The 129,272-nt window shown below is 38.4% G+C and overlaps 6 protein-coding genes and 1 pseudogene across 8 annotated transcripts; 4 read left to right on the forward strand and 3 right to left on the reverse strand.

Annotated features, from left to right (window-relative positions):
* Positions 1-2,400: 2,400 nt before the first annotated feature.
* On the forward strand, positions 2,401-74,576 carry LOC126376229 (luciferin 4-monooxygenase-like). 2 transcript variants are annotated; one of them, XR_007567696.1, is made up of 13 exons: positions 2,401-2,585; positions 6,169-6,327; positions 7,900-8,107; positions 9,357-9,555; positions 10,687-10,809; positions 11,577-11,751; positions 12,216-12,353; positions 12,666-12,791; positions 13,347-13,430; positions 14,473-14,619; positions 15,018-15,183; positions 16,080-16,591; positions 74,553-74,576. XR_007567696.1 is itself a non-coding variant. In XM_050023494.1 (12 exons), the coding sequence occupies exons 2-12, from the start codon at positions 6,172-6,174 to the stop codon at positions 16,205-16,207; spliced, it is 1,650 nt and encodes a 549-aa protein (XP_049879451.1). In that variant the 5' UTR covers positions 2,401-2,585; positions 6,169-6,171; the 3' UTR covers positions 16,208-16,615. The 2 variants fall into 2 exon arrangements, 1 of the variants encoding a protein (XP_049879451.1); XM_050023494.1 differs by lacking the exon at positions 74,553-74,576 and having other exon boundaries at positions 16,080-16,615.
* On the forward strand, positions 20,076-39,074 carry LOC126376340 (luciferin 4-monooxygenase-like; annotated as a pseudogene).
* Positions 41,335-51,824, forward strand: LOC126376225 (luciferin 4-monooxygenase-like). Its single transcript, XM_050023489.1, has 11 exons — positions 41,335-41,621; positions 43,605-43,812; positions 43,951-44,161; positions 44,534-44,656; positions 44,976-45,150; positions 46,481-46,618; positions 47,120-47,260; positions 48,271-48,354; positions 48,549-48,695; positions 50,453-50,618; positions 51,650-51,824. Exons 1-11 carry the CDS (start codon positions 41,466-41,468, stop codon positions 51,775-51,777), a joined length of 1,677 nt encoding a protein of 558 aa, XP_049879446.1. The 5' UTR covers positions 41,335-41,465; the 3' UTR covers positions 51,778-51,824.
* Positions 54,060-66,470, reverse strand: LOC126376226 (luciferin 4-monooxygenase-like). Of its 2 annotated transcripts, XM_050023491.1 has the most exons (12): positions 66,218-66,470; positions 65,687-65,819; positions 64,650-64,857; positions 63,610-63,820; positions 62,585-62,707; positions 61,377-61,551; positions 59,726-59,863; positions 57,782-57,907; positions 57,041-57,124; positions 56,441-56,587; positions 55,444-55,609; positions 54,060-54,833 (listed from the first exon to the last, which is right to left on the reverse strand). In XM_050023491.1, exons 2-12 carry the CDS (start codon positions 65,798-65,800, stop codon positions 54,706-54,708), a joined length of 1,620 nt encoding a protein of 539 aa, XP_049879448.1. In that variant the 5' UTR covers positions 65,801-65,819; positions 66,218-66,470; the 3' UTR covers positions 54,060-54,705. The 2 variants fall into 2 exon arrangements, with proteins under 2 accessions (XP_049879448.1, XP_049879447.1); XM_050023490.1 differs by lacking the exon at positions 66,218-66,470 and having other exon boundaries at positions 65,687-66,199.
* On the reverse strand, positions 67,127-97,094 carry LOC126376230 (luciferin 4-monooxygenase-like). Its single transcript, XM_050023495.1, has 12 exons — positions 97,022-97,094; positions 83,199-83,355; positions 82,487-82,694; positions 79,187-79,385; positions 77,746-77,868; positions 77,079-77,253; positions 75,625-75,759; positions 74,669-74,794; positions 71,905-71,988; positions 71,104-71,250; positions 69,737-69,902; positions 67,127-68,094 (listed from the first exon to the last, which is right to left on the reverse strand). Exons 2-12 carry the CDS (start codon positions 83,352-83,354, stop codon positions 67,967-67,969), a joined length of 1,647 nt encoding a protein of 548 aa, XP_049879452.1. The 5' UTR covers position 83,355; positions 97,022-97,094; the 3' UTR covers positions 67,127-67,966.
* Positions 97,095-101,165: 4,071 nt separating this feature from the next.
* LOC126376312 (iron-sulfur cluster co-chaperone protein HscB) lies at positions 101,166-103,150 on the reverse strand. The gene is made up of 3 exons (XM_050023640.1): positions 102,764-103,150; positions 102,367-102,452; positions 101,166-101,676 (listed from the first exon to the last, which is right to left on the reverse strand). The coding sequence occupies exons 1-3, from the start codon at positions 103,033-103,035 to the stop codon at positions 101,375-101,377; spliced, it is 660 nt and encodes a 219-aa protein (XP_049879597.1). The 5' UTR covers positions 103,036-103,150; the 3' UTR covers positions 101,166-101,374.
* A 369-nt stretch (positions 103,151-103,519) lies between these two features.
* On the forward strand, positions 103,520-105,378 carry LOC126376284 (transcription initiation protein SPT3 homolog). The gene has a single exon (XM_050023600.1). It carries the CDS (start codon positions 103,599-103,601, stop codon positions 104,544-104,546), a length of 948 nt encoding a protein of 315 aa, XP_049879557.1. The 5' UTR covers positions 103,520-103,598; the 3' UTR covers positions 104,547-105,378.
* The last annotated feature ends 23,894 nt before the right edge of the window (positions 105,379-129,272 follow it).

The following is a 129,272-nucleotide window of genomic DNA, read 5'->3' on the forward strand; positions in this document are numbered from 1 at the left end:
ACAGCCTATACACGTCCCACTGCTGGGCACAGGCCTCCCCTCAATTAACCGGAGGGGGAATGGAGCATACTCCACCACGCTGCTTCACTGCGGGTTGGTGGAGGTGCTTTTACGGCTAATAGTCGGGACCAACGGCTTAACGTGCCCTCCGAAGCACGGAATCATCTTACTTTTTCGGACAATCAGGTGACTCAAGCCTGAAAAGTCCTTATCAAACAAAGGACAGTCTCACAAAATGATTTCGACAATATTCCCATCGGGAATCAAACCCGGACCTCCAGATCGTGAGCCTAACGCTCTAACCACTAGACCACGGAGGCTGTTCATAAATACGTAAATATGATTCATAAATATAAAAAAGAAAATGTATTTCGTTAGTTTTAGATCTGTTATAATTTAATAATCAGTATTTCATAGTTTATTTTGAACCCAACGACCCAATTCAATGCTATTCTTTTATTTCCTATGATCAGGGTAATGCAGATTCATTATGTGATAAATAATGTATTCTTTAAAGACAATAATGGCAATTTATATCGACTGTTGGTCGGAAATAGATCTAACAATGTAGATCACGCGACTTGTATGTACTGGGTTACTATTAGTTTTGTACTGTGTTCAGGGCCGGATTTAGAGCAGACCAGACGGAGTAACTACGGGATTCTCTTAAAATGCATAAATGTTTTTGTCATAATTTTAATTATCATAATCCTTTTTGAATAACGTTTTCTAGCATAATACCTAGTACTTTCCCATAATAACATCTAGGAATGCTGGTTTGTTAGATATAACTTATTTTGGACTAATATTTGTTGGTATAAATTTGATTCGCATATAAATAGGTATCCATAATTCTTTTTTAGAATAATAAATAGTGTTTTGTCATAATTTTTACAAGGCATAACAGTAGGTTAGGGTGCGGCGGGGGTGGCCCTTGGGCCACCTCTACGCCGCAAGCATGTTTATCTTACACACGAAAAGTATACTGAATGATGATCAACAGCATGAAATAGTATCAAAAAATATAAAAAGTCACAATAATGAATCAAATGCAGCCAAGGAAAAAGTAAGTTTCTAAAATGTTTAAAGTTGTGTCAAAACTTTTCTTATTCGGAGTATAATTTTTATGCTTATAATAATTATGCTTACTTATATACTTATCATTATGGTCGTTAGTTATTATGCGTATAGTAGTTATGAGTTTCAAAATTATGCTTAAGAAGTTATGACAAATTAATACTATGCGTAACTAATAATAGGACAAGTAACAGTATGCCATGGTAAATCATTACATAAAATTTTATGAGTAAAAATAGAGAACCAGTAACTACCCCTGGAGCCTTCACAAAAAGGGGTTCCCCACATCATCATCTCCCTAGCATTATCCCATTTCTCACAGAGTCCACTTACCTAACCTGAAGATTTGACAGGTCCGGTTTTTTACAGTAGCGACTGCCTGTCTGACCTTCCAACCCGCGAAGGGAAAACCAGCCCAATACAGGTTAGGTTTCATACATCCGAAAATGAATTTGTTTCCCGGTCCTATTTAATGCAATCAAAACCAAGTATATTCTAAGTGTAATTTAAATATTCGGGAATGTAGTTAGCTCTGAAATATTTTTTACTATTGTGGTACCCTTCTTGTTCTTGAGAGCCGTGGTAGCCCAGTTGGTAGAACGCTCGCCTCTCCTTTATTCCCATCTGCCCCCTTTAGGTTTGCCACCGGGGTGGTGGTTGGGAAATTAGGTGCCGTTTACCACCCCGGTGGTCGATGGCACTTAATTAGTTTCATCTGCCCCCTTTACAGTTATAGTACGGGGGTTTATTCTCATGTCGTACTGGACATTAAATAAAAAAACGTTCAAAATGATAATATCCGCCTCTCACTTTGAGGTCGCAGGTTCCTAACAGTAGGGGCCTAATCCTATACTTTTCGAATTCATGTTTGGATCTTAAATGATTATCACGTGTTCAGCGGTGAAAGAAAACATCGCAACGTAACTCACATTCCCGTGAAATGCATTTTCGGAGGTATGTGACCTAACCTGTATCTAGGTTTTCCCTTCGCGGGTTGGAAGGTCAGACAGTCAGTCGTTTCTGTAAAAACCGGACCTGTCACATTTTCAATTCTCCAGGTTAGGTAAGCGGACCCTACGGAAAATTAGATAATGCTAGGGAGATGACTAACGTACCTATTAAGTATTATTATTCTATTACGTTATTTTTTTTTATTTAAAAGATAAACAATCAGAGGCGTACAAAAACAGAGGCTTCGTTTTTTTTCCTTTTAGGATGCGGATCTCTAAAAAACTGCGGAACTGCTGTACCTATGTGTATAAATATAAATATGTGTATAAAGAATATGTAGTATATGCTGAGAGTGTGCTAGTCAGAGTTGATTTAACTTTACGCTTGGATACAAGTGTGGTACGGCAGTCATTGAAAAAAAAAAACAATTTTTTAATGTTGTTTTTTGTTGTTGTTGTTGACATTAAAAAAAAACGGATTCGTTGATTTGTGTTCGTGACTTGTGTGATGCAAATTGATTTTGACATTTTAATGTGAACCGGGCGTTTTTGGATTCGGTAAGGGCTTAATATTAAAAAAAAAACACGTATATTCGCGCTCAATATCCGTAATAGGTCGAACAGAGCTTAGTAAAAAAAGAAACTTTCAGCCACTTTTAATGCGGACTTCTAAGTCATATCAAATAGTAACTTCATATCAACAGACGGTGCAAGTTGTCTTTGATTACTTGTGGCTCTGCCCGCCCCATTAGGAACTACGGGTGTGAGTCAATGTATGTAGGGTGTTAGTGACATTGTAACGAAAACTTTGAAGCATAAAAATGAAAATCAAATCATTTATTCGCATAGGATTCATGGTTTTGTAAACAGTTGGTAGGTTTGATGTTCTAAGTATCACATGATCCATGGTACTTAATTAACTAATATAATTCAGTCCGTATCGCTCTTAGCGAAAAGGCCGCCTTTGCACACCTTAGAGTAAGTTTATCCTGTAGGTAAATGTTTTGTTTTGTGTGCAATAAAGTGTTTTATAATTATTTGTATGTCGTTTCTATATCTCGGGCCTATGGAGTCCCTGACTATTATTATGGTCTGAATTTTAAAATAAATAAAAATAAAAAATAAAATATCTTTATTTCGGACATTAATATATTGTTATAAAGCGAAAGTTGATGGTAGGGCTGGCAGAGGAAGACCGAGAAGGACTTACGATGACCAAATTGGAGATGTCCTTAGAAAAGGTTTAATACGATCTACTCTGAACCGGCGTGCGTGTATGAAGCGATTGATGAATGTGGAGGAAGCAAGAGAAGTGTGTCAGGATCGAAGCAAATGGAATTCTATAGTCTCTGCTTACCCCGGTGGGGAATAGGCGTGAGTTTATGTATGTATTTATGTAATATATTGTTAGTACAGTGACTTAGTGTCTTAGTGGTTTAGTGATTATCCTAGGATTATTCTTCTCAGTATTCGTTACGATGTCACAAACACCCTGTATAGCTACGTGTTCAACTGATTATCACAGATAGGTATCTATCTGTCTTCTGAATGTAATAAATTATTCGCGTCATGTGAAGGACGATGCATAATAAAATGGTATGTTTGCGATGCATTGTGGTCACCATGGATAATAAAAACAAAGTCGATATTCCATTACACGAAACGGCTTAAGTGGTCCAGTGGTTCACGATCCGGAGGTCCCATGTACGAATCCCGGTGGGGACATATCACAAAAAACACTTTGTTATCCCTAGTTTGATTAGGGGTAGACCTAGGATAACATTTATGAAACAAATAAAAGAGAAGGTGCAGGTCGTGTCGTATCGGGAGGTGAAGGTTTTGACGGGAAGAAGAGAGGAATGGCGATTACTCCACCGGCAAGAGCGCAGCTCTTAAATAGAGAGAGAGAGAGAGAGAGAGAGAGAGTTTGATTAGGACATTACAGACAGATCACCTGATTTTCCGAAAGTATCCGATCTATGCTTCGGAAGGCACTTTAAGCCGTTGGTCCCGGTTACTTACTAATGTTGTCGCAATCCACATCAGTAGAAGCGAATACTTACTATATAATATGTAGTCTACAGTGTAAGCACACAGGTTACTCCCGCCTACGCAGGCAGTAACATCTAAACTATACTGGTATCGCTTAACGATCACCATCTAAACTATATACGTGTTCATCTGGTAAGCACCATCTATTAATGATCACGTTTATCTAAACTCAGTAGTCGCCTCCAACCACCCCTTACAGCGACCCCTTACCACACGGCTCCTCCGAGCAATCTCATTACTAAACCATACCCACTAAGCAGTGAGTACTGAGCACTGGGTGCGGACCAACCGGCCACATGCATCCATACAATTTCTCATAATAACAAGATGACTAAACAATCACCTTGTTATCTGCTATACGTTCTCTTCTAAATAGTATTACGAAATCAACACATCACACATTATAACAGGGCATAAAAAATAGTTAAATCTCCATAATAAAAGTGATTAGCATGAAAAACTCACCGAATTACTAGAACACGCACACACTAGCTGCCGAGGTTGTGACCCGTCTGACTGGCGGCAGGCCACAAGTCACGTCAGAGTGAAAACTCGTACTACCCTCTCATCTATTAATATTCTGTCGTTTATGTTTTTTATATCAATTCGCGGTGATTCGCGACAAATGTAAGTAAACAGTCGTTACATGAGCCAGGTCAGGAGTCTTCGGCGGCTCAATAGTAACCCTAACACCAGGGTTGATGAGGTTGGTACTCCATTTCACAACCCACACGATAGAAGAATTCCTGAATACTCATTCCCTCTTCCCGCATTTTTAGACAGAATAGAATAGCAGTTGTGTATAAAAGGACGCCATACAGAGAAAAACATCACAATAACATAAATAAGATCACGCCTATTTCCTGTTAGGGGTAGGCAGAGACCTCGGAGTGACTACGATCCTGACACACTTTTGCTTCTTCCACTCTCATTCTTTTCAAGTCTTCATGCTCGCCAGTTAAGAGTCCTCTTGACGTGGTATTCTTTGAAATCATCTTGGATCTGACTGCGGTACGGTCACGAGCATTAATATGTATACAGGGTGTTAGTGACATCGTAACGAATACTCAGGGGGATGATTCAGACCATGATTCTGAGTTAATATCAGGTGGAATTTTTCGTCGCAAAATTCATGATTGTTTTTTAGTTTTTTAAAATTATTTTCAATTCTATATTTTTGCGATGGAAAATTCCACTTGACAATAACTCAGAATAATCAGCTGAATCATCCCCCTCAGTATTCGTTACGATGTCACTTACTCCCCGCACAAGTACATACGGTAGCCATACAAGTAGGTATGGGTGTTAGTGACACCGTAACGAATACTGAGGGGGATGGTTCAGACAATGATTCTGAGTTGATATCAAGTGGAATTTTCAGTCTGAATATTCATGAAAATTTTTGTGTTTTTTTGATTATTTTCAGTTCCATACTTTTGCGACGGAAAATTCCACTTGATATCGTCTCAGAATCATGGCCTCAATCAAAATCACACCCTGTATACTTTGGTACCATGTCACATTAACTTTTTTGACAAATTGAAGTGTAAGTCTCGCTCATTGTCAAATATGTTAGTGCGACAGAGTCCTAAAGTGGGTACATTATATTGCTCATGACTGTACGCCTAGGGCTTCCTCTACATAAAAGGACATAACAATAATATGATAAAATTTTTTGACAATATTAAAAAGGATGTCGCGCAGTTTCGAATCCAATGATTGTCGATTTTTTTCGAATTCATGTTTGAAGCAATTCAGCGGTGAAGGAAAATATCGTGAGCAAACCTACATTCCCGAGAAATGCATTTTCGGAGGTATGTGACTTAACCTGTACATATTGGGCTGGTTTTTACTTCGCGGGTTGGAAGGCCAGACAGGCAGTCGCTTCTGTAAAAAACGGGACCTGTCAAATCTTCAGGTTAGGTAAGCGGACCCTGTGAAAAACGGGATAATGCTTGGGAGATCATAATGAAGAGGAGAGATGTCTGATGTTTTTTTATTCAGGAAAGGCAAAGGGAGCGTCCCTTTGTCGCAACGATGTGTACTGAGCTTAAACAACCCACGATTGTCATTTGTTTTTATTTTTCAGAAAATGCATCGCCTTAACCGCGTTAACGATGCCGTGCATATGTTTATGGGCGATCTAACTTCACGGTTGGTCGCCGAATCAGGCCGCGCAGAAGATCGGTTTCACCTCGGCAAGATGATTCTTCAGAGTTTAAAAGACGCTCCCGACCATGTTATGCAGGTATTTTATGTTTCTACTAACCTAACCTTTCATGCATGTAATTGGCACTGTAAATAATATTGTAACAGCGAGCCGCACCGATTTCGCGTTAGTCTGGAGTCATTAGCTTTAAAAAATAAAAAAAATATATAGACATGCAACCCTTATATCAGGTATTTCTTAGGTTTAAAATTATGTACCTATTCGATATGGAAAATTGTACACCTATATTGATTCATCGTTCGATTCGAATATAATCGTCACCAGCTCCACTACCGGGGGATAACGTTACTAATTTTACGATATTATTGCCAACGTTTGGCCATATCATGAAGTAATCATGCATTTAGTTGCTCATATCGTTAAACGTTTTGTGTTTATTGATTTGGCTAAACTAAATCATGATGTGGTCAACCAGTAAATGAAATGATCGAGCACATCATGAAATGATCAATTCTAAGATATGGCCACGACATATCTACAACAACAATATATTATTATGAGTGCCTAGATCCTATCATGAATGAACACGAAACGTTTAACGATATGAGCAACTAAATGCATGATTACTTCATGATATGGCCAAACGTTGGGAATCATATCGTAAAATTAGTAACATTATCCACCGATAGTGGCGCTGGTGTCGATTATATTAAAAACTTGATTGATATATATATTATAATCGATGAATCAATGTAATTGTTCAATTTTCCATATTGAATAGGTACATAATTTTGAACCTAAGAAATTAATCAACTATTCGCATTTTTATTACACCACATAGCATGGACACCGCCTACATAAACGATATGGCCAGACGTTGATTGACATATCATTAAACGTTGACGTTTCAACGATATGATCAACTTAAGTTGGCCATTTCATGAAATATGACCATTACATGAAATGGTCGACCACATCATAAAATGATCAATTTTACGTTCTGGCCACGACAGATACATGTGGGATATACTCGTAGAAATAACACAGGATATAGATATTTTTTACTCCTTTTATTTTATACACTCCTTATTTTTTCTAACGAAATCCTGTCACACCCACACACGTCGCACCAAAGACCCCCTCTCTTACTTTTTAAAAACTGCCTTACGTCCCATTCACTAACCATCCTCCTTTCACACCATAGACAATCAAATTCCCATTCATTATCCTTACATAGCATTCTCACTTTCCTACATACATACGCAATAAAATAAAGAAACAAACGTTTTATAAAGTATAATTGTTATTTACGTACTTACATAAGAGTTTGTACAGAATGTTTTAGGGGCACCATAATATTATTCGATACTGACAAAAAGAAATTTGGCGAGGGCGACACATAAGAGCTTTTAAATTGGCAACTACGTAATGGAAATAGAATTAATATTATTATCTCCCATGTGATAGTGATCTTATGTTGCGACTATGTACAGTCACGAGCATTAATATACATACACTTTGGTACCATGTCACATTAACTTTTTTTTGACAAATTGAACTGTAAGTCTCACTAAATGGCAAATATGTTAGTGCGACAGAGTCCTAAACTGGGTACATCAGATTGCTCATGACTGTACGTGTTATCCACAGATAGACGGCGGAACAGGCGAAATGGAGACCAACGCATCCGCTTTAAAGAGGACAGTGCAATGCGCGACGGCTATGAAGAACGTAGGTCTAGGGTGCGGTGACGTCATAGCGCTCATGGCTCCAAACCACTTAGACCTGGCTATACCGTTCTACGCGGCTTTCTATCTCGGCGTTGCTGTGGCGGCTGTGGACCGAGCTTTGAGTGTTAGTAAGTACATACGGGGTGTTAATGACATCGTAACGAATACTGAGAGGGATGATTCAGACCATGATTCTGAGTTAATATCTAGTGGAATTTTCCGTCGCAAAATTCATGAAATTTTGAGATTTTGTTTTTAATTATTTTCAATTCCATATTGTACTTTAAGCTGCATAGAACCCAAATTTTAATAAAAAAAAAACAATAATGACAAATTATCGAAAATCTTCAATGTACCATTACATTCTTTTGACGTGACTTATTGAAAGTTTGCCGCAAATGGCATTAACTACTTGTTCGGACAAATCTTCTATCGTATGGGTTGTGAGGTGGATGACTAACCTCATCAACCCTGGTGTCAGGGTTATTATTGAGCCGCCAAAGGCCCCTGACGTGACTCAAGTATCGATTACGTACTTACATCAGTAAGTAGTAACCGGGGCCAACGGCGTAACGTGCCTTCCGAAGCACGGATCATCTTACTTCTGGACATTACAGCCTGATCACCTGACATTTCGAAAATAAGATGATCCGTGGTTCGGAAGGCACGTTAAGCCGTTGGTTTCGGTTACTACTTACTGATATATAAGTAAGTAGTCGTTACATGAGCCATGTCAGGGGCCTTTGGCGGCTCAATAGTAACCCTGACACCAGGGTTGATGAGGTTGGTACTCCACCTCACAACCCACACGGTAGAAGACGAATAAGATAACATTTTACAATCGTTTCAAATGCGCGGTAACAATTAGATCTGTCAAATTATGTAAGCTATAGTGTTGTGACGTTCATTAGCATAGTGATTAATCAGTCGATTCTTTTCTATCTAACAATCATCATCATCAGCCCATTAACGTCCCCACTGCTGGGGCACGGGCCTACCCTATGGATGGATAGGGAGATCGAGCCTTAAACCATCACGCGGGCCCAGTGCGGATTGATGGTTATTAACGACGGCTAATGCAGCCGGGACCAACGGCTTAGAATTAAAACGGCTCCGAAGCACGGAGGAGCTCGAGATGAAAACTTTTTTTTGTGGTCACCCATCCTATGACCGGCCTTTGCGAAAGTTGCTTAACTTCAACAATCGCAGCCCGAGCGCGTTTACCGCTGCGCCACCGAGCTCCTCAACAATATGTATCTAACAATATGTAGTTATGATTATTTATCGTCTTTAGGTTACTTGTGATGGCTTTGCCTACCGTGAAAAGAGTGTGACTTTATGTATATTCGTTTAAAAAAATAAATATATTTATTCCAGAGGAACTTCAAGACACGTTCAGAGTTATCAAACCGAAGCTGATATTCTGCCAGAGCGAGAAGGCTCCGGACATACAATTGGCTTTGAACCAGCTAGATCTTGGTGCTGAGATCGTCACCTTTGACAAGGGGGAGTTCCTTTGCAGCTTCCCAAAGTTCCTCGAGAAATATTCCGATGATAAGCCTATTGAGGAGTTTAGGTAAGTCATCATCATCATCTTCAATCAGCCCGCATCGTTCCGCTGTTAGAAGCCTCCTCCATTTTGCACCATTCTTTCCGGCCGTGCGCTAACCTCATCCATAACATTCCTGCCGTTGCTAAGTATTCATCAGACCACTGGGCCGCTGGTCTACCCAAGGATCTTTTCCCTTCTCATGACCACTGGAATGGTGGTGTTACGTGTTAAGTAATCTTACCCAAAACATCAATGTGGGAAAAGACCAAGTTCGTAACAAAAAAGCTTCTAAGATAAATACTTGAACCATTTGAAGGTTTGCGTACCTTTTTTTTTGACGTGACTTATTGTAGATTTGCCGCAGATGGCATTAACTACTTGGCCGGGCAAATGGGGAGCGCTGAAGGCTCTCACCCGGTACAACGTTTAAGACAACAGGCCTGAGGGTGCCCAGTTGGGCGCGAACCTCGGGTCAGGGCATCGTCTGAAAGGAAAAATATTTGAAGGAAATAATCGACCCTAGTGGGTCGATAGCGATAAGGGCTGAATGAGGGAAATCGTCGACCACGCCGGCGGGGTCGGTATCGGGCCGGCCGGGTCGGTATGGGGGTTGCGTACCAAAATGGAAAAAAAATCATAATGGTGTAATATAAGTATTCTTACCGTATGCTGCCTTACGCGTAAGAGCGAACAAGACATATTTATTCCGTGTACTTTCTCCCTTACTCTTTAGCGGCTTACGGCCATTTACTCGTTAAATTAGTCTAAGCTAAGACCCAGGGGGTGAGGTCAGCGCCCGTTACGGATTGTTGCGGGGCGGAAAGTTACGGTTCTCTACATAGTTTTATTCTTTATTTTATGGCAATACCACATCCCAGACATTTCTTACAAAAATCCTCGTTTTAATCAGACATTACACATTGACGTTATCGTACACGGGCATTCGTGTGTGTGACGTCTGACGTCCATACGATTGAAGCCTTATACTATTAGTAGTAGTACCTATTATGTAGACTAAAGTAAGGCCGAGCGGGGGTGAGGTAAACCTAGATCACCCGCAGGTGGGGGGCGGAGAGTTGGCGTTCTATACGTAGTATTATTTCTTATTTTATGACTATGCTTTGCCAAGTTGCTTAATAGATGTATATTTTCCAGAGCCGCAGATTTCGACCCAGACACAACGATAGCAACACTGATTCCGACGAGCGGTACGACTGGTATCCCCAAATCAGCTGCTATAAGCCATAAGAACTTCTCTATCTCCTGTCCTTATCTATGGTGAGTTTTAGTTGACGATTAAGTTGAGCCTTGGCCGTTTAATAATAACGCTGATACCAGTAAGGTCACGTCTAAATAAGGAGAACTTCGCATGATTTATAAATCATCCATTTTCACACACCTAAATCCATCAAGATACAATATCTGCACAAGGAATATGATGTGCGAAGGCACGCCTTAGTCCGACAACGTACTGAACATAGTCGAATGCTTTGGCCAAATGATTATGCCAAACCTTAGCTTTATAAAGCACAACACAAATTCTCGGTATTTTTCTATTAGAGGTCGCACGTCCAATATCTGGTCACGTGTGCCTTTTCCTTAGAAAAACCCCGACTGCTCAGGTATCTACTTATCAATGTACACGGCCAATCTTTTGTTCAAAATGTGAAGCATTATCCCTGCGATAATCCCAGAATGTGAAGCATTATCCCTGTGAAGCATTACACCTGCATTAAATTATTATGTAAAATAAAAACATGGGTCCGGGTTCGATTCCCGATGGGGACATTGTCGCAATCACTTTGTGAGACTGTCCTTTGTTTGGTAAGGACTAACAATCATCGAAATGCTGGTGTAAATTGTACTGTACTTCTTCGTCTATCATGTGGGTTGTGAGATCGTTGATCATTGGTTGATCAATGATTAACCTCAGCAATCTTGTAGATTTTAACTGAATAATCCAATCAATAAATTTAGAGATTTGCATTGAAGAGTTCTATGATGATCTAAAATGGAAAATGAACGTTTTTATTCTATCTACACAGGTCGAGGTATACTAAATTCCCGACTCCCACTCGCATGGCGCTGATCGGATCTCCATTGCAATGGCTGACGGCTATCCTCCACTACATCATATCTCCGATAATGAAGTACACTCGCTTGCAGACTTCAGGGGTCTTCAATCCGGAACACGCTGTCTATCTTATCAGAAAGTATAAGGTACGATGTTGGTTTCATCTCCAAATCTTGCACAAAACACATAGTGGAAATACGCTATCTTAACAAATAAGACCCTAAAATAATGTAAGTTTAATAATTAAAAGCCGACGACGAAAAAAACAGACTCTCAAAAGTGTGAACAAGAAAATATTTCTCTGCAATTCTTCCATATTATATTTAGGAGAAAGCCCTGGTCAAATTCCAATCTGTCCTAAAAGTTTGCCACAGCTTTGCGACGCGGCAAAAAGTCAAAATTTTAATATAACATTTGCGACAAGAATAACACTTACTATCGACTATCGTTTTTAGTACAACTATGTAGACGTTCTAACTTTTATATATCATTACGATATCACTAACACACTGTATTCTTCCGCCTCTTTATCATTCTCAGGATTGAGACTGTCCCAGCGCTAGAGATGGAATGTGGTATGATTTTTTGACTAAATATGTTTTTTTTTCAGCCCACCTACATGGTATTGAGTCCAATAATATCATCATCGCTCCTAAAATTTGGCGATGAAGAATGTGACTTTACCAGCTTCGAATTAATATTACTTGGAGGAAGTGCTGTACCGCCTGATTTGATTGATGAAATTAAGGTAGAACCTTGGGGGTTAAAAAGGCCACATCGAAGCAATTCATCTGAAAAAGCAATATTGCATTTTGACATTTGCGCATATAAAAGTAAGTGCGCAATGCAAACAAATGTCAAATATAAATATTGCTTTTTTTGATGAATTGCTTCGATGTGGCTATTTTAACCCCCCTTTACTTATTGCTTATGTGACTATTATAATCCCCCCTTCCCTCGACCTTCATCGCCCCTCTCAGACCACAGTCGATGTTTCAGGTGCTTACATAAGCATACGAAGAAATCTTTCAAGTGTAAAACATTTCCTTTACGATTACAGAAAAGATCTCCACATACAGAAGTTTTTAACGTATTCGGTATGACTGAGCTGACGACTGTCGGCTTCCATACTGAAGATCCACCGCCAGGCTCCTGCGGGAAACCAATCGGATGCTTTCAATACCGAGTAAGTATTTAGTACCTATATTTCCCTTATGCGGGACTGGACAGATTCGGGATTGGACAGATTCTGGATTCGGCAGATTCTGAATTCGACAGATTGGTGGATTGGACAGATTCTTGGATTCGACGGATTAGCTATACGGCAGAAGTACAGTTATTAAAAAAAAAATCTGTCCAATCCCGATAGTAGTCAACTTGACTGTTACCAGAGAGACTGCACAGAGCTCGCACGGGACCGCGACTTGTGGAGCGACTTGGGGGAGGGATTTGCCATTGGGATCAAGTGGACTATTTTTATATATAAAAATTGTCACCTTTATTATGGATCGTGAGCTCAACGCTTAACCACTGGACCACGGATGCCGTTCTACATTTATAGTATATAAATCCCACCTGGAAAATTCCACTTGACATCAACTTTGAATCATGGTCAGCGTCATCCCTCAAAGTTTTCGTTACGATGTCACTTGTTTAGTGACATCGTCTTGTCACTAACACCTTGTATGTGACTATTTTGATGGAAATATTGGATATATTTTATTATATTAATAATTTTCAGATAGTCAACGCGGAAACACAACAAGACGTAACTGAACCCAACGTACGCGGCGAGTTGTGGGTGAAAGGACCAGCAATATTCAAGGTAGATCACATTAAAATCTAAATTCGTTTAATATTCTATGTAGGTTCATGAACCGAAGGACGCTTGCCTCTCACTTTGACGTCACAGGGTCGTATCCAGGCCTAAACCAATGATTGCGGAATTGTTTTCGAATTCATGTTTGGATCATAAATTATTATCACATGCTCAGCGGTGATGGAAAACATCGTGAGGCAACCCACATTCCCGAGAAATGCCTTTACGGAGGTATGTGAGCTAATCTGTATTGAGCTGGTTTTCTCTTCGTGGGTTGGAAGGTCAGACGCTTCTTATGATGATGCTGGCCCCCAGATTTACAACCAGATTTTGTAGCTAGGCTTATTAACAGAAATATAAAAGATAGAACAAGTGGTTCAAGCAGTCCTTATGTAAGGAATTAGATCAAACTCTATAATTGTATATACGTTGTTTTAAGTCTACGCGGTTATTATTATATTTCAAACGCGGTAAGAACCCGTTATTATGTATTGTATTTTATCTATAATTGTATGTTTGTATTTTGATGTTAGTAACATAGTTCATAAGTTATTTAAGTACTAATAACTGTGGATGTACACAAACAATATCTGAAATAAAAGTTTTGAATTTGAATAGAAACAAGGACGTAATATACGAATTACGATCCTGACGACACGATTACTCTTATCCATAAAGGCAGGGCAGGCTTGGGCTTCAGGACCCCGATACCGGAAACCTTTCGGCGTAGTAATGATTCCTTCATTCAGAGCTTATCGCTACATGCACTAGGGTCGATTACTTCTCTCAAATATAACCCTCTCAGATGATGCCCTGAGTCGATGTTCGCACCCAACTAGGAACTAAATGCTTGCTGTGTCTCTGAAACTAATAAAGATATAAATATACCGAAAGGGTCGACGCAGCTTGCTTTACTGAATCTGATGGTAACATTTGACCAAATGTCACTTAACGGCCTTTTTCCTTTTTTTTCCTTTGTGTCTAGAAATCCGGGCTGGAGGAGGATATTCCACCAAATTTTAAGAGTTTTATCGATCTTTTTTTCCAGGGATATTACAACAATCCAAAAGCAACTTTGGAGACATTTGCAGAAGACGGCTGGTTCAAGACTGGAGACATGTTCTACCGTGATGAGCACTGGAACTTCTTCTTCGTGGAGCGCATCAAGTTGCTGCTGAAGTATAAGAGTCATCAGGTTTGTATCGGATCCCAAAAGCCTAAATCAAATCAAATCAATTCTAAGTCGGATCTACCCTCTCTGAGTTTTAAGTTTGCCTTTTCGGTCTGCTGGATGAGATTTCTACTTGCGTTTGTCTTCTACTGAGTACAAAAAACTGTTATAAAAAAGACAGTTTCAAATAAATAAATAAATATACACACATACATACATAAACTCACGCCTATTTCCCACCGGTAAGCAGAGACTATGAAATTCCATTTGCTTCGATCCTGACACACTTCTCTTGCTCCCTCCACATAAATGAATATGTAAATAAACCTAAACCTAACCTAACCTTTATAATAAACGTTTCTTTCTTTCTAAATGAGTAAACAAGTAAATAGAAGAATCAGTTCGTCGTTTGGTGTCCACAGATATCTCCAGTGGAACTAGAAACAGTGATCCGTGGTCATCCCGGGGTACAAGAGGTGGCAGTGACCGGGATACCGGACCCGGAGCTCGGGGATCTGCCCGTCGCCTGCGTCGTGCGCCGCCCCGGGCATGACGTCGCTGCCCAGGATATCAAGGACCTCGTCAAAGGTAACATTTTAGGATAATAATTTAGATTTATAGGGATTTGAACTCGCAGCTCTTGTCAAGTCGGGAGCGTGTTAACCATTATACAACCTCCTGAGGAGAGACTGATCACCTAATTGTCCAAAAATTAAGATGATCCGTGCTTCGGAAGGCACGTTAAGCCGTTGGTCCCGGTTACTACTTACTGATGTAAGTAAGTAGTCGTTATATGAGCCATGTCAGGGGCCTTTGGCGGCTCAATAATAACCCTGACACCAGGGTTGATGAGGTTGGGAATTCTCCTCACAAGAGAAATTCTTTCGATCTATGTATCGTCAAGCCGACGATTCATTTTTCTCTTTGTGAGTCCCTAAGTACGGGTAAGTACTAAAAAAACAAAAATCCTAGAATCACTTGTCATTTTGCAAATATCCAGAGTTTACGTAAGTCGGTGTCTGAAGAACTATCCACACAGAAATAAAATACAGTTTATTTTATAAAATGTAAAAATAATAGTACATTTATACTTAATGATTAATGAACAGGGTTGCTGAGTTTGGTTATTCACCTCACAACCCACACGACAGAAGAAGATTAAATGTCAAAACATTTTGATAAAAATGTATTATTGATATAATTTATAGTTCCATTTGAGTTATAACTGCGCAGTCTTGCTATGACGAAGTTGAATGTCCTGTACGGTCACGAGCATTAATATGTATACACTTTGATACCATGTCACATTAACTTTTTGACAAATTGAACTGTAAGTCTCACTAAATGTCAAATATGTTAGTGCGACAGAGTCCTAAAGTGGGTACATTATATTGCTCATGACTGTACAAACGGAGCATAATAGGCGGCCGTATTGCAAAAATAAGAATTCAAATTCAAAATTCATGTTTTGATTCCAATTCCAGAATCGCTGTCCGAATCCAAGCAGCTGCATGGTGGAGTGGTGTTCTTCGAGGACTTACCAATGACAGCGAGTGCTAAGATTAACAGGAAAAAACTGAAGGAAATGATCGTAAAAATGGAAAGAGAATAAAAATACCAAAGAATAATAAAAAATAAGGGATATTAAAAAACAGAATTAGATATAAGTGGGGACATCTGCCTGGGTAGAACTGTAGAAGAGGAGAGGGGAGGCCTTTGCTCAGCAGTTGGACATGATAGGTTAGAAAAAAGAATAAAAAAAAATTGTGGAAATGAATCTCATTATTATCGAGAGACAGACAGTCTATGCGTGCATTTAGACTAAAGTAAAACCCAGAGGGGGTGAGGTAAATCTAACTCGCCGCCTGATACGAATGGTGCGGGGCGGAGAAGTACCGTTCTATACGTAGTATTATTCTTTATTCTATGACTGCACCCCACTGTAGTGCAGTGTAATGGAGAAATATGTAGAACATACAGTCATGAGCAATATCATGTACCCAATTTAGAACCCTGTCGCACTATCGATTTGTTCCTGATTCGTCATATTCCAAATTGGTCATCTTCCAAACACGACACTTTCCAAACTGGTCATATTCCAAACTAGTCATATATTACGTAGATTCGTCATCTTCCTAATTTGTCATTGTACAGTCAAACTGAATTTTAATAAAAACCAAAGTAACAATAATGTAAGTAATTAAATTTATTTCTTGTTAAAACATTTTTTAAGATTTAAAATATACCTATTTATGTTAAAAGCAAACACACTTTCTTTGCAATAAAATAACAAAGTATTCTCCTTAGAGAAAATAAATCATTAATAAAATTATACTTCACATAGCCTACTCAGACATAATTTTGTGTAAAATCTGCCTTCTTCAGTAGCGAATGCTCCACAATCCTTAGATTTTTTCCATAAGGCGTTTTGGTAATGGAAATAACATCCTGTTACTGTTGCGTTCGGAAATACTGATAAAAAACCGTTTATACCAGCTAACTCAAAGTCACACTTAAACTTGGTGATATTTAAACCAAACCTTTCTTTTAGAAGGAAAAATAAACGCCGATAAATCTCTTCACTTTTGCTTGGTAAAAGCGCATAAACGAGTGGTACAAAATATGAATTTATAACACTTGACTCCAAATTTGCATGAAGACTATAGAGTTGGTTAAAAGGGGGTGGCGCAACCTTAAATGTACCATCAGCGTAATAATGTTCAGTCTTTGATAGAAAGTCCAAAGCAGTGGGCGATGAAAATATTAAAATTTTATCGTCAAGTCCGTCACTACAAATTAAAAAATCTTTGGATAGCTGTTCTGGGATCAAAACATCGCTTACTTTATCATATGTGCATTTTCGCACATTAAGAAATCTGTTTCTGACATTGTATAAAGTACTTTTTTTATTTTTCCATATCGGTAGCTCCGACAGAGAAGATTAGGTTCTATAAAATCTTGTTCAATTTTCTCGAATATTTTTGGTATAGGTTCGAAATTATTGGTGACTGCCAATTTCATATTATCAAAGCATTTGTCAGCCTCTAACTTCATAAACTCCGGATTACATACATGGTTAGGCTGCCTCATGACGACATTATTATCATTTACAGTAATGGAAGTTGCACACTCACCCCTTTTTGTACATCTCCATGTAACAGTACCATTTTTATTTTTTTTGTGTAGACTGTATTTGTATCCAGAATACAAAAGTAACTTTTTCCCTCTTTCACTTGCGATAAACTGCATTTCTTCGTGCGTACTATTATTAGAAGTCATCTTTTTATTTCATTAAAATTATATTCACTCAATATAAATAATAAAGTGACAATGACATTAACTTCATGATAGACAAGTAACACTCATATAAATAGGTTCTTATCATAAAATTTACCACAAAGGATTTTTTGAATTAATTTGTGCAGGCAAATGTACATTGTATGACAAATTAGGAAGATGACGAATCTAATATATGACTAGTTTGGAATATGACCAGTTTGGAAAGTGTCGTGTTTGGAAGATGACCAATTTGGAATATGACGAATCAGGAACAAATCGCACTATCATATTTGAAATTTAATGAGACTTACGGTTTAATTTGTCAAAAAAGTTAATGTGACATGGTTTTAAAGTGTTTACATATTAGTACTCGTGACCGTACACGCAATACAAAGCTTCATTAAACACAAAAAAGGGCGCACATTACTTAGAGAAATAATAATGTTAAAATACAGAAAAGGACAAAAGGTGGTGTTGGTTCAGGCAATTTCTTCATTCTTCTGTATCTGGCAATTCAAGAAATTAAATTTAAGAAATAGAAATTGATTGAGTTTATCTATGACGTAGGATGCTTTTCATGGATGGGTTCACCCACGGAATAGAAGGAAAGATGTTTTGGGGGATTTACGAATTTGCACGACCGGATTGCGAATTCTGGGACGAAAAGATAGTTTATATTATACAGGGTGTTAGTGACATCGTAACGAAAACTTTGAGGGATGATTCAGGCCATAATTCTGAGTTGATATCAAGTGGAATTTTCCGTCGCAAAAGTATGGAACGGAAAATAATTTAAATAAGCTCTAAAATTTTTATGACTTCTCCGACAGGAAATTCCACTTGATATCGATTCAGAATCATGGTCTGAATCGTCCCCTTCAGTATTCGTTACAGTGTCACTAACACCCATACCTACTTGTATGGCTACTGTATGTACTTGTATGGGGTGTAAGTGACATCGTAACGAATACTGAGAGGGATGATTCATATGATTATTCTGAGTTAATATCAAGTGGAATTTTCCATCGCAAAAGTATAGAATTGAAAATAATTTAAAAAAAACTAAAAAAATAACATGAATTTTGCGACGGAAAATTCCACTTGATATTAACTCAGAATCATGGTCTGAATCATCCCTCTGAGTATTCGTTACGATGTCACTAACACCCTGTATACATTGTAACACGCCCTACGGGGATGTAAAGGATATTGAAAAGACATGTCGCGCGCGACAATCGAAGTTCACGCAAACATATCGCGGGCGAAAAGCTAGTAAGTAAATATGTGATAATATTAATAATTTATGATAAACTGTGATTATAAGTGCTTAGTGCAGGGACCGCCGGAATCCGTTATTGTTATGAAACTTTGTATGTTTTATTATAATTGTACCTGTGTTCTTTTAATAAATAAACGATTATTAATATGTTTGAAGTTTCCATATCTCGGCTTGCGTGGGGCCGAAGCCAACACGTAAGGGCCCCTTAAGATAATTTAATCTAAATGTACTGTGACACCAACCGGCATTTATCCTTGTATGCACTATGACAGTGCACCCAAAGACAATCCCCGGTTTGTGTAGACCTAGTGCAGATTATGGGAACAAAGGGAACTGGGCTATTGGGTTGCGGGTTAGCGGACCGGGTTACTGGGGCTAGGGGGGACTATGGCGCCTGCTCGAGCAATGTTAATAACAAAGATACAATGAGCAGGCGGTGAGTAGCCACTCACTGGATGGACCACCTATAGCCCACGCGACTAGACGGCAATGCTGCAACATGGTTGTGAGCAGCTCACGGTGTCGAGAGGTGTCACCGCTTTCTGCGAGGCGGTTTACCCGCCTCACCAAATCGCGACTTATGCATCTTTCACATCCACCCTGCTAGCGCATAGCTCTATGGGTCCACTCAAGCCAGCCAATGAAGGCAAGCCAGAGGTGAGAGTCCTGCGGCTTCCGCTGGGGTCCACTCCGGCCGGCCAGTGAAGGCAAGCCGGAGACGGAGGGTCTGACCGACTCTCGGGAGATCTCAGCTCCGTGGTGTCGTCACTCACCAAAAAAACCGTAAACCGTATTTATGTATGGTAATTGATACGAAACGTGAAAATGCTTCTCATGATGACAAAGCTGTTAGAAATGGGGCATCCTTATCTTATACCCTTATCATAGTCAATAATTTACGGATGTGCATTAGTTTACATAGGGTTATCATACTTGAACGTCTCACTGTCAATACAGTTGTCTATTCAGATGAACGTTTGCTTCCAAAGTGCGTAAGAATTAATTTCTTAAAATTATTAAGTAGTAGAAAACAATTTATTTGTTAACTCTGTGACAAATGTCTTTGTGTTTGGTTTGGAATATCATTCTACGTATCTGATTTCATTATCCAGGGTCGCAGTAGCGGAAGTCCCACCGGCCTGCTAACACACTCAGGATACGTTCGAGTTGGCGCGCACGCGGCGAAGCAAAAAAGCGCAACGTCTCCTTATAAACTTGTATTGAGAGTGCTGAAAATGTATCCGTATAAACATGTAAATTCTGCGTACGAGCATTTTATGAGTGAATTGTCTGCGCGAGTCGTCGCGGAGAGTGGAAGACCAGGCGATCGGTACCACCTGGGCAAGCTGATACTGAGAAGTCTTAAGGATGATCCGGACCATATTCAGCAGGTATGTTTAATGTGTGTGTAATATGTCCTATGTATGTTTGCGTCTAGTCTTTGCTCACCCCGGTGGGAAATAAAGAAAGAAGTGCGTGAGTTTATGTACGTATTGTTATGTATATGTCGTGGCCAGATCGTAAAATTGATCATTTCATGATGTGGTCGACCATTTCATGAAATGGTCATATTTCATGAAATGGCCAACTTAAGTTGACCATATCGTTGAAACGTCAACGTTTAATAATATATCAATCAACGTCGTTTGGCCATATCGATAATGTAGGCGGTGTCCATGCTATGTGGTGTAATAAAAATGCGAATAGTCGATTAATTTCTTAGGTTCAAAATTATGTACCTATTCGATATTAAAAATTTAACAATTACATTGATTCATCGATTATAATATCTATCAAGTTTTAAATATAATCGACACCAGCGCCACTATCGGTGGATAATGTTACTAATTTTACGATATGATTCCCAACCTTTGGCCATATCATGAAGTAATCATGCATTTAGTTGCTCATATCATTCATTGATCTGGCCAAACTACATCATGATGTGGCCAACGAATGATATTATATGACCGAGCACATCATGAAATGATCAATTCTATGATCTGGCCATGACATATACATACAATAAACACACTACATCACAGTATGATGTTTGGGTAAACTTTCAGATTGACGGTGGCACAGGCGAGTCGGAGACAAACAAATCGGTTTTAGAACGCAGCGTGCGGTGCGCCCGCGCATTCAAGGAGCTCGGATTGCGCCGTGGTGACGTCATCGTGCTGTTGGCGCCAAACAACCTGGACCTCTGCATTCCGTACTACGCGGGCCTCTACACTGGAGTTGTTGTTGCTCCTGTTGATGGACAACTTAACAAAAGTTCGTAGGTTTTACATATTTCATACATACAGTCATATTAGTAATTCCCAAACCGAACCGGCACGCGTGGCAGAGCCGTGATAGCCCAGTTGGAAGACAGTAGCTACACTCCTTAGCACATCGGCGAAACGTCGCCAGTATGTTGGTATTCCACAGACTGCACTTCGGGGAGTGTGCCCGGGATCTACACGAGCTTATTCCACCAAATTCTTGTGGATTGTGAGGTGGATTACCAACATCATCAACCCTGGTGTCAGGTTTACTATTGAGCCGTTTTTGACATTGACATGACTCATGTAACGACTACACACTTACATCAGTAAGTAGTACCCGGGACCAGCGGCTTAACATAATGCCTTTCGAAGCACGGATCGTCTTACTTTCGGACAATCAGGTGATCAGCCTGCAATTGGATTACCAGCATCATCAACCTTGGTGTCAGGTTTACTATTGAGCCGTTTTTGACATTGACATGATTCATGTAACAACTACACACTTACATCAGTAAGTAGTACCCGGGACAAGCGGCTTAACATAATGCCTTTCGAAGCACGGATCGTCTTACTTTCGGACAATCAGGTGATGAGCCTGCAATGTCTTAACCAAACTAGGGATCACAAAGTGATTTTTGTGACTCCGTATCGTGAACCCAACGTTCAGCCACTGGACCACGGAGGCCGTTATTGACTACAGGACGGCGAGTGTAGTTCGGTCCGTAGCGCTCCTTGTTTGAGGGACAAGCTGGTGTACCACCAGACCATAAAGTGACTCTTAGATAATATGAAATCCTTTTGTTTAATTTCAGAGGAACTTGAAGATTTATTTGTCATTGACAAGCCGAAGCTTGTCTTCTGTCAAGGGGAAAGAGTCGCAGATATACAGTGGGCTCTGGACAAGGCCAACGTAGATGGTAAAGTAGTTGCCTTCGATAAAAATGCTGAAGAATCAATCGTAAGAACAGATAACTAGGTACATCAATTTCAAAGAACTTTTGGAATATGGAAACAGCACCGTTGCAAGCTTTAAGTGAGTTTTTTTTACAAGTGTTAAGAAACATTTTTAGGTACCTATGTCGGAAAGGAATGGGTGAGATCGGCACAGGACTGGAAAGGAAGGCGTGGAAGAGAGAAGACCTATACCCAACAGTGGGTGAATACAGGCTGAGTAACGCATGAAAGGAAAAATGAAACGCAAGACAACTGTAATACTCCATAACAGATTCTATAGACACTGGTTGACCGCTGGGGTATGACGATCGGTGGTCCCAGGTTCGAATCCCCGTAGGCATATCACAATAATGACTTTATGATCACTGGTTTGGTTAGGACATTGCAGGTTGATCAACTGATAGTCCGAATTATAAAGTAAGATCATGATTCTGAGTCAATATCAAGCGGAATTTTCCATCGCAAAATAAAAATGTATGTTTATTACTATTAAACAGCATCTGTGGTCTGGAGATCCGGGTTCGATTCCCGATGGGGACATTTTCGGAATCACTTTGTGAGGCTGTCCTTTGTATTGAAGCAGTCGGGTACCGGGGTTCGAACCGACGCCACCCGTTTGAGGACCAAGCCCAATACACAGGAGTACTTGAACAGGAGTTTCAAAACTCGAGACTAAGGAATTCCTTTAAAAACATAGAACATAGCATAATTGGAGTAACATATCTTTCGTCTCTTTCGTACTAAGCTATATACTGATAGAGCGAAAGAGACATTATATATCGTTTTTATTCATTTCAGAGCAAGTGACTTCGATCCAGAGGAGACTGTCGCCTTATTGATATCAACTAGTGGTACAACTGGACTCCCAAAACAAGCCATGCTTACCCATAAGAACATAGTCGTCTCTAACTACTGCCTGTGGTAAGGACTTTGGCCCCGATTCCTGCAGACACCTAATTTTATTTTAAGTTATACCCGTCATTTTATTATCCGCCGAAAAGGAAAGGGACAGACGATTGACGACTGTTAATTTTAAAATAAATCAATAACCCGGGCGAATAAAACAGACATCTCGCTGATAAGTTTAGAACCCGTTTGACATATGCTGTAACTTAATTATGTCGGGTTATTACAATACAAAAAAATTGTAGGGTTTTTAAAATTCCTGCCTAAAATTGACGTGTGTTCCTTACATTTTATGCCTGTCGATTACCCGTCCCTTTCCTTTTCGGCGGGTGGGAAAATGACATTAGATAAAATTTTTTTTTATTTTTTTTATTTATTTATTTCAAAAAATTGGATGATGTCTACAGGAATCAATCCCACACATTTCTATCACCGTCGTTTTTAATTTCAATTAATGCCACCAGATCTACAATAAGGCATGGTATATAGACGCATTTTGTATGAGAACCGCTGTCGCCGGTTCAACCCCGCTCTCTTTTACTACTACTGCAAACAGATAACTACGATAGCTCTACTGCTTCTCAAATTTCATAGTCATTTTACCGGTTATGTGTATTTTATGTGATAGGCTGCAATTTCATTATTATTTATTTAGGGTTTTAGTTTATCCTGTGACGAGGAGGGATCTCCTTCCATGTTAGTCACAAACATAAATTAAGGTGGAACATAGTAAAAAGGTACATGTGACGCCCTGCAAGGGCACGGCAATATAAAAGAGGCGACACTAGGTGCCTTATTATAATATTATAACAACTAACTAAATATTATTATTAAGTAATTAGGTAGGTACAAAATTATATCATACAGTTGTTTAGTGCGTGTACCGCACCACACGTGTAAAACTTAATAACAAGATTAGAAAAAAAAAACAACTTAAGAAAAAAGAGACATCAAAGCATTTAGCAGGTTATAATGCGCAAGACGACCTTTTAATATAGGTACTGTCGCGGAGCTCCGTGCGTCGTAAAGTTTGCGGACAAGTGGAGTGTAAAGTTGAAGTATGAACTGATTGATTGATTTCAAAAGTCTTTATTACACATTAATAGATTACAGTATTACAGACACAGTCTAACAATACTTACAAGAATGAATTTAGTACAAATATTTCGCCGGCCATAAAGCCATACGGAAATTTATGACACATACATTGAGAACTATTTTGAAAAGTTAACTATGTTGGCATTATCAATCAGGAATGGAGTATTAATAATACCCACACAGCCAACCTATATCACACAGCGACAATTTATATGAATGTAGATGGTAATATGAGAGTACAGTACGTTCTCATTTATAGCAGCTAAGAATATAAATAATATTAAGTAATAAGCAATAGAATGCCAACAATCATCGCAACAAAATGTAACATTAACATTGGTAGGTAGACTTCACAGCGCGCGGGCATAGGTATGATGCATTGCAGAGATCGACATACCTACCATAATTACGGCTCGTCAATGGGCGAGTAGCCGAGGAAATAGTGAAGTATGAACTGTTTGCTCATACTTGTATGGCGCGCGTTTCGCGATCGCTTGGCCTTTCTTCTATTCCGTACAATAAGTTACGTACGGTCACGAGTACTAATATGTAAACACTTTAAAACCATGTCACATTAACTTTTTTGACAAATTAAACCGTAAGTCTCATTAAATGTCAAATATCATAGTGCGACAGGGTTCTAAAGTGGGTAAATGTTATTGCTCATGACTGTACAAAAATAGTAGATTTTTCTAATGGTTTGCAACTTGGCTAAGGCCCCCAAGATTAGTGTTCTCAACCTCACAACTCCCACACATAATACCTTTATAGTATAAAACAGATATAGAAGGTATAAATTCAAATTTAAAAATATCTTTATTCAGTAGGTAATATAGTGACACTTTGACTCGTCGTTTTTTACATAACGAACGTCTCATCCGCCTAAAACTACTGCAGCTTCTCACAACCTGTATAGCCGGGGAAAAGAAGCTGCAAGAAAAACCTCGGCAAAAGGCTATAGACGTTGTTTTTTTTTAAAAAAAGTTATACAATTTAGTAGTTTGGCTAGTAACAATTCCTAGATAGTTAGTAAGAAGACAGAAGAGTAAAAAAAGCAGTTATAAAATGACTTTAGCAACATCAGTAAAGCCTGCTTTCTTTGTAACCTATTCAGGATGAGATTTACCAGTTTCCCGACGCCAACTGCAAGAACCTTGGTCCTGTCTCCCCTACAATGGTTATCAGCCATCATGATGTATCACGCTTCTGCGCTTTTGAGGATCACCAGAGTGCAATCTTCGAAGCCTGTAGACCAGAAGTATGTTTATTACCTCTTCAGAACTTATAAGGTGAGTTTGGATAAAACACAAAATTAAATCATACTTTTATGCCGTTTTTTAGCCCACGACACTACGCGACAAGGCGTTATGAAATGAAATGAAATAAAATTTATTCGCTCTAGAGTGGTACATCATCATCATCAGCCCATTAACGTCCCCACTGCTGGGGCACGGGCCTTCCCTATGGATGGATAGGGAGATCGGGCCTTAAACCATCACGCGGGCCCAGTGCGGATTGATGGTTATTAACGACTGCTAATACGGGAACAACGGTTTAACGTGCCTTCCGAAGCACGGAGGAGCTCGAGATGAAAACTTTTTTTTTGTGGTCACCCATCCTATGACCGGCCTTTGCGAAAGTTGCTTAATTTCAACAATCGCGTTTACCGCTGCGTCACCGAGCTCTTCTAGAGTGGTACAAAAGATCTTAAATATATATTGTAACAAAAAACGTCCATCACTCAACCATACAGCGTGCGAATATTAATATTAAATAATTTATAATTAAAGGAACATGCTTTAAATATAATCCTTAATAAATCTTAAAAAAATAACAATAGATATTATAAATACACAAAAAAACAATTAACCTTAATTTAAATAAACGGTTGTGACTTTAAATTTAAATATTCATTCATTGAATAAAAGGTATGGTAAATAAGATTTTTTTTAATTTACTTTTAAACTTTGGCAATGGTAGCTCCTTTATAGAAAATGGTAAGGCATTATAAATTTTAATACACATACAATATACATTATTATTGGTTATAAGTTTAATTGGCTACTTAACAATGTTCGGATAAGTATTTTACGCTTATTTTATACCTTTTAAAATATTTTATTTTCTCCAAAAAGTTTATTATACTTAATAAAAAATAAATATTTTCTTCAAACGGTTGGCCCGATATAGACCGCCTGGTTTTATAAGACGGTTACAAGAAGGTAGAACAAAGTCAATAATCTACACAGAACTACACCTCCGCTGGATATCACTCACACATTAAATAGTACACCTCATTGCTTCGGGAGGCAAGGTAAGCCGTTGGTCCCGAACTATAAACCCAAGCACCTCTACCAACCCGCAGTGGAGCAGAGTCCACAACTCTGGTATCCCCTCCGGTTGGAGTGTGTGCCGTTGGTCCCGGTTACTACTTAATAATTTGTAGTAACCGGGACCATGTAATCGTTACATGAGCTATGTCAGGGGCATTTGGCGGCTCAATAATAACCCTGACACCAGGGTTGATGAGGTTGGTAATCCACCTCACAACCCACACGATAGAAGATGTGTCCAGTTGTGGGACGTGTATAGGCTGTTTATGTAACGATGCTCCACTGCGGGTTGGTGTGTGTATGTTACCTATGTTATTCTTAATTTTATTCCAGCCAACATTCATTTGTACGAGTCCTACAATGCTGACCTCTCTGATGAAAGCTCGTGAAGAATGCGATTTTTCATGTCTAGAGACCATGTATATCGGGGGGAGCGTAGTGTCAGAGAGTTTAATCAACGAAGCGAAGGTTTGTTTCCATGCCTATTTGAAAGAAAGAAAGAAACATTTATTACTTCCGGACACCACAGACACAGACGGACAGGTACATTACATTCAACACAGGACAGAAACCACACGGAAATCAATACACAGAAAAAAAAGAAAAAACAAAACAAAAAGAAAACCAAGATCAAAAATCATTTGCACACAACGCTTTTGAAAAAGTCTGACAGATTAACAGTGTTAGTGACATTAGACCGAATACTGAGGGAGGTGATTCAGTTCATTACTCTGAGTTAATGTCAAGTGGAATTTTCCGTCGCAAAAATCGCTTTCTTATTTTATTATTTTCAATATTATTAGGGGCCGTCCATTAATCATGCGAGGCTCGAGAGGGGAGGGGGGTCCATGAAAAAATCACGAATATCATAAGGGGGCAGGGGGGTGTAGTAATATATCACGAGTATTTATTTTTTCGGCAAACGCGTGCAAAAATATATTGTCAAAGAAGAATTTATGAAGTGGGCGAATAGTAAAAGATCACTAAACAATACACGTGATATGGTATCCCATATAGGGGGGGTAGTCTTGAACCTCACCATGTATCACCAAGGGGGAGGGGTCAAAAATGAGAAAAAAAACATCACATGATTAATGGACGGCCCCTTAATGCCATACTTTTGCTATGGAAAATTCTTTTTTTTTCCTATCACTACAAGGTTCATTACAATCCATTTTAAGCCTTCGTATTAATAGGTGTTATTAGGAATAACGAGCGTGAATTTATTTATACAGGGCGTTAGTGACACCGTACCGAATACTAAGGGATTCAGATCACGATTCTGAGTTTAACTTGACTCGCAATATTCGTGATTTTATTTTGTGTTTTCTAAAATTATTTTCAATTCTTTACTTCTGCGATGGAAAATTCTACATGATATTAACTCAGAATCATGAGCCGAATCATTTCCCTCAATATTCATTACGACATCACTTACACAATGTATAACTACGTACAGGTACGTTTCGCAACGAAAACTTTGGGGGATGATTCAGACTATGCTTCTGAGTTGATATCAAGTGGAATTTCCGGTCGGAAAATTCATGAAAATTTTAGTGGCTTTTTTGAATTATTTTCAGTTTCGTACTTTTGCGACGGGAAATTCCACTTTGTATCAACTCAGAATCATAGTCTGAATAATCAAGTTTTCGTTCCGATGGCACTAACACCCTGTATGAGTAATAAAATCTTGTATTTTTGCAGCAACTAGCTCCAAATACTGCTGTAATAAATGCTTATGGAATGTCTGAGATTGGCAATATGGCGGGTGTATGGGACAACTCCCCAGCAGCATCCAACGGAAGAATGGCACCTCATTTGCAACACAGAGTAAGTAGATAGATAAAATCTAATAACCCCAATCCTAATAATAATAAAAAAACAATAACAAAAGTATATATAAGTGTGTGTAAGTGTGTGTAGTGTGTAAGTGTATATATTAATAATCTTTAGTATATATACAAGTATCTAAGCCTCCTTAAGAGTGAACAGACAGTTTCTACAAACTCACAAAATAGAAAATAAAGTCGATTTCATATCAATCCATGTTGCTATACGTTTCGTATCTTTAGACAAGCTAATATAAAAAGACCGTACCTAAGAATAAATGCTTAGCCAATCTACCCTTTTAGAGTGAAAAAGACAGGCTGCAAAAGATCGCGAGGAGTGGAAATCTGTTATTCGTGCCCTACTTCCCAAAGGGGATGAAATGATACAAATACACAAATACTAACATTTTATTGCACCAAAATAAAAAGAAATATTTACAAAAGACTCTTAACTAGGACATGGTAAATGGCGGCCTTAACGCTCAAAGCCTAAGCTTCAAGAAGTAGAAGAAGGCAGAGTCGCTTAGCCGATATATTCCTTCACTCTTTCTCATAAAAGTTCATAAACTTTAACGACTAACTATTATTTTAAAAACATGGTTCTATTATTTATTTACAGCTAGTGGATCCTACGACTAACGAAGTTATTTTAGAACCTAATGTACGTGGAGAGTTGTGGTTGAAAGGACCAAGCGTGTTTACGGTAAGACTTAAAGGATCTTTTGATATTTTAAAGACCAAAGTCCCGCCTGTCTCCGAAGTCTCTGATATGGCTCATGTAATAGTCGGTCACTAAACACGCGAAAATTGGCGCGATGCCTCTGACTACCCCAATTGGGATATAGTCGTAAGCTTATGTTATCTTATGTTCTTATTTTTTTCCGGTTGTGGTAGTCTATGTCTACTTGTATCATCAAGCAATAACCGGGACCAACGGCTTCACGTATCTTCCGAACCACGGATCATCTTATTTTCGGACAATCAGGTGATCAGCCTGCAATGTCCTAACCGAACCAGGGCTAACATAGTGAATCGGGACTAACAGTTTAACAAGCCTTCTGAAGTACAAATCATCTCACTTTCGGATAATCACGTGATCAACCTGCAACGTCCTAATCAAACCAGGGTTCTCAAAGTAATTTTTGTGACAAATCAATGACAGAGTTTAATAGTCTGACTCTCTTTTAAATGTCTTGATCTATGCCTCGGAATGTAAATAGGATGAGTCATGCTTCGGAAGGCATGTTAAACCGTTGGGCCCAGTTACTACAATGTAAGTTAGATGCAAGTTAGTAGTCGTTACATGAGCCATGTTAGGGGCCTTTGGCGGTTCAATAGTAACCCTGACACCAGGGTTGATGGGCTTGGTAATCTACATTGCAAGCCACACGATAGAAGAAGAAGACCCCGTCGTCCAAAGGAAAGGACATTTCCACAAAGCTGAAAAGATATTTCAAAGCCACCTTTGGATTGTAGTTCATTCAGGGGGCCGTACATTCACTGCTAAGATCGGTAACGTCAGTCATATAAGAGCGCATCTTAGGCGTTCCTAGATTGGAGACTTGTTGCCATGGCCGAATACGGCTGGAAAGGATATATACCAGCAACCACCCACATAGTTGCACCATAATCTTGCAAACGATATTTGCACCCACACTTCGAAATGTAGTTAACGTTTCCTCTTTCCTTTTTCAAGGGATACTACCGCAACCCTAATGCTACAGCGGAATCCTTCGCAAAAGACGCTGATGGAAACATCTGGTTCAAGACTGGAGACATGTTCTACCGTGATGAGCACTGGAACTTCTTCTTCGTGGAGCGCATCAAGTTGCTGCTCAAATATAAGAATCATCAGGTTAGCTGAGCATACATATAAACAGCTTTATCACGCTGTAGGTGGAGAAGAAAGGAAGCATACCCCATGCAGCTTCACTGTTGAGAGAAATTCGAAAGTAATATAAAATTAATAAAACTATCTTCTCCAACGAAGAGTCAAGAGTTGTGGACCAGTGTTGTCACCCAAGGGATGTATAGCCATATACACCATTACAGACAGTGTAGTGTGACCATTTCGGTGGGTAGTCCAATGAAGACCATGAAGGGTGGAGAGAGAAGATAAAATGTGGGGTTTTTACCCGAGAGGCAGGACTTTCCCTAGAAGCTTATACTATAAGAACAGATAAATCTATTCCTCTACCAACCCGCAGTGTAGCAGCGTGGTGGAGTATGCTCCAGACCCCCTCCGATTGATAGAGAGGAGCCTTGTACCCAGGATTGGGACTTATATTGACTGTTTCTGTAAATATCTACTCTACATACATAAATATATATAAACTCACGCTTATTTCCCACCGGGGTCAGCAGAAACTACGGAATTACATTTGCTGTCGTGAACCATACATAATCATGTAAGGTCACGAATTATCTGAATTCTGAATCACATTCCAAAACTGAAATGTGTCATAGTTATATGAAAACCTATGGGGCAAAATACCCACAAATGGGCTACATGCCCATAGCTGTCTAAATATAGGGTAAAAAACCCACGATGTTAGAATATGTGATTAGAATGTTTCCTAATTATATTAATACCTATGGGGCAAAATACCCACAAATGGACAACGTGCCCATAGCTGTCTGAATATAGAGTAAAAAACCCACGATGTTTGAATATGGGGTGAAACCCCGCGAATGGCCTCCAACCGCCCCTTACAGCCATCCCTGTCCACCTGATTGCCTTGATAAATTCATCTGATTACCTGATAAATCACCACAACGATATTACCTACTGCAATGTTTTACTGTTTGTTTTACTATCCGTTTTACTGTTTACTGTATGTTGTTCTCTTTATCGATTTGTATCGGATAATACAAATATAGCATAACTGATATCTAAGTAATTAGGACAAATATATAAGTATTATAAGACTTAACTGAATATTCTTCCTGCGCATCGACAGGAAGTCTGATAAAACTGTTGTTGATTGTTATACCTGAAAACACACTGTTTCTTCTCTAATCTGTTTCTGAATAATCTGAATATTCACTGATTTCTATTCTCTCCTCTTAATGCAATTTCATTTGTTCCTTTTGTCGATTTATACCAAATAATACAAATACCTATAGCATAACTGATATCTAAGTAATTAGGAAAATATATAAGTATTATAAGACTTAACTGAATATTCTTCCTGCGCATCGACAGGAAGTCTGGTAAACTGTTGTTGATTGTTATATCTGAAAATACACTATTATTTCTGCGCTGCTCTGTTTCTGAATAATCTGAATGTTCACTGATTTCTGTTCTCTGTTCTAATGCACTTTCATTTGTTCTCTGAAAATTATTTAGTTTTTTCGTAATGACAGCCCGCCAAAAGCATCAACTTTTTTCTGGCCAGTATTGTTATGATATGACATAAATAACCTACAAATCGATTACTCACTCGAGTAAAAATAAAATCGATACGATGCATTTTAATATTATTATGAATTTTATTATTTATATTCGAGAACTGATTACAGTTCGAGACATTTGCTTTGATCCTGACATACTGGCTCTTGCTTCCTACACATTCATCAATCGTTTCATACACGCAATTCAGTTCAGAGTAGATCTTACTGAAAATTTGGTCAATGTACTTCCTTCTAGGTCTTGCTCTGCCAGCCCTTTCACCAACCTTCGCTTTCAAATTCAAATTCATATTCAAAAATATCTTTATTCAGTAGGTAACATAGTTACATTTTGAATGGTCAATTTTTACTTTTTATATATTGCATTTGTTTATATTCATCCGCTCTGTGTCCAAACTAACCTAACCTAACCTATCTATTCTATTCTTCCATTCATTTTCAGATCTCCCCAGCAGAGATCCAGGGCGTGATCAGACAGCATCCAGGCGTGCTGGACGTGGCTGTGACCGGGATACCGGACCCGGAGTGCGGGGACCTGCCCGTCGCCTGCGTCGTGTGCCGCACCGGACATGACGTCACTGCCCAGAAAATCAAAAAACTGGTCGAAGGTTAGCAATGAGGCACTTTCCAGGCGACGTTCCTCAAAAACAATATAGATGAGCTATCACGTTGGTCTAACAGAAAGCTCGGTGTGGTGTGGGTACTTAGTTCATCTTGCGATGGATGTACCTCTGACTACATCATTGGGATAAAGTAAGAGCTAAGAGAGTAAGTGGGAGCTTATGTTATGTTATATACCTACGTGGTCCGAAGGCAGTGAATTTCAAATTTGTTTTCGAATTCATGTTTGGATTATTAATTACGTTACTTTTTTTTTTTGTTTGGTTTTCCCCGAAGGGTAAGGCAAAGGGAACTATGCCCATACAGCCATGTCTTACGTATTTTTTTTCTTGATGATTGATGAAATGATGAAAAATGATGATGATGAAACCTAAGCCCCCACCCTCGGAGTAGACTCCTACTCCGAACCCCAAACGAATTAACTCAAAAGTCCGCATAAACTTTTGAGTTATGAAGCGGCTTCCTGCCACGAAGCGAAAATAGGCAGATATACTTTGTTTATTGAATACTCCAATATAATAACACTCGCGAATGTCTTTCAACTAACTTAATGCGATCATTAACCACAAAACACCACTTCGTATTAATTATTTATGAAGGGTTATGGGCGAAAAATAAACAAGGATTGCAGAGTAATTAATAGCTTTATTAACAAAGGTTATAAAACAAAACGTATCATAATACTACAGTGACATATATAACAGACAGTATGTGTGAGAGAGAGGAACAGCAAAAAGTCAATCTACCTGTGAATTAGAGGGAGACACATTCAAACTGACATGTCCGACGTATCTATTATTGCGTTCCGATATTGCAAACTACAACACACGAATTACTGCTTAAACTTAAATAGTCAAAGGCGTTTCGTTTTACTTTCCAACACCTGCCCATAAAATAAAACGCCAAGGCTTATCACACGTTTAGGTATGCGTCTACAAACATAACTATAAACAGTACATGAACAACATGACATTAAAGTTAAAAATAAAAACATAATTACACTTTTTTTTTTAATTACAAGGTACACAGAGCCTTTCAAAATAAGACCATAAAAAAAATACTATGGATAAGACCTAAAATTAAGATGAGATATAAAATTACCAAACTTAGCTTTAGATAAAGGTTTCGTGAGCAAATCAGCTGTCATATTATCAGTAGACAGATATTCAATTTTAACAATCCTATCTTTAATAACATCTCTGATAAAATGATGACGAATATCAATATGCTTAGTACGAGCATGGAACATTGCATTCTCGCTCAATTTTTGGGCTGATTGATTGTCATTGTACAAAGTAGTTACACAGTCTAAGCCTAAACATTCTCTAAAAAAGTTTCGTATGAATAATGACTCCTTACATGCATTAGAGAGAGCCATATATTCAGCCTCAGTGCTCGACAAGGCGACGGTCTTCTGTTTGCGGCTTTCCCAAGACACTACAGAATTTCCAATTTTAAATACATACCCAGTATACGATTTTCTATCGACTTCGCAACTAGCCCAGTCTGCATCGACGTATCCTTTCACGTTGAGGCCGGATTTCTCGTAACTGAGACGATAATTAGCAGTTCCTTTTACATACCTAAGTACACGCTTTGCAGCCTTCCAATGAGCATCAGAGTGGCAGTCGTTGAACTGTGACAGGTAACTTACTGAATGAGCTATGTCAGGCTTCGTACAAACAGCAATGTACATAAGACATCCAATTAAGTTTCTATATTGATTACTTTCAGATTTCTTTTCTGCCTTCGTTAGCTTCAATCCAACTTCCATTGGGGTAGATGTTGGTTTACAGTTTTCCATCTGAAACCTTTTCAAAACAGATTTTATATAATCAGTTTGATCAAGAGTGATAACATTTCCTTTTTCTCTTGATACTCTCATGCCTAGAAATTCATGAACCATTCCCAAATCTTTTATTTCAAATTCTTTCATTAATTGGTCCTTGATTTCTTTCTTTTTCTTCTCGGAGGATGAAAATATTAAAATATCGTCGACATACAAAGCAATGATTATCAGCTCCTCTTGTTGATATCTAAAATAAACACAAGGTTCAACTGATGATTTTCGAAAAAACATTTTCTTTGTCAGTACCTCATTTATCTTATCATACCAGCATTATGCAGCTTGCTTTAACCCATATATGGATTTATTTAACTTATAAACATGGTTTTCCTTCCCCTTTACAACAAATCCTTCTGGTTGTTCCATCATTACTTCTTCTGGTAGATCACCATTCAAAAATGCGGTTTTAACATCCAATTGATCGATGTCAAGGCCATATTCTACTGCAATTGCAAACAGCATCCTGATTGTTGAATACCTCACTACAGGAGCGAAGGTTTCTTGATAATCGATCCCATATTTTTGTGTGAATCCTTTGGCGACCAATCGTGCTTTATATTTTAATACTTTTCCATTTAAGCCTCGTTTGATTTTAAAAACCCATTTGCATTTTACGGGTTTTTGGCCTTTCTTTAACTCAGTTAAAGTCCAACAATTATTTTTACCAAATGAGTCATACTCATCTTTCATCGCTTCATACCATTTGTCGGCATCTACGCCGCTTAACGCCTCCTTCACTGTCTCTGGATCGCTTACATTTCCGCAGCTCACTCCTGTCGCCATACCAGCGTACTCCTCGCTGTCGTCGGGCAGACTCTGGAAGCTCAAGGTCTCCTCCGTGTCGTAGGATGACCTCCCTGGAATGTATGTTTCATCCAAAGGATCATCTGAACTTTCTGTATATGATTCATTCAGACTTACAACATGTGAGTCAGTGTCATTTGATATAAAGAGCTCTTGTCTTCTCTGATTTGGCTTAGATAATGAGTCATCAGATAAACTACTATCATCAGGTCCAGTTTCTGACTGATCCTCATCATATGACTCTGTCTCACTTCTAAATTGGCTCGGCGATTGTTGCGCTACATTGTCAATATTCGGTTTTGACAGTTTAGGAGAAATCAGGTCTCCAATTTCAATATGCAACATTGCGTTTTCTACTCCTGTTGTGCCCTTTGAATTAAATTTATCTTCAAAGAAAACAACACCTCGAGCAACTATCACTGCTGTAGGACACTCTGGGTCTACAAGCCTATAGCCTTTAGTTTCCTCACAATAACCTATGAATGTGTATTGTTTACTCTTAGGATCCAATTTCTTCCTGTGTGGGATCATTGCATATGCCTTGCACCCAAATATTTTAAAGTGACTGACATTTACCTTCTTTCCCGTCCATTTCTCCAGTGGAGTGGCTCCCATCACGGCTTTTGTTGGTGTCCGGTTTTTTATATACACGGCTGTCTGCACAGCTTCAGCCCAATATCGCTCATCCATACCGGCATCCTGCAGCATACACCGGGCTTTCTCGACAATTGTCCTGTTGGCTCTCTCACTGACTCCGTTCTGGGCCGGTGAGTACGGGACGGTCTTTTGATGAATGATCCCGTGCTGCTCCAAATAAGCCTGAAATTGATTATTCACATATTCAAGACCATTGTCACTTCTCAACATTTTTATTTTCATCCCTGTCTGTGTCTCTACCAGAACTTTAAATTTTTTGAAGTGCTCTAACACCTGACTTTTGGATTTCAGAAAATAAACAAATGATCTCCTAGTGAAGTCGTCTGTAAACAATAAGAAGTACCTAGATCCTCCATAAGATGTACATGGCATTGGATCACACAAATCACTGTGTACAAGGCCCAAAACCTCATTTGATCTACTTTGCGCCTTTTTAGGAAAAGGCAGTCTAGATTGCTTCCCCTTAACACAAGATTCACATGAATGATAGTTATTATCATCATAATTAATTCCAATGACCATACCTGATTTCATTAGGTACATACTCCTGGAATTCAAATGCGCCAGACGTCGATGCCACACCTCTTGAGTCTCCCGAGATCGGCACTGGCTGACCTTTGTGACTTCTGCAGAACCTTGCGAGCATTCCTCAGTATCTGACTTCTCTGTAGAGCACTGAGACTGAACACTCGGCTTAGTGTTCCCCTTAGACTGTGAACTACAACTTAGAGCAAACCCTATTGTATCCAGCTGATAAACGCCATTAGTATATGTGGCTGTAGCCAGAATCTCACTACGATCAAATACTTTACACATCTTACTATTAAATGTTACTGTATATCCTTTACGAGTCAGCTCACTTACTGATAGCAAATTATGAGATAACTTAGGAACATAGTGAACATTAGTTATAGTCCTTACGCAGTCTTATAAAGTAATTTTCACGCTTCCTTGTCCTGCAGTTAACAACTCGTCACCATTAGCTACGCTCACTTTTAACACTTTGCTTGAAGTAAAGTCACTCATAACTGTCCGATCATTACACATATGGTTCGTTGCCCCCGAGTCCACGTACCAAACATCACTTCTTAAATTCGTTGACAGTGCAGAAATAAGAGCCTTGGACTGATCAAACTTCTCAATTTTCATTTTGTCTTTACTCTTATTTTGTTTCTGATTACAGTTCCTCATCACGTGTCCCGGTTTCTTACACTTAAAACATTTCAGTGTTTTCTTTATGATCAGTGCGCTCACCGTTTCCTTGTCATCACGACGCTGATACTCCTGTAGTAGTTTTGATTTGACAACTTCACTCGACAAGGTTGTGTTGTTGTTTTCCAACGCCATAATCAATGGGTCATACTCCTGCGGCAGACCACTCAATATGATCACAGCTACAAAGTCATCTTCTAGTGGAGATCCTATGTCGCTTAGTTGCTGGGCAATCTCTGTAACTGTCGACAAGTAAGTTTCCATGCTTGACTCAAGTTTAGTGGCAAAGAGGCTACGCAACAGACTCAGACGTCTGCACAGTCCTCTGTCTTCATATGCCTTCTTCAAATTATCCCAAGCAACTTTAGCCCCTGTGGCATTACGTACGTGAGGATATGCTGATGAATGGACCGCTAAACATATTTTAGCTAATGCCTTCATGTCCTTCTTCTCATCAGGTTTTGTGGTTGAGGTTGGTTCCACGCATTCCCATAAGTCTTCGTGTACCAATATCATCTTCATGGCAAATTTCCAGTTGTGATAGTCCTGGATGCCTTTGAGTTTTTCAAGCGGGAACAAATTTTTGTCGTTGCTAGTAGCCATCGTGATTGCGTGAACCGGCACTTGAGGTTATGTTCTATTTTTGACTTTACTTTTCAGAAATACAAAAACTATTAACTCGCGACAGGGATTTACACCCTGGGCCCATAACCTGAAGGGTTATGGGCGAAAAATAAACAAGGATTGCAGAATAATTAATAGCTTTATTAACAAAGGTTATAAAACAAAACGTATCATAATACTACAGTGACATATATAACAGACAGTATGTGTGAGAGAGAGGAACAGCAAAAAGTCAATCTACCTGTGAATTAGAGGGAGACACATTCAAACTGACATGTCCGACGTATCTATTATTGCGTTCCGATATTGCAAACTACAACACACGAATTACTGCTTAAACTTAAATAGTCAAAGGCGTTTCGTTTTACTTTCCAACAATTTAGATTATTCAATGAAGAAAGCAACTGTCCCGTTCCCGTTTCCCGCCAAAAAGCCTTAATTACGTCACTATCACCGTCGGGGTTCACACACACAAGAAGTAAAAAGATTTCATTATTTGTTTTTTTTTAAATCATAAAGTCTTTTTAGTGTGTTTCCATTGGGTAGCTAGGCGTATTAACAGAAATATAAAAAGACAGAATGAGTGGCTCAAATATCACCCCCTACCTTGAAAAGTTTCCTTTCAATAAAGCCGAAATATAACAAAATGAAAATTAACCCCATAACAAGAAAGCCATAAATGAAATGAAAGCGGTGCGTTTTTAATTTAAATGAGGGAGGGGACATAAACGAACCACGGGTCGTTTGAATGTACCAGTTTTAGTTTTGACATATGCAACTCTAACTTGATTATCGTCTCCGTAAAAAGTGCGTAGTATAATACCTCACCGCCATGCTCAGCGGTGAAGGAAAACATCGTAGGCAACCCGCAGTCCCGAATATATTTCGGAGGTATGACACCTGAGGCGATTCTCACACTGCCCCGCATGATGCAGCGTATCGCGTGGATGCGTGTTCTTCCGTTGCTTGTAAGTATCTCCGTTTGTATAGAAAACACGCACAGTCTAACACACAGAAAATGCATCCACGCGCATGCGCTACGCTGCATCATGCGGGGCTATGTGAGAATCGCCTAAGCTGTATTAGGTTTTTTTCTAATTAGTAAATACTTAATGATTTCAGAAACCCTCAACGAGACGAAGTGGCTGCGAGGCGGAGTTGTGTTTTTGGACAATGTACCTGTGACAGCAACTACAAAAGTTAACTACAGAAGACTAAAAGAAATGGTGTTACAAATTAACAAGGATAGGATAGAATAGTAGGGTAACCTACCTGCTCAAAAATAAAATAAAACCAGCGAGCTAACCCACCCAATGTAAAAATAGTTGCATGATATTATTAAAAAAAAATATATTACGGGTAACTTGGACCCAGGTTGTTAGTAACAATGATTTCTTACTCAATAATATTAGTATTACATAGATACACAATACAAATAAATAAAAATAAGACATTTATTTACTGCTCCTGTACAAGTGACTCATGGAGCAATGAGTCATGTACGGACAGTCCAGCCTACTTACAATCATGCTCAGGATACTGTTGGGGCTGGCGCGGATCCTACGAGTCAGTGATGTGCATTACTGATTATTATGTTACATTTAGTCATATGAAATAATAAAGTATACATAACATAAACAGCCTATATACATCCCACTGCTGGGCACAATCAACAGGAGGGAGAGTGGCATACTCCACCACGCTGCTCTAATGCTCAAATGCGGGTTAGTGGAGGTGTTTTTACGGCTAATAGCCGGGACCAACGGCTTAACGTGCCCTCCGAAGCACGGAATCATCTTACTTTAGGTGATTCAAGCCTGAAAAGTCGTTATCAAACAAAGAACAGTATCACAAAGTGATTTCGACAATGTCCCCATCGGGAATCGAATCCGGACCTCCAGATCGTAAGCCTAACGCTCTAACCACTAGACCACGGAGGCTGTTATGATAACGCTGCTATGATAAGGCTGCTTTTATAATAAAGTATATTATTAATATATTCTTTGTAAGTATGTGAAGCTTCAAGATGTCTTTCATTTAATACAGTAGGTAACCTATTTAAATGCCTATTTAAACTGGGTGAGAGTTATTTACAGTCATGAACAATATCATGTATCCCACTTTAGAACCCTGTCGAAATATTTGACATTTAATGAGACGATTTAATTTGTCAAAAAAGTATTATTATATATTATATTAGTGCTCGTGACCGCGACGTTCGCGCCCAACTGGGCACCATCAGTCCCTATTTGTCGGGCCAAGTAGTTAATGCCATCTGCGGCAAATCTACAATAAGTCACGTCAAAAACAGGGGTGAGAGCTCTAAGCGTTACTCATATGCCCAAATACTTAGTGAAAATTATCCGTTATCAAAAAACAAACGAAAGTCACACAATCAATGACAATCTTAAAAGTTGTACTGCTGGTGCTCAAGAAAGATTACAGTATGTATGTATACAGATGATGTATAGAGACGATTCAGATTCTGAGTTGATATCAAGCGGAATTTTCAGTCGCAAAAATGATGAAACTGAAGATAATTAAAAAAAAAATACTGAATATGAATGAATTTAGAAAACACTTATATGTACTTGTATGGCTACCTGTCACTATACGGTGTAAGTGACATCGTACTAAATACTAAGGGGATGATACAGCTCATAAGACTGAGTTAATATTAAGTATAATTTTTCATCGCAAAAGTGTAATTATATTTGAAAATAATTTAAAAAACTTGATATTAACGCAGATTCATGGTCTGAATCATCCCCAGTATTCGGTATGATATCACTAACACCCTGTACAACAATAATCCAGACAACTGTACTTCAATTTAAAAAGGAACACAACTATAAAGAACATTATCAATTATTATTATAGGTAGGATGCCACAGAAAGAATTATATTACAATAAAATAATTATATTGAAACAAGACAAAAAAAAACACAATGCAATAATGATAAAACCAAGAACAAAAGTAGAATAGAATAGACAAAAACATTACAAAAAAACTAAAACATCTACATTATGGTGATAAAAGAAATTACGTACCGAAATATTTAACGTACTTGCAAAATCTTATTTATTGTTAAGGTGGGTCCATATAGTTTTATTAAAAAATGAGTATTTATTGCACTGGTTTGATATGCGCGCACGTTTATATAAAGCTGTGTGTCCATTTGAGCGAAATCAGAGTAGGGATATTACGACGGACCGTGGTGTCCGATTCTCTTCTTAAGACTGAAGAGACATGCTGGTGTAGCATTCACCAAATTACTCTATTCGCATTAAATTCTTGGAATTCTTTATAAGACTTGACGTTCGCCTTCTCTTTCATGTGTTCCATGTTAGCAGCAAGCTCTTCTTGGATTTCCTCTCCTTCATTCTTATCTGTCCTTCTATGATGATTTTAACAAATTTTAATATATTTCATTTCAGTTTATTTGTTATTATTTTTTCACCAACACCATTACGAAGAGACCTTAGTAGAATGTCTACCCATATTTATAATTCTTATCTAATCTTATTTTTATTGTATTCTATATCTTATCAAATTTGTTCAAAATCTGTGGTCGTTATATAATAAGCAACTATATAAACAATGTCTAACACGTGTATGTGTCTCTTAACAGTTTGCATCTCATGAAGAGCATTTTGAATAAGCAACATTTGTACTTATTTTATTTACGGCTTTTGATGTTTCATTTCTACCAAAATCAATTTGATTTTGCAAAATTCGAATAAAAATGCATCATCTAAAGCGAGAAACCGAAGCTGGTCACTGGTATATCAACGAGTTGGGCGCGCGAGTGGTAGCGGAGTCAGGACGACCTGAAGACCGCTTCCATCTCGGCAAGCTGCTGCTGACGAGCCTCAGAGATGACCCAGACTTGATCTCACAGGTTCGCATTGATTTGTTTTGTAAATGTCATTCTCGTCATTGCTTTTCGACTGGCCATTACTATTAACCATTACTGCTAATGTTGAGCATCACTGTATTATGGACAGAGGTAACTGTAGCTGTTAACATTGATGGATAGCATCTAAATTTACGAACATCGCGTCGGTGAAGGCTCTGTATGACGCGTTGGTAAGGAGTCATCTCGAGTACAATGCCACGGTATGGGGGCCTCACGAACAAAAGTATAAAACAATGTTAGACCGCGTACAGAACAAATTTATGCTCCTCTTATATCTGAGGCTGTACGGGGTCTACCAGTTGATGTATCCTACACTATTCGTCCTGGGTATGGTAGGATACACCAAGCTGGAGACTCAGAGGGATGCAGCCCTGGCAGAATATATATTTAAGTTGTTACGAGGAAAGATGCACAATCCGGAGTTGTTGCGGCTGATAGGGTTAAACGTACCCGATCGGTACGTGTGGCGGCGGCGGCGGCCGTGCCTGTTGGCGGTGCCGCGCTCACGCACTAACCTGCTCGGGCAGGCGCCGTCCACACGAGCATTGCGCAATCTTAACACTGTAGCAGACACAATAGACTTATTCTGCTGCTCTCTGAGTGAATTCGCAAAAGCCATCATGTTTGTGATATGTTGTCAATGATATTATGTAATTCTGTTGTTGTAATAATGTTTAGTGTTTAAGATTGCTTCACTGTCGTATTGGATGCATATCTGTAATGATAGTTGTAAGATTGAATAAATAAATAAATAAAGCAAACGTTAACTTACTCGCCATCGCAGCTGATCAGCTGTCACCAATGTCGACAGCTATAGTGTCCTCTGTCCCCAGAAAAGTGATCTTTATTTATTATTATTTATTTATTTGTACACAATAAAACAGACTTAAGGAACATACAAAGAAAACAGATAGTACAGGTAAACTTATCTCGAAACAAAGAGATTTCTTCCAGCTAACCTACGTGACAAGAGAGACATTCAACCATGACATGTTTGTGTGAAAACCATGACATTAAAGACAATAATCATATCATCAAAGAATGTAGAAAAAATAATATAAAATGAAATGCAGACACTAATTCCTATTCTAAACAACATATTTTTATCTCAGCTCCCAAACATTCATTTTAATTTTAATGTTTTTCTATAACGTAAAAAACAAAATGTAATTTTTTGTACAAATCATTATCACATGTTAATCTCTGTGAATAATATTGTTTTTTCCACCATTTCATACTTTTATGGCCTAACAAGAGATAAAGGTCTTAGTCGCGACGGCGAAATGTCAATAAACAATAAAACTAAGTAGGTATTTACGGGCAGCGCCAATTTTGCTACGATAATACACTAATCTCTCCATAATATTCTTACATAATTAATTACACACTGAAGACAGCCATGGTGCACGTTTAAATGGCGATTATTTAATTTTTAGACTTCTGAAAAGCTTTTGATAAAGTTCACCACAAGGAAATTGGTTTCAACGGCATTTAAATAATGTATTGATGTAGTTTTCCTTCGTCGTTAATCAAATTATAAGTTGTGAATGTTGCTCATAATTCGAAAAAAAACTTCTTCACGATATTACTGTGGGCGTGCCTTAGGGTTGTATTCTTAGACCTAGACTTTTTATATGGCATAAATTACATTCGACCCTCTTTGTTAAAATTACGTATTAAGAATTCGATATTTAAATAAATAAATAAATGCCAATATTACTTACGCAGAGACATTAATATAGTAAAGTCAAAGATAGTTTTTGTATTTTCATTTCCAAAGATAGTACCTACTATCTCATAACTGTCGTCACCAATAAGTAACCTTATTGACCTTAAAGTCTCTGATCCGTATCTTTTACTACGAAACCATTTATTGTCATATTACAGATACTTTATTATATCTTAATCCTAAATACAATGTAATTCATGTCAAAATTTCAAAATAAATATCGACCTTTATTACAGATTGATGGAGGTACGGGCGAGTCCGAAACGTGCGGTTCAGTTCTGGAGCGTAGCGTGCGGTGCGCCAACGCATTTAGGAAGTTAGGCTTGGGATGCGGTGACGTCATTGTGCTAATGGCGCCCAACTACTTGGATATCGCTATCCCCTGCTATGCTGGTCTTTATACTGGCGTGGCTGCCGCTCCTATCGATAAATTTATGGAAATGAGTACGTATCTTAATAGGATGTGACATCTTTCGGGTACTTACTCAAAATGATTCATCCCAATTGAATATGCTAAACCATTGTGACGTTTGTCTTTATAATTCTCTGACTCAAATGAATTCATGTTGATTTCGTTTTTAGAGGACCTAAAACACATGTTGGATAAGGATAAGCCTAAAATTGTATTTTGTCAAAGCAAAAGAGCTAAAGATGTAAGAGAAGCTCTTGACAGCTGCAATTTAGCAAGCAGCATTGTTATTTTCGATGAGGATGGTGACAAAGTAAATAACACGATTTACTTTAAGGACTTTTTGACAAAATATAATGATGAAACAACTGTGGAAAATTTCAAGTAAGTTGACATAATTAATTGTTATGAAAATACATGAGTATTCTCTTATGACATCAGCTAACATTATAATTATAACATGCGATAACATAAACTCACTTATATTACCAATTGGGGTAGTCAAAAGTATATCCATCGCAGTTGAAGCGAATACCCATGAATCACCGAGCTTTCTGTTACGCCACCGTCACCACCTGTGTAGTGCCGTCTATAATGGACGAGCTAACTATGTTAATGAAAACTGCATTTAAGGTAAATTAATAACTTATTGGTGCAGGTAGTACCGGGTTTCGAGGTAGCGCTTCCTGTTTGAGAAGCAAGCCCGTGAGTCACATGACCACAGTGACTTTTTAATAATTATCTGTAATATTCCAGAGCAACAGATTTTAACCCTGAGGATGCAACAGCAGTTCTTATATCAACCAGCGGATCCACAGGTCTCCCTAAGCAGAATATAATAACACATAAGAACGTTGTTATTAGTGCGTCTTCGTGGTGGTAAGTTAATTTCTTTGGACATTATATTGAAGAGGCGAAAATTATTATCCTAAAGAAATCTGGTAATAGAAAAAAATAAACAATGAAAGTGTTAAGGTGTATGCCTAAAGGCAGATCACAGAGCAACTTTGCGTAATCTAACATCTGTACTATTTTCACTATGATATTTTTATCTGTGTCACAATATATGATTTATGATTCTGATATGATTATGATAAAATACAGAAAAACAGGACTGATTTTAAGTTTAAAATTGTGCGTTCTCAGAATCAAAAAAATGTTTTGAGATATCTAAATAACCAGGTTCTTGATTCAACAGGCCACTCGAAAACAAATTTCCCGCGCCGACCAGAATTCATCTAGTGGTGTCTCCTTTGCAATGGCTTACAGCAATGATACAGTGCCATCTCTCTGTCCTCTTCAAGTATACACGACTGCAGTCTTCTCACGATATGGACTACGCTCATGTTTGTCATCTTATAAATACTTACAGAGTACGTGTTTGGAATTCTTATTTCTATTATAAAGTTTATTATTTGTGTGTTTAAGTTTATAGAGTCGTGGTAGCCCAATTAGAACGCTTGTCTCTCACTTTGTGGTCGCAGTTTCGAATCCAGCACAAGCTTGGTACAATTATTCTTCATACTCCTGGGCAGGTTATAGTATACTTTTCATCACGCTACAATCAATAGGAGCAGAGTAGTGAAGGGAAATTTTGAGAAAACGGGAGAAGTTACTCCATTTTTTAAGCTTCGGTCGCGTGAGCAGCCTTAATGGTTAAAGTTACATAGAAATCATGTATGACGGAAATATCTAAATATATAAAAGGAGAAACTGACTGACTGAATGACTGACATATCAACGCACAGCCTACACGGCTAAACGTAGGCATTTGAAATTAGGAAGGGACGTAGCTTAGGTACCGTAGAGGTGCACTAAGAAAGGAATTCCCGAAATTCCCACGGGAACAGGAATTAGCGGGAAACCCCTTTTGTATAAAAATTCTAAACCGCTTAAGTTAGACGCTTGAAATTTATCATGCAGGTACCATAGTTAACTTAAAGCTTAGTTGCAACTGGATATTGCAAAATTGCCACGGGAACGGGAGTTAGCGGGAAAAAACATTTGTATGATAAAATCTAAACCGCGTAAGATAGATGTTTTCAATCTAGCATGCATGCTACGAATAAAAGCATGCATGCATACCTTAGTAAATATAAATTTTTGTTATGGCTGTATTTTGAAAAATGGGAATTGGCGGGTAAAAAGAATTGTATGAAGAAATCTAAACTGCATAAGTTAGATGCTTGAAATTTTACATGCATATATTATATTATATACCTTAGTGAATGCAAAGTTAAAAATTACCCTGGGAACGGGAAGCGAGTTAGAGGCTTGAAATTTATAGCTCGCGGTAGTGGCAACCAAGAAACGTTGTGGTCGCAGTTTCGAATCCAGCACAAGCCTAAACCAATTGTCAAATTTGTTTACGAATTCATGTTTGGATCATAAATGATTATCGCGTGCTCACCGGTGAAGGAAAACATCGTGAGGAAACTCACATTCCCGATAAATGCATTTTCTGAGGATGTGATCTACCTGTATTGGGTTGGATTTCCCTTCGCGGGTCGGAAGGTCAGACAGGCAGTAGCTTCTTTAAATCGGACCTGTCAAGTCTTTAAGTTAGGTAAGCGGACCCTGTAAAAAACGGGATAATGCTAGAGAGATGATAATTATTATAAAGTTTATTATACAGGTTAGGCACTGATATCCGATGTATTTTTTACGTATAACGCGATTTTTATATAAATTCTTTATTTGCAGCCAACTTCTACAATTAACAGTCCGGTATTTCTAGCCAATCTGCTAAGATATGGAGCCCAGAAATGTGATTTCACTAGTTTTCAAACAGTATACGTTGGAGGCAGTGCTGTGTCTCCTGACCTTATAGATGAATTTAAGGTTGGTACTTACCATACAAATACGCAATATTGCATTTGCGCAATGTCCAGAAATGTCAAATAGCAAAATTGCTTTTCTTGGATGGATTGCTTTGATGGGGCTTTTTAATCACTCAGTACTCATAAGTAATAATGATACAACCACTAACAGAAATGCATCAATGAAGGATGAATGAAGAAGACGGGGATATTGTTGTGCTGACCCAACTTAGAGCAGAAAAAAAGAAGGAAGCTAAAACTTAATTTATTTATACCTCATCAAATCATGGATAAAACATCGTTAGGGAACCCACGTGGTATTTTCGGAGGGATGGACTAACTGGTTTGTCCCTTAGGCTTGGAAGGTCAAACAGGCAGTCGCTTCTATGAAAAGCCGGACGTGTCAAATCTTCCTCGTGAAAACGGGATAGCGCATTAAGCACTATGCATAAACAATGTTAAATTGACCTTCAACAAATGATTCTGATTTCTGTTTTCTGTACCTGCAAATGTGTTATTACAGAGTCTGGCTCCAAAGGCGAACATATGGGACATATATGGTACAACCGAGATAAGCGGGCTGGGATTCGTCCCCAACGCGACCCCTCTCGCCAGAGGCCCTAATGCATGTCAAGGCAAGCAAGCTCGTCATCTGGAGTATAGGGTAAGAGACAAACTCAAATCAAATCAAATCAAATATATTTTATTGCACAGAACTAAATTTCAACAATCAGACATAACATTTGAATACAGTACAATTGGGGCGGCCTTTTTGCTATAGAGCAATTTCCTCCAGGCAAGTAGTGAACGCTAGCTAAGCGAATGTAACAATACGTAAGCTTAAGACCCAATGGGGTAATTAGAGGTACATTTATCGCAAGATGATCCAAGTACCCACATGTCACCGACCTTTCTTTTAGACCAACGTGATAGGTGGAAGCCGTATCATTGTCTGGTATTCTAATCTACAATAGGTATCTAAATTACGTCAAAAATCACTTAAAAACTAACAAAGGTGAGGTTGGTAATCCACCTCACAAGCCACACGATAAGAAGACTTAAAAACTAAACCTACTTTACTTAATGGCGTAGGTTAAAGTACATTTTTTGTTTGAACTTTTTCCACGTGAAGGCAAACCTTATATGGTAGCTACTAGATGCTTTAGAACAAATGATTTGAGAATTGAAATATTAAGTAAACTTGACGAATTGAAACTATAAAATGATCGAAGTGAAGTCAATGGCGAGAGTATTGTTTGTGTCGGCGTTTAAAAGAAGCGTATTCCATAAATATTTACTAAGAATGCATTTTATAGACATAGTAGTATAACTAAGATGGAGTCACGTATCTGTGTTCAAAGCGACCTATTTGACAGAATAAAAAAGGCTAGATCAAACTTTAAAAAATTACCAAAAGAGCGACTAATTTCACAGTCGTATCTTAAGACGAGATTAGAGACTTTGAACGAACTATGGAGCCAATTTACTTTAACACACACCCAACTTGTACAAGATTCGGATAAAGAGGAATTAAAGGCTTCTGAGTATATGACGTCTGATGCTTACCATCTGTAAGAAATATACACTACAAGTAAATTGCGGTTGTATTATTTTTGGGATCAGCTTGTTCATTGTATCAAGTATCTATTTAAAACACTGTCCACATTGTTTCAGTTAATAGACATAGACAATAACGAAGATATTGTAGAACCAAATGTGCGGGGAGAGTTGTTGTTGAAAGGACCAAGCGTATTCAAGGTAAGAAATATTTTGTTAATTAGCATTACATATATCTAATTCTGTCATTGGGAGCTAAACATAAAGGAGATTCTGGTTAAAAGGTGCAAATAATAAAAAGCACTTTGTTCACTTTGCTAAGGATAATTATTAAAAGCACACAAAAGTTGCTAACTTTGATCAAATGTTTCATTGAATATTTTTTTGTTTTTTAGGGATATTACAAGAACGAAGAAGAGACGAAACTAATGATGACAGAAGACGGCTGGTACAAGACTGGAGATATATTCTACAGAGATGAGCACTGGAACTTCTACTTCGTGGCGCGCATCAAATTTCTTCTGAAGTACAAGACATATCGAGTGAGTAATTACTTTTGAATTCCTATCCTCCTCACATCCTTCAACTGACTTAAGAAAACGGCCTCCGTGGACCAGTGATTGATTGTTGGGCTCACGATCCGGAGGTCCCGGGTTCGGATCACAGTGGGGACATATCACAAAAATCACTTTGTGATCCCTAGTTTGGTTAGGACATTACAGGCTGATCACCTGATTGTCCAAAAAGTAAGATGATCCGTGCTTCGGAAGGCACGGTAAGCCGTTGGTCCCGGTTACTACTTACTGATGTAAGTAAGTAGTCGTTACATGAGCCATGTCAGGGGCCTTTAGCGGCTCAATAGTAACCCTGACACCAGAAGAAGAAGACTGAAGAAAAGTCTGCGACCAGCACTGGGACGTCTATAAACATGCTGGTTATATTAGGAAAATGGTAGATCATCCTCAAAGTGGATCCGAAAACACGAGGCATACAAAGCAATATTGAAAGTAAGAGTGCAATGTCAAATAGAAATATTGCTTTTTGGATGAATTGCTTCGGTGTGCAGTATTGCCAATAACGTCCAATAGAGAACGTAGAAGAATAAAAGTCAAGGAAAGTGAGAGTGGTTCATGCCATTACATCGATATCAGTACAAAATTCAACTCAATCTGTCTTTGAATTTTGTCTGTGTCGAACATTATATTGTCAATTAAACTAGTTTCCAACTAATCAAATCAGCTTCATTTTTACTAAACGCCAAAACACGAAGCACATCGTGACGGCATAGAAAAATGTGATAAAATATCGAACTTAAATTATTGATATGCTATAATATTTATATTCATAACATAACATAAACTGCCTATATACGTCCCACTGCTGGGCACAGGCCTCCCCTTAATCAACCGGAGGGGGTATGGAGCATACGCCACTCCAATATTTATATTCATGATTCGTAAATGAGTTAAATAGAAAAAAGAAAATGTTTTAGATCTGTTTTTATTTAGTAAGTAATCAGAATTTCATAATTTATCTTGAACCTGGTGCACGACCCAATTAGGAATTTTTCATGATGTTAAGTACCTATCCGTTGTGTGAAGAAGGTCATGTATGTGAGAGCACTGAGATGACGACTGACAGAAATGAATGGAAGAAGAATACTAAACTTGTTGTGCCGACCACATAGAGTGGAGTGGGGTCAGGGCAGGAGGAGATTAATGATGTAAGTTATCCGTTGTAAGAGATCTCTCGTCGGATCCAACTCGGATGGGCAGCGTTCGGGAAGCTGCGGAATATCTTCTCGTCCAAAATACCTTAGTGTCGCAAGACGAAAGTTTTTGACCAGTGCGTGTTGCCAGTGATGACCTATGGCAGTGAGACGTGGCCGCTTACTATGGGTCTCGTGAGGAGGCTCGGTGTCGCTCAGCGGGCAATGGAGAGAGCTATGCTCGGTATTTCCCTGCTCGATCGAATCAGAAATGAGGAAGTCACCGACGTAGCTCGGAGAATTGCAAAGCTGAAGTGGCAGTGGGCAGGACACATAGCGAGGAGAACCGATGGCCGCTGGGCGGAAGGGTTCTGGAGTGGCGACCACGTGTCGGACGACGCTGAGTGGGGAGGCCGCTACAAGGTGGACCGACGATCTGGTGAAGGTCGCGGGAAGCCGCTGGATGCGGGCAGCGCAGGACCGATCGTCGTGGAGATCCTTGGGGGAGGCCTATGCCCAGCAGTGGGTGTCGTATGGCTGATGATGATAATGATGATCCGTTGTAAGATTTTGATTAATTTTTGGTTTTAGATGTCTCCTGTGGAGATTGAGAACGTCATAAACCAACACCCAGGAGTACAGTACGTGGTGGTGACTGGGATACCGGATACTTACTGCGGAGATCTTCTCGCCGCTTGCGTCGTTCGTCGCCCTGGATCTACTGTCACTGCGCAGGAAATCAAGGATCTTGTTATAAGTGAGTATTGTATTGCATAAATGAATATCGAGGAGCTCGGTGGCGCAGCGGTAAACGCGCTCGGTCTGCGATTGTTGAAGTTAAGCAACTTTCGCAAAGGCCGGTCATAAGATGGGTGACCACAAAAAAAGTTTTCATCTCGAGCTCCTCCGTGCTTCGGAAGGCACGTTAAACCGTTGGTCCTGGCTGCATTCGCAGTCGTTAATAACCATCAATCCACACTGGGCCCGCGTGATGTTTTAAAGCCCGATCTCCCTATCAGTCCATAGAGAAGGCCCGTGCCCCAGCAGTGGGGACGTTAATGGGCTGATGATGATGTATTGCATAAACAGTCTATAACAGTCTTATATGTCCTACTGATGGGCACAGGCCTCCCCCCAAGCAACCCGAGGAGGTACGGGAAATACTCTACCATGCTACTCCACTGCAGGTTGGCGGATGTGTTTTTTACGGGTAATACGGGACTAACGGGACTATTTACGGGACCAACAGCTTAACATGCTTTTCGAGGCATGAAAATAAGTTTTTTTTTTCGGACAATCAAGTGATTCAAGCCTGCAATGTCCTTACCAAGACTTAAAGATTTCAGAAAGTCATGACTTTTATTATATTCCGTCAGGCCAAATAGTAATTTGCATCTGCAGCATATCTACAAAGATTCTTCTTCTATCGTGTGGATTGTGAGGTGGATTATTAACCCCATCAACTCTGGTGTCAGGGTTACTATTGAGCCGCCATAGGCCCCTGACATGACTCATGTGACGACTACGTACTTACATCAGTAAGTAGTAATCGGGACCAACGGCTTAACGTGCCTTCCGAAGCACGGATCATCTTACTTTTTGGACAATCAGGCGATCAGCCTGTAATGTCCTAACCAAACTAGGGATCACAAAGTGATTTTTGTGATTTGTCCCCACCGGGATTCGAACCCGGGACCTCCGGATCGTGAGCACAACGCTCAACCACTGGACCACGGAGGTGATGCAACAATACGTATTATTCATTGTTGCGTTTTTTTCATGTTTCAGACAAACTACCAGACTCAAGGCAGCTGAGAGGAGGTGTCGTGTTTGTAGACAAAATGCCACTGACTGCCACCACCAAAGTTAATTTGATGAAAGTGAAGGAATTAGTCATCAATGCGGAACGAGAATAGAAAATTTATGCATTGCAATAATTAATAAAAACACTGTTGTTATCATATGTTTTTTTTTTTCTATACCGTAGGGCCTATTTACCATCATGATGTAGCCACTACGATGGCGCCACGTTTTGCTTTTTTTAATTGTTTTGTGAAAATTTAAAAAAATGTTATTGTCTTGTTTTTGTGTTCTTTTTTAATAAACAATTTATATTCTATTCTATTCGATTCTGAAAAAAAGAATAACGCTAGGGAGATGATGACTGCGCAGACTTATTAAAGAAATGCTCTAGTGTAGAACTCGAGGATGCCCGACCGGATAGTTACTGATGTCATAAAGGGATATAGCTAGTGACATCACAGAGGGCCATAACAAATGACGTCATAGAGAGCCATAACAAATGACGTCACAGAGAGCCATAACCAATGACGTCATAGAGTAATAACTAATGCCGACATAGCGAGCCATAACTAATGACGCCATGGAGAGCCATAACTAAAGGGCCACATCTAGTGACGTCACTGAGTTATTAACAGTAATACAAAATATAGAAGTCAATGAAGGGTTTCACTTCTTTTCCAGAGACAAATCCGATTTTGATGATTGTTTTTTGTAGGAATATTTTTCTACATTAAGTACTTAATATTAAAAACGTCCTCAGTAGGGCAAATAAATATTTCGATAATAAAATAACGAAAATGGATTTATGATATTTTTCTGGTTTTGTACTTACTGAGAACGCTTCCGATTAACATGCCTAAACAGTTACTGCGTCCGTCCGTGTGTCAGAGGGTCTTGTAGAAACAAAAGAAAACCCATCAAAATCTTGTCCTTGGCAAAAAACAGTAAACTAACTTGTTTTAATCTCTCTAATGATGGTAGTTAATAAAAAATGTCCATTAAAAAGTTACGAAAGCGAAAATAGTCAATAACCAGTTACGATACAGCGAAGCAAATTCCTATTTGGCAACCACTGAACACACACTGGCAACCACTGAACACTCACTGGCAACCACTGAACACACACCGGCAACTACTGAAAACACTGTACACATTGTTTCAGCTAATAGACATAGACAATAATGAAGATATTGTGAATCCAAATGTACGGGGAGAGTTGTTGATCCAAGCGTATTCAAGGTAAGAAATATTTTGTTAATTAGCATTGTTTTTTTTTATTTTTCGCCGAAGGGTAAGGCAAAGGGAACAATGCCCATACAGCCATGTCTTACGTATTTTTGCATGAAACGAAATGATGAAAGATGATGACGATGAATGATGAAACCTAAGCCTCCACCCTCGGAGCAGACTCCTACTCCGAACCCCTAAACGAAATAACTCAAAAGTCCGCATAAACTTTCGAGTTATAAAGCGGCTTGTTGGCACGAAGCGAAATTAGATAGGTACACTTTGTTTATTGAATATTCCGATGTAATGTCACTATCGCGAATGTTTCCGACAACTTAATGCTATATAAAATGCCACAAAACACCACTTCGTATTAATTATTTAGATTATTCAATGAAGAAAGCAACCGTCCCGTATCCGTTACCGCCAAAAAGTCATTGAGAACCAAACGTAAAAGGAGATTCTGCTTAAAAGGTCCAAATACTCCAAATAAGTGTGGGATGTGAGTTGGATGACCAACCTCTCCGGTGACAGGGTTATAGTTAAGTTTCAGAAGAATGTTATAAGAAATAATACAATTTTAGTTTTATTATTAATGACTTATACTATTATAGAATAATAATGTTTCTGACAGGAAAATTCCACTTGATATTAACTCGGAATCATGGTCTAAATTATCCTCCTCAGTATTTGTTACGATGTCACTAACACCCTATCTACTTGTACGGTTACCTGTAAGTACTTGTACGGGTGCAAGTGACATCGTAACGAATACTGAGAGGGATGATTCAGCTCATTATTCTAAGTTCATATCCAGTGGAAATTTCCATCGCAAAAGAAGAATTGGAAATAATTTCAAAAAAATAAAAAGGTCATGAATTTTCAATAGAAATGTCTACTTGATATTAACTCGGAATCATGATCTGAATCATCCCCCTTAGCATTTGTTATAATACCACAAGTGTTTATCAGGTGACAAGGATGGTCGTAGTCCATATCGATGGAAGTTTGTAGTAGTGTGTACTTCATAATACCAGATAAGTTGATCATCACCAGCCCATTAACGTCCCCACTGCTGGGGCACGGGCTTTCCCTATGGATGGATGGGGAGATCGGGCCTTAAACCACCACGCGGGCCCAATGCGGATTGGTGGTTATTAACGACTGCTAATGCAGCCGGGACCAACGGCTTAACGAACCTTCCGAAGCACGGAGGAGCTCGAGATGAAAGACAAGTTGATCAAATTAAATCAAATATACTTTATTGCACAGGACTAAATTTCAACACTCAGACATAACACATGAATACACACATATACATGTTGATATGTGCAATTGCAGAGATCCATTTGTAAAGGTGATGCAACTAAATGCATCTTTGTCGGTGTCGGGAATTTCTCTGCCATTGGCCTGTCGATGGAATAAAACATATTCAACTTGAATTATGCTTTTACCACAGAACGGTCTCCGTGGTCCAGTGGTTGACCGTTCTGCCCACGATCCGGAGGCCCCGGGTTCGAATCCCGATAAGATGATCCGTGCTTCGGAAGGCACGTTAAGTCGTTGGTCCCGGTTACTACTTACTGATGTAAGTATGTAGTCGTTACATTAGCCATGTCAGGCTTTTGGCGGCTTAATAATAACCTTGACACTAGAAGAAGAAGAAGAGAAGATAGGCCCCTGACATGCTTCATGTAACGACTACGTACTTACATCAGTAATCCATCTCTTAACCCACACGATAAGAAGAAGAAGATCTCTAAATGAGTGGTCAATCTCAATACAGGTAATGATTAATCAGCACAATGATTCTTCTATTCTCGTTTCAAAGTAACAAGTAGTTCTTGAACTTTCATCAAATTAACTTTGGTGGTGGCAGTCAGGGGCAGTTTGTCTACAAACACGACACCTCCTCTCAGCTGCCTCGAGTCTGGTAGATTGTCTGAAACAAGAAGCAAACTTTTGCCATCAACTGTATCATATTCGATTCTGCAACCGTTCTCCTGCGACCGATTTGCCTTAGACTATTCGTCGACAGGACATAAGTACATTTAATTCCGTTTCCCTAGCAGAGTCTTCCGTGATCCAGTGGTTGAGAGTTGTGCTCACGATCCGGAGGTCCCGGCCTCGAATAACCACGGATCATCTTAGTTTCGGACAATCTGGTGATCAGCCAGTAATGTCCTAACCAAACTAGGGACCACAAAGCAATTTTTGTGATATGTTCCCACCGGAAATCGAACCCGGGACCTCCGGATCGTGAGCCCAACGAAACCACTGGACCACGGAGGTCGTATCATCATCGTATTTATCATCACTAATTAATAGCCACGCTCTTGTTGGTGAAGCATTCTCCATGCTACTTTTTAGGGAAAAATAGGGCAGTGGTATCCCAATTGCCTTCCGCCCTGCAGTACTCTGACGCGAGTGTGATGACGCCCAGAATAGTCAATTTCAATGCTGCATTGTGATTCATGGTCCATTACCTGTCATTTAAATATATCTATTACATATCTGCGAAGTTGAACGCATTCTTATTTTATATCACTTACCTTTAACAAGAGTCTTGATTTCCTGCGCAGTGACAGTAGATCCAAGACGACGCACGACGCATGCGGCCAGAAGATCTCCGCAATCAGGGTCCGGTATACCGGTCACCACCACGTCTTGGACTCTTGGGTGCTGCCTTATTACATTCTCGATCTCCGCAGGAGACATCTAATGTCAAATAATAAACAATACACTTTATAAAAAAAGACAAGAGCTTTTTACTACTTTCGAAGGTCACAGACCTCTTAAAATATAAAATATTAACAGCCTGTATACGGCCCAGTAGTAAGCACAGCCCTCCCCCAATCAACAGGAGAAGTAATGGAGTATACTCCACTACGCTGCTCTTCACAATTTCTTAGCTTCAACAAATCATGGTGATCCTATGGGAACTCATTATGAGATCCGATGCAACCGCCAACAGAGCACATGATCCTTTGGGAATAAATTGAAGGTCCTGGAATACATACGCCTAGGTACCTACTTAAAATCGTGAAAATAATAAAAGTGATAAAACGGTTACACCTAATAAAGTTTCAGTTGACAGTGGAATGGTATCTCATCATCTCCATAGTGTTATGCCGTTCTTACGTAGTCCGCTTTCCTAACCTGAAGGTTGGACAGGTCCGTTTTTTCCAGAAATGATTGCCTATCTTCCAACTAGTCCCAACCCGCGAAGGGAAAATCAGCCCCAATACAAGTTATGTCACATACCTGCGAAACACATTCTCCTTATTGTGTGGGTTGTGAGGTGGATCACCGACCTCTTCAACCCTGATGTCAGGGTTATTATTGAGCCGCCAAGGCCCATGATATGACTCATGTGCTGACACGACTACTTGCAGTAAGTATTAACCGGGACCAACGGATTAACGTGCCTTTCGAATTCATTATTTTACTTTCAGACAATCAGGCGATCAGCCTATATCAGCGAAATACAGTTCAACAACAACATGACTAAACAGCTTGGATAAACCAAGAAATGGACCAATTTCTTACATAATGTTGGTAATACTTCAGCAGCAACTTGATGCGCGCCACGAAGAAGAAGTTCCAGTGCTCATCACGGTAGAATATGTCTCCGGTCTTGTACCAGCCGTCTTCTCTCAACATTAGTTTCGTCTCTTCTTCGTTCTTGTAATATCCCTGAGAAAATCAATCAATTTTATCTGTGTTATCTAGCCTACTTCATTCCACTGTTGGATATATATCTTCCTTCGGTTCCTTCACTCTTCTAAGACTCTGCGGACCCTCCTGCCTACCTCTCCGATGCGCGTTGAGGTCATCAAACCATCTTTTACGGGGTTGTTGGGTCCGAACCATGACCCTAGTGGGTCGATAGCGATAAGCGCTGAATGAGGGAAATTGTCGACCACGTCGGCAGGGTCGGTATCGGAGTTCTGAAGTGTTTGTTGTAGCGAGCTGAATGGCCTTTTCAGTAGCATCCCTAAGCGGAATTTATTCGGAAGCCGCAACTACCATAGGATTTGGGTGGTGCGGAGTTTTTATCAAAATTAGCAACTTTGGTGATTTAAATATTATTCCTAGTAAAGTGGACTGAAAACTGAAAAAAATAGAGTGATTATTTTTATTTCATACCTTAAACACACTTGGTCCTTTTAACCACAATTCTCCTTTTACGTTTGGTTCCACGACATCTTCGTTTGTTTCTACGTCTATTAACTGAAATATGAAAAGTAATTATTAAGTACATAACAGCCTCTGTGGTCTAATGGTTAGAGCGTTACGCTCACGATCTGGAGGTCCGGGTTCGATTCCCGATGGGGACATTGTCGAAATCACTTTGTGAGACTGTCCTTTGTTTGGTAAGGACTTTTCAGGCTTGAATCACCTGATTGTCCGAAAAAGTAAGATGATTCCGTGCTTCGGAGGGCACGTTAAGCCGTTGGTCCCGGCTACTAGCCGTAAAACACCTCCACCAACCCGCAGTGGAGCAGCGTGGTGGAGTATGCTCCATACCCCCTCCGGTTGATTGAGGGGAGGCCTGTGCCCAGCAGTGGGACGTATATAGGCAGTTTATGTTATGTTATGCTAATTCCTGCAGACGCCATCTAATTTTATTTTAAGTTATAGTTATGTAAAATAACCGTCTAAAAATTTTACATCCGCCAATAACCCGACAGATTTAAGTAGACAGCACGTCAAACGGATTGCATACAAGCGAAATGCCTATGTTACTCGCACGGGTTATTCATTTGTTGAAAATTAACTTGTTGAGAATGATCTGTCCCTTTCCTTTTCAGCGGATAAGAAAGTGACGGGTAGAACTTAAAATAAAATTAAGAGGTGTCTGCGGGAACCGGGGCCATTATGTGTTACCCTGTGTTCGAGATGTCTAGCAGGCTTGCCTAGAGAACCCCTGACATCGGGATCTGGGGTGAATGCACAGCTGCATATCTCCGTCGTACCATATGTCTGAAGTATTAATGTCTTTGGAGAGAGATTCTGTAAAATAAAGATAAGTAAGTACCTACTTATGCACACACACTTACACAAAAAGTACTTAAATTAAATTAAACACAAGCTAAGTAAATTATGCCATAGGAATAATATAATAAAAATCTTCTTCTATCGTGTGGGTTGTGACGTGGAGTAACAGCCTCATCAAACCTGGTGTCAGGGTTACTATTGAGCCGCCAAAGGCCCCTGACATCGCTCAGGTAACGACCACTACTTACATTAGTAACTTTACGTGACCATCAACTTAATGTGCCTTCCAAAACACGGTTCATCTTACTTTTGGACAATCAGGTGATCAGCCTGTAATGTCCTAAGCAAACTTGGGCCCCAAAGCAATTTTTATGATATGTCCTCACCGGGAATCGAACCCATGACCTCCGGATCGTGAGCCCAACGCTCAACCACAGAACCACGGAGGTTGTTCGTCTTTGTTATAATAAAAATAAAAGTTTAAAAACTAAAACCCGACTACGGAAAAATCACGCTCTAAAAAGTACGAAACAAGAAAATAGGTATATTTCTCTGGAAATCTTCCGAATGGTGATGTTTACAAAATAGCCGCGACAATTCAATTTTTTGAATTAATTTTCACAATTCAATTCATGACAATTCAGTTTTACTTAGCTGGCATTGTTTGGTAACTTTTGCGTCGCAAGTTATTCTTGAAGCAACAGTATTGTTAATTACTATTATTATCATAATGATTAATTGATTACTTTAACGATCATTATAATTAAAGAATGGTGTTGATCCTGGTTTTATTTTGACCGTTTTAAAATAATGCTGTTCTTTACTTGCGATAAGTACAGGAAAAAGATAAATAGTTTTGGAACTGGCATATTACGTGACTTATTGTAGATGGCATTATCTACTTGGCCGGACAAATCGGGAGCGCTGAAGGCTCTTACCCGGTACAACGTTTAAGATCAGGCCTGAGGGTGTCCTGTTGGGCGCGAACCTCGGCTCAGGGCGTCGTCTGAGAGGAAGAATATTTGAAATGATTAATCGACCCTAGTGGGTCGATAGCGATAAGTGAGGGAAATCGTCGACCGGGCCGGCGGGGTCGGTATCGGTCCTGAAGTGTTTGGTGTCGCGAGCTGATTGGCCGCCTCTAAATCAGAATCATCATCATCGTCAGACCCCATACACCTTTTCCAGATGAATTATATAGTGTCTAGCAGGGCTAACATGCGCAATGTGATAAAATTATCGATCGATTTAATAAATTTTGTCGAAATCGATAAGATTATTTTTTCCCCTAACATGCGTGGCACGTGATTTTGTTCGTATTTTGACAGGACGACACGAATTTTTGGGTTCATATATTGAGGAGCTCGGTGGCGCAGCGGTAAACGCGCTCGGTCTGTGATTGTTGAAGTTAAGCAACTTTCGCAAAGGCTGGTCATAGGATGGGTTACCACAAAAAAAAGAGTTGTCATCTCGAGCTCCTCCGTGCTTCGGAAGGCACGTTAAGCCGTTGGTCCCGGCTGCATTAGCAGTCGTTAATAACCACCAATCCGCACTGGGCCCGCGTGGTGGTTTAAGGCCCGATCTCCCTATCCATCCATAGGGAAGGCCCGTGCCCCAGCAGTGGGGACGTTAATGGGCTGGTGATGATATTAGCATCAATCGACAAAACGACATATAGTCAGAATCGGTAAAATGGCTGTGGAAAAAAAATATCACGTTGTGCATATTAGCACTTTAGGAAGCACTTTTTTCGTGACCTTTTGTTTGAAGCTAATGTGAGAGCGGTAAGGTCTACCACCATCTGCTGCATACCATTATGTTAACCTTACGAACCTTCATTTTAGTTAGAAGTTCAGGCGCCGCTGAACTTCCTCCAACTAGTATAGTTTCTAGACATGTGAAGTCACATCTGTCAGCCGCCAAATTCAGAAGGTTCGCCAGATATGGTGGACTGAGGAACGCAGTCGTGGGCTGTTAAAAAATAATGTTTAAAATATGAGATATAAAGCTAATAAACTAAGTGGTAGGAGTGAGATATTTTTTTTTATTTTGGGCGCCTCCATTGTGTATTTAATGTCTGTAATTATTTGTCTTTTTGTCTTTGTTTTTTTCTAATTTTTGTAATGTAAGTTTGTAAATATGGCGTCCAATATGGAAATAAATATTTTTTCTTTCTTTTCCTTCTTTCTTTCTTTCAGATAGAGATCTATTTATTATTTATTTCTCTCTACAACACAATAATTGTGGTTTCATCATGGTCGCCACCAACAAAATGTATGCATGTTTGTTTTCCTTGTGTACTTATATCTTACTGTAAGTACTTTATGATTATTCTTCTATTCACATTAAGCCGCAGATAGTCCTTCCACTATACGATAGTGAGGAGCTCGGTGGCGCAGCGGTAAACGCGCTCGGTCTGCGATTGTTGAAGTAAAGCAACTTTCGCAAAGGCCGGTCATAGGATGGGTGACCACAAAAAAAATGTTTTCATCTCGAGCTCCTCCGTGCTTTGGAAGGCACGTTAAGCCGTTGGTCCCGGCTGCATTAGCAGTCGTTAATAGCCATCAATCCGCACTGGGCCCGCGTGATGGTTTAAGGCCCGATCTCCCTATCCATCCATATGGGAAGGCCCGTGCCCCAGCAGTGGGGACGTTAATGGGCTGATGATGAGTCCTTCCACGTTTATTTGGAGGATGCGTGTGATAGGTCCAACAGTTCTCGTCTTAGGTACAGTCATGAGCAATATAATGTACCCACTTTAGAACTCTGTCGCACTAACATATTTGACATTTAGTAAGACTTACAGTTCAATTTGTCAAAAAAGTTAATGTGACATGGTACCACAGTGTATACATGTTAATGCTCGTGACCGTACTCAAGTAGGACACATATTAGTAGCCGAGCTGCATTGTGTAACGGATGCGGCAGATACTTGGTTGAAGGAGCTTAAACTAGATTTATACAGGGTGTTATCGTGAAATCGTAACGAAAACTTTGAGGGATGATTCAGACTATGATTCTGAGTTGATATCAAGTGGAATTTTCCGTCGCAAAAGTATGGAACTGAAATAAATTAAAAGGAACACTAAAACTTTTATGAATTTTCCAACAGGAAATTCCACTTGATATTAACTCAGAATCATGGTCTGAATCATGTCCCTCAGTATTTGTTACGGTGTCACTAACGCTCATACCTTCTTGTATGGCTACTTGTACGTACTTGTATGGGGTGTAAGTGACATCGTAACGAATACTAAAAGGGATGATCAAGTGGAATTTTCCATCGCAAAAGTATACTATAGAATAGAAAATATTAAAAAAAAAAAAAAACACGAATTTCACGACGGATAATTCCACTTGATATTAACTCAGAATCATGGTCTGAATCATCCCCTTTAGTAATCGTTACGATGTCACTAACACCCTGTATGATCCACGCAGAATATTATATGTTTTTTTTTCTTTTAATAGAATTTGTATGTACCTTGTAAGTATTTATAAGATGACACGCGTGGTCGTAGTCCACGTCGACGGAAGTCTGTAGTCGTGTGTACTTCATAATGGCAGATAAGTGGAAATGTACAATCGCCGTGAGCCATTGCAAGGGCGATACTATTAAATGCATCTTGGTCGGTCTTGGATATTTCTTAGCCATAGGCCTGTTGATAGAATAAAATACAGTGTTAGTGATATCGTACGAGACACTGTTTTTGGGTTAATATCAAGTGGAATTTTCCGTCGAAATATGCATTATTTTCATTTGTGTTTATTGAAATTATTTTCAATTCCGTACTTTTGCGATGAAAAATTCCACTTGATATTAACGTAGAATTATAATCTGAATCTTTCTCCTCAGTACGAGTATCTGGTACTAACAAACTATATGTTAAATTTAATTCATCTCAAAATTTACAATTCTTCGTCATCTCCCGCTATCCTGAGGTACTTAACTAACTAGACCTGTAGGATCTTTTCCTTTCAGTTTTTACAGAAGCGAACGAACACAAAATATACTATAACGTACAATAAGTATTATTAAGGTTTAATACGATCTATTCTAAACCGGCGTGCGTGTATGAAGCGATTGATGAATGTGGAGGAAGCAAGAGAAGTGTGTCAGGATCGAAGCAAATGGAATTCTATAGTCTCTGCTTACCCCGGTGGGAAATAGGCGTGAGTTTATGTATGTATGTAAGTATTATCATCTACTATTACTTCATCTGAAAATTCTATTCTTTCATAAAATTTGTGGTATGGTCGTAACTAAATTATTTTGATATTAGTTTTGGTACTGTTCGTTCTTTAGGACTTTTCCTGTCTTTTCCTTGGTCATTATCATCATTAATAATTTATACAAGTAATTTAAATATATGTGCCTTGGGATCGTTCTCATTATCTCGATTGTTGAAACCATCTGATGCATCTTATTGCTATCGATTCACCAGGGATGCATGGTTCCAAATATAAACCCTTTCAGACGTCATGTTTTCATTTTCCTATCAAAGAAGAGCCCTCGGACTTTCCCATTTTTCCGGCCAAGTAGGTTATGATCCAAAGCAAACCTACAATAAGTCACGTCAAGAAAAGAATCGTCTGGTGCACGTGCTTCAGTTGAAGAGAACCTCTAAAATTTTTTTTGAGATGAGACATCCCCGATAGCTTTTACTCAATTTTTATCGCAAAACAGCTTACCACTCGTGATTAGCAGCTACAACGAAGTTCTTGTGTGTTAATATAGGCTGTTTAGGCAGACCAGTAGACCCGCTAGTAGTCATAAGAGTCGCAGTTGTCATCTCCGGATCAAAATCTGTTGCTCTGAAATCCAAATTGTTGTCAAAGTTCTTTATTACTGAACAATCACTGCAGACAAATTTGTTTTCGTAATATAAATTGTACAAAGTGCAATGAAAAGATAATGTACAATTATGTATTCTTTTCAACCTAGATTTTGATCGACTTTTGAAACACATGTTGTAGTACACATTGAGTAGATTTCTTGAACTATGTATAGATTTTAATGATCAGTATTTGTATAGCATCGGTGATTACAGTATCTCTTTACATACGGTCCGCGGAGGTATGTGTTGCTCTATGCTTTACATTGACTTTATATCATTTTCTCCCATTTGAGGACCTTTTGGCGGGAACGGGACAGTGGCTTTCTTCATTGAATGTCTAAATAATTACGAAGTGGTGTTTTGTGGTTAATGATCGCATTAAGTTAGTCGGAAAACATTCGGGATAGTGTTATTGTTATTATATCGGAATATTCAATAAACAAAGTGTACCTATCCATTTTCGCTTCGTGCCAACAAGCCGCTTTATAACTCGAAAGTATAAAGCGGCTTATGCGGACTTTTGAGTTAATTCGTTTTGGGTTCGGAGTAGGAGTCTGCTTCGAGGGTGGGGGCTTGGGTTTCATGATTCAACGTCATCACCTTTGATTATTTCATTAATCATCATCAAGAAAAAAATACATAAGACATGGCTGTATGCGCATAGTTCCCTTTGCCTCGCCCTTCGGGGAAAACCAAAACAAAAAAAATCTCCCGTTTGACATTACACCCTACAAATGTACTGAAGACCTTAGCCTCTTAGCCTGACCCACAAATGGGCAAAAGAAAAAAAAATACACCCTACAAACATTCGCGCTTACATAATTTTTTTTTGGTCCTTCGAGCCGGGTAAGCTATGATTTAATAATTTCCTCAACTTACTTAAAGTTCTTCACAGTAGTCCCATCACCATATTTTGCCAAAAATTCTTTAAAGGAAATGGTCTTATCAACGTTTCTATTTCCGTCATCAAAAACAACAATTACTGAATCTAAGTGACAGTTTTCAAGGGCTGTTGTGACACATTTTATTCTCTCGTTTTGACAGAACACTATTTTGGGCTTGTCCTTCATAAATATGCTTTCTAGTTGGTCTGGAAAAGAAATTACCATTATCAGGCCAACATACATAAGTACAGTCATGAGCAATATATAATGTACCCACTTTAGGACTCTGTCGCACTAACATATTTGACATTTAGTTAGACTAACAGTTCAATTTGTCAAAAAAGTTAATGCGACATGGTACCGAAGTGTAAACATATTAATGCTCGTGACCATACATACATAAACTCAGGTCTATTTCCCACCGGGGTAAGCAATTCTATTTGCTTCGATCCTGACACACTTCTTTTGCTTCCTCCACATTCATCAATCGTTTCATACATGCACGCCGGGTCAGAGTAAACTTTTTCTAAGGACATCCCCAATTCGGTACGTCCTTCTAGGTCTTCTTCTGCGAACCCTACCAACAATCTTCACCTTATACTCGTACACCAGTTTCGTAACCCAGAATGGAAATCATGAAGTACGGAATCTCATTACTTTCGGACAATCAGTTGTAACAGACTTAATATGTACGTACTTATTTCATTACTTTCCAACAATCAGTTATAACAGACAGGACCGATACCGACCCCGCCGGCGTGGTTGACGATTTCCCTCAATCAGCGCTTGTCGCTATGGACCCACTAGGGTCGGTTAATTTTTTCAAATATTTTTTCTCTCAGACGCCCTGAGCCGAGGTTCGCGCCCAACTGGGCACCCTCAGGCCCGTTGTCTTAAACGTTGTACCGGGTGAGAGCCTTCAGCGCTCCCCATTTGTCCGGCCAAGTAGTTAATGCCATCTGCGGCAAATCTACAATAAGTCACATCAAAAAAAAAGGAAAAAAAGTTATAACAGATAATAATTTAGGTACATACTTATTTGCAGAAATCTATCAACAGGAGCCACAGCGACGCCAGTGTAAAGGCCAGCATAGTAGGGGATGGCGACGTCCAAGTGGTTGGGCGCTATTAACACGATGATATCACCGCATCGCAAGCCCAGCTCCCTGAATGCGCCGGCGCACCGCACGCTGCGCTCCAGTACTGAACCGCACGTTTCTGACTGACCTGTACCACCGTCAATCTGTAATATTATAAATAACCGGGTTTTTCTATAGTACACGACGCGAGGTACTTGCGTCGTCTGTGCATGAGGCGAAAGAAAGTGGTATCTTTTGAAATATGGCGGTCGTTCCGTCTGGCCTTGTTGAATGTCATAGACAAGGGCGCGAATTTGAAATGCGTGGTAAATACTTAAATAACCTTTACTTGAAAAAGTGCTATAGTGGTTGTCAGAAAAAGATTGCTACCTAGCTATAAGTCAGCCTATTGTACTCTTTCCATTTCTCTTTTTTTGTGTTTCTGTGTTTCTTGTGTGTGCAATAAAGTATTTGTTATGTTATGTGTGTCGTTAGACAACGCGCTGAGCAGAGGTTCGCGCCCAACTGGGGCCTGTTTAATAAAACTTACAATTGTAAATTACAACGACAATTTGATGTACATTACGTAGCTAAAATGAAACTGCAAAATATTCGTGATCACACACTCCGCAATGTACATCAAATTGTCATTGTAATTTACAATTGTAAGTTTTATTAAACAGGCCTCTGGCCACCTTCAGGCCTGTTATCTTCGGTGAGAACCCTCAGCGCTCCTTGTTTGTCCGGACAGATAATGAACGGCATATGCGGCAATCCATTTTTTATTCGAAGGGAATTGCCTACCGGATACCCTCCTATCGCCTGGGTAGTGAGGATTACGTCGGGTTCACCGACTAAAACCCCCCGGTGTCGGTATCACCGACATTATGCCAAGCTACTGGGACGCTTTCTCAGACTTTGTCACGCAAAAATATGCAGCAAACCAACAAGACACAATTAAATCACGTCAACAAAAAAAAATGACATGCAAACCTGTGAAATGAAATCCGGGTCATCTCTGAGGCTCATCAGCAGCAGCTTGCCGAGGTGGAAGCGGTCTTCCGGTCGTCCTGACTCCGCTACCACTCGCGCGCTCACCTCACTCATATACCAATGACCAGCATCACTCCCCATATACGAATACAGACGATGCATTTTGATGTTAAATAGTAAGAATAGTTTTCAACGACAAGCATTAATAGCTAATACTGTAAAAATCACTTCTATTAAACCTGGGACACAACGTTACAGAAATAGTTAAAACAACCTTCCAGCTCAAGGGTTCGGAACTGACTGCCTGCAGTGCCTGCCCGACTGACAACCGGTCTTCTCGCTTGCCTACTTTTTCCGCCACTTTTAAAAATTGTTGCCAATTCAAAACTAATAAAAACTACTATTTTTGTTATGGGTAACTTAGAATGTCCAATCAAAAAAAATTTAAAAGTTATTGCGATTGCAGTGTTAGTATTTGTTTAAAGATAAGGTACCTAGTTAGCTAGATCAATAAAAGATAAATATACTTACTTAAGGCTTCTTAAATGCGAGCGTACCTGCTGTCGACAGAGCTAACTGTCGCGAACTGAAATATATAAAACTGACGTATCTACGTCTGCAATTTTTGCTGAAACTGATTTGCACCTTTTGCGTTTGTTAATAAGACGCAAATCATTTCGCTACGTAGTTTATGCCGATTGCGGCTAATCTTTACATGTAGCTAGCCATAGGTACAGTAGTTATATAAAGGGTGTTAGTGACATCGTAACGAACAACTTTGAAGGAATATTCAGACCATGAATCTGAGTTGATATCAAGTGGAATTTCCGTTAAAAAAATAACATGAATTTTGTGTCGGAAAATTCCATTTGATATTAACTCAGAATCACGAGCTGAATGATTCAGCTTCTGAGTTAATATCAAGTTGAATTTTCCGACACAAAATTCATGTTATTTATTTGACGGAAATTCCTCCTGAGTATTCGTTACGATGTCAGTAATACCCTCTGTTAAGGTGAGATTTTTCAATAAAACAATCATAATATATGTGTGTGCTTAAGTATTTATTTGTGTACTTACAAAAGAGAATATAATATATATTACTTCCTTATTGCTCTCTACGTTCTATAAAATATTTGCGATAAAACGTACTGTTTTGTTTCAATACTCCAGTGTGACATGAAGCTATCTATACTATCTTGTGTGTTTTATGTGCCCAGCATTAATATGTTATCTATAAACTAGAAAAATAAATTCTTATCACTGTATGTTTATTTATCCAATGATTAACTTGTATAAACAATAAAATAGATACTATAGTTTGGTAAGTAATTGAATAGGTAAGTAATAAATAAGAGGCAAAAAAATAAGTACGTAGTTATAGCTAAATACTTTTTGTTAAGTACATACTTTTAAGTAAGTAATTTCGTTTACTTTTTAGGTAGGTAGAACGTTTGCCTCTCACTTTAAGGTTGCAGGTTCGAATCCAGAACAGGCCTAAACCAATGATTGTCGATTTTGTTTTCGAATTCATTTTTGTATCGTAAATGATTATCACGTGCTCAGTGGTGAAGGAAAACATCGTAAGGACTACCCACATTCCCGAGAAATGCATTTTCGGAAGTATGTGATTTAACCTGGATCGTCGATCCCTAGTCACACTTTAAACTTGTGGCTAGCGGGGTACTGTGCTCTGTCCGGTACCCCGAAAACATCCTTTGGCGGCAGCACACCCTCGCCGCCAAAGTAAGATGATTCCGTGCTTCGGAGGACACGTTAAGCCGTTGGTCCCGGCTATTAGCCGTAAAAAACCTCCATCAACCCGCATTGGAGCAGCGTGGTTCCGGTTGATTGAGGGGAGGCCTGTGCCCAGCAGTGGGACTTATAAGTATAGGCTGTTTATGTGGGCTGGTTTTCCCTGTACACGCAATCATGACACACCACTTTCGGCTCTTTCATTTCCATCAAAGTCTTCATACACGCTGCGCTGGTTTAGTAACATTCGGATCTGATCGCGGTATGTACGCCTAGGCCTTCTCCTTCTAACTTTACCATTTACACTCGCATCATAATTCAAAAAAAGAAGAGAGAAGGACTAGTTCATAACATAAAGAGTGTATCCCAATTCCCAAGTACCCACACCTCGCCGAGTTTTCTGTTAAGACCAACGTGAAAGGTGGTACCGTATCGCCGTCTAGAATGGTCGAGCCAAGTGTGTTAGTGAAAACTGTACTTAAAATAAAGTAATAACTCATTGGTGCATTGGTATTCTCTTTTCTATTATTCCCTTTGCATGTGAAGAACTGCCTCCTTTAATTTCCGTCGGTGCACTTTAGTTGACGTAGTCATCGGTATCTCTTTGAGGAAGACGACACCTCCACGAAGTTGCTTCGAATCTGCGAGGTTGGCTGAAACAATAAGATTAAAAATGTTACGCAAATATTCAGTGGCGTTATTTTGACGGGGTCCATATTGGCTCGCTTAAAATTGTTCTTCCTATAAATTTTTTCTTCATAAAAATTTTGTTCATATTTTTTTTTGTCATAACATTTTTGTTCCTAATTTTGTTCTTCCTATCCTACATTGTTTATAAAATTACTCGTCATAAAGTTTTTACTCAGAATACTCTTAATACATATTTTAGTACCGAAATATTATTTTGGAGGAGCTCGAATTATTGAAGCATAAATGTCAGGAAAAAAGTAAGTTTTGGAAATTTTGTATATTAACGTACTGCTCGCTTTGCTCGGCCCCCTACCAAACAATTTTCGTAACCTATATCTACAGTGTCGGGGTGTCGCGAATTTCCGATGAATACCAAATATTGAAATTAATTTGTAATTCGTGCCTGTCACGATTTCAGTAAATTGCAGTGTGATTTAGATTTGTTTTGTACCAGCATTACAACTGTCAAACGTACGCTTGCCAAACCTTTTTTTTTTTTCAATTAATATCACATTAATGTGACATCTACCTGCCTCTTTATCAACGCGTAACTCTTTATCTATTTGTGGAGATTTCTCATTAGCATTGTTTACATCTATTGTCTAGATGTATATTTTATTATTTGACTTTTAATCTACCTAAGAAAATAAAATAAATATATAGACATACATACATATATAAACTCATGCCTATTTCCCATCGGGGTAAGCAGAGACTATAGAATTCCATTTGCTTCCTTCACATTCATCCATCGCTTCAGATCGTATTAAACCCTTTCTAAGGACATCTCCGATTAAATAAAAAGAATAAGGAATAATACTACTTATGGAAGGGCAACTCCCCGCTCATCAGCAGCACCCGAGCTAGGTTTACCTAACTCCCCCTCGGTCAGAAAAACCAGAAAATAATTATCATAGATAAACTTGTTGAAGACCAATGTAACATTTTTGAATTTACGTCATTTCGCAAGGTGTTATGGCTGAGGAGAAGAAATGACAAGAAACTGCAACAGCAACACATCTTTTAAATCAATGAGGGTATACATTACAAGTTATTTAATAACTAAAGGAACACATTCAATACTAAACATTTTTATCATTTAGGTAGTCATTTATCTTATAATAAGCGTTTTACATATTAAAGTAAGCTTCACGTGATCTTTAGATGTATTTTCTGACAAATTCAATTTATCTGGTAATTTATTGTAAAAACATAACATAATACATAATCCCGTAAAAGATGAATTTCAGTACTTAAACTAGAATTTTGAAAAGCAATTTTATTTTTATTCCTTGTATTTATTATTTATTTATTTATTTATTTATTAATGGATGACTTACAGCTATGCACATGATAACATTTAGTTAGGACACAATTAAACAAAGTAAAACAGTACTTATGTGTTAGCCAAAGATTAATGACTACCTAATTAATCTCATAATAAGCTTTTTTATATAAAGTAAGGTCTTACTTTAGTCTTCAAGGGTATGGGCGTCAGACGTCACACACACAGATGCGCGTGTACGATAACGTCAATGAGTAGTGTCTGTGTAAAACGTCATTTTTGTATGAAGTGGCCGGGCTGCGCCTAAAGTATAGACGTACCTTTGACCAAGTATTTGATCCCTTCAGCAGTGACGTCATGTCCGGTGCGGCGCACGACGCAAGCGACGGGCAGGTCCCCGCACTCCGGGTCCGGTATCCCGGTCACTGCCACGTCCAGCACGCCTGGGTGTTGTCTGATCACGTTCTCGACTTCTACTGGGGAAATCTGGAAGATGTGATTGACGTATGAGCAAAGAATAAGGAATAATACTACGTATAGAACGGCGGTTCTCCGCACCCTACCAGCGGCTGAGCTAGGTTTACCTCCACCCCCTCGGTCTTACTTTAGTCTTCAATCGTATGGGTGCCTTCATACACACAAATGCCCGTGTACGGTCACGAGCATTAATATGTATACACTTTGGTACCATGTTACATTAACTTTTTTGACAAATTCAACTGTAAGTCTCACTAAATGTCAAATATGTTAGTGCGACAGAGTCCTAAAGTGGGTACATTATATTGCTCATGACTGTAGAATAACGTCAATGTGAAGTAACTGTGTAAAACGAGGTTGTTTGTGCATGTCCGGGGTTGTAGTATGAGTGTATCTGTGCTATAATTGGAGGATTTACACTCATAATGGTGCTGACACCCTCTCAAAATTTTACGTCAAATGGGTTGCATATCAGCGAAATGCCTATTTGATTCGCCCGGGCTATTTATTGACACCTATCAGTCATCAAAAAAAAAAAAAATAAATAAAAATTTATTTCACACAACAAGAACAAGAACAATTTACATATTTTTAAAACATTACATTTGCAATAAAATATAATTTTGTTGGTGGCTATTTAAAAGCAGAAGGTAACCCTGTCTCTCAAACTAGGAGACCTGTATCTTGAGAGGCAGTGTTCAGTTTTTACAGTTTTTAAAAATAGCATTGAGTGGAACTATATAATTTATATCCGAAATAGTCCAAGTGCTCGAACAACAAAAATATGCATATACCTAAACTAATTTGCGTGAATGATGTATGTGTGTAGGTGTGTATGATGTTATATTTGTGAGAGTGCGTGTACGTGTGTTATAGTGTTTAAGGATGAGTGTGTGTGTTTTAGTAGCTTAACATCCATCTAATGATTGATAAATAATGATTGCAACACTGCGCAAGTCAAACAAAATACTTTTGTAAGTATATGAAAACACATCACCACATTGTCATTTGAATTATTTTACCACCATTTTGTATTTTATGTGTTCTCGCAAATAAATTGATTTGATTTGAAACTCCCAAAAGTAGATGGAAAAACGATTTGGATGCCTTTGAAGGGGCAAGACATCTATGTGGATAAGGAATTGTGGAAGAGAAGAGCGAAGGCCTTTGCTCAGCAGTAAAGCACGATAGGATAGAGAAAAAAACTCACATGATGGCTCATATACTTGAGTAGCAACTTGTATCGCTCCACGAAGAACATATTCCAGTTCTCGTCCCTGTAGAAGATGTCACCAGTTTTGAACCAGCGGTCCTCTGCGAACGACTCCTCCACAGCTTTTGGGTTGTTGTAGTATTCCTGGAGACAACAAAACATAATGTAATTAGGTCAAGTACTAAGTTCAAGATAATTATGAAATTCCGATTACTTACTAAATAAAGACAGATCTAAAACTAACGAAATACATTTTCTTTTTTCTATTTAATTTATTTACGAATTTAAATCAAGAAAAACGTAAAAATAAGTCCCACATTTCATTACTTTTTCTATGACGTCACGTGTGCTTTTTCATACCAAATTACATAGTAATTTCGTGTTCTACGTTTAGTAGAAAGTAACAGATTTCACTAGTAGGAAACTTGACAGTTTTCGGATAATAAGTATTATATTTTAAAACCTACAAACGCTTATTTTATCCCTTTTAAAATATACTATTTTCTCGAAAAAACTTTAGATAGGTACCTACTTTCTTATATGTATAATAAAAAAAACATATTTCTATAAGTACTACATATTTCTCAAACGGGGAGCGCCGTTTCGAACCCCGCTACCGGGCCTAAGCGTTTTTATGGCAGTAGTTTTAGGCGGATGAGACGTTCGTTATGTAAAAATTGACGATCCAAAGTGTAACTATGTTACCTACTAAATAAAGATATTTTTGAATTTGAATTTAATTTATCTTAAGTGCAGATTTCGGCAATGCGGATCGTAAAATTAATAACCAAAATATACCTTGAAAATCCCAGGTCCCTTAACCCAGAGCTCTCCCTGTTTGTGAGGCTCCGTCACATCTTGCTGAGTTGTTATATCCACAATCTGTAATAATGATTTTATTATTAACATCACCTTTGCGTCGCGTAGCCGGGTTGGTGTGGTCGACCACCTTAATAGTTTTGAACTCCACACAACAAGAAGAAGGCTGTTAAAAGCAGCTTCTGAACTGTGTGCGTTACCCCAACAAGAAAGTATCTCCTAGAGTTATATGAGTAGAACGTATAGTTGGTGCCTTATCTGCTGTAAATGTGCCCCCACATAAAAAATGTGTGCCCCCTGTCGTTTCGAAAAAAAATCGAAAAAACGATTCTTGCTGGGGTAACGTTTTTCTAGCAGGAAAATTCTAAACGAATGATCGGAGAGAGAAAAACTGTGCATGGCCAGATAGCTTATATGTGTGCCAAAATGTGCCCCCAAAAATAAAATCTGTGCCCCTTCAGATTTTCGAGATATTGCATTTCCTGCTGGAGTAACGTTTTGATGAATAGTATATCTCTAAAACCATTGCATGTGCCCCTGTAGAATAAACATACGCGAGTAGCTCTTAATGTGTGCCCCTTTGTGCCCCAATTAGATTTTAGAAAATATTTATAGTTTTCAAGTTATCGCGGTTTTATGAAAACCCGAAAAAACATCGCAGCGCCTAAATGAGACAAGGCATAACTTCGCTGAAAACTATATTCGGTCTTTCTTGACGCTAATAATAACCATACAAAGTTTCAAAAATGTTCATGCATGCGTTTTTGAATAATCTTGCTAAAAGTAAAAACGATGGTGTCATAACTTTGACGGCAAAATACAAGGAACTGGCACAATCCCAGATGTGTAGGTGTAAACCAAAATCTTGTGCCTTTAGTCAAAAATATATGGTGAAAATATTGAGACATAGTTTTAACTCTGCTTTACAATAAATGTGACTTACATTAGTATAAAAATACAGGTATGTCACAAAACAGTTTGGTCACGATTTTGAGCATGTTAGTCACATGTACATTTTATTTGAAAATGGCTCTTATAAATGTACTTAATCATGTGTAAGGTCATAGAAACAGCTATTAAAATATAATCCAATAACAACTTTATTTTATTAGTTATTACTTTTTTACTTCAGTGTACTCAGGCACAACACGTGTGAACCGGTTAGTGAGTAAAGTAAAGATAGTCATCGATATGTATGAATCCGTCGCTTTTTAGTAGTCATTCAGATTTGGTCGGATAACCAGCCGTTGTTTACATATTTTGGTTTTTTGTTTATATTTACTTAATGCGTAACATTTGAAGCTCAATATTTTCACCATATATTTTTGACTAAAGGCACAAGATTTTGGTTTACACCTACACATCTGGGATTGTGCCAGTTCCTTGTATTTTGCCGTCAAAGTTATGACACCATCGTTTTTACTTTTAGCAAGATTATTCAAAAACGCATGCATGAACATTTTTGAAACTTTGTATGGTTATTATTAGCGTCAAGAAAGACCGAATATAGTTTTCAGCGAAGTTATGCCTTGTCTCATTTAGGCGCTGCGATGTTTTTTCGGGTTTTCATAAAACCGCGATAACTTGAAAACTATAAATATTTTCTAAAATCTAATTGGGGCACAAAGGGGCACACATTAAGAGCTACTCGCGTATGTTTATTCTACAGGGGCACATGCAATGGTTTTAGAGATATACTATTCATCAAAACGTTACTCCAGCAGGAAATGCAATATCTCGAAAATCTGAAGGGGCACAGATTTTATTTTTGGGGGCACATTTTGGCACACATATAAGCTATCTGGCCATGCACAGTTTTTCTCTCTCCGATCATTCGTTTAGAATTTTCCTGCTAGAAAAACGTTACCCCAGCAAGAATCGTTTTTTCGATTTTTTTTCGAAACGACAGGGGGCACACATTTTTTATGTGGGGGCACATTTACAGCAGATAAGGCACCAACTATACGTTCTACTCATATAACTCTAGGAGATACTTTCTTGTTGGGGTAACGCACACATCTGCCCTACGCTTTTCGCGGACTCCTTATCTGTTAGTACCTTGTCCATCATTTTAAGTGCACTCGGCGATTAAATCTTCTTTATTATGGACTTAATGTGGAACTTTTTCTTCGGTTACAGCATTGGCATAGAATAAGGAATAATACTACGCTCCCCACCAGCGTCTGAACTAGGTTTACCTCACCCCCCTCGAACATAGTTTAGACTTGAGCCATAGCGTCTGACGTCACACACACAGATGCGCGTGTACGATTATGTCAATGTGTAATGTCTGTGTAAAACGATGTTGTTTGTAGAAACTGTCCAGGCTTTGGCGTCACGTAGAATCACTTTGTGAGACTGTCCTTTCTTTGGCTAGGACTAACTGTACCAACCACTAGTGGAGCAGCGTATTTCTTTGAGAACTCACATTCTGATGCGTCGATTTATTTCAATAATTAATTCAATTTCGAGTAAAAAATTAGGACCATAATTACCCGAATTGAAACTAGCTTACGAGATCTATTGCGAGGTTTCGTTAACAAAAATCACACCAGATGAGAGATCTGGTTTTTCATCGGGCGCTTACATGGTTTTCACTGTGTACAGTCATGGGCAATATTATGTAGGTACCCACTTTAGAACCCTGTCGCACTATAATATTTGACATTTAAGGAGACTTACGGTTTCATATTAATACTCGTGACCGTATAAGGGGCGATATAATCTATTTACGTTATCCTACCCGATACTTATGGCATCCCAGAGGCTTGCCAACGGAGTCTGGCGGCGGGTCGTCGGGGTGGAGACCGATAGAGGTCATCTCACTCATCCCATATATAGCTCGGAACTCTGTATTTGGGGCGATTTCCTGTAAAAATAATTTTCTTATAATAATAATAATAACTTTATTGCACAAACGTAATGTGTTTGTTCTATGAACTCTTGACTCTTACTGTAACATCGCAAGTTCGAACCCCAGCACGAAGCTAAATCAGTGATTTCGACTTTGGTTTTGATTTCATGTTTGAATAGTATATTTAAAAGACTACCTATCACGTTTTCAACGGTAAAGGAAAACATAGTGACGAATCAGTCGAGATTAGGTCTTGTACTATCTAACATTTTATTATATTACATTTTAATAAATGATTTCATTTGATTTTGATTTTTCACAAAAAAAAAAACAGGGAAGAACGTGGGTTTAAGTAGGACACTGTAGGAACAGTTGAAACCCAAGCCAGTCAGACTCTCAGTCACTCAACGGCGAGTAGAGTATAATCATCACTATTTATTTATAGTTATGTCGTGTGAGGTTTAACATGTTTAGCAAGCGGTAACGAGTGAACTATCTACTTCTTCACTACCTGTGTGTACTCATCTATCCATTTAGTATAATATCTTTATTGTATCTACCTACAAAATGTAAAAACAGACGATGAGTTGCGGTGTACAGAAAAACCTGTCGATAGGTTTATGAGACACAGTTTTGATTTGTAAAATGTTTATTGTTACTTTGAATAATAAAAAAAAGTATTTGATAGCCAAGCAAATTTCAGTCGAATTGTATGATATTGGATTCAATTTAGCTTGGCTTTCAAATACTTAAACCCACGTTCATCCCTGGTTTATTTTTTATTTGTAAAGTGGTTCAGGGTGGTCCTATGAGTTACTTTTGCCAATAGATTAGGTAAGTATTACCTGTAATTCAGCTAGAAGCTCAGCAGACACAGCGCTGCCCCCAAGGTATATGACCTCAAAGCAGGTGAAATCACACTTGTCTCTCTCTCTGATCAAGCTGATCATGAAGGTCGGGCTGAGAGTGGAGTACGATGGCTGGAGGAAGACAACATATAGCATAACCTCAAGACTATATTTCTAATTTGGATAATCAGAACTACATTAATCGCAAGATGAACTAAATGTTGGCAAGCATTATATTTTTGAGGGGGATGATTTAGACCATGATTCTGAGTTGATATCAAGTGTGGAGTATTGCAGCCATTTATGGGACGGCGACCAACTTGCCGCTTTGGACTCAGCGGAGCGAAGAGCCTAGATGATGATCAGTGACACGTTAAGTTACACTCCTTAGCACATCGGCGAAAAGTTGCCAGTATGTCGGTTTTCTACAGACTGCACTTCGGGGAGTGTGCCCGCGATCTACACGAGCACATTCAACCATCCCTCTTTAATCTTCGGACTTCCAGACATACGGCCGGGCTCCATCCCTATTTGGTGGATATTCCAACTATTCGCAAAAAGCGCTTCGCATCGTCCTTCATTATGCGGACTGCTAGGAAGTGGAATTCTTTGCCGTCTTCTGTATTTCCGAATGCATATAACCCGGGTGCTTTCAAGGCCAGAGTGAACAGGCACCTTCTGGGCGAGTTCGCTCCACCTTACGCCTCGTCAATGCATTCGGGCAAGTCTGGGGCCAAGAGAAAACCCATCAAAGTAAAAAAAGTGGAATTTCCTGTCGGATAATTCACGAAAATTTTAGTACTGTTTTATTATTTTCAGTTCCATACTTTTACGACGGAAAATTCCACTTGATATCAACTCAGAATCAAGTTTTCGTTACGATGTCACTAACACCCTGTATATACGCGGTGACTGTTCATTTAACTACCTAATCATATTAGTTTGGAACATTGATGAATTCGGAATAGACAAGACATGCATGCATAACCTCACGCCTATTTCCCACCGGGGTAAGCAGAAACTATGGAATTCCTTTTGCTTCGATCATAACAAACTTGAATATTCTAAAAAGAATATTCTTCCATACTTATACAATATATATTTTTTTTTAATTTGAAAAACTCAAAGTAGTCTTATAAGGTAACTACTGATTGACAGAACTTTTATCAGAAGTTCTATTAACAGAATTACATGGGATTTTAGACGTCTTCTCTCGTGTGGGTTGTGAGGTGGATTACCAACCTCATCAACCCTGGTGTCAAGGGTTACTATTGAGCTGCTAAAGGCCCCTGACATGGCTCATGTAACGACTAATAGCCAGGACCAACGGCTTAACGTGTCTTCCGAAGCATGGATCATCTTACTTTTGGGTAATCTGGTGATCAGCCTGTAATGTCCTAACCAAACTAGGGATCTCAAAGTAATTTTAGACATTCAATTGAAAGACTCACCTTGTAAGTATTGATAACATGATAAGCATGATCCCTCGTAAGCGGCAGGGCCGACTGAAGTCTGGTATATCGCAAGATAGGAGACATTATGACGTGTAGCAATGCGGTCAGCCATTGCAGAGGGGACCCTACCAACGCGCTTTTTGTTGGGCCAGGAAAGGTGTCGAAACGGGACCTGCAGAAGGAAACATATTCAAATTCAAATTCAAACTTGTATTCAAACTCGTATTCAAACTCGTATTCAAAATCGTATTCAAACTCGTATTCAAACTCGTACTCAAACTCGTATTCAAACTCGAATTCAAACTCGTATTCAAACTCGTATTTAAACTCGTATTCAAACTAGTATTCAAACTCAAATTCAAATTCAAAAATATTGAATCGTCATTATTTACATAACGAACGTTCCATCCGCTCAAAACTATTGTAGCTTCTCACAACCTGTATAGCCGAGGAAAAGAAGGTGCAAAAAAGTCCTTTCACACGGCAATAGACGTTCTTTTAAAAAAACACAAAATATTGACTACAATTTAGTAATTTGCCTGTCTATCGGTTCCCAGACCTTTTTAAAAGGTAAATTCTGATTAATGGCCTATACTACAGGTCGCTGTAGTTAGCATTTTGGTGTTTCTTTGGTGTTCTAGGTAAAGTCTAAGAATAAACCCACCACCAATAAGGTCCAGTGATAGTGAAATTCTTGTGAGTACCGGCAGCTGACTTCGGCAGTCCGGTGGTCCCACTAGTGGGAATCAAAACAGCAATCGTGTCTTCGGGATCGAAGTCAGTCGCTCTGAAAATTAATTAAACATACAAAATTAATTGCCCATTGAAGCGGAAAGGACGAAAACTGGGCACCCTCAGCCTGTGTCTTAAATGTTATACCGGGTGAGAGCCCTCAGCGCTCCCCATTTGTCCGGCCAAGTAGTTAATTTAATTTAATTTTGTATTTTATTATTATTTTTCTGTTTCTTTTACGTTTTTGTTAATCTTCTTCTTATCGTGTGGGATGTGAGGTTTTTGTTAATAATTGTGATTTTCTGTAATATATTTTTTTCCCCTACTGTGTTTGTATTGTTACTGTGGTGTCCTCTAATAATAAATACTTTCTTTCTTTCTTTCTTTCTTTCTTTCTTTCTTTCTTTCTTTCTTTCTTTCTTTCTTTCTTTCTTTCTTTCTTCTTTCTTAATACCATTTGCAGCAAATCTTTTTTTTTATTATTACAATAGGCTCGCGTTTGACCACAATCTAACCTGATGGTAAGTGAGGATGCGGTAGAGAATGGATCACGCTTACATAACAAATGGCTATTCACTTTAGCCTTCGACAGACAGTTCTAGTCCTTTGCTGGCTTGGAAGTTTTTATAACATAACAAGCCTTACATCCCCAAAGGGGTAGGTAGAGTAGTCTAGTACACCCACTCAGTGATGTGTCATTTTTACAAAAATGTTTCCAAAGGCAAAGTTCCCGTTGTAAAAACTCTTTATTAGTAAGGAGACTGACATCTTTTCGTTTTCAAATTGTTCTTTCCTGTACTCTGGTCTTACCTGCCTAAAGGTTAGGCTCTTTTTACATAACTTTTTAAGGTAAAATAATAACATAAGTATTTAATTTTATATATCGATATATATGGACCCTGTAAAGTCTGAAATAGAACATATTGTTAAATTCAAATTCAAAAATATCTTTATTCAGTAGGTAACATAGTTACACTTTGAATCGTCAATTTTTACAAAACGAACGTCTCATCCGCCTAAAACTACTGCAGCTTCTCACAACCTGTATAGCCGGGGAAAAGAAGCTGCAAGAAAAAACAAATACCTACCTATTAATAAGGCTAATTGCCTGTTGGTTTTTTATACTGTACTTAAGTATTATTTTGTGATCTTTTCTTCATTATATTAATAATTAGATACAGTCATGTGTCATTTCGCTCCGTAACATTATGTACGGTCACGAGCATTAATATGATACACTTTTGTACCATGTCACAAAGACAAATTGAACTGTAAGTCTCATTAAATGTCAAATATGTTAGTGCGACAGAGTCCTAAAGTGGGTACATTATATTGCTCATGACTGTATGTAGGTATGTTTTTGTGTTACTTACTTGAAATTCTCAACAGTCATATCATCACCAAACCTGTCCAAGAGTTCAGCAAAACTCGTCAGATAGTCACCCTTGTCAAAGGTGATGATTGCAGCATTTAGTTCCAACTCATTGAGAGCTAACTGAATATCGGATGCCTTGTTGCTTTGACAGAAAATTGCCTTTGGTTTGTTTACATCGAACGACCCTTTCAACTCATCTGAAATGAAAAAGGATTATGACGGGACCAGTTTAATGTAAAAACTGCATAATGTCAGGTATACTACCGATCCACTACCATTTTGTACCTATTTTGACCTATCAAAAAAAAATAGTCTTCTTATCGTGTGAGTTATGAGGTGGAATACCAGCCTCGTCAACCCTGGTGTCAGGGTTACTATTGAGCCGCCAAGGACCCCTGACATGGCTCACGTAACGATTACTCACTTACAACAGTAAATAGTAACCGGGACCAACGGCTTTAAGTGCCTTCCGAAGCACGGATCATCTTACTAAAAAAAATAGTACCTTTATCATTCACACATTCATCATGCATTTTGCTTGCATTTTGTGCATTTATGCACAATAAAAATCTTTATTTTAAAAAAAATTTGTAGGTAAGTAATAAAGAAGCAATGACAATAGTCACAAAAAGACATATTGACAATAAGCATCATCCCTCTAGCATTAGGCCTGTGCTGGATTCAAACCTGCGACCTCAAAGTGAGAGGCAATCGTTCTACCAACTAGGCTACCACGGCTCCACATATTGACAACAACTAAATGCATTTTTTATTGCACGATGAAAGAAACGAACAACAATCTATTTCTATTAGTAAATAGTATTAAACTATTTTTTTATTTAGCAAGTATTGAACTATTTATCTAAGAATGTATAAATCGATCTCCACCAACGTGCAGTGGAGCAGCGTGATGAAGTATTCTCTATACCCTCCCCCCCATCCCCCCCGGTTAATTGAGAGGAGGCCTGTGCCCAGCAGTAGGACGTATTAGGCTATTAATGTATAAATGGAACTTCACATTGTACGGAACCCTAGCTAAGCAGCACAATTTTTCTTGACTGTATCATTTCAGTGGGTTAAATTCATTTCAGTGGACTCATTATCATTTCAGTGTACATTTATATCATTTCGGTGTACATTTATATCATTTCAGTGGGTACTTATCATTTCAGTGGACTCATAAAAATTCAATTTTAAATATCTCAGTAAGTTTCGATCGTATTTGATGCCCACTCACGCACATAATTTAAAATAGGTTAAAGTTTTAATTGTCGTCAAATATGTGAAGAAAAGTATTGAAATAAAAAATCTCACCGAAATGATAAAAAAATGAGACTTGTTGAAATTCACCCACTGATGAGATTGGAGTGGAGTAGGTAGATCCATAATTCATAGACGGGAGTCTCATATCCCCATTTAAACGCGGTAAGAACCCGTTATTATGTGCTTTAATTATGATAATAACCGCGTAAACTTAAAACAATGTATATATACAAGTTAACTGGTCCCGCCTATATCTTTTGAATGAGAAAGGTACAGATTATTTAGTTTAGGTATCAAATAGTAATGGATAGGTAGTGTATCTAACAATATGCAATTTCAACATTCAGAATCAGAATCATTTATTCAATAAATAATTAAATAATTATTCAATAATAAATAAATAATAGCAACGTAATTATCCATGATAATTACGTTGCTATTATTTATTTATTTATATTTATATAGACATTTGCAACATTACAGTATAAACCATTGCGTTACAAACAAGATTCTTATGGGCCTAAAACAAATTTACAATATTATAATGATAAATTGAACAATAATAAAGGAAGGATACACCAAATAATAACAAAACAATTCAATTAATAATAATGAGACAATACATAACAATTAAATAATTATTATTTAACTTATGCTACTGACAGGCATCAATTTTTCAAATGCTTTTGCACATTCACTCAACAAACATCCAATAGCACTCTCAAACAAGTCGCAATGTGGTGCGGACGCGAGAACGAGATTGAGAAGAGCACATACACGTAATATCGGCGTGTGGCGGTGCGCCTGCGTGCGCGCAGCGGGCTGCATCAGCAGCGGTGGCGCGCGGCGCGGCGGATGTCCCCGCCACGTCGGCACAAACACACGCACCAAGCGCTCAATCAGGTAGGCACTGTCAGTTTTACCCCGGATGATACTTAGGGCAAATCTGACAAGTGCTAGGTATCTCCGCAGTTGTAATGAGTCAAAACCCAAGCGACCCTGGAGAAAGAGCGTTGGATACATGTATGGGTAATACCCGCACCTCCTCTTGTACAAATAACGCAGAAAACGTTTCTGCACCTGCTCCAAAATGAGGTTGTATTTCCTCTCATATGGGATCCATACAACAGAGCTCGTTTCCAATATACTCCGAACAAGCGACGTATATAGAGTGCAAGTCGCCTCGTCTGAGAGGGCGGTGGCGTTCCTAAGTACAAACCCTATTATGCGTTGCGTTATTGCTTCTATGCTGTTCTGGGAGCAATTAAAAAACATAGAACACGTTCAGCTGCTTGTCTTCCCGGGCATGTCGTAAAAACCGACAGAGGGATTGCGTCCTCTAACATGATGGACTAATGTTATGGGCGATAGGCTGATCCCTTATCACCATAAGGTTCATCATATTCATCTTAGGACTTCGTATCAACAGTGGCTGCAAGTTGTCTTTGATTACTTGTGGCTCTGCCCACCCCATTTGGGATTACGGGCGTGAGTTTATGTATGTATGTATCATGGATAAAGTTGTTGAAGGTCAATGTAACATTTTTGAATTTACGTCATTTTGCAAGGTGTTATGGCTGAAAAACCAATGAGGGTATATATTACAAGTTACTTAATAACTACAGGAACACATTCAATACCAGACATTTTTATCATTTAGGTAGTCATTAATGTTATAATATGCTTTTTTACATAAAGTAACATGTCACATGAGCTTTAAATCAATTTTCTGACAAATTTAAAATATTATCTGCTATTTTATTGTAAAAACGTATACATAACCCTAAAAAAGATTAATTTTATTAAGTAAATTAATACACGTAATTAGGCACGTCGAAGCAAATGTAATTCTATTGAGTTTAGGTTAAGCCGTTGGTCCCGGTTACTACTTACTAGTTACTGGTAAGTGAGTAATCGTTACATGAGCCATGACAGGGGCCGTTGGCGGCTCAATAATAACCCTGACACCACGGTTGATGAGGCTGGTAATCCACCTCACAACCCACACAATAGAAGAAGATAGTCCGATACTCACTAACTGTCAAAGTCATGTCCACAGGGGCAACGGTGACTCCAAGGTACAGTGCAGCATAGAATGGTATGGCCAGGTCAACGTGGTTCGGCGCCATGAGGACGATGACGTCACCACACTGTAACCCCAGATTCTTCAGGCTTATAGCGCATTTCACGCTCCTCTCCAGGACAGAGGCGTTCGTCTCCGATTCGTCTGTTGCGGCATCGATCTGAATAATAAAACATAAACATAAACAGCCTATAGGTATACGTCACACTGCTGGGCACAGGCCTCCCCTCAATCAACCGGAAGGGGTATGGAGCATACTCCACCACGCTGCTCCACTGCAGGTTGGTGGAGGTGTTTTTACGGCTAATAGCCAGAACCAACGGCTTAACGTGCCCTCCGAAGCACGGAATTATCTTACTTTTTCGGACCAATCAGGTGATTCAAGCCTGAAAAGTCCTTACCCAACAAAGGACAGTCTCACAAAGTGATTTCGATAATGTTCCCATCGGGAATCGAACCCGGACCTCCAGATCGTGAGCCTTCGTTGGTCTAACAGAAAGCTCGGTAGTTACTTCATCTTGCGATGAATGTATTCTTCGAAATAAAAATTATCCATCATTCGCTAGGTCCCTATCTCCATACCAAACTTCCCTTGGATTGAGTGATTCAGGTGTGCCCTATGGCCAGTTCTGTCTTGACTGTTAAAAGCCAAAGTCATCCTCACCTGCAGAACAAACCCCGGGTCATCTTTAAGGCTTCGTAGCGTCAGCTTGCCAAGATGGAACATGTCCTCAGCTCTTCCTGACTCCGCCACCACACGGGCTCCCAACTCGCTCATGTACATGAGAACTGCATCGTTCGCACGACGGACTTTATGCATTCTGGGGAAATTGTTTGTGTTATTCTTCTTCTTCTTCAGTGGGTTCTTTATTCGAACGACCTCACCGATCTTGGTGTTACAACTGAGCACCGGAAATGCGATTCCCATCCCTTAGATTCAGATTCAATTATTGTAAAATTAAATAAACAAGCAATATAATATACACACCACCAGCCCATTAACGTCCCCACTGCTGGGGCACGGGCCTTCCCTATGGATGGATAGGGAGATCGGGCCTTAAACCACCACGCGGGCCCAGTGAGGATTGGTGGTTATTAACGACTGCTAATGCAGCCGGGACCAACGGCTTAACGTGCCTTCCGAAGCACGGAGGAGCTCGAGATGAAAACTTTCTTTTTGTGGTCACCCATCCTATGACCGGCCTTTGCGAAAGTTGCTTTACTTCAACAATTGCAGACTGAGCGCGTTTACCGCTGCGCCACCGAGCTCCTCATATAATATAATATAACGTATCATCTATCACGCTTACTCTAGGAGTCTAAATCTCTGTGCTCCTGTAATACACCAGCTTGCTTTTGAATCACGGATCGCCAGTTCGAACCCTGGTACTGGCCTTGCATCAATAACTTAGCTCGACCATTATAGATGGCGATACGGCTCACCTACCACGGCGATGTGTGGGACTTTAGTTTATCTTGAGATGAATGTACCTCTGACTACCCCAATTGGGATATTAGGATATCGTCTGCTTATGTTAAATCTGATCTACACGTTACATATCAGCATGACTCCTGTAGATATCCCACAAGGAGTAGGCAGGTGCAAAGTAAGTATATACGAGTACACATACTCATCACGGGCTTACGAGGGGAGGTCAAAAAGTTCGCGGAATGGAGGGGTTGGAGGGGGTTGGTTTGCTCGTACAGGTAGCCGCTAGTTGCACACCTCATTAACAGTATATGTACCAAGTTTGAAGCAAATCGGGTCATTAACGTTTGAACCATCGACCAGCAAACAAGTGAATCGGGAAGAACTCAGCGAATATGGAGAAAATTGAACACCGCGCCGTCATTAAGTTCCTCACCAAGCAAGGAAAATCCGCTCAGACGATTTTTAAAGAGCTGTTAGCAGTTTACGCGGACTCTGCCCCTGGTAAAACCATGGTTTACAAGTGGCATAGTCTTTTCAAGCAAGGAAGAGAGTCGATTGAAGATGACCCCCGCTCCGGACGGCCCATTGAGGCCACCACACCGGAAATCATCGAAAAAGTAGAGAAACTTGTATTAGAAGATACCCGCTTGAAGAAGAAGCAGCTTGCAGCAATGGTCGGTGTATCCGAAACAAGTATTTTAAATATCCTACATCAACATCTTGGGATGACTAATGAAACAAATGATTTTTGCTTACCTTATAGGAAAGTAGGTGAAATAGAAAAGGTATGTAAATACAGATATGTTTCAGAAATTTATAAAGTGGTGTTTACCTGAAGGGCACAGCTAGATGTTATAGACCGGTGAGCATGAGACAAAGAAAACTCCCTTTGAATTTGTACACTGTATAATTTTAAATATACAAATTTAATTATCCATAGGTAGGTAGAAACCCTATGGAGGGAGACAGGTCGCGCTTTGGTCCGTCAGGTTAATTGTCACTCCGTAACAACCATGGGATATCACTATGTTTAAAAACACTGTCCGTACACCTGTAGGCACCTCACTTACTCGAGGACCTCCGACTATCAGGCCTACCTGAGGCGTTCCGGAATACCGTACAGGTGATGAGTTGAGGCCGGCTCAGGCCAGGGCGTGCTGGACGATGGCGGCGCAGCGGGCCAACTGTTACGCAGCTGGCGGGCTGCACGTCCACCGGTCAACCTCGCAGACCTTCACCGGGCCTTATCCGGAGTGTTGACAAAAGGAGAGGCGCAGCACATCCACATGCGCGCCGCACAAAGGAAAGCTTCGACGTGCAAACAACCAAGGCAAGCTCCGCCGAAATGAAGCTTGAAATAACTTGCAAACGCAGAAGAAAACAGTAGCAATCTTCATTCACAAAATTTGTTGAAATAGTCTGATCCAATCATAAACTTCTTCTTAGATTAAAACTTGCAAAAACGTTAAAACTTTAAAACGTTAAAGGAAAAAACAAAAACCCCATCTGCAACAAGGAATGGCAATGATTAGCATGTGGTTCAGCTGACAGCGTGGCAAGGCAACTCACGAGTGTAAAACAAAGAAAATAACTTACAGGTTCATCCGGGATAGTTGGGCATCGCTCGGATGAAACCTAAACCCACCCACTGGACCTTAGGCGATGGGATTTCAGTGATGTTGCTGAAAACAAGGACCTCGAGGTTATCACAAAGTTGGTGCAAAAATATGCACGAAGAATTGCGAGGACTCACCATCTCGGTTAAGTTATTCATTTAAATCGAGACATCGGCTCTTGATGTCGCCGATAAATCGTGGCTTTTAATTTGCCCACATTATTGTTACGGCAGTGGAGTCTCCGGCGCTCTCGCGACGTCCCCACTTTCCATAACCTGTCTCTCAGCTCAGCCAGCTGTCAGTCTGACACACGAACCCACAATATTGCCAAACTAGAAAAAATCTACCAAACCATAAATTCGCCGAATCAACGACAACAATCGATCGACTTGTTTGATCCCAAAATTTAAACAATATAATTATAATATATCAAAATAAATGTTGCAGATAATTTTAATATAATAATTTAGAACAAAAGAAAATTATTAAAATGTTCGGGCCCATCGATAACCCTGCAGCGCCATCTGTGATTTCCTGCGGGTAAAATATAAAACAACGATATATCGCCAGAAACCACAAGATGTCGCTACAAGGCTCGTTGGTCCGAAATGCTTCGTTACAATACCCCCCTACCCACGAGAGGTTTCGAACTGGGTGAGAAACACGGCTGCCCTCAGCCATAGAGCCTGGAGCGCACAACCAGTCTAAATTTTAATGATTTAAAAAAAAATCTGCCACAAAAGACAAGACAACTAAACAATTTATAAAAAAAACGTAACGAAGCACAAACCAACATATAAACAGCACAACCCTAAGCACAACAATTACCCCGACCTGTTATTCTTCGCCTTTCGTTAATCACCTTTCACTTCTTTCATATAGTAGCACCCAGTATCCATTTCACTGGATGTTACCCACAATCATACCCCTGATGAGCTGACGACTCTCATAGTGTCACTCGATACCCCAATTCTAAAGACAAAGACAAAAAACAAAACAAAATAACAGTTGCTAGAGGCTTATTTAAGGAGTCACTACCCGCTCCGTCGAAAAACAAATAAAAATAGTCAACCTAATGAGGTTTCCTATTTAAATGGTTTTCTAATAAATGGCTACTATAAAGCCTAAAAAAAATGTTGTCACGAGCAACATAAAAAACTATATTAAATAGTTGGCTATAACCGCCCATAAAATCATAAAAATATGAAACGCTAAGTTGAGCGTTCATAAAAACGCTGCGTTGCAGACGCTAGTGTGTATGGGCCTTATTAGCGCACCATAAACACACTAAAAAAAAAAACATTAAACATAAAACATCTATTGGTAATTGTAGTTATTTTAAAATCAAAAGACTCAATTAATAGTCTTTAACCACATAAACAATTCGTGTTTGTTATAAATAGATTGTTACTAGGTCCTAATGACACAAGTAACCCCAAAAAATTTTTATCTAAATGTTATTGAATGCTAACCATGAAAAGGAAAAATTCTCCAATGAGTGACCGCAAGCTTTAAGATTCCCAATCTGCTTCGATTGGATGTCCCTATCGACAGACTCCGTGCATACTACACGCTCAAGACGGTGATGAAGATGATTATACAAAGCCCTAGCACGCATAAGGTGATGACGTTCCCTAGACTTCACTGCAGTATCAATCTTTGCCTGCAGCTCCTTCAGCTTTTCGGTGATAATTGGGAATTCGGCCTGTGGCTTCCGCTCATCGTCCAGTATTTCATCCGGAGAGAAACCTGTGATCAACTCCCTAAGCTGTTTCTTCATTTTGAGAACAGTATCAGCTGGTGCTTCAGCACGAATACTCACTCCATAAACCAACTCATCACAGAGCAGTGATTGTAAACAAACAGTTTGGATATCCATGGTTGTGTCTTAGTTATAATTTCAAGTTTGAAAAGAGTTCTGAAGTTAACTAAGTAAATTTATATCAAAATGTACCCGTCTGCCTCCAAAACTTATTTTCTAGAATATGTACAATATTTTCATTAAATATAGACCAAATAACTGTTATTATCACACAACATCAATTCTTAGTTTATTCCTGTAATTAACTTTCAAAATAATAAAAGAAACAACAGTGTTTTATATAAATTTTGTTTTAGGTTATGTTTACTATGAAGTAAATGTTTATTTTTAAGTTGTAATATATAAGATTGTAAAGCAAGTTGACTACTAAATATTACTCAATAAAGTTGTTTTTTAAAAGACAGATCTAAAATTATTCCAAAAAACCAAGTAAGAAAAATGCTTGCCAAGCAGCGGCACAACTAACAATATGATGATGAAGGAAAGTTACAGAGTATCAATTTTTATTTAATGTCCTGTTATAAATGCATTAATAAAAAACTACCTTTATATGTTTTATGAAAGTAATATTAATTCATTTAAAAATTAAATGGTAAATTTGTTTGTTTTTATCATTTATGTTTACAAATAGTAAAAAAAATATACCTATTATTATGGATATTAGTAGTCCAAATCTTAACAAAAAGCTCAATACTCATAAAAAAATTTGCTAGTAAGCATCAAATTAATGTTCAAAATATGTTTTAACCTGTAGTTTACATAATGGTTAAATAAAATGAAAACACAAATGTAGTTTTAAAAATTGACAATAAGCCCTAGAATTGGGTTAAACTTATTGCAATAAAATAAGTATTTAGGTTAGGTCTCTGTAGGAGGCCTAGAACCTTACTTATACTAAGACAGACACAACTTAACCTAGATGCAAACAAAACACAAACAATTCACACAAAATCCCATCACTTTTAATAATAAAAAAAAATACACTGTTTTCACTAAATTTAATCTTAAAGTTTATGCCAACACCACTTATATTCTAAAATGGTTGTACAGAGCGACAATTTCACCAAGAAGGGCGCCACTGAAACGGTAGATCTTTGTAATTCCAATAGAATAGAATTTAATTATTGAGAAGTGGGCCATTAGGTAAAGTATCATTCTGTGACATGACCATAAGATAGCACTAGGTTTTAAAATATCTTTCCGTCCTCCTAGTAGTCACCTCACTTACTCGAGGACCTCCGACTATCAGGCCTACCTGAGGCGTTCCGGAATACCGTACAGGTGATGAGTAGAGGCCGGCTCAGGCCAGGGCGTGCTGGACGATGGCGGCGCAGCGGGCCAACTGTTACGCAGCTGGCGGGCTGCACGTCCACCGGTCAACCTCGCAGTCCTCCACCGGGCCTTATCCGGTGTGTTGACAAAAGGAGAGGCGCGGCACATCCACATGCGCGCCGCACAAAGGAAAGCTTCGACGTGCAACCAACCAAGGCAAGCTCCGCCGAAATGAAGCTTGAAATAACTTGCAAACGCAGAAGAAAACAGTAGCAATCTTCATTCACAAAATTCGTTGAAATAGTCTGATCCAATCATGAACTTCTTCTTAGATTAAAACTTGCAAAAACGTTAAAACTTTAAAACGTTAAAGGAAAAAACAAAAACCCCATCTGCAACAAGGAATGGCAATGATTAGCATGTGGTTCAGCTGACAGCGTGGCAAGGCAACTCACGAGTGTAAAACAAAGAAAATAACTTACAGGTTCATCCGGGATAGTTGGGCATCGCTCGGATGAAACCTAAACCCACCCACTGGACCTTAGGCGATGGGATTTCAGTGATGTTGCTGAAAACAAGGACCTCGAGGTTATCACAAAGTTGGTGCAAAAATATGCACGAAGAATTGCGAGGACTCACCATCTCGGTTAAGTTATTCATTTAAATCGAGACATCGGCTCTTGATGTCGCCGATAAATCGTGGCTTTTAATTTGCCCACATTATTGTTACGGCAGTGGAGTCTCCGGCGCTCTCGCGACGTCCCCACTTTCCATAACCTGTCTCTCAGCTCAGCCAGCTGTCAGTCTGACACACGAACCCACAATATTGCCAAACTAGAAAAAATCTACCAAACCATAAATTCGCCGAATCAACGACAACAATCGATCGACTTGTTTGATCCCAAAATTTAAACAATATAATTATAATATATCAAAATAAATGTTGCAGATAATTTTAATATAATAATTTAGAACAAAAGAAAATTATTAAAATGTTCGGGCCCATCGATAACCCTGCAGCGCCATCTGTGATTTCCTGCGGGTAAAATATAAAACAACGATATATCGCCAGAAACCACAAGATGTCGCTACAAGGCTCGTTGGTCCGAAATGCTTCGTTACACTAAGGTCAGCGCAAGATGGGTTCCAAGAATGCTCACGCCACTTCAAAAAAGCGAGCGTGTCGAGTGTTCTCGCCAGTTTTTAGAGCTCTGTGGAGAGAATAAGGAAGAAGTTATGGCCCGGATTGTTACTGGAGATGAAACCTGGGTTCACCACTATGAACCTGAGTCGAAGCAAGAGTCGATGCAGTGGCATAAAAAAGGCACACCTCCTCCAAAGAAGTTTAAGGTGTCACAATCGGCCGGAAAGATCATGGCCACTATTTATTGGGATACAGAAGGTATTTTGCTGATTGATTATAAAGATCGTGGTGTGACTATAACGGGACATTACTACGCTTCTTTACTGGATAGATTGAAAGAGGCTATCAAGGAAAAAAGAAGAGGAAAGCTGTCAAGAGGTGTGCTCCTTTTGCACGACAACGCACCCGTCCACACGTGCCATGTTGCGACGGCTGCCATTCACCGATGCGGGTTCGAAAAATGAAACCACCCGCCTTACAGTACAGACTTGGCCCCCAGCGATTATTATTTGTTCCCAAAAATGAAAAAGGAACTGCGTGGACGAAAATTTGGCGATGATGAAGAAGTCAAGTCTGCAATTTCGGCCTATTTTGACAGCAAAGAGAAATCTTTTTTTTATGATGGAATAAACAAATTATTTGATAGATCCGGAAAATGTGTTAAGGTTAAGGGAGAATATATTGAAAAGGAAAAATAGTTTCGTGTTTAATTTCGACCCCCTTCCCCCTCATTCCGCGAACTTTTTGACCTCCCCTCGTAGCTCTGTAAGCGCGCGACTCTTTCTCGCCTCGACATACGTAACCCATCACTCTCTCACAGTACTGCACAGAAAGAGACAGATGATCTCTGTCGTGGCGAGAAAGAGTCGCGTGCTTACGGTGCTAAGCCCGCAGCTATGTTTAAGTTTTGACAGCCTGTAACTAATAACTTAAAACAAGGTTAAGTGGTGTCTGCGGGGATCAAGGCTTATAGTTACTTATATATATTTTTTAAATAATATAGGCTCGCCTATGACCACAATCTCACCTGATGATGAATGACGATGTGGTCTAGGGTAGTGCACGATTACCTAGCAAAGCATTGTGTGACGGATGCGGCAGAGAACTGGCTAGGGGATATATGATCCACGCAGGATATTTTTGTCTGCCATACGCAATAGTAATTATACTCGCTCCTTGTTCGAGAGGTTTTTTACAGTGTAGTCTACGTCTTATGCTCCAGCATCGTCACAATTTTCAAAGCTCATATCCAAAGCTAAAAAAAAAGTTAGTTTCCCGCTTCCGAGCGCACCTGTCAACTAATGTCATTACGGTTTTTGTGCACCGGCGCGTCACTTCGCCTCCGTAAATAAACAGTATTTTAAACTAATTGAAAACTAATATTTAACACAAAAACATGATTGATGTAGTGCAACAAATCTGTTACTTACATAATCAAGTGCTTTTTTCTTTAAAAAACCTAGAAACAGTACCAAAGAAAAAATGTGGATGACGACGAGTGTAAGTTCTTTTTGATAAAACAAAATGTGGATTAAACTGGTAAGTCTTAACATTATCCATCTACTAAAACAAGAGAAGATATAATTATGATCAATTCAATTTGATTCCTTTTATTATCGAAAACAAATTACTTTTTTTGAGGTTATAATAATTTTATAATCCTAACATTCGAAGAAGTAACTTAAGTCGGTACTTATTACTAATAAAAGTAACTAGTTTTATTAACAGAAATAATAATAATATTAAAATTGTATCGTGTTTGTTATAACAGTGATTTAAATGTATACTTTGTTCCGATGTTGTTGTTGTTTAAATTCGCCTTATATAAGGCAGGCAAAGATCTGAGGACTATACAGTCTTGACTTTAGTAATTTAATATTCGAAAATCACGATCAAAATAGGCCTAAGCCTTGTCTTCAGTCCCTGATTGCCACGTTTTTATTTTCATCTGCCACAAAAAAAAAAAAAAAGATTTTTATTTTTGTTTCTTTTCGTAATTCGTGTTCTTGACTTATGTGGTGGTTGATAACTTACTATCAGCGAATGAAAAGAGCAGTTTTATAATAAAACGAAGAGACCCAGTGAAATATAACCACAGAATGGCATAGAAAAGTAAATAATAAACATAGAAATAATTTGAAAAGTTCAGATAATTAGACGACAGAAGCACTTCATGTTTACCCTGTTCATCAAAAAGTACCTATGAGACAGTAGTACTCGATATTACAGAGGTCATCTACACCATTGGTAGACAAGATACATAACTTATTCAAGATAACACTTAAAACATTTAGAGGATTATAATTGGTTCAACACAAGATAACCATACTTAAAACTGATATTATACTATATTATAACAGTACATAATCCCATCCCACAGTCTCTGTTAAGTGGTGATAATAATGTTATCTTCTCCGAATGATACTTACAATATAAGATGATGATAACATACCCTAACAATAAAAACAGAAAGAGTGTTAAGAGGGTACAGGCAAGAGATAGCCTTATTATAGTAAGCAATTTCTTCCAAATTACTCTAATCTTATTATAATTCAAGCTTCCAACGTATGGGTGATGATTATTGGTACCAACCTAACCAACAAGAGAACACCACTTGGAGAGTCACCTAGTTAAGCACTAGTAGTGAACTGTCTGACTAGAGGATAGACAGACTATTTGTTTCCTTTTAGAGCTATCACAATAGAGGATAGACAATGAACTTGATGTATCAACCCTATTAACTTAAAAATCAACCACTAAGACTGTTGCAAAGCGCAAATATACCTATGTCTAATTTTAATACCTAGAGCCATCATTTAGCGGATGGACAGTGGACTTGATGGTACCAACTCAATGTACATAAGAGCTATCACTAAGAAGTTCGCCATTGCTAAGCGCTAATATACCTATTTTACATTTCCATACCTAGAGCTATCACTTAGAGGATAGACAATGGACTTGAAGGCACAATGCACATAAGAGCTACCATTAGGAAGGTCGCCATTGATAAGCGCTAATATACCTATTTGTCATTTCCATACCTAGAGCTATCACTTAGAGGATAGACAATGGACTTGAAGGCACAATGCACATAAGAGCTACCATTAGGAAGGTCGCCATTGATAAGCGCTAATATACCTATTTGTCATTTCCATACCTAGAGCTATCACTTAGAGGATAGACAATGGACTTGAAGGTATCAATGCAATGAACATAAGAGTTACTACTAGGAAGGTCACCATTAACAAGCGCTAACATACCTATTTCTCATTTCCATACTTAGAGCTATCACTTAGAGGATAGACAATGGACTTGATGGTATCAACCTAATTAACAAAAGATTTACCACCAAGAAGGTCGCCATTGCCAAGCGCTTATATACCTATTTATCATTTCCATACCTAGAGCTATCACTTAGAGGATAGACAATGGACTTGAAGACACAATGAATGTAAAAGATACCACAAGGAAAGTCGCCATTGACAAGCGCTAACATACCTATTTCTCATTTCCATACTTAGAGCTATCACTTAGAGGATAGACAATGGACTTGATGGTATGAACCCTATTAACATAAGAGCTACCGCGATTAGGGTCGGCATTGGCAAGCGCTATATATACCTATTTCTCATTTCCATACCTAGAGCTATCACTTAGAGGATAGACAATGGACTTTATGGTATCTACTCAAATAACATAAAGCTACGATAGCCAGAACATAGACCAACTATTTTTTATACTTTTATTTCCATGTTTGATTTGGCACTTGAGGAATTGAAGATAAACGATTTAATTGTCAGGGCTTACCTACCCATATTGAAACTCAAGATAAGACTAATGCTGAGAAACAATAGACTATTACGTCAAATTGTTCATTATAAAATAATGAGAGTACAAATTCTGAAGAAATAACCGACAGTTCAAAACCTAAAAGCCTCTGTTCTATTCGTCAACCTCAACTGTGCTAGAAATCAAAGTATTAATAGTATGTAATGCCAGAGATTACTTCCAAAAGAGATAACTGTACACAGGACATGGTTAGAGAACCATTAACTGCTATTAAATTCTTTCAACCAAGATCATAAAATTCAAATAGCACATAAATAATAATGAATAACGCTGCCTGAAGAGTGAGTAAACGAGATAGCAGCAGGATCTGTGGAACAGAGACAACAGTATCAGCAGGCAGCCCCACAGCCAACATTACGAACAGAAAGCCCACAAGGAACAGTATCAGCAGGCCGCCCACAGCCAGCAATAAAAGCATTGATGCAACCAGACATGATCAGCAGTGCCATAACCAGCAGTACCAGCAGGCCTACAGCCAGCAGTAGTAGCAGAGCTACAACCAGATGTATTGGCAGTCTCACAGCCATTAGTATCAACAGTGCCCCAGGCAGGAAGGCCGTTTAAGAATAGTACCTCATGAGGAGGAAGAATTCCCTACAAAGTTACAATGGGAAAATTTGCTCAAGCAAATATATTTACTTTTATGATATTTACTTTTCAAAATTCTGGTAAAATTAATCCCGAATGTCTATCACTAAAAGTTTTAGCATTATCATTAAGACATGGGATTCAAATACTGTCTTTGTTAATCAGGAATAACAATACTAATCTCAGTATAAATTGAGGTACCTACCTGATAATATTATAACTTCAATGAAAATTTCCTTCAAGTATTACATTCGAAATTATAAAATATTGATACCTAGTTCTGTTAGATAGAATAGTTGCCCTTTTTATTATTAACTCATAGGTGAAAAGGAAGGAAAAATAGTTCATTAGTAACATATAACTTACATCATAACCGTTAGCGGTTTCTCTAAATTATGTTGTTGTAGATTTATTATGTTGTTGCTGATCAGCCCAAACACAGTTTACAATTAATATAAAAATTACAACATTAATGTTACAACAGCAATATACGGGATGTGTCCCTCCACTTAATCAATCGGAACCAAACTGCAGTGGAGAAGTAACAATAATATTTTTATGATAAATATATGTTTATCCTATTTTTCGGTTAGTGTTGTAAGGTCAATCAGGCAGGTCCCGTCACTCAATAACCTGACATATTAAATCTTCAGGTTGGGTATGAGAAGTGAATCCCAGTGCAAACAACGGGATCATGTTAGGTTAGATTAAAGAAAAAGGATGATTTTTACAAACGATGATAATATACCTACACGACCGATAATTAATAAATTAATGTTATCCTTATATGTAACTGCATACCTAAGGGTAAAAATGTTTTATCCATTTATTTATTTTTTCCAGTAAATAATAGGACGTTACTATTACTGTCCTAAAAACAAATTTAATAATTATTACACTAAAGGGATAGCTGCGTAAACAATGTTACGTGTGTTGATGTGTCGTGTGTACGTTGTTCTATCATCTGATGGTGGGTGAAAGGTTGCATAGAGGAATAGTAAAAGATTCCACAACAAGTTATATTTATTATTACCACATAAAAAAAAATATATACTAAATATTATTACCAAGCCCATATGGTCGATATTAGGTAATACAAAATAACGTGGGCTCAGGTAATCTATTTTAATAAAAACAAAATCTTAATTAACACGAAGTTAATTATCACACAAGTACATAATGTAAATGCGCCCTCTTTATACTTTCAGCCTCATTTAACAATATCTTATAATAAAGAGGAAAGTTTAGATCAGTGGTTCTGAATATCTTAATGAAAAAGGTCACTTGAATAAATGTATCGAAATTCTTACTTACACTTATATTTGTATTTTCTCTAATCAATTTGACATGTTGTCTTAGGATTCATTTGACTACTCAATGTCGACAACAATTGCCAACTTAGCACAGGATGTTACAATCAATCTTGTGCCTGGGTGCCCGCGTCATTACCCGTTCTTTATGTATTTCTTCTTATTTTATGTATGTAAACAAATAATGTGTAACTTTGATTTTATTGTAGCCCTTGGTGTGCCAATGAAAAATGAGTGTTACACTATATGATAAAGTCTCACAGTCCTTTCGACTACAACTATCGTTGTTGTTCAAGAGCTTCGGAAGTCTGCTCTATGGTGAGGTCCCTGTGAGGCTCGTATAGCCAATTGTGATGCTGAGCTTCCATCAGAAATTTGTTCTTGTGTAGTTCTTTTGTTGTGAAATTGATAGTCATGTGAAATAGATATTTAATGTACTTGCTTAACTTCAACTTTATTATTTAGAACTATGTATCTATTCTAGTACAGTATAGTATAACCATATATAACATACATAATATCGATTCCATTCTTGAGAACTGGTGAAACTTGTTTAGCGAACAGTAATTATTCTTATTGTTTTTTATATGATAATATCAAAACGTTTGGTGGAACGCCGCGCTGAGTTTATCAGGCGACGGCTGTGCCTCTGACTGCCTTTATTGGGATTAAAGTCATGGGCAGCTTAATTAGCCTTTGTGATAAAAATGTACTTTATTAATGAATAATCATATTATTGGTACTCGTTTCAATTTAAATGTTTCATTCCCAACTAAGCTTTAAACATCTACACTGTAAAAAACCTCTCGAACAAGGAGCGAGTATAATTATGAGATTAAACGAACTTACCTGTAAGTGAAGTTCTATCTCAATTATACGAAGCTCCTTGTTCGAGAGGACTCCCTCCCTTCAATTTTAATATCCCGCCCTAAAGCTTCCACAGGTGATGGAGTTGTCCATGAAACATGCTTTAAACATAATGACATTAGTTGACAGGTGCGCTCGGAAGCGGGAAACTAACTTTTTTTTTAGCTTTGGATATGAGCTTTGAAAATTGTGACGATGCTGGAGCATAAGACGTAGACTACACTGTAAAAAACCTCTCGAACAAGGAGCTTCGTATAATTGAGATAGAACTTCACTTACAGGTAAGTTCGTTTAATCTCATAATAATAACCCAGCAAATGCTTATTCACTCTAGCCTTGAAGACTCCCAGGTTATAAGTTGGAAAAACAGACGGCTGCAGGCAGTTCCAATCCTTCGCTGTTCGCATCAAAAAGGAAGAGGTGAAACGTTTAGTGCAGATTGGTAGTATATGCACAACATAAAGATGAAATGCCCGCCGACGCCTAGTTGTCAGTAGATGGAATGGAGTGGGTGGAATTAACTCGTGAAGTATTAGTAAGTAGTATTATTATAAAGTAAATGAAGAGTTTAAGTTGTAAGAACTCACTTTGCTGTTTCACTGCCAACTCTATCAAAATAACTATGTTTACCCGACTGTTGAAATAATACGTCCGAATAGAATGGAGGACGGATAATTTCTGTGTCTAAATAGCTAAATTAAAATCAGCGACTGCCTGGCTTACAAAAGCAAAGGACAATATACACTACATTGATTCATGTTATATTCCTAGAATACTTACTACTTAAGTTTACTTTTAACTTGATTGGAAATACAGAAATAAACCGTTAGTCTTTTGTACAACATTTCAATGCCATGGTTGTTTGTTTTCAGTGAACTCATTCATAAATTGATTTCATTGAAAATATTTTGGTAGGTACATGTGTAAGGGTGCGTTGGGGTACATTAATGAGTTGAGTATGTTACTGTGAGTCAATGTAAAAACCAATGGTCCAGTTTGGAGAACGCGAGACTTACATACAGTGTCGCGAGTTCGATTTCCGGGTCGGACTCTAAACCACTTCATTCGACCTTATGACTTTGAATTCATATTTGGATCATATAATAATGGATCACGTGGTTTCCAGGATTTGTACCCGGTTCATGGCAATACCTACCTACGTTACTTGGCGGGTTTGGCGCTACCTAGAAGGACGTACGTTGACCAAATTGGAGATGTCAGTTCGATCTACTCTGAACCGGCGTGCGTGTATGAAACGATTGATTAATGTGGAGGAAGCTAGAGAAGTGTCAGGACGGGATCGAAGCAAATGAAATGTCGTAGTCTCTGTTTGCCCCGGTGGGAAATAGACGTGAGTTTTGGTATGAATGTAATGGCAATAAGCTCGCCCCCTATTACATCAATAAATAAATAGGGATTTAAACATAGAGTGAGTGTTCTACAGTACAACTCTTTAGAGATACAGGCGTGTAAAAACCATCTAATGACCTAGTCTCTTCAGGAGCTCAGTGGCGCAGCGGTTAACGCGCTCGGTCTGCGATTGTTGAAATAAAGCAACTTTCGCAAAGGCCGGTCATAGGATGGGTGACCACAAAAGAAAAGATTTCATCTCGAGCTCCTCCGTGCTTCGGAAGGCACGTTAAGCCGTTGGTCCCGGCTGCATTAGCAGTCGTTAATAACCATCAATCCGCACTGGGCCCGCGTGATGGTTTAAGGCCCGATCTCCCTATCCATCCATAGGGAAGGCCCGTGCCCCAGTAGTGGGGACATTAATGGGCTGATGATGATGACCTAGTCAATTTAGTGATCTGTAACACATAACATTATACATGCTATGCTTCTGGTTTCATACAAGACCATTAAGGCATGCCCTCCACTGGGGCAATTCTTGTTCGGTGCGTCCTTGCCGCGGGGGTGGGCGCCTCTTACTTCAGTAGGCTAGAGTGAGATGGTGGCAGAGTGGCAGAGTTCAGATAGGGATCCAGACCTACGGGTATTATGTAGAACCCTTGCCCAACAACTAACTGCCAACTGTTGCGTAACAACGTGAGAAGATGCAGGATGGAAGGGACAAGTCACAGGGACTATAACTTAGAAGGAACCTGACAAAGGGCAGCAGTAACTGTCAGTACTATTCTGATGCGGAGAACAGGAGTCCTAGTACGGCTTTGAAATAGAATACTCTAGGCGCTATCCCACTCGCGTCAGAGTACTGCGAGGCGGAAGACAAGAGAGAAACCACTCTATTTTCCCCTAAAAAAAGAAGCATGGAGAATGCTACTACAAGAGCGTGGCTCTTAAATTAGTGATGATGAACACGTGACATAATCTAAGTGTATTATTTTTAGAAAGAATTGTTTCAATAATGTGGTCTTTTTAATCCTGTGCCTCAGCTGAGATGCTAGCATAGTGTGTAATGATCTTAAAAACGTACATTGTTGGCTTTATAGCACAGTTGAACAGTGGTTGTTACAGCTTACATATTCATATATAATGTACAGACTCAGTAGTAATTCTGCCTCTAATTATGGGACGGAAGACGTACAAACAAAATTATAGGCCTATCCACGTTAAGGCGTAATTATCCGATGTCTTGGATTAAACTTTAAACGGGTTAAAACGTTTTAGATTCCTTGCATTAATCTAGTTTTGTTATTTTATTATCTTCTATGCTGTACTATTAAAAAAATAAGTTTTCTTCTATAGTGTGGGTTGTGAGGTGAATTACCAACCTCATTAACCCTGGTGTCAGGGTTATTATTGAGACGCCATAGGCCCCTGACATGACTCTTGTAACGACTACTTACTTACATCATGGTGGTCCAGTGGTTGAGTGTTAGGCTCACGAGCCGGAGGTCCCAGGTTTGAATTCCGGTGGGGAATTATCACAAAAATTACTACACTAGTTACACTAGTTTGGTTAGGACATTACAGGCTGATCACCTGATTAGTATCCGAAAGTAAGATGATCCGTGCTTCGGAAGGCACGTTAAGCCGTTGGTACCGGTTACTACTTACTGATGTAAGTTAGTAGACGTTACAAGAGTCATGTCAGGGGCCTATGGCTGCTCAATAGTAATCCTGACACCAGGGTTGATGTCGTTGGTAATCCACATCACATAACGAGAGAAGAAGAAGACCTGGATTGAAACTAGCGTGTCTTTTGTTAACATACTTACTTCAAATTCGGACGTGATTTCCCAAAATAAGCACTTAGGTGGTTTTCACTTTAAGATGATGATATTTTTCATTATTTTCCTTCTTAGAACTTCGTAGGTATTAATAGTATCTACAAGTAGGTATGTCCGTTTGCTTGAAGCTCTGTCCCCCATAAGGGAACATAACAGGTTCGGTGCATTCAATGGGTAAGTGTGATGCTACCCTAATAAATCTTTCTAATTATACAGGCATCTAAGTAAGTAGATATAATCATAATTATCAATCAACCCTTCAAGGTTTTGAGTTCGTACCAAGGTAGAAATTTTCTTTGTGGGTGGATAATTAAGTGGATAATTTCCTTTTCTCATAAGTAGATAGGTAGTTATTAGAATTGCATATTAAATGAACGGATGACGTCAATAAATTCATCAAGAGAATCACCAAGTAGGTTGCTAATCTATTTACTTACTGACCTACTTACCTGCACACCACGGACATTTCATACAAAATACCTCGTTTTACACAGACACTACACATTGACGGTATCGTACACGCGCATCTGTGTGTGTGACGTCTGACGCCCATACGATTGAAGACTAAAGTAAGACCGAGGGGCGTGAGGTAAACCTAGCTCAGCCGCTGGTGGAAGCGGAGAGTTGCCGTTCTATGTATAGTAATTATTATTTTCTTAGTCTATGGTAACTGGCGAACTTCTGCACACGCACTTCTGCTTCTAAACGACGACGAAATCTAAACAACGGGTGACGATTTTGAGTTCCCATCTAGCACACCCTGGATAACAGGCTCACGACTATATCCCAATTGGGGTAGTCAGAGGTACATCCGTCGCAAGATGAACTTAGTACCCACACCTGATTAGGCCGATGCCTAATATGGATCGCTATAAGCGTGATCCACCCTAGACCACATCGTCATTTACCATCAGGTGAGACTGGTCAAACGCGAGCCAATTTAATTAAAAAAAAATTTTTGGATTATTTCGGTATAATGTACCCTTGCCCAGGGATACGTGTGAAGATGCAGAACGGAAGGTTCAAGTCATAGGGACTGTAACCTGGAACCTGACAGAGGGCAACAGTAACTGTCAGTACTATTCAGAGTCCTAGTACGGCTTTGGAATCGACTACTTTGAGCACCATCCTACTCGTGTCAAATAAAGTATTGCGGGGCGGAAGGCAAGAGGGAAACCACTATTTTAATATCTCAATTGGGGTAGAGGTACACCCATCGTAAGATGAACTTATTACCCGCACCTGATTAAGTCAATCGCATATTATTATGTTCTATGTAAAGCTAATTATTTTAATAATCTAATTTTAATGGCATACGTAGGTACATGACTAATTCCATACAATTACTTTATACTTTGATGTACCTAATTTTGTAGATAATTGGTACTTTTATACTTAAATTATTTTGACATTGTAAAAAATTGGAATTGTCATTGTCCACTTGAAAATGAAGGTAAGTAGTTCAAGTGTGGCCAAGGTCTTAAAATTGTGTGGACACAAATTTGACACATATTTTTTGGTACAAGAAACAAGTAAAAACATTTTATTTTTATTTTATAGATAACTATAAATCTAGTAACAAATCTTTGAATTTTATATTTCAAACAAAACTTAACATAAAACATTATGCATAGGTACTAACTTAACAGATTTTTTAAGTTGTTTAAAATAAAAGGATTTTATTTTTATTGATTAATTACCAAAGAAAAATAAAATAAAACACTAATCAAGGCTATAGTATTAATATACTTATCGAATAATCCCTTTACTACGTATCACACTTTGGATTTGACTATCAATGCTTGTGTAATATTTCATAATACCTAACAATTTTATAACATTCTTCATATCTCCATCAAAAAAAGCCATAGAGACTCTTTTCTGCAATTCCTTAATTTTCATTTTGTTTTCTTCATTTAACTTCATTATTTCTTGTTCCGTTTCAGCACTCTCCACTTCTTCATTCTTCTCCATAATCGTCATGAGAAATGCTTTATCTACTTCAGTTTTTTCTGGTATCTCCTTACCACGAAGACGAAGCATGTAAATACCTGTAAGTTTTAAGAAAATATTAAATGATTACAATACAATATAAAAACTTTTTATTACACTTAAAATAAATATTTATCTTAAAAAAAAATGTTTGATAGTCCTTTTCTTTAGCTCTATCTGTATTAAAATAATATTAAGTTGTCTGCTAGAATTAATTGCTTCTAAAATTTTATTACTCTTACTAGGCATTATTATACATTTTCTCTAAAATAATTATTATGCTACAAATAACATTAAAAGTTCTTGAATATTTATCTTGTGTCCATTGTGCTCAATAAAGTATTTTATCTATTTAACATCTAACATAATCTTAATTTTACTTTAATGTTTTTTTTAATAAAAACTGTCCCAAAAATTATTCTAATATAATAGAAAACACAGTTTATAATGTTAATAAAAATACATTATATAGTCTAAATAGTTTAGTAGGTGGAAGGCAAGAGGGAAACCACTGCCCTATTTTCCCTAAAAAAAGTAGCATGTAGAATGCTACACCGACAAGAGCGTGGCTCTTAAATTAGTGATGATGATGAGTCTATTTATACATATCTCACTGCTGTTCACAGGCTTTCCCTCAAACAACCGGAGGGGTATGGAGCAACGTCCACTATGCTGCTCTATGGCAGGGCCCATTCAAAGTAATGATTACCTATCTAATTGGACGGGATGTACAAACTTGTAATTCATACCTCTCTGTAAGGGCTCTAACAGAGTTTTGTAAGCTTCATTGACTAAAGACGAATACATTTCTGATATTTCCAGCTCTTCTTTGTTCCTGTAAATTGTATGTACAACAAATATAATAATTGTATAATTATAACTGTAATTAGTGTCATGGTAATTATCATATTAAATCTGATCTTTTTAGGGGGCCTGGAATGTCCCTCATTGTGTATGTAAATGGTGTTAGTTATAAACTTACAATACAATACAGAATACTTTATTACATGAATATTAACATAACCAATAGGAATTTAAAGACAGACGGGGTACTATTCGTAAATTTCTTCCAAGCAACCGTAGGGTGCAAGAATTTGAACTAAACTTCTACGTTATCACGAATGATGTAAATTAAAAATATCTTACCTGTTAGCAAACTTATCAGGGTGCAAATATTTCTGCAATTCTTTATATTTCTTAGCTAGTTCGGCCTCATCCAAATCAAATGTTTCACTGACTCCCATGATTTTAAAATAGTTCTCATGATTTTCTGGCTTCTGAAGAACATTACAGTTGGAACAGAAGAGATTTGCAACCAATTTCTTGATATCCTGACCGCAAGACCAGCAAGAAGCTAAGCGGGCTTGTAAAAACGAGGTTTTGAATGTGTTTAAACGTAATATATTACGTAAACTCATGATTTTTGTATAAAAAAAACTATCTAAAATGAAGCAAAATAGTCAAAATTATGTTAAAAGATTCTTAATGGAAAAGAATAACGAAATTCAGGAAGGTCGTGGTAACTAAGCGCAAGGTTATATTTTTTGTTTGATTTGACAATCAGCTGACTGTCACTTAACTGTCAAAACTGGCTATTCCTTAATACGCAGAAATATCGACATATAATAAAAATGATTTATCGTATTTTTGTGGTTTCATTTAAAGTAAGTATTACGATTATACTATAGTTTCTGCAAATTCATTCTAAGTGTTAGCTCCATTTTGAATAGCTTCTCTTATTTGCAAACGTGATTTGTAATTGCTTGAATAGAAACGTCGCTGAAGCATAAAAAATAAAACTGTCAAACTAGGCTGTATGGTCCTCAGATCTTTGCCTGCCTTGATTAAGGCGAAGTTAAAAACAAACATGACATTATAATTGACAGCCAACAGCAATTTGACAGCAATTGACAGAACAGGACTTGTTATTTTTGTTTTGTCTGCGTAAATTATTTTCAAATAAACGAGATTAGGTACGAAAATGGTTTCCTACTTCACCGTAGATGGTACTGGTGAGAATACGAATTTCCAGAAGGAAATATCGAACATGATGCACGGTTTTGGTGACAATCCGAACCCGAACGCGGCAACCGTTGTTTTGGTCGAAAATGTCGTTCTGCAGCAACTAAAAAGCATGCTGCAAGAAGCATCACACTATGCAGTACTTCGCGGTTCTAAAACTATCACGAATTTTGAAATAATTTACTTAATGAGGAAGAATAAAATGAAGTTAAAACGCCTTCATGATTACCAAATAAAAATGGATGTGATTGACAAAAATCGCCAGGTGAATGTGAGTAATCCTACGGAGCCGATAATATCTGGAATAATGTTAGAAGACGAGAAGGACCCTATGATTAAGAAGAGACGTACACACATTGACGTTATAAGAGAACTGGACGAGGCAGATGAAGTAGGTCAAATCAAATTCGATGTCATTGATTATTTGAGGAAAGTAAGAGCGAATAAAATCACAGAATCTATGTGCTATGACAAATATGAAGCGTATCACAAAGCACGTTGCAGTTCGTTTCGGACCAGTAATAATGTTGGAAGAGGATTTGTGAAGTTAGAGCGCTGGATTAATCCAACGAAGGAACTTAAACTTACTATACCAGCATTAGAGGTTTTATGTTTTGTTGCTTACGAAACAGTTGCTGAAATTGTTGATGCCGTATTCTTAATTAGACAAGATGCTAAGAAAAAGTATGGAGATCCGTTCAGTAAATTTGAGGGTGGTTATTTTTGTAATCCGATGAGTTTGAACAATGCAGTGTATATTAAATCTGGTTTCGAAGGAGTTCCAGCTATTACTGTAGCAGAAGTAAGGGAGGTTTTGAGACGTTATTTTAATCCAAGAACAGGAATGAATGGGCTTTTCTATAGAAATATGAATCTTGAGTTACCTTCTAGGTACATAGCCATTTAAGTTAGATCTGAAGAATATGATATCATGCACTATATAAATTTACCAGAGTGTAAGTTCAGTTCATTTACAATAATGTAAAAATATACACACATACAAAGACATAGCTCTTGTGTCCATGTAGAGGTAGGCAGAGGTGTATAGTCTATAAACCACTCCTCGCCAGCTATATTTAAGTCCAATGTAACAGGGGATGCTAATAACCCATCAACCAACCAACCAAGAAGACCTTACATGGAACAGATTAAAGAGAAGACGAACATTGTGTCTTAAGGTAGGGAAAGGTAGCGAAAGAATTTGACAGACAAGAATGGAAAATGCTACACCAACAAGAATGTGCTTTTTAAATTGGAAAAAAGAAATATCCATTAAAATAAGGCAAAAAAATCTGGGCACTCACTACCGTTTATATGTTGAGTATGGCAGTTATTACATTATGTAGTTTAGTGGTACGTAGCGGTTTACACCAGACAAGGAATATAATAAAGTGGTACCCATAATGATTAATTAAAGAAATTGGTCTTATACAGAACATGTATAAGATCAATTTCTTTAAAAAGGTTGCTATCTAAACGATTTAATGTTATGTTAAGGTAGTAACACTTATTACAGTTATGTGCCTGATGTTGGCAACACCAACTAAAATGTTTGATTTTTAAGGTGGTAACAATTTTTGTAAACTCTTCCTGTGCAACAAGAATATAGTGTGTATCATTTTATAACTGACTCTCTCACCTATGTTTCAGCCATAATGTAACTATTTTGTAGGTATTCAACTTGAATTGAATCATCAAACAAAACAAAACTAGAATAAAGTACTGTGTGACTTATTCAATCTATTTTATATCCTATTCCCACATACAATAAATTGTAGGTACCTAATATTTACTGGTTTAATGAAACAAAACCACTACATTTATTGGGGTAGGTAGAGATAGCCACAACTTACAGCCGCCCCACCAGGGATTGCGGGCGTGAATTTTATCTGTCTGTCTGTCCATTCAAAGTATCTAATCAAACAATACATAGTATCATAATAGGATGTTCGGTCACGAGCATTAATATGTATACACTTTGGTACCATGTCACATTAACATTGCATTGCATTAGCATTGTTTTTTGTATTAACTTTTTTGTCAAATTGAACTGTAAGTCTCACTAAATGTCAGATATGTTAGTGCGACAGAGTCCTAAAGTGGGTACATTGCTCATGACTGTTCATAGAGGAAGTTCAATGGGTGTATGTTACTTAAAAAAGTACAAACAGTGACATCTATTGATAAACAATTGTATTACTGCGGGCGTAAAGAACTAAGGGGTTGAAAATGCTTTGTGTCGAACCTATAATAGTAAGAAGTAAAATACTATTCTGTACACAGATGTCGCTACACGTAACAGTATTAAAAAAAGATTTGTATTATTGTGGAAAAAAAATAAATTCCCATAATTACATGAAGGGCACCCACTTAAGACGGCGTGGGTGGGGTCGATACCATGTTTTTTTAAAATTACTTTTAAATCTATACTGTTGCGATGGAAAATTCCAATTAATTCATGTTTTTTTTTTTATATTATTTTTTGTTACATACTTTTGCCACGAAAATATTCACCTGCTATGAAAAGTAACTCAGAATCATGGTCTGCATCATCCTTTAATGTTTTCGTTACGATGTCACTAACCTAAATAATATACCCATATTATTAATCCGGACATTTATTTGTCAGTTAACTAATCCAGATATTCTCTGAATTACGAACTAGTTAAAACAGCTTCGAATAACTTCCTCCAATTCGTAACTAACTGCGGCGCCTGAACTTACCTTTGCGGCAATTTTCACATTTCTCTCGCGTTTCCACTCCACCTGTCTTTTCCATTCAGTTGCATCAAAACTCTTCTAATATCCACTTTGTTACAAATGCCAAGCTTTAACAACTTCGACTAAGTTTGCACTGCACTAAGATAAATTAGAATGAAATAAAGTGATATGATGCTGATGACGATCATGACCTTATTCGCTCAACTTAAGCTGAATTATATCTTCTTACCATTTTTCTGTGTTGTTGCCGTGTATAATTTGTTCTAATCAGCCTAATCAAGTAATCACACAATGGTTTTAATACTCATGTATGAGTTAGGAAACATTCCCCTGGTTCCCGCCAAAAACTCACCCCAAGCCTTAAAAAAACAAAACAAGCAGTAAGTAGGTATCAAAGACCAAGTATTTGGTAGATTCAGTCAATTTGACAACAGAGAAATAAAATTTTTAGTGAAGATATTACATGCGAACTTATAAAGCAAATAAAGCGTACTGATTTTGGCGGGAAACGGGAACGGGACAGTTGCTTTCATCATTGAGTAATCTAAATAATTAATACGAAGTGGTGTTTTGTGGTTAATGATCGCATTAAGTTAGTCGGAAGACATTCGCGAGTGTTATTATATCGGATTATTCAATAAACAAAGTGTATCTGCCTATTTTCGCTTCGTGCCAGGAAGCTGCTTCATAACTCAAAAGTTTATGCGGACTTTTGAGTTAATTCGTTTGGGGTTCGGAGTAGGAGTCTACTCCGAGGGTGGGGGCTTAGGTTTCATCATCATCATCTTTCATCACTTCATCAATCACCAAGAAAAAAAATACGTAAGACATGGCTGTATGGGCATAGTTCCCTTTGCCTTACCCTTCGAGGAAAACCAAACAAAAAAAAAAATGAAAGGATAAAAAAATTAAGGCTTTTCGGCGGGAAACGGGAACGGGACAGTTGCTTTCTTCATTGAGTAATCTAAATAATTAATACGAAGTGGTGTTTTGTGGTTAATGATCGCATTAAGTTAGTCGGAAGACATTCGCGAGTGTTATTATATTGGAGTATTCAAGGAACAAAGTGTATCTGCCTATTTTCGCTTCGTGCCGGGAAGCCGCTTCATAACTCAAAAGTTTATGCGGACTTTTGAGTTAATTCGTTTGGGGTTCGGAGTAGGAGTCTACTCCGAGGGTGGGGGCTTAGGTTTCATCATCATCACCTTTCATCATTTCATTAATCATCAAGAAAAAAAATACGTCAGACATGGCTGTATGGGCATAGTTCCCTTTGCCTTACCCTTCGGGGAAAACCAAAACAAAAAAAATAAAAAAATGGATCAAAACACCGCTATCGCGCGCAAATCTTGAAAAGAACAATGAAAATGTGTTAAAAATCATTTAATCATAATAACCATGTTTGAAATCCGTTGAAAAGTGCATTGGTAGCTTCCAGAGTCCGCCGCGGCGGCAGGAGACAACAAAATATGGATAAAATCTTGTGAGTATACCTTTCCTTTAATTACCTACTTAGTCGATATTTTATTTGGGTGATTCTTCTTCTTTTCTTCTTCTAATCCTGTTTACCCTACTGGAATGTAGGGCTCGAACAACAGATTTCCACTCCTCGCGGTCTTTTGCAGCCTCTAGCATATTGGTGTAATTGATAAAATTTGTTAAAGCCTACGTTAAGTACTACTAGAGATGCGCCGAATATTCGCTTTGTATTCGGTATACTTTCTTCACGTGAGAATCTAGTTTTTCAAGTCTTATAATTTTTTTTTTCTGCAGAAATGAACAATACAAGGAAGACTAAAAAAAAAAAATTAAGATTATGATTATGACTATAGAATGTAAGTAGATGATTTGAAAAATATTTTGTACCACCTGGCGCCACATCTTTAGTTACCATCTCGGGAGATCACATTGAGCTAGAAAATAACATACATACATAAACAGCCTATATACGTCCCACTGGTGGGCAAAGGCCCAAAAACAAACCATTTTTTTATCCGACTGCGGCGAAGTAAAATGGAGGGTTAAGTTGTAAAAAATAGCACTTCAGAAGTGTATGAATAGATATGGTTATTTTGGTTAGGTATGTCCTCCGGTGTTTTTGGTGAGATACTTATACACGCACTTACATACCTACACTTCAAAGTACAAACGGATGACATAACATAACATAAATAGCCTATATACGTCCCACTGCTGGGCACAGGCCTCCCCTCAATCAACCGGAGAGGGTATGGAGCATACTCGACCACGCTGCTCCACTGCGGGTTGGTGGAGGTGTTTTTACGGCGAATAGCCGGGACCAACGGCTTAACATGCCTTCCGAAGCACGGAATCAACTTACTTTTTCGGACAATCAGGTGATTCAAGCCTGAAAAGTCCTTACCAAACAAAGGACAGTCTCACAAAGTGATTTCGACAATGTCCCCATCGGGAATCGAACCCGGACCTCCAGATCGTGAGCCTAACGCTCTTACCACTAGACCACGGAGGCTGTGAAACGGAAATGAAAAACTACTAAAAACGGGCACCCATCCAAAGGCTGACCGCTTCCGACACTACTTAACTTTCTTAATCGGTACCAATTAACAAGTACAAACGGGCTACGGGCTCGCATCGAAACTCCTCGAAATACCCCTCTTGTTTCAGTATTACGAAGCTCCACAACTTTGTCTACACATTCACCGTGCACTTTTCGAGGGTAGTTGCTTGAAAATTTAATTTTGCAAGAGTTATGGGGCGCTATATTGGGAGCAGACGTGTGATTAATGCTCGGAGCTCTAGAATATGTAGGAACTCGGATTTTAGGTAGTTAATGGACGCGCCAGTGCTTAAGGGCATCTAGTGTGCTCTAGTTTTCAGCTTATGCAGTCAACGTGTTAATAGGTCTACTTCGCTTATACAGTATAATATTTATCTCATCATCATCATCAGCCCATTAACGTCCCCACTGCTGGGGCACGGGCCTTCCCTATGGATGGATAGGGAGATCGGGCCTTAAACCACCACGCGGGCCCAGTGCGGATTGATGGTTATTAACGACTGTTAATGCAGCCGGGACCAACGGCTTAACGTGCTCGAGATGAAAACTTTTTTTTGTGGTCACCCATCCTAAGACCGGCCTTTACGAAAGTTGCTTTACTTCAACAATCGCAGACCGAGCGCGTTTACCGCTGCGCCACCGAGCTCATCTATACTCTCAGTAGTAATATTTTATCTCCTTAGCGTTATTCCGTTTTCACAGGGCCCGCTTACCTAACCTGAAGAGTTGACAGGTCCGGTTTGTTATCGAATCGACTGCCTGTCTGACCTCTGATCTTATAACCCGCGAAGGGAAAAGCCACCCAATACAGATTAGGTCACATCCTTCCAAAACACATTTATCGGAAATGTGGGTTTCCTCAATGCTTTCCTTCACCAGCAAGTGATAATAATTTATGATCCAAACAGAAATCGAAAACAAAATGTTAGCTATAAGCTTTTAATGATAAATATTTATATTTATACTCGTATATGGTGCTGATTCCGGTACACACCATCTAATTTTATTCATATCTAATATTTTCAGAGGAAGCCTTAATTATATTCATAAAGTAGGTATTTTTTTCTCTTCTTTTAATTCTGTTATCTGCTGGGATGTAGAAATCACTGTGGCCCTGTTAATCGGCTTGCTTCTCTAACGGCGAACACCGGTTCGAACCCAGGTCATTATCACTAATTTAAGAGCCAAGCTCTTGTCGGTGTAGCATTTCAATTCTTGTCTATCAAAGGGCAATTCCTTCACTTCCTTATAAAAAAATACATACATACATAAACTCACGTCTATTTCCCACCGGGGTAAGCAGAGACTATAGAATTCCATTTGCTTCGATCCTGACATACTTCTCTTGCTTCCTCCACATTGATCAATCGCTTCATACATGCACGTCGGTTCAGAGTAGATCGTATTAAACCTTTTCTAAGTACTAAGTACATAATTTAATAACTTTTTTTTTATCTTTGATTTCACTTTGATTTATATTTGATTGAGCGGTACACAGACTTAGGCATAGTTGTGAAGTAAAATAAATTAATTATTAAGAAAGGGATAGCGACAAAATGATTATTTCTGAAGTAAGGTAGAAAAGCTAGAAAAAGGTACAAAATGGGTCATATCTCCTAAACCGTAAATAATTGCTGAACATACATGGGGGTGTTTCTGGTAGATAATGAGCCCCTCTTTCTAATTTTTCATTTTGAACCTGAACTTCTGGGCCACCCTGTATATTTGTGAAATAAATAAATATATTTTAATGGCCGTGATTCCTGCAGTCACTTCCTGATTAGGTACCTAACCAACATTCGTATCAAGATCCGAAAGAGAAAGTTTCCAAATTGGTTCGGTTCGAGAGCCTTGGATAAAAGTAACAATATGTGGCGAGGCGATTGGGGCACGTTCCGTTTCGCCCTCTCGATTAGCCGTTAAGATGAAGGGTGGGCTCTCATGGTACTCGAGGGCCAGGAGAATGCTTTAGGCTCTCATATAACCCCGGACACTCGAAACAGGATTATTGTATAGAGATGCGATCGGGTTATTTTTGGACTTATGTAACACTAGCGACCCGCACCGGTTTCGCTTCGGGTGCAATGCTGAGGAAAAAATGAAATTATTTACGACATCACATTAAAAACCTCAAAAATAACAATATTTCTTCACTATTTAATAGATATTATTAATACGTATAAACCTTCCTCTTGAATCACTCTATCTATTAAAAAACCGCATCAAAATCCGTTACGTAGTTTTAAAGATTGAAGCGTAAGTACATAGGGATATAGGGACAGAAAAAGCGACTTTGTTTTATACTGTTATGTACTTAGTGATAACCTAAGCAGAGGTACATCCCTCGCAGGTTTAGTGAGAAGATTAAAAGGACAAAACCGTTTGAATTAGTGTAGTGAAATACGTAGATGGAACAAAAAAAAGTGACAGTGACGTGTATAAGAAAAAAGTGTCTTCCTCTTAAATTAATCTAAGAAGAATCAGTGGACAAAACTCGCAGGTTTAGTGAGAAGATTGTTAAGAACAAAAAACCGTTTGAATTAGTGTAGTTAAATAGATGGAACAAAAAAAACAAGGAAAGTAATGTGTATAAGAACACGTGAAAAAAAAGTCTTCCCCTTAAATTAATCTAAGATGAGTCAGTGGACAAAATCTTAAGAAATAATATTTTATTTATAGTAGTTTAGGTTAAAGATAAATTGCTTATTAGCTTGTAGGTTAGATTATAATATGGAAAACATAATATACTTATTTAAAAAAAACACATCCTTCGCAAGATGAACTAAGTATCCACACTTCACCAAGCTTTCTTTTAGATCAACGTTATAGGTGGCGAGCCGAATCGCCGTCTATAATGGGCAAGCTAACTTATGTTTAAATAGGTGGGTAAAGCTGCCTGAAAATATTGAAAGGACATACAGAAGTTGGAATAATTGTTTTTGATTGTGTGTGTGTTCAGTACAAAGCCCATACAAGTTTGTATGGGATGCTCCTTTGACGTCAAATTCCTAATATGAAACAATAAAGACGAAAGCTGGTGAAAGGTTGCGAGTTGCGAATGTTTCAACAGAATTTGACCGTAACATTTTTGGTCCTTTGAAAAGGTTGCCATTATGTTTTAAGGTTGTTAAAATACAGGGTGTTAGTGATACTGTAACGGAAAAAAATATAACTTTTTTTAAAGACGATTTTCTTCTTCTGTAGTGTGAGTTGTCAGGTGGATTACCAACCTCATCAACCCTGATGTCAGGGTTACTATTGAGCCGCCAAAGGCCCCTGACATGAATCATGCATCGACTATTTACTTACATTAGTAAATAGTAACCGGGACCAAAGGCTTAACGTGCCTTCCGAAGCACGGATCATCTTACTTTCGGACAATCAGGTGATTAGCCTGTAATGTCCTAACCGAGATTCGAACCCAGGACCTCCGGATCGTGAGCCCAACGCTCAACCACTGGACCACGGAAGCCACGGAGGAATTATAATATTAAAAAGTAGGTATAAAAAATCCTCAGATTCAATATTTGATGGGCAAACCGAAATGGAGGTAGTGGAAAAATTCATGAACGCACATGAATAATATGAACGTTTTTACGTCTACGTGGCGTAAGAGTGGCTACGTTGAAACAACTCACGTTTGTCGAGCCTACGTGTACGTGATTGTCATACGTTGACTAAGGGACCTCCCTCACGGGGCGATCGGATATCGCACGGATGTGCGATTTTAGGGTAAGGTTGCCGGTATTAGACCCATGTAGATATCTAACAAAATGTTCGACGTTAGACCATTTTTAGGGTTCGGTACCCAAAGTTTGAAAACGGGATCCAATCACTAAGATTTCGCTGTCTGTCACCAGGCTGTATCTCAAGGACCGCGATAGAAAGACAGTTGACATTTTCACAAGCTATGTATTTCAGTTGCCACTGTAACAACAAATACTAAAAATAAAATTAATACCACAAACGCGATTATTTTGCCCTTTTTTGCTTGATATCAATAATGGACAAAGGTAGGCACTTGAAATATTCACAAAATACTCAGTTGTAGTTTTACTTTAATTTTAAAATTAAAATAAAATAAATATTTAAAAGGGCTTCCATACAAAAAACACCATTTTTTGCCAAATTTTGCTCAATATCAAAAGATTACATGGTGATATGAAAAAATTGAGTACGACAGTACGACTCGCACTTGGCCGGATTTTTGTAGACGTCGTAACGCGTTTTGTATACAAATTTAAATTGTAAAAAGTATTAAAACACATAATACCGGGTTCTTACCGCGTATTATGTGTTTTAATTATGATAATACTCAAACCTCAAACAATTGTAAAAAGTATGTCATGAATCTACTCTATACCTACTCCAATCTTCACTTGTTTCAATGTCGCATGAAGTGCATCGTACCCTGAGGAAGGTCGCTAAACCTGAAATTCATGCGAATTGGCGCCTCTCTGAATTCTAGGATAATTTCAGGCCTCAGTTCTGGGAGGTGTAATAACTAACTAACTTTGCTGATCAATTCAAAATTTGCGTTTCACACTAGTTAGCTCCGATTTTCACAGAATATGTAATCACGCCCTTAATCCCTAATGGGGTGAGCAGAGCCACAAGTAATCAAAGACAATTTGCGGCTAAATAAAAGCATAATTTCGTTACATCTGGCCAGACATGTCGTAAAAACCGACTTCTAGTTACACTTTGAATCATCAATTTTTACATAACGAACATCTCATCCGCCTAAAACTACTACAGCTTCTCACAACCTGTATAGCCGGGGAAAAGAAGCTGCAAGAAAAACCTCGGCAAAGGACCCTAAACGTTCTTTTTTTTTTTAAAATAAACATAACATATTGATATACAATTGTAAATAGGTTATTATGAATAAACCCCCTCCGGTTGATGCCTGTGCCTAGCTCAGCAGTGGGAGGTATAAAGGCTGTTTATGTTATGTATAATAATTATTGTGTGTAACAAATAATGTATAATACATATATATCAATCAACAAGCACCACTTAGGCTTCTGTCTACAATAATTAATTACTTGTCAACTTTCAATAACAAGTTCAAAGTCAAGTTTATTACCATTGTAGTAGGCATGGTTCAATGACACGACGAGGTATACTCAATCCTATTGCTAGCTGTTCTTTAGGAATTACGACTTCAGGTAGTATTAGAAATAAAATGTATAATAATAATATAGAGTAAAAAAATCAACGTCTATTTCAGTGAGATATGATAGTACAAGTGAAAGGGCTGCGGGGGAGGAACAATGTCAATTTAGCGCCTACTAAATAAAAATAGCAATCCCGTCTTCATCCTGTCGGGTTTAATAAATATGAAAGGCGTCGATCCCCAACACTAGCCGTTTGATGACGTAAGCGTTACACGAGAGTTACCGTTAAATTGGCATTGCCACCATTCCAAAGACTTAAATTTATTATTAAAACTGAGACTGTGATTTTTATAATTAGAAGGTCAAACGTACGGGACCAATTGCTTCATGTTAAAATTCTATATTGTTGATAATTGTTTAGTGCTATTTTGTTGTGTTGGTCTGATAATGCTCGGATAAGTTCAGGATTTAGTTCCGCTGTGCGATGGCAGTTCTCTGACTACCCCAATTGCTAATATAGTCGTGAGCTTACATAATTTTTGACATATCCGGACAGGGAAATGGTAAAAAAGGAATTTAATTTTAAGGGGCAAAAGTCGAGCTTTGGCAGACTTCCTTTATGATACTAAAAATAGGTATTTGAAGGACAAAATGTCTCGAATACCTAACAATGAAGCTACTAGCACGAAAGACTTAACGATGTCGAAATTTAAGGAGACTTAAAATATCTTTACAAACTATTTTAAGCCCGAACATCTTTTATTCATATCTAATATTTTCAGAGGAAGCCTTAATTATATTCATAAAGTAGGTATTTTTTTTCTCTTCTTTTAATCCTGTTAAAAGGCCAAGGTCGGGGTTTGTCAAAGAGCATTGGAGCGCAGCATACTAGGTGTAAAACGAATTGATCGAGTTAAAAACACTGTGCTGCGCTCAAAAACCGGTATAGCTGATGTTGGCAGGAAGACCGCCAGGCTAAAGTGGGACTGGGCTGGACACGTGTGCCGCATGCATCCGGAACGATGGGCAAAGATCATCACGCACTGGGTACCACAGGACGGACACCGTAGACGTGGTAGACCCCGGAAACGATGGCGCGATGATCTCGACGGTTATCGAAAAGACTGGATGGAGCTCGCACAGAACCGGGATACTTGGAAGAATATGGGGGAGGCCTTTGCTCAGCAGTGGGATCATATAGGCTAATAATAATAATAATAATAATTAATCCTGTTATCTGCTGGGATGTAGAAATCACTGTGGCCCTGTTAATCGGCTTGCTTCTCTAATGGCGAATACCGGTTTGAACCCAGGTCATTATCACTAATTTAAGAGCCAAGCTCTTGTCGGTGTAGCATTTCAATTCTTGTCTATCAAAGGACAATTCCTTCACTTCCTTATAAGACACGACGTTCACCTTCTCTTTTATCTGTTCTATGAACGCTCTTCTTGGTCTTTCCCTTCCTCTCTTTACTTGTAGCTTTCGAACTCCGGTACCGGACCTATAACTAATTAATTTATCTTAAGTGCAGTTTTCCTTAACACAGTTGGCTTGACCATTATAGATGGCGATACGACTCACCAACTATCATGTTGGTCTAACTAAAAGTTCGGTGAGGCGTGTTACTTAGTTCATATTATTTGAGATTCAATTGGGATATAGGCGTGAGCTTATGTCGCGAGCTCTACATGACATTGTAGAGCTCTAGCAATAGATTTGCACTCTTCGCGATCTTTACAAGTACTTAAATCAAATCTAATTAAAACACACAATAACTTGTGTGTTTTTACCGCGTTTAAATCAGGGATATGAGACTCCCTATATTAAAACAATGTATGTATGTGAACACTTAACAGTAGCGACACCTGATGGGAGAAATAGGCAGTTTTTATCCTCAAGGTACGTAACAATATTATAGGAGAGGGTGTAGTAAACTGCTCTTCACTTCAAAAGAATTCAATATTTCAAAAGGACTTAAGTAATGATCTCTAAAATTAGAGTCGATGTAGCAACAAGGCACAACTCTCGTCACGTCAAACGAAGTACATTAAGCATTACATCAAGCGTTTTAGCTTAAATAATAGGAGTATTCTCAACTCTATCGCTGAGTGATTACCTACAAATTTAATCACCTCAGACGTATATACTTACCGATTGTATTTTATTCGTCAGGGTTAAAAAGCTTCGTGGAAGAAAGAGACAGGTATATTTCAGGCTTTCAGCGCTCCCTTAAACCGGCAGTCTGGTTCGAACAACCGTGCGGAGCGGACGCGTTGCGGATATTTTGTGAGAATCGTAATTTTCAAAAACGTGTGTGTACTGTGTAAAATTGTGATTAAAATAATCGTGGTTGTGACGATTTTAGTTTTGTGTGCGTATGGATTTATGTCATACTATCTCTAGTATGCTATCTGGTTTAATTAGTCGGTGTTTATTTAATGTAAAGTTTGATAATTAAAAGTTTAATGTGATTAGTGCGTGTTCTTCATATTGATACAACTGGTAAGTTAGAAGAGATTTTTAATTAAACAGTCATGACGTAGAGAAAGATACCCATAAGTAGGTACCTACCAAATTCAATTATTTTTAATTGCTCGTTATAAATTATTTTGACAACATAAAGAAGGGCAGATGGAAAATAATCAAAATAAGTACAAACAAATATCATTCCTTAATGGGGTAGGTAGATCCACATATTACAGGAATTTGTAACTTGCCTCATTTGGTATAGACTTCCTTCTTATCGTGTGGGTTGTGAGGTGGAATACCAAGCTCATTAACTTTGGTGTCAGGGTTATCATTGAGCCGCCAAAGGCCCCTGACATGGCTCATGTAACGATTACTCACTTACATCAGTAACTAGTAACCGGGACCAACGGCTTAACCTTCCGAAGCACGGACTTCTTGAAAGTTAGTTGAAACAAATAGTGAAAATTTGTTCCTCGTAGACATACTTTCATAATTTATTTTTAGCTCGGTATGTTGACTGTTTCGGCTTGATATTATTTTTAAATCTTTATTTAATAAAGAAAAAAAGAAACATTTATTATTTTCGGACATTACAGACATTGCCAGACAGGTAAATTACATTCACACAGAACAGAATCCACAGAAAAAGAAAAACAGCCCAACATCAAAATCATCACAAAAAATACAAATATACTCTTGCACCAAAATAAAAAGAAATAATTACAAAAGACTTAACTAGGTACATGGCAAATGGCGGCCTTATCGCTTAAATCGATTTCTTCTAGACAACCATAAGGCGAGGAAAATGTAAAAATTGAAATTGTAAGAAGATTGAAATGGATGGTTCAGAAAATAGTGGAGTGGAGTGTGTAAAAGAATAAAATAAGTAAATAAGGCTCGGTGGCGCAGCGGTAAACGCGCTCGGTCTGCGATTGTTGAAGTAAAGCAACTTTCGCAGAGGCCGGTCATAGGATGGGTGACCACAAAAAAAAAAAAGTTTTCATCTCGAGCTCCTCCGTGCTTCGGAAGGCACGTTAAGCCGTTGGTCCCGGCTGCATTAGCAGTCATTAATAACCACCAATCCGCACTGGGCCCGCGTGATGGTTTAAGGCCCGATCTCCCTATATATATTTTTAGACACTGTTGCAAGTGCCATGATCACGGGATGACTGATGAGATTGGAGTGGAGTAGGTAGATCCATAATTTTCTACGGGCAGACATATCTGTCTACCCTCTTTCTTTGCCGCTTGTTTATGTTTTTGATATCGGAATGTTCGGAACTGGCACCAAACTCACTACGACAAACCGCAATCACTGTGTCCTCACGTTTTTTCACCACATTAGGCCGTTTCAAGCTTTTTACAACACCTACTACTGGATTCCACATGCTCGATAATTTGAACCCGTCTTCCCTAACCCGACGGCGGTAAGAACCCGTTATTATGTGTTTTAATTATGATAATAACCGCGTAAACTTAAAACAATGTATAAACATTTTCGTGCTCGAAATTTTTCTTTCCTTTTTTCCCAGCCTAACTTCGCCATTAAGTTACGGCTCTACTTCTATTTTATTACAAAGGACCGATACACTACTATCGATACATACTCGTATACACCTATACAGGGTGCTAGTGACATCGTAACAAATACTAAGGGGATATTTAAAGCACATAATAACGGGTTCTTACCGCGTTTAAATGGGGATATGAGACTCCCGATATTTCGACACTGTTGCAAGTGCCATTTATGTACCCGTTATTATGTGCTTTAATTATGATAATAACCGCGTAAACTTAAAACTAAGGGGATAATTCAGACCATTATCAAATGGGATTTTCTGTCGAAAAATCAACGGTTTTTAATAGTTTCTTAAATTATCACTCACTCAACTTAACTCAACTCAGAATAATCAGGTGAATCACCCCTATTAGTATTTGTTACGATGTCACTTATAACCCGTACCTACAAGTACGTACAGTAGCCATGCAAGTGCGTATGGGTATTAGTGACACCGTAACAAATACTGTGGGGGATGATTCAGACCATGATTCTGAGTCGATATCAAGTGGTATTTTCTGTCGGAAATGTCATGATACATACTCGTATACAAATAAAAATTTTGTATTTTTTAAGAAAACTACACTTGATATCATCTCAGAATCATGGTCTGAATCATATCTCAAAGGTTCCGTTGCGATATCACTAACATTATGTATAATATGCCTGCCCTTTGAGGAACCACCTTAAACTCTTATTATTGAGTACTTATCTACTTTTACAAATTATACATTGGATTTACCACCGTTTGAGAGCTTTTATTAACTTGATGCACTCAGAACCTCAAAGTTCTGGCGTGGTCCCTTAATGGGTATACATATAAGTGTATACTCTACAGCAAGCTATAATAAAAAAGAAACATTCGGCTGCGTAAAAAATAACTAATAGAAACAGGGCAACCAGATGATGTAGGAAAATAGTGGAGTGGAGTGTGTAACTTTATTTTATTTACTTAAGTATTAATTTACTTTTTTATTAACGTACTTTGTGTTAGTTTAGGTAAGATTAGTAGGCTATCTCTTAAATATCACTATTTGGAAGAATTTTGAACATCTTTCATACTTTTTAGAGCGCGATTTTTCCGTTTTCGGGTTTTAGTTTTTAAACTTATCAGCATAGATGCAACAATTATTACGTTATTTCTTCTACAGTCTTTAATAATAATAAATGTTAAACAACAATATCAAATTGATATAAAAATGCTTCGAATTTAATAAACAAATCTAAGTAATTGCTTACCTATATCAAAATGTTTCATTGTGTTGTCAGGAAATTTAATGTAACTACCTATACAATCTAGGTAAGTAAAGAGAAAAGTAGGAAATTACTAAGCGGTGGAATATGGCCGAAAAGTTTGTAAATTACTTAACACACACAATCCCGATTGTCAAAACTATCAAATGGCAACAGTCGAGAGTTATAGGTACAATAAAATACTCTTTATTCAAATTAAGACATATCTTTGTAGGTATCATAGTTACACTTTGAAACGTCAGTTTTTACATAACAAACATGTTATACATTTTATTAATTTGGCTGCCTAATTTCAGTTCACAGAGAGTTAATGCCATGCATTAATATCTTCTAGATAATAACTAACCTTATAATAACCTTTTTACAAAGTTTCTGTTCATTCATTTGTAAAACAGGTTAATTAATTTTGTAAAAGATTAGGTTTCTTGCACAATCAAGCATTATTCAATTTTTTTAAATTAGAGAAAGAAGCAATTGTCGTCAAGATTCAGTAACACGGTTCGTGATGTTTAATATGAACTTAATTATTCGTAGCGACTAAGGATCATTTTCAGTAACCTATCTATAGGTCACCAGTTCGAACTCCGGTACTGGACTTGCACCAATGAGTTATTATTTTATCTTAAGTGCACTTTTCACTATCGCAGTTGGGTGGACCATTATAGGCGGTGATACGGCTCACTATCTATCACGTTGGTCTTACAGAAAGCTCGGTAACGTATACAGATATTTACAGATATTTTTTTAATTTCTTTTTTAATTTTACCTTTTTATATAGACATAGGGTGTTAGTGACATCGTAACGAAAACTTTGAGGGATGAATCAGGCCATGATTCTGAGTTGATATAAAGTGAAATTCTTCGTCGCAAAAGTATAGAACGGAAAATAGTTTAAAAAAAATACATGAATTTTCCGACAGGAAATTCCACTTAATATCAACTCAGAATCATGATCTGAATCATCCTCCTCAGTATTCGTTAAGGTGTCACTAACACCCATACCTACTTGTATGTGACATCGTATCGAATACTAAGGGGGCTGATTACGCTCATTATTCTGAGTTAATATCAAGTGGAAGTTTCGATCGCAAAAGTATAGAATTGAAAATAATTTAAAAAACTAAATAAAAACATGAATTTTGCGATGGAAAATTCTACCTGATATTAACTCAGAATCATGGTCTGAATCATTCCCCTCAGTATTCGTTACGATATCACTAACACTCTGTATATAAGGTAAAACATTAAGAAAGAAGGTAAATAAAGCTGAAACAGGATATACAAGTCGTTTCAACATGAGAAGACAGCCCGTACAAATGAAGACGAATTACTTGGTTACCTCGCTTCGCTTGTCACTGCAAATACGATGGTATTAGAATGGCACATTGTATCGTTTGAACACGTAAATATGTTTTATAAAGAACATGTTCGCAATCTCTAAGTAGGTTGGACTAAGAGTGGTATTAATAAACTAATCTCAGCTTTGAGACTGCTCTCAAGATCGTGACAATGTGACAGTTCTTATATAAAAACAGAGACTTGAGCATGATCTTGAGGGCAGCTTCCTCCACATTCCTCAATCGTTTAAAACACGCACGTCGGTTCAGAGTAGATCGTACTGAACCTTGGAAAAGGACATCTCCAATTTGGTTAATGTACGTTCTCCTGTCTTCCTCTGCCAGCCCTACCACCAACCTTCGCTTTACGAGTACATACCGCATTTGTAATCCTTCATTAAGTGCTTAGAAATCATTAATTATCATTAAATTTATGTACTGTGACATTTTGTTGAAATATTATTCTCGACACATGCGACTGCTTAAAGCTCGTTACACACAGAGTCGGGAACGCAGACAAGTGGGTGCGGATTCATATAAAATCCCACTTGTCTGCGGCCAATTAGATATTGCCATATCTGAAACAAATCTAATATGGTAATCACGTCAAGAAAAACACTTTATTTACGTTGGTCTAACAGAAAGCAAATACACCCTTTCGATACAGGCGTGATGCTCTTACACAGTTTGACAAATTCTAATCTAATCTATCCTAAAAGATCACACTGCTGGGCAAAGGCCTCCCACTCCTCTTTCCATTTTCGCGGCTAGTTTAACAAAAATATCTTACTTTTGTAAGAACCACCATCTCCCTCACATTATCCCGTTTTTCACAGCCCGCTTACCTAACCCGAACATTTGACAGGTCAGGGTTTTTACAGAAGCGACATCCTGTCTGACCTTCCAACCCGCGAAGGGAAAACCATCCCAAAACAGGTTAGATCACATACCTCCGAAAATGCGTTTCTCGGAAATTTTCCTAACGATGTTTTCTTTCACCGCTGAGCACGTGATAATCCATCCATCTATGATCCAAACATGAATTCGAAAAAAAATCGGCCTGTACTGGATTCGAACCTGCGACCTCAAAGTGAAAGGCAAGCGTTCTATTATCTGAGCTACCACGGCTCTACTTACTTTTTTATGAACCATCATCCATAATAATGGTCCAATATGTTAGAAAACACAAAATTTCCCTGTCACTTTGTTGTCCATTCGTTTCATTCATTACCAGTGCTTTAAAGCAATTAGAATCCGAACAGAAGTGCCGACTAGATAATCAGGATGTTAACGGTTAAATTCACAAATGTATTACCCTGACCGTATGTACGTAAGTGAACCCACTAGCATTCTTGGAGCAAAGCCAAAACACGTCCCATCCAAAACATGTTCCATAAAAGTTGGTGAAAATGAAAATTTGCTAGCACTAAATCCGTGCGGAATTTAATCTCGAGATTATTTTAACGTCTTCTGTATTATTATTACTGACATAAACTCACGTTGGTAATCCGTAATTGGGTAAGCAGCGTCATACATCTTATCATAACAGCGTGAGGTATTTTTGGATAAATGTTTAGGTAGACATACAGGGTGTTAGTGACATCGTACCGAATACTGAGGTAGATGATTCAGACCATGATTCTGAGTTAATATCAAGTGGAGTTTTCCGTTGCATATATTATCAAGATTTTTTTCTGTTTTTAAAATTGTTTTCAATTATATACTTTTGCGATGAAAATTCCACTTGTTATAAACTCATAATAATGAGCTGTATCATCCCCTTCAGTATTCATTGCGATGCATACAACCCTTACCATAGTACTTACACGTACCCATACAAGTACAAATGGGTGTTAGTGTAACCGCAACGAATACTGAGGGGTTAATAACAAGTGGAATTTTCTCTCGGAAAACTCATGAAAATGTTTGTGTTGTTTTTTTAATTATTTTCAGTTCCATATTATTTTTTTATCAACTCTGAATCATGATCTGAATCACCCATCAAACTTTTAGTTACGATGTCACTAACACCCTGTATATACATTATACTTAGGTACTCGACTAATCCACTGAGCCGCTTTGCTTGACACTGAACTACTAAGTAATGATCAAAAAACAGAATATGTTCAGTTGCTTATTTCGTCCGTTTACCTACCCTAAGATTTGACTGGTTCGGTTCTCTACAGAAGCGACTGCCTGTCTGACCAATACGCGAAGGGAACACGAGCCCAACACAGGTGAGGTCACATACTTCTGAAAATACATTTCTCGGGAATGTGGGTTTCCTCACGATGTTTTCCTTCATCGCTGAGCACGTGATAATCATTAAAGATACAAAATTTCAGCATTTTCACAAGCGTGAAATTAGCCGTTACTGTTATGTAAGAACTAATTCCTTTAGCCAAATCGTGTTCAAAAAAGTTAAAACGTCTCGAAAGCCTTAAGCCAACCATTTTTACGCAAAGATTGCCGACTCTCCCCATTTTACCATAAATATTGAATTGACGGTTTTCCCCTAAAATCTCGTCTCGAATGCTATATCACGATCTCAGCATTCATTGAGCACTTAGCTTGATACAAAATACACTTAAAAACGGGGAAAAAAGTCCTGTAAAAACTCGGGTAAGGCGAAAAAGTCACTATATCATTCCGCCAAGCATGTATGAACGATATGATTTTGACGAGAGTGGAATAAGTGATGTGTCAGTATCGTCGTAAATGGAATTTCGTGTTGTGTGCTTATCTCAATGAGAGACAAGCGTGGTCTTATGTAAGTATGTATGGCTGTCGACAGCCGCGAAAAAAGTAAATGTATCATACATTTTATCAGCATAAAACATATTTTACCGGACATTTAAGGATATTACAGGCTGATCACCTGATTGTCCAAAAGTAAGATCCGTGCTTCAGAAGGCACAATAAGCCGTTAGGCCCTGTTATTACTAACTGATGTGTTACTTTTTGTGTGTGGCGTCCTTTCATAATAAACTGTACCGTCCGCTCTTTCATTGTGTATGCTTGAAAAAGTAGAATTTGGTGATACTTACTATTTTTATGCACTGTAATCTGCAATGTACCTAACCTGAATTGATGCAATAAACGTTTATTATTATTATTACTATTTCTATTCTATTCTATTCTACTGATGTAAGTACGTAGTCGTTACAGGAGCCATGTCAGGGACCTATGGTGGCTCAATAATAACCCTGATAACAGGGTTGATGGGGTTGGTAATCTACCTCACAACCGACACGATAGAAGAAGTATCACCTTTGAATACCCGAGGGGTTAGGCAGAGGTGTACAGAATATTCGCTCCTCGTCAGCTATGTTTAAGTCATATGTAATAGAGCACCGAACGTGACATTTATTATTACCTATGATCCAAACATGAATTCCAACTCATAAGCGTGGAAGCATGGAGAGCGGAAGAAAGTCTCTAGATTCTAAGATTTGTTATGTCCTATCTTTCTTAATATAATTTTTAACTGTATTATTCTACTAGTAAGTTAAGTTTCCACGGGAATTGATGTATAATTTTATTAATTGTAAGCGAAAATTGTATCTCATTGAGCCACTGCGATACAGGGTGATCCCTAGTGCAGGGCTCGCTGTTAACTGTTTAAATTGTACCTTGTTTGAGTATAAAGAATTTTATTATTATTTGTATGTCGTTTCCATATCTCGGGCTTATGAAGCCCGGATCTTTGGAAGGCGTGCATGGGGTTTTTTATTATTGTTAAGTAACTCATGCATTTAGGCCTCGGTCTCGAATTTTGCGGGCAGCGGAGCGGCAGCGGCGGCGGCGCGGGAGAGGGGCGGGCAACGCATACCTGTTCTCGAAACCAGCGGGCAGATCGCGCGGCACTGTAGCGGTGTAGTGTTGTGTTCGTGGTTGTGTTGTCGACATTCGCAAACGAAATGTCTGAAAATCGGCGACAACATCTTTTGGATTCAAATGTATTCCTAACGCTCGATTTATTGTGGGCGAAAGAAGAAGTGGATCCCTACTATAGGGCAAGGAAAATAAATGGCGAGTTTTATCGAAATTATGAAGAACAGAGAAGAAATCCCGATAAATTCTATGACTACACCCGAATGAGTGTAGAAACTTTTGACTATATTCTAGAAACTATCAAGAGTGATTTAGAGTCCGGAATTAATCCAAAAAGTTTAAGAGGTATATCTCCAGCAGAAAAATTATACATAATACATTTTGATACCTACGTCACGAAAAAAAAGTACAACACTATACTACAATGCAGACGCGCAACGGTCACCGCTCGACTGGAGTGCACCGCTCGTTGCCCGCCCCCGCGCCGCTCCCGCGCCGCTGTTTTCGAGACCCGGTCCATTTGACGATACGCATAAGATCCTGCCGCTCCCGCGCCGCCGCCGCCGCCGCCCCGCTGCCCGCAAAATTCGAGGCAGAGGCCTTAGGCCTCTGCCCGCAAAATTCGAGGCAGAGGCCTCACAGGTGTGATGCTATGTTATGTTATATTATTTACGAGATAAAGTCGGAAGAACGTTACGTATGACAGCCCTGACAAGAGCAGAATAATATTTTATGAATGAACAAAGAAACCGCGGAAAAGTCGTTTGTGATCACATCACGAATGAAAAGAACAAATTACGTTAGAGAAGATTATTTTTTATGTATTTGTAGATAAAATAACACACGTGCTCAGCGGTGAAGGGAAACATCGCGAGGAAACCGACATTCCCGAGAAATGTATTTTCAGAGGAATGTGACCTGTATTGCGCTGGTTTTTCCTTCGCGGGTTGGAAGATCAGACAGGTAGTTGCTTCTGAAAAATATCGGATCTGTCAAATCTTCAGGTTAGGTAAGCGGGCCCCGTGAAAAACGGGATAATGCTAGGGACATTGTATTGTATTTGTAGATAAAGCGCTACCCAGGGTCACTCGGGAATGTGACACGGTGGGTAGTTTTAAAAGGAACTTGAAGGATTATTATTTGAGTCTTGCTTGAGTTGCATTAGCCGTATTTGTATGTATTTACTTATTTATTTAGGTATATAATATAATATAGTGTGTATATTTATAAACCAATATAGAAAGTATAAAATATGTTTATATTTATATTTATGAAATATATATTATATAATTTATTTAAATGTGGTATGTAGGTTTAGGTTAATATTGTGTTTTATATTAGTATAAGTAATTAAGTAATTTCTAAATAATTTGTACGCGACGTATGTATGTCTATCTATATAATATTATACGTTGAAAGTCTCTTTTGTCACGTAGGTCAGCTGGAAGAAATCTCTTTGTTTAGAGATAAGCTTGCCTGTACTATCTGTTTTCTTTGTATGTTTCTTGTGTCTGTTTTATTGTGTACAAATAAATAAATAAATAAAGTTTTATGAATAATTTGTAATTGGGGTCCATCTGGTCAGTCCTATCACCAGCTTGCTTCTCAAACGGGAGCGCTGCGCTGGTTCGAAACACTGTACCGGACTTGCACCAATGAGTTAATGAATTTACATTAACAGATTTGCCTTGACCATTACAGACGGCGATACGGTTCACCACCTATCACGTTGGTCTAACAAAACGCTCGGGGATGCGTGGCTACTTGCTTGCTTTATGGATGTATCTCCGACTGCCAAAATTAGCAATATAATCGGAGCTTCAAAGCATATAATCGGAAAAGTTGCTTTTGAAAATAATTATCGAGATTTAAAAGCAACATAGTTGCGATCTTATGTTAAATGTTCTTTAAGAAGCATTTGTAAACATTTTAATGACCTTTTTTGTAACGCTGACTCTTAATTGTTTTGTAATAAAACACAAATTACAACTGTTATTAGGTACTAAAAGGGGTAACTAGTGGATTAAGTTATTAGTTTAGGACGGAATTTCACTTTCCTAAGTAGGGTAAGCTAATTCTGTACAAAAACATGCTATCCTCTAACAGAAGGGTCGGCATCAAAGGGATAATTCAATTATTCAACTTCCGACAGCTGTTGTTACTCCATTTTGCCAATAGATGGCGTTAGGCTAATATGTTTTGTATAGTATTGATTTTGTATTGTTATGTGTAATATATTTGTATTTAAATATTAATTCGGTAGCTTATACCCGTTGTCAACGACCTCCGTGGTCCAGAGCTTGAGCGTTAGGCTCACGATCCGGAGGTCTTGGGTTCGAAGGACATTACAGGCTAATCACCCGATTGTCCGAAAGTATACCTACTCGTAAGAGGATTCGTGCTTCGGAGTACGTTAAGCTATTGACGCACCCGGACACTTCATACAAACAACTTCGTTTTACACAGACACCACACATTGAAGTTATCGAGCACGCTTATTTATGTGTGTGCCGTCTGACGCCATACGATTGAAGACTAAACTACGTATATGTTCGAGAGAGGGTGAGGTAAACCTAGCTCAGCCGCTGGTCATGATTACTACTTCCAAATGTTACGAAAGCCATATCAGGGGCCTCTGCTGGTATAACCCTGACAGCAGGGCGGTCATCCACATCACAGTTCACAGTATTACGTACACAGAAGAATAGTTTTCACTTGTTAGTGTGTCATAATTCGAGACGGCTATACGTCTCACCCGGTCGCTTTCAAGGCCAGAGTGAACAGGCACCTTCTGGGCGAGCTCGCTCCATCTTAGGCCTCGTTAATGCCTTCGGGTGAGTCTAGGGCAAAGAGCAATCCCATCAAAGGCACAAAAAAAAAACACTTATCACGTTTAACTCAAAACTCGGTGAGGTGTGGGTACTTAGTTCATCTTGCGATGTATGAACTTCCGATTACGCCAATTGGGAATATATTCAGAGTTTCAAAGCGAACCGCATATCAGAAAAGTTGCTTTTGAAAACAATTTGCGAGACTCAAAAGCAAGAGGGTAGTATCTTCTTTAATCCCACGTCCATCTACAATCCCGACATCTGAATTCTTCGCGGTCATCCCGCCGGGATTACACTTGTACAGTTGGACCCGAAAACTTCGGTATTATTCTCGCTAAAAAAATAAGAGCAGTACCAACGGGGCGCGACGGTAAGGTAAATAAGTAACTCGCCTTATCAATAAAAAAAACGGCCTCTGTGGTCCAGTGGTCGAGCCTAACGGCTCACGATCCGGAGGTCCCGGGTTCAAATCCCGATTGGGAAATATCACAATAGTTACTTTGTGATCCCTAGTTTGGTTAGGACATTACAGGCTGAACACCTGATTGTCCGAAATTAAAATGAATGCTTCGGAAGGCACGTTAAGCCGTTGGTCCCGGTTACTACTTACTGTTGGAAGTAAGTAGTCGTTACATGAGTCATGTCCTTTGGCGGCTCAATTATAACCCTGACACCATTTTTTTTAGCGTTTGTTTATTTTTTTATTGATAAGGCAGTTAGTTTTTTTACTTTCCTCCAAAACACTGCTAAATTAACTTCTTTAATTTAAGTGTTATTCACTTTTGTCAGCATTTTTCATCTATCTATAAAGCTAAAATTATTTGATTTATTTAGAAGAAAAACTTATAAACACAACTATAACATAAACGGCCTGTATACGAGTATACTCCAACGAGATAGAGCATACTCCACCACGCTGCTCCACTACGTATATTAACGTAAGGAAAGCAACATAACACTTAGTCTAATAATCTAACAAGAGCATTGCTTTAAAAAGAACCTATATAACTCAATATTTAATTGTCGATAAAGATATATGTCCTTTGTCCGGCCAAGTAGTTAATGCCATCTGCGGCAAATCTACAATAAGTCACGTCAAAAATTAAATAAAAGATAAACGACCTTTTTAGAGGCACTCTTTAACTAAATAAATGACAAAATACTTCACAAACAAACAAACAAAAATGTATATTTATAAAAAAACAAAAATAAAATAAAAGAACATAAACAATAGAAGTAGTAGAATACAAAACTGACTGCAATTTTATTTACAGTTCAAAAAACTAAATTCGGAGTTAACCAAATATTCAGTCCACTAGTCCACGTGCTACAGTGTACCCACAGTGAGAAGTGGGGTGCGTTGCACTTCAAGTGAGTCAATGTTTGTTCGCAAACAACGTCGATCCCACTGCGGAGGTACTCGTTCGCTACTTCAACCGTCCATACCTGGGGTGATACTACAGTCATGAGAAATATAATGTACCCACTTTAGGACTCTGTCGCACTAAAATATTTTGACATTACAGTTCAATTTGTCAAAAAAGATAATAAGACTTGGTACCAAAGTGTATACATATGCTCGTGACCGTACATGTTCGCTTAAGAGCAAAGATATGAATTGGGTCGTGTATTACGTTCAAGATGAATTATGAAATTCTGAATAAGTACTAAATAAAGACAGGTCTAAAACCAACAACAAACATTTTCTTTTTTCTATTTAAGTAACTTATTTACGAAATTTAATCATATAAAACGTAATAATAAGTCCGACATTTTATCACGCTTTTCTATGACGTCACAGCGTGTTTTTCACACAATTTCCTTAGGTACTTATAGTAATTTCGTGTTTTGACGTAAAGTAAAAAGTAACTGATTTGATTAGTTGGAAACTACCCTATTCTGTGCCTAGATAACACTCAAGACCCAAGACTCACACACACACAGACACACAGACACACACACACACACG

The sequence above is a fragment of the Pectinophora gossypiella genome, chromosome 20 (genome assembly GCF_024362695.1).
Source record: "Pectinophora gossypiella chromosome 20, ilPecGoss1.1, whole genome shotgun sequence".
Taxonomy (NCBI): domain Eukaryota; kingdom Metazoa; phylum Arthropoda; class Insecta; order Lepidoptera; family Gelechiidae; genus Pectinophora; species Pectinophora gossypiella.

Coding starts and splice junctions, on each gene's coding strand:
- LOC126376229 (XM_050023494.1), top strand. CDS start 6,172: ATGCATCGCCTTAACCGCGTTAACGATGCCGTGCATATGTTTATGGGC. Junction 8,108..9,356: donor GGACCGAGCTTTGAGTGTTA/GTAAGTACATAC, acceptor TATTTATTCCAG/AGGAACTTCAAGACACGTTC. Junction 15,184..16,079: donor TATCAAGGACCTCGTCAAAG/GTAACATTTTAG, acceptor TTCCAATTCCAG/AATCGCTGTCCGAATCCAAG.
- LOC126376225 (XM_050023489.1), top strand. CDS start 41,466: ATGCATCATCTAAAGCGAGAAACCGAAGCTGGTCACTGGTATATCAAC. Junction 44,657..44,975: donor ATTAGTGCGTCTTCGTGGTG/GTAAGTTAATTT, acceptor TTGATTCAACAG/GCCACTCGAAAACAAATTTC. Junction 47,261..48,270: donor CTCGTCATCTGGAGTATAGG/GTAAGAGACAAA, acceptor ACATTGTTTCAG/TTAATAGACATAGACAATAA.
- LOC126376226 (XM_050023490.1), bottom strand. CDS start 65,848: ATGCATCGTCTGTATTCGTATATGGGGAGTGATGCTGGTCATTGGTAT. Junction 61,552..62,584: donor GTAGCTGCTAATCACGAGTG/GTAAGCTGTTTT, acceptor TTCTATCAACAG/GCCTATGGCTAAGAAATATC. Junction 55,610..56,440: donor TGAAGTATTACCAACATTAT/GTAAGAAATTGG, acceptor ATTTGACATTAG/ATGTCTCCTGCGGAGATCGA.
- LOC126376230 (XM_050023495.1), bottom strand. CDS start 83,354: ATGCATAAAGTCCGTCGTGCGAACGATGCAGTTCTCATGTACATGAGC. Junction 77,254..77,745: donor ATCACTGGACCTTATTGGTG/GTGGGTTTATTC, acceptor TTCCTTCTGCAG/GTCCCGTTTCGACACCTTTC. Junction 71,989..74,668: donor TGGGATGCCATAAGTATCGG/GTAGGATAACGT, acceptor TCATTATTACAG/ATTGTGGATATAACAACTCA.
- LOC126376312 (XM_050023640.1), bottom strand. CDS start 103,035: ATGAGTTTACGTAATATATTACGTTTAAACACATTCAAAACCTCGTTT. Junction 102,453..102,763: donor CCTGATAAGTTTGCTAACAG/GTAAGATATTTT, acceptor TACAATTTACAG/GAACAAAGAAGAGCTGGAAA. Junction 101,677..102,366: donor GTTAGAGCCCTTACAGAGAG/GTATGAATTACA, acceptor TAAAACTTACAG/GTATTTACATGCTTCGTCTT.
- LOC126376284 (XM_050023600.1), top strand. CDS start 103,599: ATGGTTTCCTACTTCACCGTAGATGGTACTGGTGAGAATACGAATTTC.